The following is a 140,696-nucleotide window of genomic DNA, read 5'->3' as shown; positions in this document are numbered from 1 at the left end:
CCCCGAGGAATGAAGTTGGCCATCTGTGGACTAAGACCTCTGAAACCAGTCACCATGTAGATGTATTCAAGAAACTTCACTCAAATCAAGCTGGCCTGGAATCAAGAGTACCAATTGGTTGTGAGAATGATTTGGCTAATGTATAGAGAGAAAAGAACAAGTTAAACAAGTTAGGGCCCCTGCAGCAGTAAGCACCAATGTTACTACAGAAATCTTAAAAAAAAAAAAAAAAAAAAAGTTAAAAAAGTTGAACTTGCCTGGCTCAGTGGCACCTATAACCTCAGTGACTCAAGAGACTGAGTCAGGGGGATCACAAGTTCGAGGCCAACCCCAGCAACTTAGTGAAACCCTCAACTTAGCAAGACCCTGTCTCAAAAATTTAAAAGAACTAGAGAGGTAGCTCAGTGTTAAAGCTCCCCTGGGTTCAAGCCCTAGTAGCCAAAAAAAAAAATTAAACTTAATGAAAATTAAAGTAGAACATAGCAGTGTCAATAGGGAAATTTATGCTTATGTTAAAAAAGAAGGAAAGTCTCCAATTAATAATCTCAGGTGCCACTTCAGGAACCTAGGAAAATGGATCAAATAAAAATAAATAAGAGCAAATAAACCCTAAGCAAGCAAAAGGAAAGAAATTGTAAAGGTAAGAGCAGAAGTCAGGACTAGGGATATACTCAGTGGCAGACCACGTGACTAGCATGCATGAGGCCTTGAGTTTGATCCCTAGGTTTTTGGGTTTTGTTTCTGTTTGTTTATTTGGTACTAGCGATTGAACCCAGGGGCGTTTAACCACTGAGTCACATCCCCAGCACCCCCCTCCTTTGTCTTAATTTTATTTAAAAACAAGGTCTTGCTAAGTTGCTTAGGGCTTTGCTAAATTGCTGAAGCTGGCTTTGAACTTGCCATCCTCCTGCCTCAGCCTCCCTAGCTGCTGGGATTACAGGCACCGCCCACAGTTTGATCCCTAGTACCTCAAGAAATCAGTGAAGTTGAAAACAGAAAAGCAGGCGCTGGGGATGTGGCTCAAGCAGTAGCGCGCTCGCCTGGCATGCGTGCAGCCCAGGTTCGATCCTCAGCACCACATACAAACAAAGATGTTGTGTCTGCTGAGAACTAAAAAAAATAAATAAAATATTTAAAAAAAGAAAACAGAAAAGCAATACAAAAAAATCAATGAGGGGCTGGGGATGTGGCTCAGCAGTAGAGTGCTCGCCTAGCATGTATGAGACCCTGGGTTTGATCCTTAGCATCACATAAAAATAAATAAAATAAAGGTATTGTGTGCAACTACAATTAAAAAATAAAGTATAAAAAATCAATGAAACAAGAAATATTTCTTTGAAAAGAGTAATAAAGTTGACAAGCCTTTAGCAAAACTGACAAGTTTTAAAAGAAGACACAAATGACCAATATTAGTAATAAAACAGGATTTTTTTTGGTAGATATAGACAAGATTACTCTAAAATATAAGGGTTGTGTGGTATTAGTAGAGGTACAAACACAGATCAAGGGAATGCCCTGGAGAACCCAGAAACAGGCACACACAAATATATCCAGCTGTTTATCAATAGTCTTTTCAAGAAATGGTGCTGGAGAAATGGGACATCCACAGGCAAAGAAGAACTATCATCTTGACTCATCCCACATCTTATGTAAAAACTAACTAAAAATTGCTGGGTATACATTGATGGCATACACTAGTAGCCCCATCCTGGGCAATTTATCAAAACTAGTCAGATACATGGATGGATGGATAGATAGACAGACAGACAAACAGGGCTGGGGATGTGGATCAGTGGTACAGCACCCCTAAATTCAATCCTTAATACTTAAAAAAAAATAGTAAAGAGCTGCCGGCTCCTCTATTAGGACACTTTTGGGAGGCTGCAGGTGCCAGGGAACAGCCAAGGGCTCTCCCAGGAGTTACAGAAGAACTGGAAACCAGGATACTTCCACCTAGGGGTTGCTGGGGAGGCGGTGGCGGGAGGCTCGGGACCTTGTCCTGAGTGTTGCCTGCAACCCCAGAGCTTTCCCAGCCCTTGTGCGGGAGGAGTTGCTCAGGTCTTTCGCCCAGCCGCCGGACCGGGGACACCCAGGCGCCACCTGCTGACTCTCAGGGGCCGCAGCGCCTGTCCAGGTCCACTGAGTTGCCCGGGTCCAAGGACGCAGCGGGAAAGAGGGCGTGAGCAGGAACGCAGCTTCCCCACGCAGCTTGCTGGGCTCTGAGCCAGGAGAGGGCTGGAGGCGCAGAGCCAGAGCAGCTCCCCAAACCGCACAGCAAGTTCCTTAAAGGTGGTCCAGCCTTCCAACCAACCTGTCTTAGTACCGGTAAAGTCCGGCTCACTCTGCTCTCCTCCTGGATCTGGGGCTTTGATGCCATCTCTCTGTCCCTGCCAGCACCCGCATCCTGCTTTAACAATGGCAGAGGCTTTAAGGGGAATCCCACCCTGCCTCAAGCTGCTTTCTTTTCCCATTCCTTCTTGCTTCACTGCCCCACTCAGGGAGGATTGAGGTTTGCAGGGGCCTCGGATCTCGTCTCACTGGAGGAGGGTGTGGCCCGTATCAGGGCAGCGAGTTGGCCAGGTGTCCAATGAAGGCGATCCGAAAGGAGGAAAGAGGACCTCTGGATCCAGATGTGGCCAGGGCCAACGCATTTGAGAAACACACGTCACTTGAGACAAGCCGGGCTCAAATCCCTGGTGAGCCAGTCCCTTGCTGGGTGAACTTCAGGAAATTCCTTAACCTCTCAATTCCTTAGTCTTTTTGGTCCAAAAATGTGACTTAAAAGTGCATTCTTGGGGCTGGGGCTGTAGCTCAGTGGCAGAGTGCTTGCCTAGCACGTGTAAAACACTGGGTTCGAGGCTTAACACAAAAAATATAGGCATGCTGTCCATCCAGAACCATATATATATATTCTTAGAGGGGCACAGTGATGCATATCAGTAATCCCAGCTGCTCCAGAGGCTGGGGCAAGAGGATCAAAGCCAGTCTCAGCAAAAGCAAAGTGCTAAGCAACTCTGTGAGACCCTTTCTCTAAATAAAATACAAAATAGGTCTGGGGATGTGACCAGGTGGTCGAGTACCCCTGAGTGCAATCCCTAGTAAAGGAAGGAAGGAAGGAAGGAAGGAAGGAAGGAAGGAAGGAAGGAAGGAAGGAAGGAAGGAAGGAAGGAAAGAAAGAAGGAAGGGTGGGTCTGGAAGTTCTATACAGTTCCACACATTCCGCAATCCTGGAGTACTAGGAAACCCTCCTTCTCTCCCCCTGCCTTTCTCTTGTTCCCCTACCCATCGCTCATGTCAGTCCAGGAGGACAGGGAATTTTGTCTATTTGGTCCTCAGATATGACCTCAGCACCTTGTACAGTACCTGACACATGATAGGTGGTTAATAAATGCATTCTGAATTAATGAATGAATGGCTTAAAGTTTGGCCTTTCCAAGTCCAACTTTGCAAGTTGTTTTTTTTTTTTTTTTTTTTAGGGTACCAGAGATGGAACCTAGGGGCACTTAACCACTGAACCACATCCCCAGCCCTTTTGTGTGTGAGTGTGTGTGTGTGTGTGTGTGTTGCATACGGGGCAAGCACTCTACCAACTGAGCTATATCCCCAGCCCCCCAGCCCTTTTTTATGTTTTGAGACAGAGTCTTGCTAAGTTGCTTAGGGTCTCACTAAGATGCTGAGGTTGGCTTTGAACTTGCAATCCTCCTGCCTCAGCCTCCTGAGCTGCTAGGACTACAGGTGTGCGCCACCATGCCTAGCTCTCTTTGTAACTTTCCTGACATCTGGCCTCTGTGTGAGGACTTTACCACAGTGCAAAACCCCTGGCTACTGGAACATGATTGCTCTTTCTGCTGGGTTGAAATCAATCTCCTTTTAGCCTTCTGGACCAGCTCTGCCAACGAGAGTTACACAGAACTCCCTCTCCCATAGATTTCATGTGTGAGTGATTTCACATGTTACACCTCACCTGGGTAGAAGGAGGTCTGAGCACAGGGTCAAGATGTAGCTCCACTGCTGGCCTGTATGCCACATGCCCAGGAGTTGACCCCTGCAGCCTTGAATGAGCGGCCCTCTAAAGAACAGCTATAGAAGAAATTAGTATCACAGAGATCCTCAGATCTCAGGAGGTTATTTCCCCACTAACGGACCTGACCAGAACATGTTAAAGTATGCCAGCTGGAGGAACTTAGGATAAGATATTTGGAGACTCTGAGGGCATCTCCATGCTCTGACCCTATGAAACATTGTTCTCCTTCCTTGCCCTGCAACCCACTGGGAGCAGCAGGATCATTGGGCTCCTGCAGACTAGCTGACCCTTCCCCATTCACTCATCCCCCTGAAGATCTTTTTGATGGTACTGGGGATTGAAACCAGGGCCTCATGCGTACCAGGCAAGTGCTCTGCCACTGAGCTATATTCCCCAGCTTCCTGCATGAGGCCCTTCATTTACATTGTTAGGATTCCTCCAGGCCCTTCCCACACATGCCTCTGATGAAGGCCTGTTTTGTGTCTACTGCTAAAGCTAATGATTTACACTCAAGGGAAAACTGAAGAGCTAGGGAGCCAAGGTGGGTGAAAGATAGGATGGCAGAGGCTTGGAAGCCACCCAAGTGTGGGGAGTGAATTTTCAGCCTCTAATGGCCTGAGGCCTCAACTCCAAGTTATTTTCCTTCACTGCTTCGTCCCCCTGCTCCTCCTAAAAGCCACTGCCCTTTCCCGGAAGCCTCCCACAGCTGTACGTACCACTGTTCTATTCTCTACCTCATCATCCTTCCCACTAATGTCTAAAGCAGGATTTTTCAGAATGAGGAGTACAACTAGAAAAGTTGGCTAGCCAATATGTAAACATATTTTCTAATACAATTATTGAAATAGGGGGTAGGATAGACTGGATCAGAGTACATTCCAAATGATAGGGATGAATTAAAATCCTTCTTTGGATTTTAATTTTAGAAAGTGTAAAGGCACCGATCTAGAGCACTTGGTTCTGTCACTTAGAAGGTCAAGTTTACTTGGGTTGCAATGGTGCACACCAGTAATCCCACCAATTCAGGAGACTAAGGCAGAAGATGGCAAAGCCTCAGCAATTTAAGACCCCATCTCCAAAAAAAAAAAAAAAAAAAAGACTGGGTAAAAGCTCATTGGTCTCAGTGGTAGGGCTAGGATGTAGCTCAGCTGCAAAGCGTTTGCCTTGCTTTCCAAAAGCCCTGAGTTTGATTCCCCAGTTGAAAAAAAAAAAAAAAAGAAAAACCCTCAGTGGTAGAGCACTATGGGTTCAATCCCCAGACCTAAAATTTTTTTTTGAAGTCTATATAAAAGACACATCTGCCTTACCTCTTCCTCTTCCTCTTCTTCCTTCTGCCTCCATGTAGCACCTCCAATAGAACTTTCTACAGTAATGGAAGTGGAAGTGTACTTCATCTATGCTGACCAATATGGATGTTGTTAACCACATACGGCTTAATATATGGCTAGTGTGACTGAGGAAACAATTTTTAAATTCTTTTTAATTTCGATTAATTTAAATTTAAATAAGCACAGTAGTAGTTGACAGTAATGGCTACCATATTGGAAAGACAGTACAGCTCAAGACTGAAAGTTCCCTCTGGGCAGACTATCTTGCCCTGTATTGGACCATGGTATTTAGTACTATTTCCACACACATTAAGTCACTAATAAACTAAGTTGTTTTCTTTTTCTTTTCCTTTTTTTTTTTTTTTTTTGTGGGGGAGACGTGCTGGGCATCAAACCCATGGCCTGATGTATGCTAAGAAAGTGCTTTACCTCTGAGTCACATCCCCAGCTTTTTATTTTATTATTATTATTATATTTTTAAATTTGAGACAGGGTCTCAAAATTTAATTTAATTTTTAGGGCTTCGCTAAGTTGCAGAGGCTGGCTTTGAATGTACAATCCTCTTGCCTCAGCCTCCCAAAATGCTGGGATTACAGGCGAGCACCACCACACCCAGCTGTTGTTTCCTTTTTTAAAGACCAAAGAAAAGGTAGCCCTGATAGAGTAGTTTGCCAGTTTCCAAGGTATAAATAATACTATTATGATCAATTTCAAGCTGCTAGTGGTTTCATTATGGCAAGCAAAATTTTCAAATTTAACAATCTGCTCTCACCAACTTCTGCATAAATTAACAAATAAATTAACAAATAAAGAAGCAAATAAACCACTAAGGGCTCTGGAGGCAGAACACCCAAGAGAGGGAGGAATCAGGAGAGCAGAGAATCTTTTAAGATGTTAGCAAGACAACTTTACTCTTTGTAGCCCTTCTTTGTCCCAGGGCAAAACCTAGTGGAAGAATGTTTGAATCTCCACAGCCTTTACACACACGCACTTTACAGTTTACACACACCCCAACTTTCAGAAAGCCCAAGAGCTTTGCAGCAAACCTCAGCCTAAATCACTCCAGCCAGAGGAATATCCCATACAGTATGAAAGCTGTAGAATGAACATTAAAGTTTATGGAAGGAATAGTAAGCTCAAGCAAAATTTTAAAAATTTTTACCAGGTAGAGAGATTATACAACATTTCTCCTCCTCATCTAAACAGCCTTGTATAAGAAGGTGCTAAAACTATAAATCTTCCTGTCTTTTAGGAATGCTCTATACAAATGTTTATAGGTCCCAGGCACCAATTAGTACCTCTCCTTTGAAGGGCTTTACCATCCTCCCCAGGGTCATTTCTGCATTCCAAACATGTTCATAGAAGGAAGGGCAGGTACCTTTTAGTGGGACAGCTTGGGTCTAGGGCCAGACCCTCAATTTCAGCCCTAACTGATTTGAAACACAGAGCATTAAAAAAAAAAAAAAAAAAAAAAAGTCAAGCAACAAAACACAAGATACAAGAATGGTCATAAGTTAATTTAGAGCCAAGGTCTGGGAAGGCAGTAAGTGCTAACAGGTATTCAGGGGAAGGATGGTGACGGTGATTCATGGCAGAAGTGGAACATGAGGGATACTACGCTTTGTGCTATGAGAGAGTTGTACATTTTAGATGCAAAAACAATGAGAACAATGTGTCTAAGACTCAACTGCATGCCTAGCACCTAGTAGGTACTCAGTAAATACAAGTTCATTGGCTTTACTTGAGTTGGGTGACGAGGATCCCAGAGACTAAACCTTCACTCCAGGCTGCAGCAGTGGCAAGAACGTGTGGTGGGCAATGCCAGGTTCAGACAGTACATCCCCAGGGCGATAACCTTGAACTGGCAGGAGCAGCCAGGCATGCAGTTGGGCTGAGCTGAACCAAAAGCACCAACAAAGGGGTCTTGTCCCTGCAGCTAGTATCAGGGATACCAGCCTCCACCTGCCCCCAAGGCCTCAGGCCCAGATAAGGAGATGAAATCCTGCCTGAAGAACATGACTCTGCCCACTCAGGCTCTTAAAACCCTAGAGCCCACCTTGGCACTGCCTTGAGTCCTAATACCAGGTCCAGCCACATGGTGCTTCACAGGGCTTTGAGATCCCTTTGTTGGCTGGACGGTTACAGTCCTGATCAAATCCAAGCCTTCTTGAGGTCTTCTGCAGCTTCTCTCATTTGCCACCACTTCCAGGCTTCTATCACCCCAGCTCAGTCCTTTCCAGAAAGTTCTCTGGCTTGTATAAACTCTCACCAACTAATACAAAATCATTTGTAAAGGCAGTGTAGTCAGATTCAATCTCTTATCCAACCATTCCAAACTCTAGAAAGCTCTAAAACCTTAAAAATTTTGGTAATTCACACGTAGAACCTGTCATGAGGGTATTTATGATTTTATATACCCCATTTAGTGTGAACATTCATACATTTGAATACAAAAATATCAATGAGGCTGATTCCAAGATTCCAGGTGCCATCTCAGACCCTACTGTGGTTTTCCTTATTATATGTTATATGCACATTACTCTTCTAAAATCAAAAAGATTCTGAACTGGTTGTGGTGGCATACCTGTAATCCCAGTTACTTGGGAGGCTGAGGCAGGAGGATTGCAACTTTGAGACCAACCTCAGCAACTTAGTGAGACCCTGTCTCAAAACAAAAACAAAAACAAGGACTAGAGATGTAGCTTAGAGGTAGAATGCCTGCCTAGTACGTGCAATGTCCTGGGTCATTCCTCATTGCTGAAAAACAAGCAAAACCAAGATTCTGAATCCTGAGAGTTATTGGGAACCAAGAGTTCCATTAAGGAAAGGTGGATCTGCAGTCTAAACCCAGGTTTAAGTTTAGACAGAAGAAACTGGACGTTTAAATGTCTACTCCAGGCTGGCTGGGCCATGCCGGTGGCCAGGAGGGAGAGACAAGGAGGAGGAGGGCCTTGTACATGCAAGGATCCTCTTTGCAAGCTCAGTACTTAACCTGACGGAACTGACTGCCCTTCGGCCTGACCTTGGGAAATTGAAAAAAGATTCTGTACTTCCATGAGAACCAATTGGTATATCCTGTCAAGAAATGTCAAGAGAGGAATCTTCAATATGGTTACAACCAAATTCTTTCATGCCTGGTGGCTGATGTGGTGGTATTCAACACAGTTTTTAATATGGAGTCATTTCTCACTTCCATTGGAAAATTTATGAAGCTGATTCCTGAAAGCATCATCAGACCCAAGTGCCAAGTTATTTACTTTCCCATCAGATTTCCTGATGTGAGCAGGCTGGTTTGGAACTGCTGGCCTTCAAGATTCTGTTGGTGAAGAAATGAAGACTCGAGAAAGTTTGCTGTTTTGACCAATGTCACACAGTAAATGGAAGAACCAAGATTGGAACAAAGTGCTTCTAATTGCAAGTCCACAATCTTTCTAAAATGGAAACAGTGGAATTATTTTTCACATCAAATGATCTAACTGCTTTACAAGAAGAATGCTAAAGAGAGGGCTGGGGATGTGGCTCAAGCGGTAGTGTGCTCGCCTGGCATGCACGGGGCGCTGGGTTTGATCCTCAGCACCACATAAAAATAAAATAAAGATGTTGTGTCCACTGAAAACTAAAAAATAAATATTAAAAAATTCTCTCTCTCTCTCTTTAAAAAAAAAAGAAGAAGAAGAATGCTAAGGAGAATTGAACCACCGAGTTATTATGAGCAATTTTCAATATCTGTTCCATCAAACTGTAAGAATCCTAGAGTCTTTTTCTCTTTTTGCCTATGCATATTACTTGTGTCTAAAAAGGCTTAATAATAAAGTAGAAAATTTTGTTTTCTTAGGCAAAAAAAAAAAGTCTACTCCACTCAGAGATGCACAGGCCCCTGCCAGGCAGAACAGACAAGGCCTTGAGCTGTTGGACAGGAAGGGTCCCAGGAAGATGAGAAAGGTGGAAGAACTGGGACAGCAAAGGACAATGGCTATTTATCATTTGGTACATAAACACAGCATTTTTATGCTGTCAAAACCCTATGGCATGGGACTGAGGTTGTAGCTCAGTGGTAGAGTGCTTGCCTAGCATGCATGAAGACATTAGGTTCAATCCTGAGCACCACATAAAAATAAAATTATTTTGTCCATCCACAACTAAATATATATATATATATATATATATATATATATATATATATATATATATATTAAAAAAAAAAAAAACCTGTGGCAGCCTGGAGGTGTAACTGCTACTCACAATCATGGTCTTGCCTATCTCCCTATAGCAAGACCTTGAACAACACACTTTATCTCCTTGCCTGGGCTTCTCCATCTTTTAAAGGAATCTACCAGAGAGCACTAGGTGGAGATGGAAGGACTGAAGCATGGAGAACACTTCAGGAACTCAGTGGGCATCAGCTACTTTGATTGTTCCTTCCTCCAGTGAGTTTGCCTTGACCATCCTGTACCATTCCAGGCCCCTGTAGACAAGACAAAGCATAAGTTACAGTCTGAACTCAAGGAGAGACAGAATGTGCATAATTAAAAGCAAAATTGGGCTGAACAGATTAAAGTAAGATTTCAGAAGAAAGCTTGACCTGGAGAAGCAGCAGCTTGGGCAATAAGAAAAGTGCCCTAGGCTGTGTCAGGAGCCCATGTCCAGACTAACTCACTGTGCAACTGGAGCAAGACTCTTTTCTCTCTGGCCCAGTTTTCCTTACTGACAAAATGCAGATCTAGACTTTGGCCTCCTCAAAGGTCATTGCACTTAGATGCCAAATATCTTCAGGACTCTTCTTTGGAGTCTAATTTATCATCTGATAGATTCCCAAGGCTACCACCAAACCAAAATATGGAAGCCAAAGGAGACAGGTTTTTGCTCAAAGAAAGGACATTTGGAAGGGGGTAATGGGGAACCCAGGAGCATTTTTCCAATGGGCTATATTCCCAACCCTTTTTTATTTTGAGACATGGTCTCACTAAGTTGCTTGGAGCCTCACTAATTTGCTGAGGTTGGCCTCGAACTTGTGTTCTTCCTGCCTCAGCCTCCGGAGTCACTGGGACTACAGGGGTGCCAAGGACTTTCTAAGGTGTTCTCCTACACTTAGAAAGGTGCCCCACCTCTCCTCATCCCAGTGAGGCAGGCTTGGGGTTTGTTCAGTGGGTAGGGAGTCAGAGCAGATGGACACATGGTCCCTTCCCTCTGAGATTCCATAAACTCTGAATCAAAAGAGGCCTTGGGTTTGCAGAGTGTTTTACAATTTACCAAGTAGATCTGTCTTAAGTTTATCTTTGTAGAAGGTCTAGAAGACAGAGGGGTAGGAACTCAAGTCATGTCACAGAAGGATGGATGCTAGGGGCAGGAAGGAGGAGCAGAAATACCCTCCAGGACACCTGGATGTGATGTGGCCTACATTAAGGGAGGGGAATCTATAGCACATGTGTTATGGTTTAGATATGAGGTATCCCACAAAAGCTCATGTGTGAGGGGCTGGGGTGGTGGCTCAGTGGCAGAGCGCTTCCCTAGCATGTGCAAGGTACTGAGTTTGATCCTCAGCATCACATATAAATAAATAAATAAACAAAGATTAAAAAAAAAAAAAAGCTCATGTGTGAAACAATTCAGGATGGTTTAGAGATGGAATGACTGAGTTCAGAGAGTTTTAACCTAATCAGTGCATTAATTCCCTAATAGGGATTAACTGTGTAGTAACTGTAGGCAGGTAGTGGGTGTCTGCAAGAGGTGAGTCATTGGGAGGTGTGCTTTTGGGGTATATATTTTGTTCTTGGCAACTGAAACTCTCTCTCTCTCTGCTTCCTGGTGCTGTGTTCTGAACTGCTTTCCTCCTCTACATCTTTCTGCCATGATGTCCTGTCTCACTTGGGCCAAAAGCAATGGAGTTGACCATCTATGGACTGAGACGTCTAAAACTGTGAGCCCCCAAATAAACTTTTCCTTCTCTAAAATTTTTCTTGTCAGGTCTTTTGGTCATGGCAGCAAAAAGTTGAGTAAAACCACACATAATACACAAAATACAAATTATCAATGGTAGAGTGCCTGCTTAGCATGTACAAGCCCTGGGTTAGCACCAAAAAATAATCATAATTGACTGGGGCTGTAGTTCAATGGCAGAGTATTGCAGCCATCCCTGAAAAAATATATAAATAAATATAATAATCATACAAATTATACACCAAATAGAATACAGAGAGTATGTTAATGTGGGGTTAGAGGCAATAAGGACTGGCAGGGGGGGTAGGGGAGGAGACCATGCCCTCATTCCCTCATTCCCCTCTCCTTGATAGGGCATTTCTGCCCCTGCTCTGTGACCATCCCTGTCTCTCACACACACATACCCCTCCTTCTGTTCTCTTGAGGACACATGCTCCCCATCCACCTCAACTTTGGCCAGACACTAGGGAGGAGATACCACCTTGCTCCTTGAGACTGTAAGTACAGCTGGGCGAACACCAGGCAGACTCACCCACAGGAACCCCCAAGGCACTGTGGTCCAACAGAGTCTGCTCTGCATTGTCACCAGAGATAAAGGATTATGCCAAGGCTTATAGAGGAGGAGGGCCAGGCAGGAGAAGAAGCAAGGGGACAGCTCTCTGGAGGCAGTGGGCAGCATGCTGACAGAGGAGGATGAGTGGAATCTGGCAGGCAGGTAATAGGGACAGAGAATGGTGGCAGGAGCACCAGGAGTGAGGGCTTGTAGAGCCACCTGCCCTGGGCCTAGGAGAGCTCACTTTCCAGAATTAAAGCAAGGGAAATTTTGGAAGGAGCCAAGACATTATGGAGGGGGGAAATTGATTTTGAATTATGAAAATACCTCCTCCTACACACTTGGAAATATACTTTTTTATACATATTAAAGCAGGTATCTCTGGTTCATAAGTCGTAGAGGAGCCAGATTACCCACCCTGCAGACTGTGAGCCTGCAGATAGGTTTATTTCATGCATAGTAAGTTCCCTCCCTCAGTGTGTGATTCATATCATATCCAGATGCACCAGGCTCAAAGCAAAGTCTGGTATCTCTCACTTTGCCTGCCCTGTCCAGAAGAAATGGGGTAAGTAGGGGGGTCCAGGTCTTGAAAAAGACATGTGGGCTGCCCTGGGACAAAGAGAAGGTGAATGGAAATGTCAGGGCCTGCAATCCCAGCACACCAGTAAATTTTCTCTCCCTTCCTATAATAGCAGCTCCAAATGGCCCCGTCCTAGCTTCCCAGAGAGATGCCCCTGAAACAACCCAGGAGAGGCCACTGCCTCCATTGTCCCTCTTGCATCCTCCCACACCCAGGAATCTGTGCAGGTCTGCACTCAGTGCCTGATTCCCAGGTCCTGACTTGTAGATGGGTGGAGGTGGAGGCCTGGGTCCAGTGGCCACAGGAGAAAGAGGAGACACTCTGGGGAAATTCTGTGAGTGGACTGAACCTCAGTGGTATCCCCGTGGGCCCAGTGTACTTGTTGCAAACCATCCCCTGCGCTCAGGCACTTGTCCCTCCAGCTGCTCTATTCCCTACTCCTGCTTCCCAGGCTCAGCTCAGGTGAAATCCTGCCTCAGCCAGGTGGCAGCCACAGAATCCTTCCCTGGACAGTGCCAGGACCTCTGGCCCAGAACAGGTCATCCTGTCCTGTGCTACCCAGGAGGCAGGGAAAGTTTTTGGTCCCAGTCTGGTGTGGACAAAGCCCCTGGCCAAGCCTGGACACACCACGCAGGTCAGACAACTCCAGGACTGGGAGATGAGGGAGGGTATCTCTCACGGCTCCCTCAGTCCCACCATCCTGGTCCTCACTCAAGGTACTCTGGGCTCTTGGAGCAGACTGTGGCAAAGGTTGAGGGGGAGGAGTCAGGAGATAATTTGAGACCCTGACCTCTCTGCCCTGTCCTGTGAACAATCCACACACTAATTCCAAGACTGTCTTTAAATCCCTCTCTTGCCACTCCCTCACCACTCTGTAAACACCTTTATGGCTTCCCATTGTTAAAAGAATAAAATCTGATCTTATCCTGGCATTCCAGCTCTCACACCCCCATTCTGTCTCCTTCCTCAACTCTCAAGTCTCCTCCTCTGAACCCTTGGCTACCTGAACTGATCCCAAGCTGTGTTTCCTAAACTGCCTCCTGCCAGGAGTGCTTCTCAGCCTGTTTTCTGCAACCACACTACTCTCCTGGCTCACAAATCACACCTCCTCCCTGAGCCTCCCCCATAACTAACTCCACAACACAGGAGCCCAGACACCTCTAATTGTATTAGCACCACTCATCCAGATTGTTCCTTTACTACTTGGGAAACCTGGTCCCAGCCATCCATGCCTCTGGCCTCTCTGTTGTGTGGGGCATAGTTTATTTGAGTAAACAACATCAGAGCAGAGATGGTCTGCTATTCCCTCCTAGAAGGGAGGGAGGAGAATCCCATAGCAGGGATGAAAAACTTCCAGCTTGAACCCAAGAGATGTCCACATACTGATTCAAAATGAGAGGTCCCCCTCTGGTTTGCAATGCCTGTATTCTGTGTTAGAGGAGGAAAGCCACCAGGGACACAGAGAGAGAGTCCCAAAGGTAGAGACAAAAGCTGGAGAAAGAGAGATGGAACTGAGAATCAAAGACTGCAGGGGCTAAAGGGGCCCTGAAACTAGGTCCTGGGAAAGAATGTGTGTCATTGTAGATAAAAGAAAATGGAAGCTTCCTGGGGAGGAGGGGTGTCTGGTCTTATCTGATGTTTACATTCCAGAGGGTCCTGCTGCTTCTCTTCTTAATTAGAAAATACCTGCAGAGTGTTCCTCCTGCACGATGCTGGGACAGAGGAATTCTGGAGCCTCCCTCCCTCCCAGACTTGGCCCCCTTCGCCTCTGACCACCCCTGTCTTGCAGTGTGGGTGGACTGATGGGAGCAGGGGTTCGGTCTTGATTGTATGCTTCTTTGTCTATGCAGGCCACATCCCTTGAGCTGAATTCCTTGAGGGGCAACGTGAGAGGGTCTGAAACTATCAAGACACTGCAAGAAAAAAAAAAAATGTCAGAACTAACCAGTGAGACAAATAGATTGAGATTCTCTCAATCTGCCATCCCCTCCATTACCCCACCACCATCATAAGGTTAAGGGAGCTGACACTACCCCACTCCTCCCCCAGCTGTCCTACCATGTATGTGTGAGACACCATGCCGGCCACAGACACTGCTGTGATGGTCTTTGTCCTCAGTATTAGATGGTAAAGTCATGATCCAGCACTAACCATGCCATGAGCAGGGAGAGACAAAGTTGTCTTAGAGGACCAGGCAAGTTCCCAGAAAAGCAACAATAATTGAGTGGCCCTTGAAGGACCCATAGATGGTGAGTGGGCTGTGAGACAGGGAAGGGTATCTTAGGCAGAGGGAAAAGCCTGGGCAAAGTTCTGGATCCCATCCTCTCCTTAAACCATCAGATGACTCCCTCTCCCCCTCACAGAGTCTCACCAACTCTGCTACATCCTTCCCATTAGCCCTCAAGCATGTTCTAATATTGCCTACCCTAAAACATCCTCTCTGGACATGTCCCTCAGCAGCTCCTTTTCCAGCTCTCCTGTTTCTTCTCACAGCTGAGTGACTCACATTATTCTGGAAAGAGGTCTGCATACCTCTGCTCTCTATTCCTCCCCACCTCACTCTTCAGCCTCAGTTTCCATCATTCTTCAGAAGCTGCACTAGCCAAGGTTCCAGAGACTTCCATGTCAGTGGCCACTGGACATCTCTTCTTTCCTTGACCTCTTAACTTCCAGCAACATAGCACTTCCTACTTCTGGAAACACTCTCCTTCCTGGTAGCCTTCATGCTTCATGGCAGATTTTCCTTCTCAGATGATCCTCTTTTACCCTAATCTATAAAGGCTGAGTTCCTCAGGCCTGGATCCTAGGCCCTCTTCTCATTACTTGTACTATTACATCTCCATCTGTTTCCATGACTGTAATCATATCTTCTACACACCAAAGCCTTCCGAATGTAAATGTCCAACTAAGTCCTTTCTGAAACTACCTGTGAAACTTTCTGCTTGATGCTTCCTTTCAGATGTCTCTTAGGCATCTCAAAGTTAACCTGTTCAAAACTGAATTATCAGTCTTAGCCCCCACCAGCTCCTTCTTAATTATGGCTCACTTAGAAAATGGCAAGCCTTGGGCTGGGGATGTGGCTCAAGCGGTAGTGCACTCGCCTGGCATACGTGCGGCCCAGGTTCGATCCTCAGCACCACGTACAAACAGAGATGTTGTGTCCGCTGAAAAAAAAACTAAAATAAATAAATAAATTCTTTAAAAAAAAAAAAAAGAAAGAAAGAAAGAAAATGGCAAGCCAAGAAGGAGTGGTGCATGCCTGTAATTTCAGTGACTCAAGAGGCTGAGGCAGGAGGACCACAAGTTCCAGGCCAGTCTCAGCAATTTTAGCAAGGCCCTAAGCAACTTAGTGAAACTCTATTTCAAAATAAAAATAAAGGGCTGGGAATATAGCTCAGTTGGTAGAATGCTTGCCTTGCATGCACAAGGCCCTGGGTTCAATCCCCAGCATCACAATAAATAAATAAAATAAAAATGGGCTGGGAATATGGCTCAGTGATAAAGCCCCCAAGGTTCAATTTCCCCAGTACCAAAAAGAATAAAAAGAAAGAAAAGAAAATGACAAACCATCCATCAAATTGCTCATGATGGAAACCTGGGAGACACACATGTACATACACACATCTTATGGGCATTGATCTCTGAGCCTCCCACATGCTCAGCAAGTACCTCCCTGCCAAGATGCACCTCCCCAGCTGGGAATCATATCCCACACCTACTTCTTGCTTAAGCCTCCCCCGATCCCAGGCATCTAATGAATTGATAAGTCTAGTTCCAAAGCTTGTCCGAATCTATTCCCTTCTCCCCACCTACACACCAAGTCCAGGCTGCAGCCATCTTTTCTCAGTACAACCACAACACCTTCCTAATAGGTCTTCCTGTGGTCACCATAACCCTTCAGCCTTCTGCCACACACCACCTAGACTGGTCTTTAAAAATAAATCTCTACTACAGAGTTATAGTATCAGAAACTGCATAGTATTAGCACCAAAACAGACACATAGACCAATGGTACAGTATAGAAGACACAGAGACAAACCCACATAAATACAGTTATCTCACACTAGACAAAGACATCAAAAACATCCATTGGAGAAAAGATAGCCTCTTCAACAAATGGTGCTGGGAAAATTGGAAATTCATATATAACAAAATGAAATGAAACCTCTATCTCTCACCCTACACAAAACTCAATTCAGTGTGGATCAAGGACTTACTTCAGTACTAGAAGAGAGACACTGCACCTAATATAAGAAAAAGTAGGCTCAATTCTCCACCATGTTGGCTTAGGAACTGATTTCCTTAACAAGACCCCTAAAGCACAAGAAGTAAAATCAAGAATCAATACATAGGGATGGGGTTGTAACTCAGTGGTAAAGCACTTGCCTAGCATGGATGAGGCCCTGGGTTCAATTCTCAGCACCACATAAAAACAAATAAATAAAATAAAGGTTAAATTTTTAAAAAAATCAATAAATAGATTGGAATCAAACTAAAAAGCTTCTTCACAGCACAGGAAACAATCAAGAACATGAAGAGAGAGCCTACAGAATGGGAGAAAATTTTTACCACATGCACCTCAGATAGAGCATTAATCTCCAGGGTATATAAAGAACTCAAAACACTTAACATCAAAAAAGCAAATAATCAATAAATGGGCTAAGGATTTGAACAGACACTTCACAGAAGAAGAAATACAATTGATAAACAAATATATAAAAAAAATGCCGGGCGCCGATCAACATTTCTAGTAATTAGAGAAATGCAAATCAAAACTACAATAAGATTTCATCTCACTCCAGTCAGAATGGCAGTTATCAAGAATACAAGCGGGCTGGGGTTGTAGCTCAGTGGTAGAGTGTTTGCCTTGCAGTGTGAGGCCCTGGGTTCGATCCTCAGCACCACATAAAAATAAATAAATAAAAATAAATATATTTTTAAAAAAGAATGCAAGCAACAATAAATGTTGGTGAGGATGTCGGGGGGGGGGGGGAGGCACACTCATATGTTGCTGGTGAGGCTGCAAATTGGTGCAACCACTATGGAAAGCAGTATGGAGATTCCTTAGAAAACTTGGAATGGAACCACCATTTGACCCAGTTATCCCACTCCTCAGTTTATACCCAAAGGAATTAAAAGCAGCATACTACATTGATGCAGCCACATCAATGTTATAACAGCTCAATTCACAATAGCTAAACTATGGGGTTGGGGCTATAGCTCAATGGTAGAGTGCCTGCCTTGCACATGTAAGGTACTGGGTTTGATTCTCAGCAGCACACAAAAATGAATAAATAAAGATATTTTAAAAATAGCTAAACTATGGAACCAACCTAGGTGCCCTTCAACAGATGAATTAAAAAAAAAAAAAGAAAATGTGGTATATAAACACAATGGAATAGTACTCAGCTATAAAGAAGAATGAAATTATGTCAGTAAATGGGTGGAGCTGAAGAATATCATACTAAGTGAAATAAGCCAACCCAAAAAACTAAAGGTTAAATATTTTCTCTGATATGCGGATGCTAATTCACAATATGTGGGGGGGGGCAGGAGGGAGGACAGGGAAGAATAGGAGTACTTTGGATTAGACAGAGGGGAGTGAAGGGAGGGTAGGGGGTTTAGGGGTGGGAAGGACAGTGGAATGAATATCACCCTATGTACATATGATTACACGACCAGTGATTTTTACATCATGTACAACCAGAAGAATAAGGAGTTATACTCCATTTATGTATGGTGTGTCAAAATGCATTCTACTGTCATATATGGCTAATTAGAACAAATTTTTAAAATTGTATTTAAAAAAAAAAAAAAAGAACCAGTGCGGTGGCACATGCCTGTAATCCCAGCAGTTCAGGGGTCTGAGACAGGAGGATCACCAGTTCAAAGCCTGCCTCAGCAACAGCAAGGTGCTAAGCAACTCAGTGAGCCCTGTCTCTAAATAAAATACAAAATAGGGCTGGGGATGTGGCTGAGTGCCCCTGAGTTTGATTCCTGGTAAAACAGGGGGGAAAAAAAATCCTTCATTTGCCTAGTGAGTGTACAGCCTGTCACCTCTTCCAGTCTCCCTGCTGCTGACCAGCCTTCAGCAACAATGGGCTTCACTTGCTTTTTCTAACCAGCCACATTTTTTGGTAGCCCAAAAGACTTGGTCCTTTCTGCCAGTTTCTTCTCTCTCTCTCTCTCTCTCTCTCTCTCTCTCTCTCTCTCTCTCTCTCTCTCTTTCTCACACATACACACACCCCTCAAACATTCCCCTTCCATCTCATACTCAGAGATTTCTCTCTCTGATCTTTCCTTGAATTTGGGGAAGGGAATAGGGAGGAGAATGGAGAATGGGGGACAGAGAGAGGAAAATGGTATAATGAGGTTCAGAGCCAGGAGCTGTGGGAGGAACAGTGGGAGCTGAGGGCTGGTCCCTTTAATCATTCCAAAATCTGCCCTGTTTGAGTTACTCTGTTTTGTCCCTGTTATTTCATCATTAAAATCATCCGGTTTTTGAAAAACCTCTGATGGCTGTTGACTGGTGACTTAGGGGCCTTTAGAAGCAGTCCTTACCTTCCTCTGCCCCCTGGTGGCCACCTATGTGCAGAGATGTTTGTTCCCGTCTAACCCTGGGCCAATATGCTGGGCTTTGATTTCCTGGCATATAGCACCACCATTTGGACAAACTGCTAACAGTCACTTCCAATTTCTTTTCCAATCTTCCTCTGGCAGAGTTCTTAAAATCAGGGCCTCCTGGAGTGCAAGCAAGTCTCTGGAGCCTCCTCTGTGCTTGAAGTTCTGGAGAATCATGCTAGAGGTGTGGCTAAAATGGCAAATGACCTGGGAACATGGCAGAAATCTGTAATCCCAGCAACGCAGGAAGCTAAAGCAGGGGGATCACAGGTTCTGGGCCGGCCTCAGCAACTAAGTGAGACCTCAGTGGTACAGCATCTCTGGGTTCATTCCCTAGTACTGGTAGCAGGAAGGGATGGCAATGACCATGGTTCAGGAATAATGAACTGGCCATAAGAATGTCAGGCATGGCCCCAATTCCTGTCATCTCACTTGTGCCAAAGCTATCCCAGGTTTCCTGGTCCTGCCCCCATCCATCCTCTCCCCATACATCGCTCATCCTCCTTCAAGCTGGGGAGCTGGCAAAGTCCACCAACTCCTCCTCATGCTCATATTAACCCAATCTTTGATTTCTGCCCATCTGTCACCACACTTAAAAAATAATAAAGGTTTTAGTTTTTCCTTATTTCAAAAGCAAGACATGTTCATTGTAGAAAATCAGAAAACCCAGATGAACAGAAATAAGAGACACTTTAAACTTTCAAAATATCACCACCTACGGGTAACCATTTTAACACTTTCAAGATTTTTAACATAGTTTTTGTTTCACAAAAGTGAGATTAGTCATACCCAAATGTACTGTAAGTCTAGACTCCTCTTTACACAGAACATATATAATGGGGATATCTGTTCCTGTCAATAAATACTCATCTACACAGATACTAAAATTATCATTTTTTATTGACTGATTGATCATGTACTGGGGATTGAATCCAGGGGTGCTCTACCACTGAGCAACATCCTCAACCCCCTTTTTTTTCTCCTATTTATTTTGAGATAGGGTCTTACTAAGTTGCTGAAGCTGGTCTTGTACTTGCAATCCCCCTGCCTCAGCCTCCCAAGTTTACAGGGAATGTGCCCTGGGATTACAGGGGTGTGCCACTACACCCAGCTCAAACTGTTTTTGTGTGCTTTTGTTTTGTTTTGGTTTTGTTTTTATTATCTCCATGTATGGGCAATTGTAAACAAGGTTGGGATAAAATACTCCCTTGAAAAAAATCTTTTGTTGGGGCTGGGATAATGACTCAGCAGTAGAGTGCTCTCCTAGCACACGGGACACTGGGTTCAATCCTCAGCACCACATAAAACTAAATGAATGAGGGCTGGGGATGTGGCTCAAGTGGTAGCTCGCTTTCCTGGCATGCGTGCGGCCCGGGTTCGATCCTCAGCACCACATACAAAGATGTTGTGCCTGCCAAAAATTAAAAAATAAATGTTAAAAAATTCAAAAAAAAAAAAACTAAATGAATGAAATAAAGGTATTGTGTCCAACTACAACTAAAAAAATAAATAAATTTTAAAGATATAAAAAAATCTTTTGGTCCAAGTTCTAAACAACTGCTGTAATTACTGTAGAGTGTTTGTTTTTGTTTGTTTGTTGGTTGGTACTGGGGATTGAACCCAGGGACTTATGCATGCAAAGCAGGAATTCTACCAACTGAGCTACATCCTCAACCCCATTAGCATAGTTTTAATAATAAATGTAAGTGCAAGATCCCAATTAACACACCCTTGTTACTATCTTTTAGAAAACATTATGGATATGGAAGTTAATTCAGAGAGTACCCCATGTTTATCACTACACCTATTCTTTTTGAGAGTAAGTTTCTAAGAGTTGAGAATTGTTTTAGTCAGCTTTTTCGCTGCTATGACTAAAAGATCTGACCAGAACAATTTTAAAAGAGGAAATGTTTATTTGAGTTTTCACCGGTTTCAGAGATCTTAGTCCACAGAAGGTCAACTCCATTTCTCGGGGCTGGAGGTGAGACTGAACACCATTGGTGGAAGAGTGTGGCAGAGGGAAGCAGCTCATATCATGGTGATCAGATAGCAGAGAAAGACTCACTCTCCAGATACAAAATGTACACCCCAAAGCCATACCCCCATTAACCACTTCCTCCAGCCACACCCCACCTGCCTCCAGTTACCAATCAGTTAATCCTATTGGGGATCAATTTACTGATTAGGTTATGACTCACACAACCCAATAATTTCTCCTCTGAAACTTCTTGCATTATCTCACACTTGAGCTTTTGGGGGACACTTCACATCCAAACCATAATAAGAACTGTCTGGCACTCTTCAGCCAGAACTTTGACACTTACATATACCTGGGCTCAAACAGTAGATAATAATAAACCACAACAACACAGATACTGTAAAGAAACAGCACTTGACCCCTCCAATTCTGCCACTTGGTATGATCATCTAGAATGTTAACTTGTGTTAACGATAGTGCAAGCCATGTGCCATGAAGCACTCTTGTAATTCCAGCAACTTGGGAACTTGAGTCAGAAGAATTGCAAATTCAAGGCCAGCCTCAGCAATTTAGTCAGATCCCATTTCAAAATAAAAAATAAAAAGGGCTGGGGATGTTGCTCAGTGGTAGACCACCCCTGGGCTCAATCCCCTATACTGCAAAATAAACTAAACTAAAACAAAACAAAACAACAGTGCAAAGTGCAAAACAAGTCAAGCAGAAAGATTTTTGGAAAGTAAAAGTGTCATGCAGATTCAGAGTAAAGGTGGCAGATGTTGATTACAGGGTTAATTTCATGCATATGTGGACATGTGACCAGATGTAAGTTCCTAGAAGAGGGATGCTCTTCACTGGCTCTCTTTTGAAGAGAGTCAACTTCCATTTCTATGTGAACCCCAAGTCCAGCACAGATAATGAGCATGCAAAAGGTTTGGAGCCAAGCCACAGACCCAGATATGACACTTCCTTCCGGGAACAGCATAGGCATCATAACCCAAGGTCAGGGCAGCCAAGTCAAGAAATGCAGTCCTAGGGAGCTAACCTATTTCCCCACAGAGAACGTGCTGTCCCCTGCCCTCAGCTGATATCCTGTGATTTGGCTATTTCTGCATTTAAAACAAAAAACAAAAAAACCCATGTCTTAAAGGCTTAAATGAACAACCATTTATTAATGCACAACTCTGAAATTTTAGCTGGGTTCAGCTGGGCAGTTCTTCTGCTGGTCTCACCTAGAGTCACTCATGTGGCTACAGTCCTCATATAGCTAGAAGTTAGCAGGTGAGGTCAGTCAGGGTGCCTCCCTTCTCCCTGTGGCTCTCTAGCAGCATCACCCAACTTCCCGACCTGGAATGGCAGGTCCAGAGGGAGTAACAGATGAATTTGTGCACTCTTCTGAAGTCTGGGCTTCAGAAGTTACTTATGACATGTTTGTTGAACAAAGCAAGTCTCAGGGCAATTCCAGATTCAAGGAGTAGGAAAACAGACACTACTTGTTATGGTTGGGATATGAGGTGTCTCCCCAAAACTCCTGTGTTAATGCAGATATAATCAATGGTAGATGTTTGGATTATGACAGCAGTAACCTAATCAGTCCTTCTAAGAGCAGGAGACAGAAATTTGATACGCTAGACAGGGCAGGGATTGCCATTGCAACAGTTCCACGTTTCCTATTCCGGCCTGTCCAGCTTCACCTGACAAAGTTTCTAATGAGCTTAATCATTAACAGTATATGAACAAGCAGTGATCAGTGCATGATCAACAACCTGATTGGATAAGGGGCGGAAGTTGACGGAGTGTCTCATTCTGATTGGATGTAGAAACTCCCCTCCCTAAAAGTCATTAGCCAATAGTTTTAAAGGTTATCTCCAGCAACAGTATAAACCTCTAGACCGCCCTACCCGGCTGCAATGATCTTTGGACTCTTGCTAAAATTCCACTTTTTCGGTTTCTCTCACTTTCCATTGTCTGCTTCATTCTTTGGTTCTTTGGATCCTGGTGACAAAGAACTTAACACCTTGCTAAGCCTCACCTCCTGGCTTGAATGGACTGAGTAGGTGTTAACTGTATAGGCAGGTGGGCCTGCTTGGAGGAGGTGGGGTACTGAGGACGTGCCCTGGGTGGTTCCTTGTAGCTGCTTCCCCCTGTCCCCTCTCTGCTTCCTGACCACGCCATGAGTTGATCAGTTTTCCTCCTTGGGGCCTTCTGCCCTGATATGCTGCCTCATTTGGGGCCCAGAGGGATGGAATCGGCCATGTATGAACTGATACCTCTGAAATCATGAGCCTTAAATAAACCTTTCCCCCTCTAAGTAGTTCTCCTAAGGTTTTGGTCACAATGAGCGAAACGTAACTAAAACACCACCTTTTGTTGAGGCTTCAAATTATTTTGGTTGTATTTTTCACTCTATGGCAAACTTTCTAATCTATCATTTGATAATCATCACCAATCAGCCAGCCTGTAGTTATTGAATACCCAAAGACTAGACATGGTACTGGAGGGTGAAATATAATCAACTCTAAGATCCAGTCTGTGTCAGAAAAAGAATGTGAATGACTTATGACATGAGCAAAATATTGCAGGGTCTTTTCAGTGGAATGTTGGGCTTTGTCTAAGGACCCTTAAGTGTAATTGATTTTGAAGAGGACCCCCCCTGCACCTTCTTCTTTTCTTCTGTAAAGGTTTATATATTATGCACAGAAGGAAACTAGTCCTTGGTGTCTGTTTTCTCATGGCAACCAGGACAATGGTCAGCTTCTCTCCAGTCGGCCTGCCATAGATGTCAAACCCAGGGCCATGTGCACTGCGAGTCAGGCAGTCTACTAATTGAGCTATATCCCCAGCCCCTCACCCTTTTCTTAATGAACATGACAACCAGTTTGACCTTTTGTTTCCTATCCCACAGGAACCTGGTGTGTTTATTTTATTTTTTTTCAATGTTATTTTATTTTTTATACCTTTATAAAAATTATTTCTAATTTTTTTTTTCATGTGGTGCTGAGAATCAAACCCAGTGCCTCACTCAGGCTAGGCAAATGCTCTACCACTGAGATACAACCACAGCTCTTATTTTGTTAATATATTTTTTAGTTGTAGATAGACACAATACCTTCATTTGATTTATTTATTTTTATGTGGTGCTGAGTATTGAACCCAGTGCCTCACATGTGCTAGGCAAGCACTCTACCACTGAGCTACAACCCAGCCTCCTGGTGTGTTTATTTTAAATTTTATTTCTTATTTTAATTGTTTTGGTTTTGTTTCTTTTATGCAGTGCTAGGGTTTCGCACATGCTAAACACACACTCCAGGTAAGGCACCCACAGCAGTAACTATGCCTGGGCTTGCCCATATTCTTGGTAGTCACCTTGTGGTCCTTGCTAAGGCTGATAGCCATGGAATAGTGCAAAGCCATGACTGTTACTCTTTTTTTTCTTTTAAGGGGCGGGGGGAGAGAGAGACAGAATTTTTTAATATTTAATCTTTCAGTTCTCGGCGGACACAACATCTTTCTTTGTATGTGGTGCTGAGGATCGAACCCGGGCTGCACGCATGCCAGGCGAGCGCGCTACCGCTTGAGCCACATCCCCAGCCCATGACTGTTACTCTTCAATGCTTTCTGTGACAGAATGGTGGTTGATTTTTTTTTAAGTTTATAAAAATATTTTAAAGACTTCCAATAGAATTTCAACATCTGACTTTCGGATACACCAAGAAGATTGTCCCTGTGTTCAGTATAACCTTTGATTGTTTTTTACTATACTTTTAGTTCTGTGAGTTGGAAAAACTGATAATAATACAAATGATTATGGATGTAAATGCAAATGAATTTTTTTTTTCTATTGATAGGAAAATGGGTTTCTGCTGGGTATGATGGCACACACCTGTAATCCCAGGGGTTCTAGAGGCTGAAGCAAAAGGATGGCGAGTTCAAAGCCAGCCTCAGCAACTTAGTGAGACCTTTAGAAACTCAGCAAGACCCTGTCTCTAAATAAAATATAAAACTGTGTTTTTTTGCCCACATTCTTGGTGGTCAATCTCAGGTACCAAAAAGAAAAAAGGAAAAAGAAAAGAAAAATGGGTTTCTGCCAAGTAGAAAATATGATTATAAATATTCTTTTTATTACCTCCACAGTATTAATCAGTTTTGTACCTATTATGATTGCCTATAAATGTCTGCTCTTCAGATTCTCCTTTCAACCTTTTTTCCCCCCAATACTGAGGATCAAACCCAGTGCCTCACACATGCTAAGCGAGCTCTGTACCACTGAGCTACATCTCCAGTCCTCCTTTCAATTACTTTTTTTTTTAACAATTTCCTCCTAATTGATGAGTTAAATAAATAAAAATTTGATGTGTTTACTTCATAGTTGTGCAAGAGTCATTATTTTACTTCTTTGAACTTTTTTTTTTTTTTTTTTTTGGTAATGGGGATTAAACCCCAGAGCACTTTAGCCCTGAGCTACATCCCCAGTCCTTTTTATTTTGAGACAACTTCTCCCTAAGTTGCTAAGACTGGCCTCAAATTTGCAATCCTCCTACCTCAGGCCCCAAATTACTGGGATTACAGGTGTGCACCACTGAACCCAGTTGAAAATAATCCTATAAGTTTCCTCATCTGTAAAATGGCAATAATAGCAAGCAAGAGGACCTCCTCATAGGATTTTTAGACAGATGAAATTCGATTTGATGTGTATAATTACAGTACTGAACTCATAATAAGTCCTGTTTTTTGTTTTTTGTTTTTTAATATTTATTTTTTAGTTTTATTTTTTGGCAGACACAACATCTTTGTTTGTATGTGGTGCTGAGGATCGAACCCGGGCCACACGCATGCCAGGCCAGGGCGCTACCGCGTGAGCCACATCCCCAGCCCAGTCCTGTTTTTTTTTTTTGTGTGTGTGGGGGGGTGGTTTAGATGGGGTCTGTGTTGCCCAATTTGGTCTCAATTTTCCTGCCTCAGCTTTCAGAGTAGCTGGGACTATGAGTACATGCGACTGCACCTAGCCTAATAAATTCTTTTTTTTTTTTTTTTAAAGAGAGAGTGAGAGAGGAGGGAGAGAGAGAGAGAGAGAGAGAGAGAGAGAGAGAGAGAGAGAGAGAATTTTTATTATTTATTTTTTAGTTCTCAGTGGACACAACATCTTTGTTGGTATGTGGTGCTGAGGATCGAACCCGGGACGCACGCATGCCAGGCGAGCGCGCTACCGCTTGAGCCACATCCCCAGCCCCTAATAAATTCTTAATAAATATTAGCAGCCAGACATGGTGGTGCATGCCTATAATCCCAGCATGTCAGAAGGCTGAGGCAGGAGGAACCCTGAGTTCAAAGTCATCCTCAGCAACATCAAGGTGCTAAGCAACTAAGTGAGACCCTGTCTTTAAATAAAATACAAAAATTGAGCTGGGGATGTGGCTCAGTGGTTGAGTGCCCCTGAGTTCTACCCCTAGCACCCGCCCCCCAAAATAAATAAATAAATAAATATTAACTGGGAATGTGGCTCAGTTGTTAAGCACCCCAGATTCAATTCCCAGTACCAAATAAATAAATAAATAAGATAAATAAATAAATATTCTTGTTGTTTTTGTCAAAGGACTTAGAATTTACTTGGAACTCGCATCTATTCCTGGAAGTGCAGCTACTTGATTCGAGCGTGATGGCTTCAAGGTTACTTTGTGGAGCCGGATCGCTGGCTGCACAGGGCTTGAGGGCCTTGGGTCCCAATGGGGTGGCTCCATGGCTTCTGGAGGTGGTATTCCTACTGATGATGAGCAGGCCACTGGGCTGGAGAGGGAGGTATTGATGGCTGCAAAGAAGGGACTGGACCCATACAATATACTTGCCCCAAAGGCAGCTTCAGGCACCAAGGAAGACCCTAACTTAGTCCCATCCATCACCAACAAGCGAATTGTGGGTTGCATCTGTGAAGAGGACAACAGTGCTGTAATCTGGTTCTGGCTGCACAAAGGCGAGACTCAGCGATGCCCAAATTGTGGAACGCACTACAAGCTGGTTCCCCACCAGTTTGCCCACTGAGCCTCTGCACTCACTCAGAATATGCTGTAAAGTTTCTTCTTTCCAATAAATTCTAGCCATTGCAGTGGCTCCTCCCATTTAAAAAAAATAAAAAAGAATTTTTAGTTGGAAAATCATCTGAAACAGCAACAAAGACTTTAAGAACACCGTTAAGCTCTAAACTGTACCAAAGGCTATTAATCCCAGTATTCAAAACAGGTTAATAAAGAACAGAGTCCTTGCAGAAGGCTTTCTAGAGGAGGTGTGGTCTTTGGGCAAAGTTTGGATAAGAGAAGAAAAAAAAGACTATCCCAGACTAGGCAAGGATCTAGGGCTGAGTGTTTTTGCCCACCACCAAAAAATTTCATATGTTGAAGCCTGAGTGTTGGTGTTTGGAGGTGGGGTCTGTGGGCTGTAATTCTTTCATTAGGGTGGAGATCTCAGGAATGGGGTTAATGCCCTTTTAAGAAGAGCTGGGAGAAGGCATAGTGGAGCACGCTGGTAATCCCAGTGACTCGGGAGCCTAAGGCAGGAGGATAGTTTCCTCTTTCTGCTTTCTGCCACTTGAGGATACAAGACAGCCACCTGCAAACCAGGAAGCAGGTCCTCACTAGACATTGGATCTTCCAGCACCTTGATCTTGGACTTTCAGACTTCAGAACTGTGAGATATAAATGTTGTTTAAGCCATCCAGTCTATGGTCATCTGTACAGCAGAACTGACAAAGACATGAGATCAAAGTAGGAGAGAACATAACTTGACCAAGCTTTGTGATGAGTCTATTCCTAGCTCCCTCCTGTACCCTGTTTACCCATGATTTGTCTATCAGCACACACACACCACTATCATTTTATATATTCATTTCTCATTTACATACAGACATACAATAAAAAACTAATCAGGTGAATTGTTTCCTTATCCACTAAGAGCACCTAATCAACTATAGATTTATAAACTCCTGAGGGTCAAGGGGCTGAGTTTTGTTTTTTCTTTTCCTTCCTTCCTTCCATCCTTCCTTCCTTCCTTCCTTCCTTCCTTCCTTCCTTCTTTCTTTCTTTGTTGTTATTTTGTATTTTGGGTTTTTGTTTTGTTTTGTTTTTAGTACTAGGGATTGAACCCAGGGGCCCTTAACCACGGAGCCATATCGCCAGCCCTTTTTGTATTTATTTAGTTTCATTGAGTTTCTTAGGGTCTCACTAAATTGCTGAGGCTGGCTCTGAACTCTCAATCCTCCTGCCTCAGCCTCCCAAGCTGCTAGGATTTCAGGTGTGCATCATTACATCTGGCAGGGTTGGTTCTTTAGTTGCTTCTCAGACACACCTGGCACTTAAAAGTGTAGACTGGAACATGAGAAGGAAAAGGGGGGAGAATGTTAGCATGCTACAAACATGCCCTAATGAGCACCCCCAAACTGTCTTCTGGTTGGGTCCAGAGTTGAGTTTGAGTTTGAACTGCTTCACTGCAAATCTCTGGTCACAGCTCCATCAGTTCTTTCTTTGACTAACCTCTCCAACCCAAGAGGTGAGACTGGCACTTTTAGTGGAGGAGGCTGGATTTACACAAGAAGCCCCACCCACACTCCCCCAGCAGACATTCTCATCAAAACCAAAAGGTACAGTAACTGTACAGGACACAGGAGAAGAGGAAAAACAAACATGTATAAAATACCTTCTGCAGCTTATCATCTGATTAGGAGGATAAAGTGAAGCAAGTACACACCTAAATGGAAGTCAGGCCAAAGGGATGTCTTATAGATATTCTTGAAGTCTGTTATGCCTCCAGCAAAGGCTTGGGCTAGACTGAGAGGGTAGGCATTCTATATTAAGGAAACAGTGAGCAACATGGGAAGCTCTTGGTAGCACAGATATTGAGAATGACAGATAAGGTTCAAGAAGGAAGCAGAAGGCTGGCTCAGTGGTACAATGCTTGCCTAACAGGTATGAGGCACCGAGTTTGATCCTCAGCACCACATAAAAATTAATTAATTAATTAAAGGTATTGTGTCCATCTACAACTAATATATATATATATAATATTTTATATATAAAATACATATTTTAAAGTACAGCTTTAAAAAAAAAAAGGAGGAGGAGGAGGAAGCAGAGCTGGGCATGGTGGCACACACCTGTAATCCCAGCAACTCAGGAAGCTGAGGCAGGAGGATTGCAAGTTCAAAGCCAGCCTCAGCAATTCAGCGAGCCCCTGAGCAATTTAGTGAGAGCCTGTGTCAAAAAAAAAAAAAAAATGCTGCTGGGGATGTGGCTCAGTGGGTTAAGCACCCCTGAATTCAATCCCTGGTACCAAAAAAAAAAAAAAAAAGAGGAAGCAGAGGATAGATTATGCAATGTTTCCAATGCTAGGGAGTGAAGCTTTAGAAAGAGATGGAGTGGTGTGGTAAGAACCCCTCAATTTTTTTGGTACTAGGGATTGAACCCAGGTGTGCTTAACCACTGAACCATATCCCCAGCCCTTTCTACTTTGAGGCAGGATCTCACTAAACTGCTTAGGGTCTTGGTAAATTAGCCAGACTGGGCTTGAATTTGCTATCCTCCTGCCTTAGGCTCTGGGATTACCAGTGCGCTCCACTGTGCCTGGCAGGAACCCTTTTTTTTGTGTGTGTGTGTGTGGTGCCGGGATTGAACCCAAGGCCTTGTGCATGTGAAGGGAGCACTCTACCAACTGAGCTATATCCCCTGCCCCAGGAATCCTCTTTTTAAGATTAATACAGGCTGGTTGGACGGGTGAAGATGAACTTGAGTGGTACAACTCATAAACCAATCCAGAGAGGAAAACAGAGTCACAACTAGAGCAGAGAAGGGGACAGAGGGGAACAGAAGAAGGGGAGAGACTGGCAACAACCCCCACTACCCTTCTCCCTTGGGTGCCAAGCTCCAGCCACAGTGGTCTCCTCACTGACCTCACACATGCCAGGCATGCTTCCTCCTCAGGGTCTTAGCTGTACAATACTCTGCCCCAGAAATCTGTAGACCTCACTCCCTCCTCCCTAGTACCTTCATCTCTATTCAAGTCCTCTTGTCACCTGACCATCGCATATAAAAGAGCACACTTCTCTTCCCCAGCAGACATCCTCATCAAAACCAAAAGGTACTCCTACTTTTTTTTTGTCAGTGTTGAGAATCAAACCCAAGGCCTCCTCGTGCATAATACACATGTGCTCTACCATTGAGCCACACCTCCAGCCTACCTCTCTCATTTTATATTTCCCATGGTACTTATTGCCATCTGACCTAGAGGATTTTGCTAATTTGTTGTCTGACCAGACCTAAAACAATATAAATTCCATTAGGACACAGACTTTTTTTAGTTTACCATTGTATCCCCAGTCCCTAACCCAGGGTACTGAGAGGGGACTCAATGAATAATTGGGTTGATATTGGGTAGGGAGATGAATATGATACAGGGGTCTGAGACTGGTACTTGGAAGATAGGAGTACCATTAACAGAATAGGGAAGTTGGGATAAAAGGATGAATTTGTTCAACTTGGTACATGTTGAATTTGAGATGCTTGAGAGATGAAATGAAAATTCAGGACAGATCTGTAAGAGTAGTGGAAGACAGAATCCAAATCCCCAAAAAGTTTGAGGTAAAAGAAATAGTTTAATCAGAATAGTAGGACTGAGTGTCAAGTCCAAAGGGCAACAACACAAAGCCATAAATGGGAAAATAAATTGCTAGGTCAGAAACTGATCAATGTTAATGTTGAGTATGAAATGGGTCAAGAGAAGAAGATTGGGGTCAAGTCATGAAAAAGAATCCATAGGTTATCAACAGTTTGTGTTGGCTGTGGGGTAGAACTGGTAGTTTGAGTTCGCAGGATCCAGTTTCTGTGGCACAAGTCTGTAATTCCAATAGTTCAAGAGGCTGTGGCAGGAGAACCCCAAAGTCAGCCTCAGCAATTTAGAGAGATCCTGTCTGTAAAAAAAAAAAAAAAAAAAAAAGAGGTGGGAGAGGTAGGAATGTGGCTCAGTGGTTTAGCACCCCTGGGTTTAACCCTGGTGCAAAATAAATAAATAAATAAATAAAAGGTATGGAGGAGGGGCACTCCAGGGTTTTGCACATGTACTATACCCCTGAGCTATATATACTCCCAGCCCTTGCCTTAATTTTTAATTCTTGCTAAAGTTAAGAATATTCATCTTTGACTTTTACAGCCTACTCAGTTAATATGGTGCCTCTTCACATGGGATGCGGAGACCTTACATCCATTAGAGGTCCATTTACCACCCATGCCCTGCTATTTTTTAACACTGTAGTAGCAGTGTATGTATTACATCTAAATAAGTTTTAAATTCCAGAAGACAATGTTCTAATAATTGCTTTTAATAGATGTATTTTTAAAAAATTAAGAGGAAAAAAAGCTTTTTTATTTTTATTTACTCAGTAATTTACTATTTCTGATATCGCCCTTCCTTGCCAACGGTCCTAGTTTCCCCCTGGAATCATTTCCCCTAAGCTTGAAGAATTTCCTTTAGCTTTGGCTATAATACAAGTCGACTGGAAATAAATTCGCCATTGTTTAGTATCTAAAAATGTGTTTGCCTTCATTCACAAAAACAGCTTTGAGATATAATTCACACATAAAGTATGATTCAGGCTGGGCGCAGGGGAATACGCCTGTAATCCTAGAGACGCAAGAGGCTGAAGCAGGAGTATTGTAAATTGAAGGCCAAAAGCAGCACTTTAAGAGACCCTCGGCAATTTAGAGACACTATGTATCAAAAGAGGGGAAAAATAAAATAAAATAAAATAAAAGCAGGACTAGGGGGTGTATGTAGTTCAGTGGTAAAGCATCCATGGGTTCAATCCCTAGTGTAAAGAAGGAATGAAAGCGTCGCTGGTGAGCCAGGCTTGGGTGGACCTGGCAGAAGCAGAGGTTTTGAGGGTGGGCTCTGTCCTTGGCTCTCTCCTGACACTTTCAAGCAGCTGGGCAGATGTGTCCTGGCATCCATCCCGCATCCTTGGGAACTCCAGGTGGGTGTGTGGCTCATCTTCCCGCCCTGCCACGCACCTTGCAAAGAGCTGCGCTCCTGGTATACCCCACCTGACACTCCCGTTTAGGAGCTTAGTCTGGAACAATGGTATGTATTGTCTTTGTATCGTCATTCCAGTTTTGCTCTGGATCTATAAAAAAATTCCTGGAGCCATACATATACCCAATGATTTCCCCTTTTGTTAGTCCTAAATGGCCTGGAAAAGCTGTACAATAATCCAGTTTAAAAACAAAAGGCAAAGTAGACTGAAATGGATTGCCATCAACAGAGCTAACAGAAATCGACGATAAAAAGAAGGACTAGTCCAATTTTCCCAAAGGATCTCAATTGTTTTAAAAATGGGCCTGATAAATCAGGCATGGTGGCACATGCCTGTAATCTCAGCGGCTGGGGAAACTGAGACACAAGTTCAAAGCCAGCCTCAGCAACAGCAAGGTGCTAAGCAACTCAGTAAGACCCTGTCTCTAAATGAAATACAAAATAGGGCTGGGAATGTGGCTCAGTGGTTGAGTCTCCCTGAGTTCAATTCCCAGTACTCCCAAAAAAAATTATATAAAAAAAAAAATGGGCCTGATAAAAGCATCTTCTTTGTAATTACCTCTGAGCTTTTTTTCTGAAACTAGAATTCCAGATAGAAAGTTTATTAACCTGAAACTTACCAGGAAATACATGGTATGTAAATATAAATTTAAAATGTAGTTATATTTAAGAACCTCATCCCTAGGTTCCATTTTCATTACAGTAGCTTGCATTTCTATTATTGACATGTATGAATAAATAGGCTTGTGCCAGTAAACACTCAGTACTTAAAGTTCTTGGGCCTCTAGCATTCATTTAGATGAATCTTACTGCTGTTTGCTCTAATTCTATGTGGCCTTCTAATTTGAGTGGACTTAAGTTTTATCATGAATTAATACAGATAATGATGTGAAACACAGAAATAAGGGGCTAGGATTATGGTTCAGTGGTAGAGGGCTCAACAAGCACGTGTGAGACATTGAGTTTGAACTTCAGTACCACATAAAAATATAATAAAGGTATTGTGTTCACCTACAGCTAAAAAAAAAAAAAAAATAGACATAAGTGCCAGGCACAGTGGTGTACATCTATAATTCCAGCCTCTTAAGAGGCTGAGGCAGGAGGATAGATAGTTTGAAACCAGCCTCAGCAATTTAGTGAAGCCCTAAGCAACTTAATGAAACCCTGTCTCAAAATAAAATATAAAAAATGGGGTAGGGATGTGGCTCAATGGTTAAGTGCCCCTGGTACTAAATAAATAAATAAAGGCAAGGAAACAGATTGTCCCCTAGGGCCTCCAGAAGAAACATAGTCCTGCAGACACCTTGATTTTAGCCCAGTGAGACCCATGTCAGACTACTAACCTCCAGAAAAGTCTGAGAATAAATCTGTTTTAAACCTCTAAATTTGCAGTAATTTGTTGTTACAGAAGGAACAAAAAATTAATATACCCTTCAAAAATGATGTTGATATTTTTATTTCAGTAAACAACTAAAGTGATTAGATTCAGACTACACACTCACTCTCACTTGTGATAGAACAATTTGTAGCTTGTTCCATGGAAGCATAGCCCAAAGACCAGACAGAAGCTTGGGCAGAATCCACATAAAGAACTCTGGATCTCTTCTTTTCAATATTCTCTCTTTATCTTCAATAGCTGAGATTTCCCTGGGTAAGGCCTTCCTAAAGAGAAATATGGCAGGTTTTCTAGCAAAACTTCAGCCACCCTGTACTACACAAGTTGGGCCATCCAACAGTAGTACCTACTTCCAAGTTCTAGTTCCTCTGTCCTTGCCTTTGTGCATTCCCAGATACCTGTGGAGTTTGTTTTATTTTTGTCCAGAATGTTTTTACTGGAGAGTTGATCTACTGGGAACATTTACCATACAGAAATAGGGCCCGCCCCTATTATTTAAATAAATAAAGATTATTTATTTATTGTGGTAATGGGGATTAAACCCAGGGGTGCTCTACCACTGAGTTACATCCCAGCCCTTTTTTTTTTTTTTTACTTTGTGAAGGATCTTACAAGTTGCTGAAGGCTTCCCTAAATTGCCCAGGCTGGCCTCCCACTTGCCATCCTCCCAAGTAGCTGGGATTACAAGCCTGCACCACTTCACCTGGCAAGAAATATACATCTTTAAAGCAGTGATATATTTTGTTTGGCTTGTGAACAGATAATAGGAGAAAACAATATAAGCTTAACAAAATAGAAATAACTGTCACATAAACCATATTCCATGATTAACAGATTTAGTCTTATTTAGATGAGGACCATCTGCCAGCTTTACTAGGAGAAAGATCATAATATCTACAATTTGCATCACAGACTCATAAAAATGACAAAAAAATTGAAATCATCTAATGTTCTTATTTTACAGACTAAAATTCTCTTAGGACTCAGAGAGAGAAAAGAGAATGCTCTAAAATTTATTGGTTATTGTAACTGAAATGTAATTTTTTTTCAGCACTGGGGATTGAACTCAGGGATGCTCCACCACTAAGCTACATCCCCAGTCCTTTTTATTTTTGAGACAGGGTCTCACTAAATTCCTTGAACTTGTAATTCTCCTGCCTCTGCCTCCAAAGCTCCCTGGCAAGATTTAGTGTTTTAAACTTCCAGGTATAAAACAAGGTATTTTTAAATTTTTTTTAGTTGTACATGGACACAACAGCTTTTTATGTATTTATTTTTATGTGGTGCTGAGAATCGAACCCAGTGCCTCACATGTGGGAGGCAAGTGCTCAACCACTAAGCTACAGTCCCAGCCCAAAACAAGGTATTATTAAAGGAAAATTTGGACAATTTCAGCCAAGTGATTGTAAGAACCTGAAATACTAAATTAAGCAAATTAGTTTAGTAAATTCAGAATATGCCTATTTATATTCATTTGCTTATTTACTTTGTTTTTAACTTAGTTTCTCGGTTTCAAATTGTCAAAAGGAATAAATATTTTTTGATTTATTCCTATCAAAGAGGCCACTATAGTTTTGTTTTGTTTTACCAATGTTATTGAGGCATAATTAACAAACAGAAATTATACATATTTAAAATATTCAACCTGATGGGGGGAGCGGTACTGAGAATTGAACCAGGATCCTTTCACTGAGCTACATTCCCAGTCCTTTTGATTATTTATTTATTTATGTTGACACAGGTCTCCCTCCAGAAGGATTGCTGGTCTTGAATTTACAATCCTTCTGCCTCACAATCCTGAGTCACTGGGATTACAGGCATGTGTCACCACACCCAAGTCAATCTGATGTTTTGATAGACATATATATTATGACACATTATCACAATCAAATAATCCTTCCATCACCTAACATAGGAACCTGTTTTTTTGGTTTTGCAGTGCTGGAAATCAAACCCAGGGTCTCATAGTTACTACACGTGTGTATATGTGTAGAACACTTAAAAGTCTCTCTCAATGGATTTCAAGGACACAATCAGTATTATTAACTATTGTCATCAATTAGGTCTCCAGAACTTATTTTCTCTATGACCTAAACTCCCTGTTTTGACCTGCCATCTCCCCGTTTTCCCCACCTTTTATCCCCTGGCAATTACCCTTCTACCCTCAGTTTCTATGAGGAAAACTTTAGATTTCACATACAAGTGAGACCATGCGTATTTGTCTTCCTGTGTCTGGCTTATTCCACCTGGCAAAATGTTCTCCAGGTTCATCCTTGACATAAATGACAGGATTTCTTTTGTTTTTAAGGCTGCATAATATCACATTGTGGCTATATGTGTACACATACCCATCTTTTACTTTTTCCACTCATCTGTCAATGGATGTTTAAGTTATTTCTACATCTTGATGCCACTGGTACATTTTCTTGTTCAATTAGCATCAAACAAATCCAGATAAGTTAATATGCATTATGACAACCTCTTGAAAACCCCCTCAATGAATGCAAACTTCTTTAAAAAAAAAAAAAACACCAACTCCAATTTTATTTTATTTTTTTTTAGAGAGAGATAAATTTTTTTGGCGGACACAACATCTTTGTTTGTATGTGGTGCTGAGGATTGAACCCGGGCCGCATGCATGCCAGGTGAGCGCGCTACCACTTGAGCCACATCCCCAGCGCATAATGCAATCTTCATTATGGGCTGGTTTTCAAAATAAGTCTGGTTTTCCAGCCCTGACTTTTAGCACCAACAAATATGTAGTAAGCACCAGCAATGTTCCAGATGCTAATGCACAGAAAGCACAAAGATAAATCAACATGGCTCCTGAGCTTAAGCTGGTGATAGGCAAGACAATTCAAGGAGGAAGGTGACAAGTACCAAAAAAAAATGTCTAGGGGCTGGGGTTAGTGGTAGAGCCCTTGCCTAGCATTGTGAGGCACTGGATTTGATCTCAGCACTGCATATAAATAAATAAAATAAAGGTCCATTGACAACTAAAAAAAAGTATTTAAAAAAAAAGGGTCCAGTCCTGGTGGCTATCAGAGAAAGGAAAAACTTTCCTGGAAAAGATGAAATTGGGAGAGTCCTTAAAGGATACATTTTGTTGTTGTTGTTGACTCATTCAGCAGTAACGGAGTAAAGACTATTCCAGGCAAAATGGAGAGAAAGCACAAAGTGTACATAGTTAGAACATAAGCAGACCAGGACAGTAGGAAATAAATTTGGACCAGCAATTTGGAACCAGAGTATACACAGCCTTAAATATCTGCCTAAGCCATGTAAACTCTTAGAATGTTTGTCAGCAAGAGAACATCTGCGTTAGGAAAATAAATATGATAATCATATATATACATGGATTAAATTAAAGGAAGTCTGTAAGAAGAAAGCCTGGTTAGAAGGCTAAGGAAAATGGAGAAGATACAGATATAAGAGACTGCAAATACCAAGTCTTGGGAAGTGATTTTCAATAACCAATTTCTGACCCTCAAAAACTATGATATAATAAGTACTGTCTGTAGTTTGATGCCAATGTTTTGGAGTAACTTGTTATATAGCAACAGATAAGTACCACACAGTTTATTTCCTCTGGATTTCTTCAGAACAAATAATACAACCTGGTTGTCATAGACTCATTTTGCAATTTTAACAGTTTTCTTTATTCTTAAAGTCATCTCTGAAATAAAAAAGAACTTGGGCCTGACAGCTCTTTGCCTGCAGCTCTGCCACTTGCTATGTACCCTGGGTCAAGAACTTACTGTTTCTGAGTCTTAAGATCATTAACTAAAAACAAGATCAATAATGTCAACATTGTAGGGCCACTGTGAAGACTAAGTAAGTTAGTATATTAAATGTTTGGCAAAACACTGGAACATTTTACGTACAACAGTAACAGAACATCTCTTCCTATCCCATACATGCCTGTATTTAGCTTTTCTCTAAACTTCCTGAAAACTACAGCCTCTGATAATTAACTTAATTCTTATTGCAGTGTCTTTTTAATTCCAGGGTAGCATTCCATTTTATTGGTCCAAATCAGAAAAAAATACAGAAATTTCAGGTCTCACCCAAGTCTTACTGGATTGGAATCTGAGTTTCAACCAATTCTCTAGATGATTTATAAGCACATTAAAGTCTGCCAGACAGCACTAGACTAGCAGTTATCTCAAACTTAATAGGGATAAAACCCTCTTCAAACTGCTCCATCCCAGGCTTTGTAAATAGCACCACTCAGGTGTTCATAAGAACTTGGGAGTTATCTTTGATAATTAGTTATCTAGGCAAAAGTGCCTGGTGCCCATGAAAAGTCATGTGACCTTAGCACAACTTTTTAACTGTTCTTTATCTTCTATTATTACACCTGTATAATTCACTCACTATTCAGTAACCGGAGTAAACTTTTTATTTTCATTAAAATGACTTAAAGTACACAAATCTTAAAAATACAATCTGTTACTATAAGTGCACTCATATAATTACCACTTGCATCAAGATACTAAGTAATCTTTTGTAAAATTTTACTTCAAATCCTGACACTTCCCTGCTTAAAATCATTCCATGCTTTCCCAAACCACTTGGAATAAAATCCAAATTCCCAAACCTGTATTACAAATCCTCATATGATCCAATTCCTACTTATCAAACTTCCTCTTATTTCCTCTCCGGGGCCATACTCCAGCTACAAGCTTTTAAATTCCTCGTCTTGCAAAGATGTTCCTGCTTTGCAGTCTTTGATCCAGCTGTGCATCCTCAGTTGTCTTCTCCTAAGGCTCCTTTTTGAAGGCGTCCCAGGGCTGGCAGCTTGTTAGCTATCTATTTTGCAGTACTGGAACTTCAACCCAGGGCGGTTCTACCACTGAGCTACTTTTTGTTTTCATTTTAAGACAGGGTCTCGCTAAATTTCCAAAGCTGGTCTCAAAATTGCAATCCTCCTGCCTCAGCTTCCCTACTCACTGGGATTACCAGTGTGCACCGCCATGCCGGGTTGGCAGTTTATAATTTAAATGTCTTAATTTTTCTTTTTCTCTTTCCTCAGGGACCTTCCATGACCAGGCAATCCGAAGTTGCACTCAACCACCTTTTATTATACCCCATTAATTACCTTCAGAGTGGTTATCATTTCCAATATTTTATTTGTTGCTTACTGCCTGTCTTTCCCTTACTAGAATATAGCCTCCCCTGGGGCACTTTTGTTGTTATGCCCACGAGTCTGTTAACGTATGGCACGTGGCCAGTGCTCAACAAAAATCTTCACTAAATGAAATAACAATATACGATAAAATAGAACATTAGCTAGAGGAAACATGACTAGCACTCAGCTCTGAACCTAGCAAAAAACCTGGAGGATTAAAGGAAGTAAAAACCTACGACAATTACGTGTTCAATGTTACCTTCTTTTTCCTCCCAAACACGTCTAATTAAAACCATATTTACACGGTACGTTGGGCTCGTTTTGCCTTTACATAAAGTAACTTAAAAAGAAATTCAGAATTTTCCCGTTCAGAAAATCAATTGTGGCACATCCATTCTAGATTCCAGCCCGTCTCTATTCCATAGAATCAAAACCCCAACCCCGCCCTTTCCATTGAACACCCCCAGCCGGAAGCCGACACTTCACGAGACCCGGAGCTTCAGACTAGGCTCGGCAACCACGCGCAGCCCTACGTAAAGCGTGAGGAGTTTCGCGACAGCTCAGGCCCCACCCCTTTGGCCACATGTCGCACAGGTCTTCCCGTCGGACGCCGCGCCACCTCCTCGCGCTGCTTTACGAATCTAAAGCGGCGGCGCCCCGCCTCCTGTCTCAGTCCTCACCTCCCCGCCCCCTCCTACTTTCGCGTCTCCTAGCCCGACGCGCCCGCTATAATCACGTGATTGCCTCATCCGGGTCCTTTGCGTTCTCTCTCCCTCTCCCAACATGGCGGCCTCAGGTGAGTGAGCGGCCGAGCGCGGCCAAGGACTGGGCTCTGAAACCACCTTCCGGGCCTGATCCACTCATTCCTGGAGTCGGGGAGTAGGTGGCACCGGCTCCCTTCGGGCTTGGGGGCTGCGGCAGGCTGGCGGCGTGGCTGTGTTAGGTTATCGCCTCGGGATGTTTGGGGGGGAGGGGAAGGTGTCCGTCCCCTCCCCCCTCACACCCTTTTCACCCCGTCTGCGCGAGGTTGGAGTAGGCACTAATGGTGGACTCTGACTTGAATTGGAGGAGGGAGCGCTTAAGGAATCTGGGGGAGGCACGAGGCCTTCTCGTAGTCCTGAAGTACTGTGCCCGCGTGAAGGCGTGGAGGAAGGAAGGAGGCGGTTGGCGCGCGGACGTATGCACATTAGACTAGGTCTCCGAGGCGCGAGGCCGTTGCGGACAGGAGTGGGGGCTGGGGAATGGGGGGGCAGTTAGAACGCTAGCGCGAGTCGGTGGAGGGGCGGAGGAAGGCAGTGTTGCGCGTGCGCGGTAGGAAAGCCAGGGGGTAGTGGAGACGGCGCGCCTTAAAAGCATGCGCTGGAGTCCAGATGGGGAGCATTTACTCGCCGGTGTTGGGCTCCTTTATGTCCTTCCGATTAGAGAGTGTGCCTTCCCCATACTCCTCCATGAGGACTTGTGTTAGGTTTGGAGGTTGGCGCTATTAGGATTGAGGAATCCACTTTGCTGCGCCCACGTGTTGGAGAAGAGGAAGCTAGAGTGGGCACCTAGATTTCCCTCTATCCTTTTCTTGCTTCGTTTTATCAGCACAACATTTAGTGAAATCAAACTATATGCCAGGTTTTGGGAGTGGTGGCTAAAATCAGGTTCCTGTTCTTAAGGAGCTTCCATTTTGGTTGAATTATTTGCCGGGGGTGGGGTATATCACTATGGTGCAAGTTTACTTGCATTTGTAATAAACATAAGAGAATAGTAGTGGGACTTTGTAACATGCTATGACATTAATTTTAGTTTTAGGAATATAATTTATTTTCCCTGAACTGACTACATTCTGAAAAACGTGTTTTAAATTGCTGTCTCTAGACAACTCATTTCTCAACCAGGAATTTATCTTCTATATTATTACAAGGGAGCTAAGGATTATGGTATCCTTTGGAAAATGTTGACGGATTTGAGGTGCTTTTGAACATAACATTTTTGGTATACTAATTAATTAACCAAGCATTTGTATGTTTGTTGTCTCGTCGATTGTCTTATGAGGAAATGGTATCTCCCAGCTGAGGAAAATGAAAGATTTATTCAAGGTCGCACAGTTTGCAGGTGTCAGAACAAGGTTAAAATTTTAGACTCCTTATTCTTCCTCTCCAACTTGGAAGTACCAAGGTGTCATCCTAAGTTTTATTTGCTACCCAAAAGCATCATCTGAAGTTCACCAAAAATGTTTATATTTTAAGTTAATCATTCTGTAAAGTACTTTGTCCTAAATTTACCACCTTGACAGTTTAATATCAATTTAATGAAAAGTTTAGATTTCCCTTCTCCATAGTCTGTGGAATTTTTAGAGGTGGAAAACATGACGGCAATCTGTGTCCTTAGTTTAACCCTGTTCGCCAAATCCAGACTGGCTAGAGATTTGCTTCTTGTTCTTATGTATCCAAATTTCAGAAACCCTCAACTCTTAATTCTGTTCAGTAAATGTGTTTAGCTTGTACTTGTGGCTAAGCACAAGGTTACATCTTTGTCCATGCTTGAGAGACTGAAAGTTTTATCAAATTTCTTTACCCTGTCTTAGTCTTTTCCTATGACATTGACTTTGTTTTCTTGTTTTTGTTCATGGTTCTGGGGGATTGAATCCAGGGCCTCTGCATGCTAGGCAAATGCTCTGCCATTGGGTTTTGCCACCAGTCCTTATTTTATTTTGAGATGGGGTCTTGCTAAGTTGCCCAGGCCAGCCTCAAATTCAATCCTCCTGCTTCAACCTTTGGAGTAGCTAGGATTATAGACCTGCACCACCACACCTGGCTCATAAGTCTCTTTCACTGTTCATTGAAACTATTTTCAGCAATACCAGTTTTCAGTATGAACCTATTATTGACTTTCAATAACTGAAAGTATCTCAGAACTACTATCTGAGAATAATTTAAATTCCTAGGAATCTGATACATTGAGCTTGGGTGTTTAATTTTCTTAATAGACCTCTTTAAGAGAATGTTCCTTTAAAATGTGAGATTTTAGATGGACGCAGTGATGCACCCCTGTAATCCCAACAGTTCCAGAGACTAAGGCAGGAGAATTGCAAGTTCTAGACAAGCATGCACACCTTAGTGATACCTTGTCAAAAATGTGAAATAAAAAGGAATGGGAATGTAGCTCTGTGGTATAGTTCCCCTGTTTGGGGTGGGGGAGTGCATGTTTTCAGTCTTAAAATTTCTTCTTCTTTTTTTTTTTTTTTTTTTTTTTTTTTGTACCAGGGATTGAACCCAGAGGTACTTAACCACCGAGTCACATCCCCAGTCCTTTTTTTATTTTGAGATGGGGTCTCTTTAAGTTGCTTCCAGGCCTCACTAAAATTATTGAAGCTGACTTTGAACTTGCCATCCTTCTGCGTCACTCACTCAAATGCTAGGTGTCCACCACCTTGCCCAGCTTTCTTTTTTTTCTTTCAGTACTGGAGATGGAATGCAGAGATGCTCTACCACTAAGCTACATTTATCCCCAAGCCCTTTCCACCCCCCACCCCCTTTTTTTTTTGAGACAGGGTCTCAGCCTCCTGGGTCGCTAGGATTACAGGTATGCTACATGCCTCTGGCTCCTTAAATTTTCTTTGTCACTATTTTAGTCAAGTTGTTAGAGCCACTAACCTCCTGAGTCAGAGTTTCCTTGTCTGTAAAGTTTTATCTCCCCTCCCTTTACCAATCAGGAATCAAATATGTTTGATACAGGTTAACATTTAACATGCTTTAAAACTGTAAACAGTGTATGTAATCCATGTTAGGCCCTTCATTTGCATAACACTATATAATGCTATTTTGTGTGATTTTATGGGGTGGTTAGAGATTGTTTTCATGTTATAGTGTTGGCCTTCCTAGTTAAAAAAAAAATGGTTTCAAGGGTTGTCATTGTATGCTCTTCACAAATCAAATCTCATCCTCTACCATGTATTTATTCTGAGAATAGGATACTTTGGTTCAGAAAGCCAAAATTGAAAATTGTGAAAATTGAAATACAGGGCTGGGGTTGTGGCTCAGCGGTAGAGCACTCGCCTGGCACGTGTGAAGCCCTGGGTTCCATCCTCAGCACTACATAAAAATAAATAATGGTGTTGTGTCCAACTACAACTAAAAAATAAATATTTTTTAAAAATTTGAAATACAAATAGAAGTACCATCAATTAAAGTAAAACAGTATTCCTAAGATATGTCAGTGGAAAAAAGATATATACACACCCACTCTTTTAATAACAACTTTGGGGTATAATTCACAAGCCATATGTATTTTTTTATTGTTTTTAAAGGCAGTACAAGTGCTTATTTATGAGTACACACTCAAAAGTCAAGTTTCTTAGGTTTATGAGATTTGAGATACTGCTAAGATAGAGAAATGCCCAAAGCAAGAAGCTTAACTTATAATTTTATAGCTCTTAAGTGTCCCTGGAGAGGCAAGAAAAAAGCAATAGGGTATTCTCATTATGTCAAGATGAAGGAATTGGACACAGAAGAGAGATCATGAACACAGGAGGGGATGGAACTTATTAGTTCTGGCTTAGTCTTTACACTCTACTCTGCTAAAATACACAGTGCAGTAAAAGTGAGACCTCTCAACATGATATTGTGTCATTTGAAACTTTTATGACTGAGCCTTATACAGTATAATTGTTTTAATTCTGAGCACTATTATTTGGGTAAATTCATTGCATTTCTATTCTATGATCTTTGTTTAAGGAAACATGGTAATTATTAAAATAGTTTTTAATTTTAGAGAAATTAACAGGACTCGTTTTAATAACAGCTGTATTCAGATATTCATGTACTGTAAAAAATTGTGTATTGGTACTAGGGCTCAAACTTGGGTTGCTTTTCTACTTGAGGCCTTACTAAATTGCTGTGATCCTCCTGCCTCAGCCTCCCAATCAATAGGATTACACGACCCCACACAGCTAAAATTTATTCTTTTAAAGTGTAGGGTTTGGTGGCATTTTCATTACCCTGTAAACAAACTGTACTGGTTAGCAGTAATTTCCTCCTTCCCAGCCACTGTTGTACTACTGGGGATTGAACCCAGGAGTGCTCTATACTGAGTTCTGTCCTCGACTTTTTTTTATTTTGTGACAGGGTCTTGCTAAGTTGCCCCAGCTAGCCGTAAACTTGAAATCCTCCTTCCTTAGTTTCCCAGATCACTGGGATTACAGGCATACACTACCACGCCTGACAAAAATTACATGTAATTTTAGACCTTACCCTTTAACTGGGTTTTAACCTTTCTGGAGGTTTTGGTAACTAAGTAATCTAAAGAAGTCAGAGTATGTCACCAAAAAGTTGTACAAGAATGTTCATAGCAGCACTGTTTATAATGATATGATACCGTTTGTACCAAATATTCAGAGCAAATAAATCCAAAGAAAAAGTAGAATAGAGTTTGGGAGCTGGATGTGATAAATTACAGATTTAAAACCAGCCTCAGCAACTTAGTGAAACCTTGTCTCAAAATTAAGAAATAAAAGAGGCTGGTAGTATAGCCCAGTGGTAAAGCACCTCTGGGTTCAATCCCCAGTACCACCACCAAGAAAGTAATTTTTGATGAAGTGTCATCTGAATGTTGCAGGCTATACACATTTTCCATACTAGAGATAATGATGCAGAAATAGGGCTGCATTTTACAATTAAGTTTTATTGCTTATAGTATTTTAAGGTGTCTTTTGTTTGAAAATAAAGACCCAGCAGCCAGTCTAGATTTTTATCATTCCCAAAATATGTCATTTGGTGCTTTTATTATCAATACAGTAGTGTGGAAATAGGAAAAAATTGGGGGGAGTAAAATAAGGAAGCATTTTATACATGCTCCAGCCTGACAGTCCTGGGGACTCATTTTATTACAGTCATTTTCCTGCTGGTATACCTTATGTAGTACTAACATTTTCTTTTCATTTGTCCTTTCGATATTGAAGTGGGAACATTTACTTAAAACAGTTGCCTCTCCAACCAAGGGACTGTTTTGTCATCCCCCACCCCTTGAACATTTGGCAGCTTCTGGAGAAATTTTCAGGATAAGGGTAGCGGGATTTGCTACTGGCTAATGAGTAAAAGGCAAAGATACTTCTAAACATCCTACAATGCACAGGATGGCCCCCCAGTAACAAAAAATAGCCCAGTCTTAAGTGTCAGTATTTGAATTAAGAGAAGAGAAATCTTGACTTAAGAGTTGAGCTGATTATATAACTTTTTGTTGTTGTTGTTGTTTAAAGGCCTATTAAGACTACAAATATTTTTTGTTTAATGACTTCTAGACTTAAAAACCATTTTGGAAAATGTGTTATTCTAAGAGCTTATACTTAACCTTAAATAGGTTTGTAAAAAGCTTGAAATATATGGTCATGTACACTCCCCTCTCCTACCTTCAACCCTTGGTTCATATGGATTTGACCTTAGTTGGTACTTGATTTGAGGGCAGATAAAAATAATTGGGTGAATTCTGTCATTGTGGCAAAGGATTGCTATACCTGGAGCATTAACAATACTTAGAATGCGGAAGAGAACACTGATGGAATCCTAAACATATGTGGGCCTAGGTATTGGAGGAGCCAAGGGCAAATTAACAGTGGTTTAGTATGTTTTATCATGCTAATTTATTTTGAAATATCAAATAACATTAAAGTAAGAGTGTGAGGGCTGGGGTTGTTACTTAGTGGTAGAGCTGTTATGTGTGAGGCACTAGGTTTAATTCTCAACACCACACATAAATTAATTAATACATCAACAACTAAATATATATATGAAGAGTGTGAGATTTTTGTCTGTCCAAAGAGGGCGTTAGGAGTTGAAACTGAGCTACAAAATTGGTTTAAGCCAAGTCAGACCAAAGGGCAGGTTAATTCCAGAGTATGCTGTTTTGCTGTAAGATATATAATACCAAGCAAGGAGAAAAGGGGATAGTTACCTTGCTCAGATTCTTCAAACTTGACCTCATTAATGTACTGACCACCAGTTCTGTTTTATTTTGATGGCAGGACTGGATATTGGCTGATGATACTAAATTAAGCCACATGAGGGTAAGGGTCTCTGGCAGGCATCATACTTTCCCAGACACTTTTGTTTTTTCATATTTTTATTGGTAAATTATATAGTTGTACAAAATAGTGGTATTTGTTGTTATATATTTAAAGAATATGAAAATGACTAAAATAAGCCTGTGCATGGTAAGTATTTTACCTTCTGTCTTGTTCATATTAGCTTATTAAATTGCTTCTAGATCTTTGCTTATGAGCTGCAGCCATATCAGTGCAATAAGACCCAACTTCTGCATAACTACTTTCTTGTGAAGTTGTAGAATAGGTTTATAACTAGAATAGAATAGCTGTGGTCTGTTTGATCATAAAGGATACTTTGGAGCTGGTTAATCTTACTTTTGGAGCTAGATTAGTGTTAAATTATATGAGAAATACGGAAACTTCACATTTTATGGCCACCTTTTATATTATTGCTGCAAAGTTGATTTGATTTGCACATTGAGATTATAATACTTCACATTCTTATTATACAGAAGGCTGTATATTAGTAATGTTCATTGCAGACAGATCACCTTTTTTTTTTTTTTCTGGCACTGGAACTTTAAAAGACAGATACCAAGTAAGAGAGTACCTTCAGTTAAGCAAGTGGTATGTATGTCTTGGCTGAAAATAAGAAAAGAATTAGATTGTGGAGAAAGAATTTATGATTATAAAAGCCATGAAGCTGATGTTTGTTACAGCAAAGGTACTTGCTTTTTTCTTAATAGTGACTGCTGTTGGACCGTTCTAGAATTTCATTTGGTCCTTTCTGTCCTTCTGAATTAGTAGGTGATTGTGCCACCTCAGAGTTCTGAAGATAGAGAGCCAGGGTTAGACAATAAGTAGAGCCTTTAGTAGACTAAATATTTTATAAACAAAAAAATTTTTTAAATATGTTGCTTGTTGGGGTTTTATATTTTCCTTTTAATGTTATATTTCATCTTAGTATGCATTGTTAAGGTAAGGAAAAATAAATTCCTAGAGGGCTGAGAGGTTTAGTGTATGAGTTTTAAATATTTAAACGCTTGCAAATGACAGTGCAGAATTTTACTCTGGTTATGATAACCTGCCATTAAATTAATAATAAGCTTCTTTGAGGCTAGGATCCCTATGGTACAATAGGAAGAACCCTGAGTTTGGTAGGGAAAAAATAAACAAACCTGGGCTTTGATTATAGCTCTGCCATCCAGTATCTCTTACTTTAGGATAGTTCTACCTCTCTGAGACTTACATTCCTTCTCTATAAATTGGAAGTGAAGATTCCTCCCTTACATAGTTATTTTATAGGTATTCAACAATCCTTAAAAGTGTCATACAGGCTGTGTTATGGTGTAGGGATGTGTCTTGTTTATCTTTGTATCCAAGCTGCAATAAATGTTACCTATTTTAAATAGAAGTAGTTGCTACACTTAAAAATCTTAAAACTGAGAGCATAGCTCAGCAATAGAGCACTTGCCTAGCTTGTTGTGAGGATGGGTTCCATTCTAGCACCATACACAAATTTTGAGCAAATGTAACAAAGTAAAGGTCCCTCTACTGGTCATATTGCCTTGAGAGGAGTGTTGGACATTCTTCCCTTTGCCTTGCATAAATGTGTACTTTCACGTAATATGTATCCTGCAAAGTTTTTCACTTACTGTTGAATTCTTCTATTGTTATGCTTTCTGCATATTTATATCTGCCCAGTATTTCTTCACATAAGTGCCATAATCTAATCCTTTGATCAGCCTTTATGTTGCTTGCTTTATCAGTATATATAACAATATTGCATTATACAGCTCTGTAAATACCTGAGTAGTCATGTACAATCTTTTCCTTGCCTTTTTAAAACAGCAAAAAAGAAGAATAAGAAGGGGAAGACTATCTCCCTAACAGACTTTCTGGCTGAGGATGGGGGGACTGGTGGAGGAAGCACCTATGTCCCCAAACCAGTCAGCTGGGCTGATGAAACAGACGACCTGGAAGGAGATGGTAATTTTTTTTGGTTTGTTTGTTTGTTGTCATGTTTAGAATTTCAGTATCTTCTAAACAAAACCTATTCCATAACTATTTGCATTATTTGTAACGTGGAAGGGTCTTACTTTGAAGAACTTGAAATCTTAATTACGTATCCTCCAGTTGAACAGCTCTGTGGCAGGAAATAAAGTGGACATGGACAATCAAGAGAGCTTCTTGCTAGCCCTAGCTCTAGCATTGACAAACTTTTTTTAGTTTTAAGGCCTCATTTTTTTCCTTTAAAAAATAAGGACTAGATTGCGGGGTGGTTTACTAGGAATTGAACTGTGTTCTACCTCTGGCTAAATCCTAGCCCTTTTTATTTTATTTTTGCTTTGTTTTGAGCTAAGTTGCCCAGACTGGCCTCAAACTTGGAATCATCTTTCCTCATTTCCCAGGTAGCGGGGTTACTGATGTATGCCTCCGCACCTAGCCAGATTATCGTTTCCTTTCAGATCTAAAATTTTATGGTGTCCTCAAAAAGTGATGTTGCAGTATGACCTATAAGTTCTCTATACTCAGAACTGAGGACTACTTAGTCCTAGAAGTTATTAGAATGAATTTGAGATGAAAGTGGTCTGAGGGAAAGGAATCGGAACAGTAGTTATGGTGGAGAACAGAAGAGTCTCTGTCATATGGTCAAACTCTGCTTTCAGGGGGTAACCAGAAACACATAGGAAGAGTTTTGGGGGTTTTTTTGTTTTTTTTTTTTTGTGTGTGTGTGTGATGCTGAGTATCAAAACCCAGGACCTTGGGCCTGGGGTTGTTGCTCAGCGGTAGAGTGCTCGTCTTGCATGCAGCAGCACCACATAAAAATTAAATGAGTGAAATAAATGTATTAAAAAGAAGAACAGTCCTTTAAAAAAAAGAAAGAAAAAACAGGATCTAGTGCATATTAAGCTCTCTATCACTGAGCTGTGCCCCCAGCTTCTCACCATTTTTTCCTAAACTTTTTTTTTTTTTAAAGAGAGAGGGAGGGAGAGAGAGAATTTTTAATATTTATTTTTAGTTATCGGCAGACACAACATCTTTGTTTGTATGTGGTGCTGAGGATTGAACCCGGGCCGCACGAATGCCAGGCGAGCGCACTACCACTTGAGCCACATCCCCAGCCCTCCTAAACTTCTTTACTGCAGACCAATATAACATTTTTTTTCCTTTTGTGGCCTATTTTCATAGTAAAAACGGGAAATTTCACATAAGTTGAACATTCCCTAAGTGTTGATGTTTGAATTAAATTTTATGGACAGGGCTGTATGGGGGAAGGTTTAAGATGGTAAGTAATGAGTTAATTCTAACATTTCAGAAACCTCTTCTCTTAAAGTATTTTCATTACTAAGTCCCCACCTCCTTTGGGCTGTTTGTTTTCTGATTCAGTATTTTTAATATTTACCACTTAGCATGGATCCTCTTGTTCTAGAGTGGTAGTAAGGGCGTTTTCCTCTAATTTTTTTTATTGGCTTTTCTATCCTAGTTTCAACCACTTGGCATAGTAATGATGATGATGTGTACAGGGCACCTCCAATTGACCGTTCCATCCTTCCCACTGCTCCACGGGCTGCTCGGGAACCCAATATTGACCGGAGCCGTCTTCCCAAATCGCCACCCTACACTGCTTTTCTAGGGAACCTGCCCTATGATGTGACCGAAGACTCCATTAAGGAATTCTTTAGAGGATTAAATGTATGTATAAACATTTTAGACTGTTCAAAGTAATAGTCAAAGTGTAAGAGTTGTCAGTAGTGGTTAATTACATTTGGACTGAAAGAGACCCAGGTTTGAATCCAAACTGCTGTTTTACCATCCGTGGCCTTAAACAAATTACTGTCTGAAACTAGATGTTGAAGGTAGTGACTAAAATTAACTATGGAAGGGCAGTTGCTCTTAATTTATAAAACCACAGAAAATTATAAAAATAACAGAAGGAAGCAAAGTCAGAGATAAAAGGAATACAATGAAAACATTTTAGGTGTGGTTTTTTGTTTTTTTGTTTGTTTGAGGAAGATAATTCATATGGTTCAGAATTCAAAAAATGTAATAGGCCATGTCTTTTCTGTTTATCTACACTCATCTTCCTCCTGAAGAAAGAGAAAGGTTCTTGTGTATTCTTCAGAGAAATTTATTGTGTTTTACTCATACAGATCAGTGCAGTGCGTTTACCACGTGAACCCAGCAATCCAGAGAGGTTGAAAGGTTTTGGCTATGCTGAGTTTGAGGACCTGGATTCCCTGCTCAGTGCCCTGAGTCTCAATGAAGAGGTAAAGAAATTAAGGGTAGGGGTTTGGGGTGGGAGCTCACAAATCTCATATTTATCAAATGGGTTTGTTTGCTTTTGTTTTTATTTTTGTTTGCAGTATTGGAGTTAAACTCAGGGCCTCTACCACAGAGCTACACCCTCAGTCCTTTTTTAAAAAATTTTGTTGCCTGGGCCAGCCTTGAATTTGCAGTCCTCCTGCCTACAAAGTAAAAATCCCTAGGATTTAGAGTATAGGCCCAGGGCTAGGATTGTAGCTCAGTAATAGAGCACTTGGCCTAGGACTTGTGAGACACTGGGTTTGGTCCTGAGCACCACATAAAAACAAACAAGTTAAGATGTTAAAAAAAAAAAAAAAAAAGAGTATTCGGTCCAGGCTAAGACAGGAGGGTTTAAAGCTAGCCTCAGCAACTTGATGAGACCCTGTCTCTAAGGGCTCAGGGTGTGGCTTAATGGTTGAGTGTCCCTAAGTTCAATCCCCAGTACCCCCCCTTCAAAAAAAAAGAGTATAGGCCCAGATCAAACTGATACTTTTTAGTTTGGATGTACAGCTGTTTCAGAGATTCCCATAATATTCACAAAGAAGAACCCAAAATACCGTAACATTTAACATCTAGCAAGTCACACTTCAGCAAGTATAGTGATTCATATAATTCAAGGAGGTACTTAACATGTAAAATTGGCAGAAACTCAACACACTAAGTATCCATTAAAATCTACACTGATGGAGGGGCTGGGGTTCTGGCTCAGCAGTAGAGCAATTGCTTTGCATGTGCGAGATCTGGGTTTGATCCTCAGCATCACATAAAAATAAATAAATAAAGGTATTGTGTCCAATTATAACTAAAATAAATATTTAAAAAAATCTACACTGATGGGGCTGGAGTTGTAACTGAGTGGTAGAGTGCTTGCCTAGCATTTGTGAGGCACTGGGTTCAATTCTCAGCACCACATATAAAGATCCATCAATAACTAATAAAAATATTTTTAAAAATAAAGGTATTGTGCCCATCTACAACTTTAAAAAATATATTTTAAAAAGCTAAATTGATTAACTCAAATGTATTGCCTCAGATCTTATAAAAGGCATTATCTCAGGTCTGAGGTTGTGTAGCTCAGTAGTAGAGCACTTGTCTAGCATGCACACGGTTCCTGTTTTGATCCCCAGCAACACATATACATTCACATAGCACTGTCTGATTTTTGGGAGTATTGTAATGATGTTTTTTGGTAATTAAAGAGGATTGGAAACATTTCTTACTAGAGTGTCATTGGTAATGTATGTTCCTAGAAATGTTTTCTGGAAAGACAGTCAACATTAAGTCCTTACACTTGGCCGAGTTTTTTTGTTGTTGTTTGTTTGCTTTTGTTTTAAACTGGGGCTTGAACCTAACTTTACCACTGAGCTACAGTTCCAGCCCTTTCATAAATTTTAAGACAGGGCCAGACACAGTGGAACATACCTGTAATCCCAGCAGCTTGTGAGGCTGAGGCAGGAGGATTATGAATTCAAAGCCAGCCTCAACAACTTAGTGAGGCCCTAAGCAATTTAGTGAGACCCCATCACTAAATAAAACATAAAAAGGTCTGGGGTTGTGCTCAGTGGTTAAATGCCCCTGTTTTCAATCCCTGGGTCCCCCCAAAAATAAAATAAATTTTAATGCACGGTCTCAGTAAGAAGTTGCAGAGTTGCTTGGGGCCTCTCTAAATTGCTGCAGCTACCCTCAAACTTGCCATCTTCCTGTCTCAGCCTCCTAAATTGCTGGGATTACAGGTGTGCACCACTGTATCTGACATTCCTTCTGTCTTTTAACATAGCTCAGAAGTGTTTTCCTACCCGGAGACCCAAGACAGTTTGTACTTAGGAAGGGGGGAATGGTTTTTTGTTCCCTTTTGACTACAGAAACAAAGGAACCTGTCAGTTTTTCTTAGAAAGGCAATTTCCTGAGCCATAATTCTCTAGTTCAGACCTGACATTAGACATGATTGAAATAAATGCCTATTACAATACATTTACTCTCTTAATGTTGAATACCATCATGGTAATCTGAAGGTCAGTATCAAAGAGGGATAAAAAATTATTTAATATATATGAAGAGCTAAGGTTGCTCCAGAGTTTTTTCTTCCTGGATCATTTTCAGATTTCATTAACATTGCTTAATAGTCCAGATGAGAAAATACCAGCTGGGTGCAGTGGTACATGCCCGGCAACTTTGGAGACTGAGGCAGGAGGGTGGGAAGTTTGAGGCCAGCCAAGGCACTTAGCAATACTCTGTCTCAAAATAAAAAATACAGTGGACTGGGGATAATAGTTCAGTGGTAAGGCATCTCTGGGTTCAATCCCCAGTACCACAAAAGTAAAAGAATACCATGGTTGTTACTGTCTAAAGTTGGTTGGATTAACTATTAAAATATTATTATGGTTCAGCTTAGGAGTTACTTTATTATTTAGGGATTTCATCATAGTGGTATTTTACATAATTTGGGGTGTTATTATTAAAAGTCATTGTTATCCTTCATCTATTGATTCTACTATGAAATGTGGAAAAATTAACAGTAGAATTAATTGGGCTCAAAGCAGTTAAATAATGATGTAGGAGGGATATTATAGTTCCTGGAGGAACTGATTTATCTGAAGGCAATACTGCGTGAAAGAACCCAAGAACACTTTATGCAGTTTTGCTTTATGTAGTTTTGAATAAATAATTGCTTTGACATCAAATATGAATTTTATTTAACTAAATGAGAATTCTAATTCATTATGCTTGATAGATTGCCTTTGATAATTCAAAAATTAATTCTGTTCTGTAAATTTTGGCTTTGTAAAAGTAGTAAAATAATTGGCTTGATATTCATTTAGGGCCAATTTAAATTTTGTGACTTTTAAGAGGTTATTCAGTTTTCGGTCTTTATAAAGGCTTCTTTAGCCAACAAATTAGGCGTGTTGGCTAGATTACAGTGTTTTTCCTTTATCTTCCTCCCCCTAGTGCTTCCGCTATGCCCAGACGTTCAAGGTCACTCAAATGGGATTTGTGCATAATGGGGCGAAAGGTTGGTTAATATGGTCCTATGCTCTCAGTCTCTAGGTAACAGGAGAATTCGAGTGGATGTTGCTGATCAAGCACAGGATAAAGGTAAGAAAACTGGTAGAACTTTGGTAGTGGTCCAAGAATGACAAAGCAGAATAGAAATAGTGGTGAGCCTATCTGAATCTGAGTCATAGTTCTCAATCAGTTTTGTTCCATATGGGACTTAACAATATGTTTGAGGGCATTTTGTGTTACAACTGAAGGGAGTGATGTTGGTATCTAATAAGTAGAATCCAGGGATTGATCTATAATATGTAGGACAGCCCTTCCACATTCAGTAATTATTCAATCCAAAATGTTAATAGAACATATAAGAAGGGGCTGGGGATGTGGCTCAAGCGGTAGCGTGCTCGCCTGGCATGCGTGCGGCCCGGGTACAATCCTCAGCACCACATACAAACAAAGATGTTATGTCCGCCAAAAACTAAGAAATATTTAAATAAAAAATATATATATATAAGTACTAGATTAGCTGTCTAGCAGTATATTGAGCACAAGAGGGACCTCATTCATGTATGTTTCAGGAACTCCTGGCCTACACAGACTATGAGAGAGAGAAGCATTCAACCAATAGAAATAATGTGAGGAAAAGAATGACCTGGTTACATTGGAAAGTACTCTTACGGGGCCTGGGGAACTTCATGATGACAGTGTGATATAAAAGAGGGATTATTATAGTGGTGTTTTGCTGTGTGAGAAACAAGATGTCTTTATGAGGTATCTTGTGGTTTTTTGTTTTTACTCTATAGATAGGGATGATCGTTCTTTTGGCCGAGATAGAAATCGGGATTCTGACAAAACAGACACAGACTGGAGAGCCCGACCTGCCACAGACAGCTTTGATGACTATCCGCCTAGAAGAGGTGATGACAGCTTTGGTGACAGTAAGTTTGGGTTTTTGTTTGTTTTTTAATAGTTTTTTAGTTGTAGATGGACACGATACTTAGTAATTTATTTATTTTAATGTGGTGCTGAGGATCAAACCCAGTGCCTCATATATGCTAGACAAGTGCTCACCACCTATCCAAGAAGAATTGGTAGATACATAAGGAGAATTCACTTTCATGAAGAAACACAACAGATAAGCTAGTGAGGCCAAGTAAGAGTTGAGCAAGGTGGCTATGTGAAGAACTTTCCTGCAAGCATCAACTGCCTTACTACATACAAACAAATAATAAAAATGTCATTTTCATAGCCTGAAACCTTAATGGGGATAATTATATGATTATTAACAAAAATACGTGAAAAAATTAATGCTGTTTATAATGTTTGGAAAGTAATGGAATGCTTTATCACCTAACATTACAACAACAAGAATAGAATTTAAAACCTGTTACACTGAGGGAAGAAAACATGTATGTATAAAAATCTGAAAAGAGTAATGTGTAATGTTAATACTAATACATTGTAAAATTATAAAAATTTACATGGTAATATAACTACCCTCATGATTATAGATAGGGGTTAGGGATACTGTTAAATTTGTAGTATATTACTTTATTTTGTACTACAGATTGAACCCAGGATTCTTTACTACTAAGTTATATATAGCCAGCCCTTTTGTTTGTTTGTTTATTTATTTATTTATTTATTTTTTGGTAGTGCTGGGGATTAAACTCAGGGCCTTGTGCATTTGAGGCAATAATTGCCTTTTTTAATATTTGAACTATTTTAAATAAAAAGAAATATGAACAAATTCACAAGCATTTTAGTGTTGCGTGAAATTTGTTGAAGTCTGTATCAAATGAGATTGGGGTCACAATAATTCCTTTTAGAGGGAAGTTTTCATTAATAAGTTATAGAAGGAGGGCTAGGGTTATGGTTCAGTGGTAGAGCACTCGCCTAGCGCGTGCAGGGCCCTGGGTTCAATCCTCAACACCACATAAAAATAAAAAAATTAAGGTATTGTGCCCAACTACAACTAAAAAATAAATATTTAAAAAGGATGTAGGAGGAGGAGGAAGGAATGAAAAGTCAAAAAGAAGTTTATAATCTGACTTTATCATCTAGTGTATATAACCAACAAAGCCTTGGGGAGAACTACACTTCTCTTCAGCATTATGCAAGACATTCTATTGATAATAGAAAGAAATGGCTCTTGAAAGAAAAAGCAGATGAACCAAGGGTCCTGTTTTGAGTCAAGGAACATGACTATTTTCTCCCCTGGCACCTTAAGGGAATTTAAAGCAAGCTGGATGGATAATAAGAAAGTGAGTATGCTGCTGTTACTCAAAGCTGCCCCAAAGTCAGCTTTTAATTAACATGAGTTAGAAGTCCCAGATGACACCTATAGAGCAAAGGTCCCTATCTGATATATTAGGCCAAGGTTGGGGGGAAATGTTAACTACAAGATCTCAACAGCATACACTAATGTGTTTCATTTCTTTCGTGAGGGAGTTCTAGACATTGAACCCCAGGGCACTTAACCACTGAGCCGCATCCCCAATCCTTTTTAATTATTTTTTTATTTTGAGGCAGGGTCTTGCTAAGTTGCTTAGGACCTCACTTAGTTGCTGAGGCTGGCCTCAACCTTGCCATCATCTTGCCTCAGCTTCCCAGCAGCTAGTATTACCACACCCATCTAATGTGCTTCATTTTGTGTATGTGAGTGTGTGTGTGTGGTGTGGTGGGGATTGAACCCAGGGCCTTGTGCATGCAAGGTAGGCACTCTACCAACTGAGCTCTACCCCTAGCCCAAATGTGCTTCATTTTTATTAACATTAGCTTTCCTTCAATTTTCTATAAGTTTTAAAATACCAGGGAATGTTATGTCTCATCACATAGAAAAAAATGATGTGTTTCTAGAAAGAAATTATTTAAAAGGCAGTGATGACATAAGTAAGATATCTGTATCACCTACACAAAAGAAAACTGGAAGATCTGATATCAGATTGCTGGAGCCAAATAGTGAACTATCCCTTTTATCCTTGACTTCTACTTCCCAGTCTGCCACTAGAGCTACTACATTCCTTATATAGATTTCTGGGGTTGGGTGTCTGGCTTAATGGTGAAGAGCTTGCTTGGCATGCATGAGGCCCTGGGTTTGATCCCAGCACTTCTAAAATAAGAGACTAACAAATTTCCATTTACGGGGGCAGGGGCTTCTAATACTAATAAGAATGTGTATGCATGTATATAAAGTACAGTTTGTAGCATACTTTTTATCAAATGTGAATACATTTAGTAAATGTGATTGTTTTAATAGATAATTTAGATGGAGTCTTAGAACTTATTTGATTTATAGCTTATTTGCTTCACATTTTACTGTTGTAAACAATATTGCAGTGAATATTCTTGTATGTGTATCTTTATTATAAATCAGTTTTTTAGAAATTGATTTGTCCCAGAGAGCCTTGGTTTTAAATCTGTTATGCATAATTGCAAAATAACTTTCACAGTGCACTATTGTTTTAAACAGTGATCAGCAGTGCAGGAATTGACTTATATCCCTAAACTTTACCATTTTGCCATTTTGGCTATAGAAAACAATATTCTATTAGTTTCCATTACTTAAAAGATCAGTTTTTTAACAGTTACATGTCATACTTTTATCACTGTTTGCCTTTCAGATTTATGGTTTGTATGTTTTCCCCTGCTAGACTTTTTAAAACAAGTCTTTGGATCTTTGGTATAAAAGCATGGAAAATTCCAACTGTATTTTGCTAATGTTGTGTGCTTTTTTTCCCTCACTGCTATACCCCTCCCTCCCAGACATGGTCTCAGATTTGCAATCTTCCGGTCTCAGTTTTCCAAGTACCTGAAATTACAGGTGTAGATCATTGCACCTAACTGTGCTTGGGGGTGGGGAGCAGGGGTAAATACCCCTTTTTAACTTTTTGGAAATTTATTATTGTATATGTAGACATTTTTACATCTCCCCACCACCACCCAAAAAAAAAAGTGTTAACCTAGCAAAATTAAGAAAAATATAATTCTCTGACATGGATCACAAGTGTAGGGTCATGTAACTGTCCTGTAATAAGGTGTTTATAAATGGAACTCAGCCTAGTTTTACCATAACCATTAGCACTCAAAAATTTTTAAAAGCTTCTGAATGCATAATATAAGGAGAAATGTTTATATATGTAAGCCAAATCTATTTTAATGATATTATTTCTATTACACTACCTTGGGTTTTGCATTAGTGAATATGACCTAAGATCCCATTTTTTGGCGGGGGGACCTTGAACATTTCGTAACTTAATCAGTCACCGAGGTTTCACTAAAAGTTACCATGGTGGAGTGAAGTCAGGGATCACATTGATTTCACCAGGATTATTTTAATATATCAAAGGGGGGGTTACTATGCTAGACAAAATTCTAAGGAAAAATGCTACTAGAAATGTATGCATCATCATTGAGTCCAGTTGCCATAAGACATCTTAGCATATTCATAGCATTTTTTAATACCAAAAAAGGCACATCCACTTAAAGGTTTGAAAATGTTTTTTTCTAGATTTATAATTTAAATATCTTTAGGATGGATACTAGGTATATCAGTTTATAGTGGCATTTGAAATTAAATGGATTTACTGAAAAGGATCAGTCTTTTGTCTTCCATTGAATGATTTTATAGGATATGATTGTTCAGATTTTCTTCTTACTAATAATAGTAAGGGTGAGGGTGATAAGGCAGGTTTTGAGTTTTTTGGTACTACTGAAAACTGCAAGTCTTGGCTATACTTAGCCATAACTTGGTACAAAAAGCCTGAGTAGCTTGTGTGTACTAATGAATTGGTAGAAGGCTGCTCATGTTTGCTTTGTTAATTGCCTCAGGATCTCTCTTTTAAAATAAACTGTTTTAAGAGGAACAGAAGGGAAATCTGCTACCTCTTTTATATACAGTGTGAATCTCAGGGGATTTCCAACATACCCTCCTGTAAGGAGGAGAGTAAACAGGACTGGAGTGGTTAAGGGCCTCTAGGAACTTAACTGCTCCCATAGGAAAGGAATTGGTCAACGTTGGGCCAGCAGGTTTTTGGCTGAACTGTTACCTGCCTTTCTCACCCAGTAAATCAATCCCTGTACTTGTTTTCCTCTTTGAAACAAGTCTTGGTTACCTAATTATATTTTTATTATTATAACTTTAAACATGAAAGTTATTCCTCTAAATTCATAGCAGGGGCCTTACTCTTTGCTTGAATCAAATCATTCCAGATCAGACTTGCCCTTGGTTTAGTATAGATAATTGGCTTTAAGGTGGTTTTCGCAACAATGAGATAGCAGTGAAGAGGAACTCATGATCCAATCTATTACTGTTTTTACAAGGAGAAAAAAAAAGGAATGGTGTTACATGTCTCTTTTTTTTTTCTCTAGAGTATCGAGATCGCTATGATTCCGACCGATATCGGGATGGCTATCGGGATGGCTATCGTGATGGCCCACGCCGGGATATGGATCGATATGGGGGCCGGGATCGCTATGATGACCGAGGCAGTAGAGATTATGATAGAGGTAATTATAATATAATTCAATTAAAGTTCTTTGTTTTAAGAACTCATTCTCATGTATTGTTTTTTTTTGTTTGTTTGTTTGTTTTTGTTTTTTAATTTGGGGTTTTGGGGGGGTTTGTTGTTCGTTGTGTTTTGGTTTTCTTGTTGTTATTTATTTGTTTGCCCTAAACCCCCCCCCCCCCTTGGTGACAATTTGTGATGTTATTTACAGGCTATGATTCCAGGATAGGCAGTGGCAGAAGAGCATTTGGTAGTGGGTACCGAAGGGATGATGACTACAGAGGAGGTGGGGACCGTTATGAAGACCGATATGACAGACGAGACGATCGGTCGTGGAGCTCCAGAGATGATTACTCTCGGGATGATTATAGGCGTGATGATAGAGGTAAACATTTTCTTTTTGCATTTAGACACTGGGAAATTTGCAGTTGTAAATTAACATTTGTGCCCACTTCCAGTGTTTGGAACATAATTTATGCATTGCCACAGAACTTAGAAAAACATTGGAAAAGATGACGTGATAGAAATAAAGTCGAATTTTTTCATCTCATATGTAAAGCAAATAAATTGTTTTAATTAAAAAACTACCATTTTCTTCTCCTGTCAGATGAGTAATGTGCCAAAGTTAAAGAGAGGTACACCTCAACAATGGCATAAACACCTAATTATCACACTTATGAACCACAAAGAATCACATTCTTAAAATCAAGATAATTTTGTCTAGTAGTTGATAGTGGCTGAAAATTTCATCCTGGGTAAAAGTAAACAAGATTAAAATTTATTGAAAAATTAAAAATGTTAGGCTTTCTTTTCTTTTTGGTGGTGGTGTTACTGGGGATTGAACTCAGGAACACTCAGCTGCTGTACATCCCTAGCTGTTTTTATTTTTAAATTGCCCAGGCTAGCCTCAAACTTGTCCTTCAGCTCAGCCTGAATTACTGGGATTATAAGTGTGTGTCACTGTGCCCAGTTCTGTCGTGTTGTAATATCATTTCATAAATTATATTTGAAACAGGTGGTGTTACAGGCACTGTGGCATATGCCTGTAATCTCAGTGGCTCAGGGAGATCAAAAGTTCAAAGCCAGCCTCAGGAATTGAGCAAGGTCCTAAGTAACGCAGCAGGACCCTGTCTCATATATATATATAAAAAAGGGCTGAGGATATGGCTCAGTGGTTAAGTGCCCCTGGGTTCAATCCCTGGTACCAAAAAAGATAATAGGTGGTGGTAAACTCTTTTCTCAAAGGAAAGGGAAAGAAGTAAAAATACTAGGTAGCGCGCTCGCCTGGCATGCGTGTGGCCCAGGTTCGATCCTCAGCACCACATACAAAGATGTTGTGTCCGCCGAAAACTAAAAGAAAATGTTAAAAAAAAAAAAAAATATATATATATATATATATATAAAGCCTGGTCTCATTGTTGATAACTGGCAATATGAGGTTAAAAACCAAGCTGGGTATAGTGATCCCTACCTGTAATCCTTGCTGAGCAAGAGGATCACAGGTTCAAAGTCAGTCTCAGCAACTTAGCAAGACCCTGTCTCAAAATAAGAAATAGGCTGGGGATGTTGCTCAGTGGGTAGCACCCCTGGGTTTGATCCTTGATACAAAACGGGGAAAGGTTTTGTTGATTATAGTGCTTTGTGCCACAATGGATGTTTCTTAACTAATTAGGATTAAGATTTTTAAAATGCCCCTGGTATATTGTATTATAAATCCTGATTTTTTACTTTTTATATTGGAATTGAACTTTGCCCAAAGCTTTATTTTTATCCACTATTTTCTCTTAATTCCAATTAGTGTTTTTGGGGTCACTCTACCACTGAGCTCTTCTGCAGCCCTTTTTATTTTGAGATAGGGTCTTGCTGAGTTGCCCAAGTTGGCCTCAAACTTAGAATCCTCCTGCCTCATCCTTCCAAGTAACTGGGGTTACTGGCTTGCACCATCATACCTGGCTTTATCTTCAGAGTATTCTGGCAGCAAGGATGAAATCTACTTCCCTCGGGGTTCAGGTTATATTCAAGAGTCTTCCTTATTATTACAAGCTTGTTCTATACCTGTTGAAAGTCACTCATCTTCCACAGCCCATTCTATCCCACCCCGCTTTTTCTTCTCCTGTCAGGTGAGTAATGTGCCAGTGTTATAGCAAGGCTTAAAGAGAGGTACATCTCAACAACAGCATGAAAATTCAATCATCACACTTATGAACCACAAAGGATCACATTCTTAAAATCAAGATAATTTTGTCTAGTAGTTGATTATGGATGAAAATTTCTTCCTGGGTAAAAGTAAATAAGATGATTCATTTACTACTTAAATTTGTATCTTTTGGAGGGCCTTTCCTGCAGTCTCTGTCATAGACATGGTAGAGGAAAGAGTAATGGAACTTTATGTTTAAAGCTACCCATTTTCCGATCTCCCGTTCTCTTCTGGGTTGACTGGGCCACTAACCTGAATCCCATGTAGCATTTCATGAGAGCTGTGTCTTTGGAATCTGGCTTCCAGCCATTAGCTTATGATGATTTGGAACTATTACTTAGAGTTTCGTTTAACTTAGGTCCCCCCCAAAGACCTAAACTGAATCTAAAGCCTCGGAGTACTCCTAAGGAAGATGATTCCTCTGCTAGCACCTCCCAGTCCAGTCGAGCAGCTTCCATCTTTGGAGGGGCAAAACCTGTTGACACAGCTGCTAGAGAAAGAGAAGTAGAAGAACGGCTACAGAAGGAGCAGGAGAAATTGCAGCGCCAGTTGGATGAGCCAAAACTAGAACGGCGGCCTAGGGAGAGGTGAGGTGTTTTTGTTTGTTTGTTTGTTTGTTCTGTTTTGGTATTAGGGTTTGAACTCGGGGCCTCATGCATGCTAGGCAAGCACTCTATACCACTGAGCTACATCCCTAGTCCAATAAAGTTATATTCAGTTACAGATTTTTCATTGGTATTTTTAGTGCTGCTTAATGGGGGCATTTGGGAAATTTGTGGTTCTTGTTGTCACTGATAAGCATTTAGTGGGCTCTGCAGTGTATGGAACAGTTTTATACAATACAGAGTGTCCTATCTTTCATTATTTTAGAAAGGCCTTTGCTTTTGCTGCCACAAATGGAAATTTGTGGCAGTTTAATATAAAAATAAGCAAATTGTGGCCTGTGTCTGTTTGGTTTTTTTGGGTTTTGTTTTTTAGGTTTTTTTCTTAATACTTTTTTTTGTTTTTTAAATACTTGTTTATTTTAATTGTAGTTGAACACAATACTTTTTATTTTATGTGGTGCTGAGGATTGAATCCAGGGCCTGGCGCTTGCTAGGCGAGCACTCTACCACTGAGCTACAACCCCAGCCCCCTCCCCGCCCGTCTGTTTTTGTAGAGGAGCTTTAGTCCTTCAAGAAAAAAACCTGACACCCAGTTTTATTCTATATAGAATAAAACTCCACAATGGTACAATAAGTGTAAAATTCAGAAAATTTTTGCGTCATCTATAGAAATGATGTTGAGATTAATAAAAATTACATTTACTTCTTTTCAAGTTATTGATTGGCATAGAAAATGTTTTTTCTCTTGTGTTAAGTGTAGGCTAGGAATTCACTTGCATTGATTTTTGTGTGTATATACTTAGAACTATATTATCTTCTAAGTGTTATTTCAGGGTAGTAATCATTACACAAGTATTTAAAAAGTGTATTTTTAATTTTTTTATATTTTTTTTGGTTGTGATGGACCTTTATTGTATGTGGTGCTAAGAAATGAACCCAGGGCCTCATGCATGGCAAGCACACTACACTGAGCCACAACCCCAGCCCCAAGGATTTTCTTAACCTTTTAGTTTGAAGAAAAGTATTCTCATGCACCCATAGAGGCAGCAAGTCTGATAAAATAATTGCTGGTTCTTAAGGGTCAGCATGGGTCCAAAGGAGCCTTCTTTAAGTTGCACACAATGTATTTTTTTGTTATAAATCTCTTTTGTACAGACACCCAAGCTGGCGAAGTGAAGAAACTCAGGAACGGGAACGGTCAAGGACAGGAAGTGAGTCATCACAGACTGGAACCTCAGCCACATCTGGCAGAAGTAAGTCAGACCCTGGTGGGTATCACATTATTGCTATTTTCAATAAACTGCCCATAACGAAAGTATGCAGAGATTGTGCATTATTAAATTCAGCTAAATTCTGAGTTGCATGTCCTGATCTGGGTATTGGGAATTGAACCCAGGGGCACTTTACCATTGATCTATATCCCTAGATGGTTTTTTGTTTTGTTTTTAATTTTTAATTTTGAGGTAGGGTCTTGCTAAGTTCCTGTGGCTGGCCTTGTATTTGGGATCATCCTGCCTCCCCAGTTGCTGGTATTACAGTCATCCACAATCAAGCCCAGCACATAACTATTTGTTAACATACATGCAGTCGTTATTTTTCCTATTCTCTGTGCATCAGTAAAGCATTTTCTTAAAATTACATATGTGAGGACTGGGGATGTGGCTCAAGCGGTAGCGCACTCACCTGGCATGCGTGCGGCCCGGGTTCAATCCTCAGCACCACATACAAACAAAGATGTAATGTCCGCCGATAACTAAAAAAAATAAATATTAAAACTCTGTCTCTCTTTTTTAAAAAATTACATATGACAATCATAGTTTAGGGATCATTGATTAGCAGCCAAAATAGGTTCTTCATTTAAGAATGATTATGGAAAGCATTAAATGTGGATGTGGACCATTTTCTACCCTGTTGTGAATCCTGGTAGGTGCTAAGAATAAGTCTGTCTTGTGTCTTGTTCTTTCATGTCTTGTCTTGATCTTTCCACTGTTTTGGGGTGAGACTTTTACTGGGGATTGCACTCAGGGGTACTTGACCACTGAGCCATGTCTCTAGCACGCGCGCCCCACCCCCCTTTTTTTTTTTTTTTAAGAGAGTATCTCACTGAGTTGCTTAGTGCCTCACTTTTGTTGAGTCTGTCTGGCTTTGAACTCTCCATCCTCCTGACTCGGCCTCCTGAGCTGCTGGGATTATAGGCGTGCACCACTACCCCCAGCTGAACTCCTTCCCACCCTTGACTTCACAGATGCACGAAGGAGAGAGAGTGAGAAGTCTCTAGAAAATGAAACACTCAATAAGGAGGAAGACTGTCACTCTCCAACTTCTAAGCCTCCCAAACCTGATCAGCCTCTAAAGGTAATGCCAGCCCCTCCACCCAAGGAGAATGCGTGGGTGAAGCGAAGTTCTAACCCTCCTGCTCGATCTCAGAGCTCAGACACAGAGCAACAATCCCCCACAAGGTGAGTCAGCTTGAAAGAGCAGCTGGTTAGCCTGGGATAATAAATGTAATACAACTATGGAAAATGTCCTTTGGATGATGGACTGTGTATAAATGTTCTCTTGGTTCTCAGTTCAGATTCATAGGTATACTGCTGTTGGCTCATAAGAGCCAATTCCATTTTCTGGACTTTTGATAGCCAGTCATCACTCTAGTGTCTTGAAGTCAGTCATGGTGGGAGTATTTTGCCACGTGAATCTGCAAATGCTTACATGAATTACTCCTTTCCCTGCCACATATTGGCAGTATAGCAATGAGAGTTCACTTCACTGAAGCCTTAGATCTTTAAGTCTTTCCTCTTTTGTATATAAGGGGTACTACCACTAACCTTGTACAATTGTGATAGAAGAGATTCTAAGTAGCAGTTAATGAGCATATTATTGCTTTCATTTTTTTTTATTTTAGTAGTCTATAACATTAACAATGGGACTTCTTATTTTCTGTAAAGCTTACTGCATGTGCAGAGTAATCGTAAGTTTCTTACATGTTCTTTTCCCTAAAACAAGGGATGATTGTGATCATATTTCCCTTCTAGTGGTGGGGGGAAAGTAGCTCCAGCTCAGCCATCTGAGGAAGGACCCACAAGGAAAGGTAAGACCATACCTAGGGTAAAATGTTTTCATCTAGAGGGCTAAATGAAAAGACATCCATAATAAACCCCCAGACCAAGAATCAAGAAGCTTGGATCCTTGTCTTTATTTATTTATATTTATGTGGTGCTAAGGATTAAACCCAGCGCCTCACACATGGTAGTTAGGCAAGCGCTTTACCACTGAGCCACTGCCCCAGCCCCAACCTGGGATCAGTGTCTCTTGCTTTCCCAAAAGCTTTGTGTTGAAACTGTTAGATATCTACCTTTTCCTGCCAGGAGAGGGCAGGAGTGACCTCTGCAGAGAAAGTGTGAAGCCTTGCCCTTTCTTGGTAAAACATTTCTTTGGAAGCAGGGAGAAATTAGACGGAAATTAACATATTTATAGCAGGGTAAGTCCAGATTGGAAATGTCACCAAGAGCAAGGTCAGAGTTACTACAGAACATCATAGCCCTTGTTTCCAGATAGCTTTTTCAGATTAATAAAGCCTATAAGTGGGACTTTTTTCTACTTGAGGATAACCCAGGACGAGAAGAGTGGTTATTTCACTTGTCTTTGTTTTTGTATTTCTGCTCAAGCAGACGATAATAAAATAGATGGAATGAGTGTCCCAAAAGGCCAAACTGGGAACTCCAGCCGTGGTCCAGGAGATGGAGGGAACAAAGATCACTGGAAGGAGTCAGATAGGTATGCATATTTTCTTTCTCATCATTTGCAAATTTTTTATGTGGTTTTAGATGCATGGGTCTTTGTGATAGAAGTTCTTGGTTAGCCAAACACTGCCAGATTTCTCATTTCAAACAAACTAAAGTCAACCCAAAACAAACAGTTACATTAAGAGAATGTGATGTCCAGATAGCACGAACAGTTGATAAGGATGTACTTGTTTTGGGTCAAAACTACATTCTTGTGTCTCTGTATGTTGGGGGAGTCCCCTCCCAAAGATGTGATTTTATGCTTACATCCCTGCAGGAAAGAGGGCAAAAAGGATCAAGACTCCAGATCTGCACCTGAGCCAAAGAAACCTGAGGAAAATCCAGCCTCTGTAAGTGTTACTGGCTTAACCTCAACTTCTCAGCTTCCTTTGGCCATTGGCCTTCTTTACATTTGGGACTGCAGAGTGGTTGGAAATAAGACATTGGTCTTAGTTCAGACTAATGAAAAAAGTTGAGATGAGCTTTCCCCCCCTTGTCACATTTACTGCTCTCATGCTCTTGCAAGGTAAAGGTGATGTAAGATAGAACACATGTGCTTCTGGCCCTCTTTCTAACAACTCTGCTAGAAATGCTATGAGCAAGCCAATGGGTGTAGTCTTTACTGTCATCCCCATTTGCCAAAGTATTTGCATTCTGTCTTGGATTTTGATGTGGGAATCCAAGGTCTTCGTTATCTTGTCACTGTCTTCTGTTACAGAAGTTCAGTTCTGCAAGCAAGTATGCCGCTCTCTCTGTGGATGGTGAAGATGAAAATGAGGGAGAAGACTACACTGAGTAGACCTCTGCGTCCTGTGCTTTCTCCTAGTCTCTCCACCCTGGAACATTCAAGAGCAAATCAAACCTCTATCCAGACAAGACAAATAAAACTCACCATCTCCTGGAGACCTTTCTTAACTTTTTTTTAAAAAATGAAATGAAATTCTTTTGCATGCTGCTGCAGCCTTTAAAGTATTGAAGTTACCGGAGAATCGCCAATGTAGCCAGAGAGACAGAGACTACAGCTTTTTAATGGAAAAGTTGTGGTGTGTTCTTACGATACCATGCAGTTGCCTGTGTGATTAGTGCCTAGGGGCCTCCATTTAGAAGAAATGGTAATGACAGTGGTAAAATGTCTGGATTGGTTGGGCAGTAGGGGAGGTAGAGGTATAAGGAAGAGTGAGATTTCTACCTTTTAATTCTTATTCTATTGTGGCATATATGAATTCTCAAACATTATCTGAATAAATTTTCCATCCTTGGAAAGGTAGATTTAGTCTCAAATTGTTTTAGTCTCCAGGAGGCTGCCAGCCCTTCTTCTTACTTTAATTCTGAGTTACTGGGGCCAGCCTAGGGGGAATTCCTTTATTTTTTTACCCCCCAGGGGGGTAGTTGGGAGTGAGTCTACAGGCCACTAAAGAAGAGGACTGCTTGGGGACCAAAATAAATGGGGAAATCGTGGTTTGAAAAGCTTTTGGGAGGTGATGGATTAGTTTGCACTGGGTAGTAGGTGTGACCTCCAGTAAACACTTTATTTCCTGGAGCAGGAAGCACTTAGGGTCATGGGAATTCCCAGTCTTTTGTGCGTCCTGGTTTTGCCCTTTCTAAACCGCTATCCTTTTTAAAAGCTCAAATACATCCACATTCTGTTGAAACCTTGAAGCTTTAAAAAAAAAAATTCAGACTCTTGTCATTTCATGTTCTTCATACTACTTTCACCTCCCAAAAAGCAATCCATTTAATTCACGGATCTGCTCTCTTAGGCATTTTACATCTCAGCCACTGGAAGCTGTGACCTGAGGAATCACTGCTTTTCTCAAACAAATCAGCTCCTTGATGTCTTTTGATTCTCATTCCTTCCCTCCATCCATGCCTGCTCCTGCTGCTTTGACCCCTCTTACAGATCAGACTAGTCTAGAATTGATGGTCTTGGGTGGTGAATAAGGATGGGTAAACAGAGACAGTTAAATTGGAAGACTTTCTTAAGACTTGGGGGGTTTTTACAAGTTTTCTTCTCTCCACTGAAATTCCACACCAGTGCTTGGATTTATAATGTGGCCTAGACCAATGTGTGGTTATTTTGCTTTTCGGAGTTTGTTTTTTATCTTCCTATGAGAGAATAAATGATAATGGAAAGAACTATTTAACAAGGTCCTGGTTTCTCTTGTAACAGTAGCTTAATTTGTCTGCTTTTATGTGCACCTTTGTAGGGGTCAACTAGGTAGATGGATTCTTCCCCCTCATGGGCAGTGTTGGTACATGCAGACAGATGACACCTTGGTCTCTTGTTTGCAAGCCCTTCTGCCTTCAATCTTAGTCTAAAGCCTGGCCAGCCTGCAGAGTATTGGTCTGTGTGCTGCAGCAGTGGGCATAAGGAACCATTTACCCAGAGGGCAAAAGGCATGTCCAGGGAATTAACCTGAAGTAATTGACAGGGTCAGCTAGTAACTAAAGTGGGCTTTTAGAGAGAACCAAGATCAAACAGGTTTTTTAAACCATTGGTTGCAGATAATGGAAAGGTAGAGTTTGCCTTTTTCATGTCTACTCCCAGATAGTTATATCCCAAAAAAGTGCTGTTTTGTCCCACTCCCCTACCCTACCTAGCCCCTGTTAAAATAGAAACAGGGGTTGACTTTTGTCCCACCCTGAATACATGTAAAATTTGTACAAAAATATCTTCTATGAAAATGATTTGTAATCTGTAGACTTACTACCTGGAAGATGTGTTGAGATGTAAAATCCCATCCTTTGGGTTGTGGGTTTTTTGTTTTCTCCAAATAAATCTGATCTTTAAAGTTCATTTTAATGCTGAATGAAATTCATTTGACATACTCACTTAGTGCTTTTAAATTAATTTCCCAGTGTCAACCTGCTCCCTGTCCCCCACTATCTCAGGTTATTCAGCACTGGATGCCATTTTGTGCAAAGGCAGAGGGTGGGGTTACAAAGGAAATCCATTTCAATGTTTATGAGGCCCCAGAGCTGGGAATTTGCATCTCGGCTCCCTCTGCTGGATTTTTCCTTGTGTTCTTCTATTGCCACGTACTCCCATAGTCCTGTGCTACAGGACTGGTCATAAGATGTGATCCTTAGGCAGTTCTTCCTCAAGGCCCCACCCTCACTTGACAGTCTACCAGGCCAAGCTGCTTCACTCTGGTGGCTGCAGTTCAGGATGACAGGCTGCTCCTGAGTCCATACCTGAGATTTAATGGGAATTTTCCGAACAGCTAAGGACAGGCTGGTCATTGTTGCAAGGCAGGAAAGGGGTTAGGACAGTGATAGAGAATCTGAGGTCACAAATGGGTGGAGCACAGAAAGGAGCCCAGTCTGGGGATGAAGCCAAGTGGAAGGAGTGGATGTGAGGAGAACTGGGAACACAGGTAGCTTTGCTGGCCAGTCCAAACAGCTGCTTTCTTAGTTCCTAGCAAGTCCAGTGACTGATGTTCTCCAAAATTGGCAGAGTTAAGGAATTACAGGCTGTGATACGAAAGCTACTGAAGTGTGGAGTTAGGCAGGGGAGACAATGGTGCAACTGCTAACTGGGCACCTGTGCAATCTCTATGGCAAAGCTTATTGCAGTTCTACCCCAGGAGTCTGTCTCAGATCGCAGTGTTCCTTTTCAGCCACTCTAGATGTGAAGAGGTCTGGGTGAAAAATGGAAAGCTTGGTTAAGGTAGGGAAGACTTATCAAGAGACTCATGTTGGTGGTACACATGGTAGGAACTCCCTGGACTGTTCCCAAGAGGCAACTTAAAGTTGGCTCTGGCATGGTCGCATCCACAAACATAACCACGTGGATCCTCCCCAAGTCAGCCCTCTGCCAACCTCCTGTAAATCCTGAGCTAGCAAAGGTGGGGACAGTGCAAAAGGGATATCCTCAGAAGGGTGGACATGGGGCTGGCTGCCTTTTGTACTCTAGGGCAGAGCCTGGTTTTTTTTAACAGAATCGAACACTGTGCTCTGGATCCCAAGGCAATGACAGTCCCAGTTTGTCCACCTGGAGTGCTACAAGCTCAAAACATCTGGTTTCTTGGTAAGTGAGCACTACACATCTGCTCCAGGGAAGCAGTATTTATCAAAATAAGTCTCAGTTTCTCAGCAACCATTGTAGCCTCTAGGGCCACAAGTGAAGGGGGAGGGGGGCTTGCCTTCTCTCACCCTCCTGCCTCCCCAAAAAGAAGTCTGGAAGAGACTACTGCTCCCCGCCCAGCTGCAGCAACCTCATAGTTGGACAATACACCCTCTGTCCTCAGCCAAGAGATCCGCCTCTGGAGTCGGTTCTGCCCCTTCCCCCGCTCTTCCTGGTTCCCAGCGCCCAAACCCTCCTCATATCTGACCCAGTGGTCTTCCACCAGGATAGCCCCATACCCTTAAAACCCTATTAACTGTTACCTCACCCCAAGGACCTGAGTGCACCCAGCTACAGGCATGCGTTCATCCCAGACCATGGAAGAGGAGGTTCCGCTTTTGGTACCAAGATGGGCCTCCCTCTGCATAGTCAAGGTAAGAAAACCTGCATGGAGGGAGGTCAGAGGGTATTTCTGAAGTCCTATCAACAGTAGCCTGGCTTTCTCCTCCTCCCCCCTTTCCTTGTGAAGCTACTTCTGAGCTGATAATCAAGATGCCAGGCACAGTGACACATGCCTGTAATCTCAGCAACTCAGGAGGCTGAGGCAGGAGGATTGCAAATTATAGCCTCACAATTTAGTGAGATAAACTCAAAAACAAAAATAGCTGGGGAAGTATCTCAGTGGTTGAGTGCTCCTGGGCTCAATTCTCAGTACAAAAAAAAAAAAAAGCCTGCCTAGTTCCATGAATACCCCCACCCCAAGCCACCACTGTCAGTCTCACCAGCTTCCTTCCTGCATACTCCTCCATCCCCAGGTTGACAGTAGAACTCAAGCCTGGGAGGAGTTCAGCCACCCATCTTGTGACCCCTTATAATTCCTTGGAACCTCAGAAGTTCCTCTTACAGCAGGGTAGCAATGCCAGTAAGAATGAGGTTTTAGCTCTACCCACCTCTCGGATCCAATCTAATTCCTTTTTGCTTTTAAAGATTAGAATTTAGTTCCATAGCGTGCTCGCTGAGCCCAGCCAAGACCCCTGAGGAATGCTGAGAAGGGCAAGGTGTTCAAAGAGCTAGCTGCAGCCTTCAAAGAAAAAACATTTCCATACCTCCTGTATCTCGGTTACTTAATTAAATTTGCCAAAACACATGGAATGTCCTTCAGCCTTGCCCTTCGCCACCCCAGTTCCTGCCCCCAACTTCTGCCTCTCCCAGTGCTTCCCCATCCATTCCCTCCCCAGGCTCTAACCTCTGAAACTGCCTGCTGAAAACTATCACAGCCAAGAGCAGGAAGATCAAGGCTTCCCAGTCCTGGCCACATCCACCCCCTCCCAAACGCCAGTCTCTGGGAGGACCCACATTGTCAACATGCCCTGCTTGACAGCCTATTCCTGCCACCAGACTGGAATTCGGTGCTCCAACCCCTTGTAATCAGAACCAGACTTCCCAGCCTTTGCCAAAGACAAGATGAGCACAGAAAGGACTTAGCTGAGAGATGAGACAGGGAGGCCCAGAAAGCCTGAGAGTGGTGAAGAGTACTTTGAGCAGGTACTGGACATTAAGCTGCACACTGGCTTCTCAGACCCCACCTCCAGTTTTCATCATGGAAACCCAGTGGAGAGGGTGACATCAGGGAAATCGTTTCAGGAAGTGCTCACTGCAAAGAACGCTAAGGAATCAGAAATGGTAATGGGTTCCAGCTTCTAGGAAGATCCCCATCTTATCCCTGTAGAACGCGTAGATGACTGGCGCTGCCTGGGGGCCGGGGGTGGGGAGCACTTGAACCTGTTGTAGAGTTCTCAGCTGAGTCCTTTTGGGAAAAGCGCACAGAAATCTCCTGTGGGGCAAAGGATCAGGAAGCAGCATCCAGCAACCTGGGACATGAGAACACCAGGTGTCTTCATCTGATTTCCGGCGCCCCGACCAGGCGTAGGCAGTCCTGATGAAGGTCGGGCGGATTCCCATATCACTCCGGGGAGGGGCCGGCCAAGAGAGGCTGAGGCTTCCAGGCTGTTCTCTATCCCCTTGTTTCTCATCCATTCTAGCCCTATTTCTTCTGCGCCTGTCTGGCTTGCATGCTTCTCTCTTCGCCTGTATGCCACCGGTCAGTCTCTTCCTCTGCTGTGTGTCGCCACGTGGGGATCTCTCCCTCTCTGAGGTCGGCCCGACCCTTCTCCAAATCTCTCCCTAGCTCTACCTCTTGTCCACGAGGCTCTGCCCGTCCCGGCCTCAGCCAGCCCGCGCGCTCCTTCCCTCCGCTCTTTAAGAGTGTGGATTCGCGGGAGAAGGTGGGGAGAAAGGAGGCAGCCGGGGGCGGGGAACGGGCGGAACGTGGGGATTGGAGCCCGGGGAGAAGGAGGGGAGCAGAAGGGCGGGAGGAGGCTCAGGGCGCGGCGGGGGCGGGAGGGAGCCAGCCGAGCGCCCGCTCCTCGCTACTGCCTCCTCCGGGACCCGTGGCCGCCGGGATGGGATGGCCCGGGGGCCCTCCCTGCTGCTGCCCCGCCCCGCCGCGCCCCCGTCCCGCCAGGCGCCCCCCACAGGTGAGTGGCCGGGTTGGAGGACCCACGGGCAGGCGGCAGCCTCTGCGTCACACCACGCGGGCAGTTCCAGGGGCCGGGCGCCAGGGGGCGCAGGGCAGGGCCGCGGGCGCCCTAGGGCCACAGCGAGGTAGAGTAGTTGGGCCCGGAAGGTGACCAAGGGGCGGGGCGCAGCCACATCCCCACTAGCTGGGGTCACCACGCCTTCCCGCACACTGTGGAACGCAGTTGCACAGGTCCGGCCACGCACTGCGCGAGCCCCAGCCACCACTCAGCCACTCAAGCACGGGGCACACGTTGTGCACAGCCCGTGCAGCTGGCAGCCGTGTTTGCAGGGTGGCCCTGGCAGGCCAGAGCCGGCCAGTGTTTACTGCTCCTCCTTCCATCTGGGACACTGAGGCAGAAAGCAGGCACAGATAAGGCTGACTTGCCTCCCCAGGCCAGGCATCAGCCCCCCAGGTCCCTATGGGCACACCCTGCCTTCCCTCCTCTCCTTCCCTGGGCCTCACCCCTCCTCCTCCGAGGCCAGCTCCCAGCCTCTCATCCAACCACAGCTATTTCCAGGAAGGGGGGGGGTGTGGGTGGAGGGGTTTCTCCAAACAAACCCAAGGCTTCAGAGTGAGAGGGGGCCCTGCTGGGGAGAGGCGAACAGGCTTTGGAATGTTCCCGTCAGGAGAAGGATGAGGGTCTAAGGGAGTCTGATGGTGCCTTTTCAGGTGTCCCCCAGTGAGCTACTTTTCTTCACCAGCCTCACAGGGATCCTTTCCCCTTTTCTCTTCAGAGTTGCTCTGATGGGTGGGAAAGTACCCAAAGTCACAAGGATTCTGACCAGCCAACACCAACTTATTGAGTCCCACCTCTCGCTGCAGTCAATGCTGGGTCCACCTCCTTGTTGGGCCTGAGTAGGAAGTGTTTAGACCAGTGAAGGTCAGAGGATTTGGGGTGATATATTCCATTGAGGGGACTTTGAGTCCTTCTAGAAGCAGCATGATGGAGACGTCCTGGTCAGGGCTGTGTGCCATAGGAGCAGAGGAGAGGGCGGGGCAGAGAAAAAACACCCTCACCCACCAGCCACAGTGCCCCATCCTCCCCCAGTAAGGATGTGTTGGACCATGCTAGGCCCAGTTGCCCACCTAGCCAGGGTCCTAGAATATCTAGTACACAGCCAGGGCTATGCAGGAGCAAGCACTGTTGCAAAGCCAATTCTCAGTTACAGACTGGGGACCCAGGCCCTGCCACATAGATGCTATTCTGGCCAAGATACCCTAGGGACAGACTTCCTGGTCTAGAGAATTGGAGCTTCCAGGGAGAAGCCTCAGGCTAGACCAGTCCAGGCAGGTCCTCGGAAATGTCCCAAGTGGGCTCCCAAAGCAGAGCTCATCCTGGAGAATGCAGGCTTGGACCAGTGCTCCATCTGGAAGGGCATGAGGGAAGAGGGAAGTTGAAGGCCCCCATGGGAGAAGCCAGAGCTGGGGGAGCTGCCTGAGCACTGGGACATTCAGTAAATACCATGCAAATGAGAGGGGGCACATTTGCTCCAGTGACAGCTACAGCCAGTTCTAAAGGGCTGCTGTCCAGGGCTTGGGGTTGAAGACCCCTGGGTCATTAACCCCTATGTTTTAGGATGATTACTCCTCACCCTTTCCAAGGCCCCAACCACCTCCTTCCCTTGACTCTTGGGACAGGAAGTTGGCCATGTTCCCAGGAGGGAGGCAGGAGGCCCTGAAGCAGGGTGGAATATGTGTTGGGAGGGGGGCCTCCTGTCCAGTCCTCAGGCCCAGGGACAGTTCTCAGGTCCTGAGGAAGGAGAGCAGAGCCAGAAGAGCCATGAAGGTAGTACTCAAGCTTGGGGACTGGGGTGGAGAGTCTCAGGTGCAGGGCTTGGGATCTGTGAGATGGAGCCTGAAGCAAAGTCAGGGACATGTCTAGAGCAGAGTAGCTGAGAGTCCTCAGAAGGGCTTCACATGCCTTGGACTGCAGTTTGGATCCCCATAGGCAGGGCAGTATTCCAGCTGAAACTAGCAGTGTGTATTTTCTTTTTCCTACTTCACAACCAGTGAAACTGAGGCAGGAAGTTGGCACTCAGACCCATTTTTCCTGATCCTAAGGATACTGAATCCTGGGCGGCAGGGTGGAAGTTCCCAGCTCTGATCCCTCCTCACAGGAAGTCCCAAAGGAGCCTAGAGTTCAGGCCAGAAGGCTGGCTGGAACGCTGTGTTCCCCACTGGCCCTGGAGCCCTGCCCTGAGACCTTAATTCCCACCCTGCCCCACCAGGGGTTGATCTCAGGGCTGGATCTCAGGACAGATCCCTGGATAGGGTGGATCACTGGGTCTGGGATAGCTCCAGAGCCTGAGGGAGCTGACACTCCCAGCAGGGTAGATCCTGGGAATCTGATCTCCTGGCCTCCTCCACATCCTCCCCCCCACCACTTCCTGGAGCTGCGACCTGCCCCCTTCCCGCCTGCACTTCCCTCCACTTCCAGGGCCAGGCTTCTCCTCACACCAGCCAGACAGCCTGCCCTCCGCCCAGGGGAAGCGACTGCCTCCGCCAGGCTGCTTCCAGGAAGCCCCCGGCCAGGCCCCAGCATTGTTCAGGCCCTGCGGCCAGCACCCCAGCCAGCCGGACACCATGAAGTCCAGCAGCCCTGTGGAGAGGCTGCTCAGAGCCCTGGGGAGGAGGGACAGCAGCCGGGCCACCAGCAGGGTAGGAGTGCCTGCCGGCTGGGCAAAGGTGGGGCAGGGGCGGAGGTGTGGGCAGAGCGGGAGGGACAGGATTCAGGCCAGACCCTCTTCCCAGCTTCTTCTGCCCTCTCCTTTGCCCAGCATCCCTATTCCTCTGCCCCTTAGGGTGGCAGAGGGCTAAGTGTGGGCAGCAAATGTTTGGGTTAGAGTGGATCCTGCCATTTGCTTTGGCTTCTCTAGCCTTTACTGCCCTGGAGTCAGCCCTAGAGCAGTCTTGTCCCCCAAAACTGAGCCCTGAAGTCCCACTTCACTGTTGTACTTCGCCAGGCACTATCCTGGAGCTCCAGAGCAGGGCTGGCATCAGGCCTCTTCCCTGTCCCAGAAAGTTTGGGGGAAATAGGGTGGAGGTGGCAAAGAAATGAGGAGAGGAGGCCAGGTCTTGGGAGAGCTTTAGACTGGAGGTGGTCTTCCCCGGGGCTCCTCTGTATGTGCCGTTAATGCTGCCAAGTGCACCCAAGTGTCCTCTTGGGTTTCACAAGGTTAGTGGGGCCCAGAACAGTTCCAAGGATAGTCAAAAGGCCAGAGGTGTTCCTGGGTCCCCATCACTCCTCTTCCCAATTTCTCATCTTGACCCTGAAGAGGGAGCTTTGCACAGCATACACAGTACTAGGTCAGGCAGGTCAAGGAGAGGAGCAGGGCAGCAGAGTCTTGAACTCCAGAGGAGAAAATGGGTAGAAGAGAGGCAAGCTGTCCCCAGACAGGAGGGAGGAGTGAACCAGCCATGGGAACCTTCCATGGGATGGCTCCGAGATAGGCCTGGGCCATCCAGGACATTCCATCTCCTGCCTCTTTGTACCTCTGGGTGGGAGGGGCCAGAGGGGGAATCTGGTCCATCTCCTCCCTCTTCTGTCAATGCTTCAGAGCCATTTGAACACCAAGTGACAGGGAGCTCAGTATAGCCCCAGGCAGCAAGGCAGCTGGACATCTCTCCCCAGTGTCATTCCTGTCCCTCCCCCCTCCTTACACAATTGCTGTCTGACGCCACAATGCACAAAGAGTAAACATGTTGTTCTGACCATGGGGGAGGGAGGCAGGTCAGCTGCCTGGAGCGTGGGGACAGGGGAGCAGGACTGCTGAGGCCACTCCTGGCAGCTTGGCTCAGGCTGGGTGACACACATCTGGACCCTCCACATGGCACACAGGCCTCCCTCTGGGGAAGGCAAGATGGGAGGAGAGTCAGCACCCCTGCCCCACCATGAGGAAAGCCCTAGGGTTTGATTGGCAGTAATGAGGGCATCACATAGCAGGGCCACGTGAGGGGCGTAAATGATTCCTTGGGGAGGAGCTGACCTAGCGAAAGTGACATGAAGCAAGGGGTCACATTCCAAGCACTGCTGAGGACAGGCCTCATGACTGGCCTGAAATAGCTGTGGCCAGGTGTGTCCTATGAGATTGAGGGCCTGATGGGGAAGAGGAAGGAGGAAAGCCGTGCAGTACTAAGGCAAGGACTCCACCCAGTCCTGGAGATGGGCCCCATTGTGGCATCACACCTCTCTCTGTCCCCTGTTCACAGCCTAGGAAAGCTGAGCCACATAGCTTCCGAGAGAAGGTTTTCCGGAAGAAAGCTCCAGTGTGTGCAGTGTGTAAAGTGACCATCGATGGGACAGGCGTCTCCTGTAGAGGTGAGGCGCTCTGCCCTGTGACTCTGAGATACCCCCACACACACACCACACCCAGCACCACTGTGCCGCTCTTGGTAGGCACCAGGGTAGCCAGAAGGCAACTGCCTCCCACTTTAGCAGCCCTGGCTCCCTATGACACACACCTATAACCCAGGACACTACCTTCCCATCCTGACCTGTGACTGGGAGACTTCCCTCCCTCTTCCTCCATCCACCCTGGAACATGGCCTCTGACTACTCCACTCCTTAACCTGGGCAGTAGAACCCCTCTGCCATGTTCTTCCCTCAAACCCTGCCCCTGTTTCCCTACCCCTGGCAGTCCAATAGATCTGGAGTCCCAGAAGTCCCAGGGTCTGCATCTAGGACCTAGGAGATGGTAGATGATCCCACAGAGCCCTGCTAACTCCTCTCCTCCCTTTCCCTGTCTAGTCTGCAAGGTGGCCACACACAGAAAATGTGAATCAAAGGTAGGTATCTGGTTCTACCTGATGGTAGGGGTGGCGCTGGAGTTCCTTTCTCCTCCCCAGATAGACTGCTCAGCCACACTTTACCCACCCTCCACCCCTGTCATCTAACCATTGGTGACCCACTCCTGGATGGTAAGGGTGCTGTGCTGGGCCCTTTAAGAACCACCCTACTCCACCCCTGGAGGGCTGGCCCAGGCGGGTGGACAGTGAGACAGCGTTTGTCTTGGTGCTGTGCCCAGGCTGCAGCTGGCGAAAGGATGGGGGGTGGGGAAGAGGAGGAGAAGGAGGAGGAGGAAGGGTGGGGTGGGTGGGGAGGGAGTAGGACTGCAAAGACTGGGCAGCCGGATGGGCTGTGCCTTCCCTCTGGGGAAGGGTCCTCAGGATGCATGGGTGGGTCTTGTCCTGGGTCCTGGAAAGACTGGCCCTTTCCAGGCACATGCTGTAGATGGCACCCACTATCCAATGGGAACCTGAGACAGCCCCATCTCTGAGGAGCTTTCAGGTTGTCCTTCTGCTGTGCAGGGTGGGGGGTGTCCCACCCTTGGAGCTGGCTTGGGGGAGCAGTGTGCCCAGGGGCGGGGTCTGCCGGTGAAAGAGGCCAGTGTCCGCCCCTGGCCATGGCCGCCTGCATGGCTCTATATATAACTCCTGTCCTGCAGCTGGATGAATGGGGGGTCTGTTGGGCAGGGGGCTGAGAGCCAAGAGCAACAAGTGGGGGGCCTGTGGGGTGGGGGACTGAGAAGCCAGAGGGAGGCTCCCTTAAATAGAGGAATCTCAGCGGGAGCCTGTGCCCATCCACTGACAGCCCCTCCACCTTCTTGCTGAAGCTGAGGGGTTGCCCATCCTCAAGCCCAGGAGGGTCCATGGGCCCATTTCACCCACTGCTTGGGTCTCTTTCCAGGTGACTTCCTCCTGTCAGGCCCTGCCCCCTGCAGAGCTGGTGAGTGTGCTATGGGATGCATCTGGGAAGGCAAGGAACCTGCCCTGGTGTCCAAAGGTCTGGCTGCCTGTGAGAGGGCCCCCAGGAGGTTACATAGATTGAAGTGTTGTGGGTATTGGGCACCCTGATCAGAAAGGAAAAAATGAGCCCTCTGCTGTTCTTGTCCTCTTGGGCTTTCTGGGGGTTGGACTCCATTCCCCTTGCCCAGAGGGTGGACACTGGTCTGCCCTCCCCCTATTTCCAGGCCCAGACTGGTCCGGGTCCCTGCCCTAACCCCACCTTTTCCTCCCCCATCTCCCTCTAGCGGCGAAACACGGCCCCAGTGAGGCGCATAGAGCACCTGGTAAGGTGATGTGGTAGGGGGTGCCGGGGGTGCGCGTGGAGCGAGAATAGGTAGCTCTGGGAACCAGAACCCAGGTTTCCTGAGGACAAAAGTGCATGGAACCCTGGATTGGGAAAGCTAGAATGGGGGCACCCAAAGAGATGTCCTTACACAGTTTCTGATCCTCCAGGGATCCACCAAGTCTCTGAACCACTCAAGGCAGCGCAGCACTCTGCCCAGGTGAGTGGGAGAGGGGCAAGTCCATGTGACCCTCCTCCTCTGCCAGCCCACACGTCAGCCCATGGCAGTGTCCTACAACAAAACTCCTGGGAATAGCCCTCATCCCTAAACGAAACTCTCCCTTAGGGCCCAAGCAGTCTCACCTGTCATCTCCAGACACCCTCCCATCACCTTGCCACCCCCCTCTTCCCTGCCCCTTTCTCCGCAGGAGCTTCAGCTTGGACCCACTCATGGAGCGGCGCTGGGACTTGGACCTCACCTACGTGACAGAGCGTATATTGGCCGCCGCCTTCCCTGCTCGGCCAGATGAGCAGCGACACCGGGGCCACCTGCGCGAGCTGGCCCACGTGCTGCAATCCAAGCACCGGGACAAGTACCTGGTGAGGGACCCGGCCGGCCGGAGCCAACCAATGAGAAGGCTGAGAGGTCCACATGGGCGGGGCTGCTCACTGACGTCAATCCCTGAGGGGAGGCCGCTGGGCAGCTTGGAGTGCAGGGGCGGGGCCAGGATGGAGTTGGTGTTGAATCCTGGAAGGTCGCCATGGGACCCGGCTTCTTACTGTGGGGCCATCTCCATCGCTCCTGGCTGTTGGAGGTCACTGCATCTAAAGGTTCCCCTTCATTTCAGCTCTTCAACCTTTCAGAGAAAAGGCATGACCTTACCCGCCTGAACCCCAAGGTAGGGAAAATGATCTGTTTAGACATTAAACTGAACCAAACCCACCCCAGAAGATCCCAGATTCCCCATTATTGATAGAAGCAATTAGTATCTACTTCATTCTTAAGCATTCTTATGACTTAAGGTACCCCAAAAAGTAGTGCAGGAGGTATCAGCTCACTGTCAGTAAAGAAAATGTGAGGCCGTTGTGGACAACTAGCAGGCCCCCAACCTTGCCCCCAACCTTGTCCCTAGGCCCCTGAATCTTGTCCCTTTTCTGCCCCACCCATCCCTCTTTGTTAGTGGCCTTCCCCCCAGCTACACCCCTCCACTCCCCAGGTCCAGGACTTTGGCTGGCCTGAGCTGCATGCCCCACCTCTGGACAAACTGTGCTCCATCTGCAAGGCCATGGAGACCTGGCTCAGTGCCGACCCGCAGCACGTGGTGGTACTATACTGCAAGGTGAGCTAGAACCGCCAAGTCACAAAGCAGGGGCCTCCTCATCCTGGAGGCCCAGGAGGCCCTCTATCCCTGTCTCTCTGTCTCTCAGGGGAGCAAAGGCAAGCTTGGAGTCATCGTGTCTGCCTACATGCACTACAGCAAGATCTCTGCGGGGTGAGGACCCCAGCACCTCAACCGCCCCTTCCCCTCTGTAGCTGGATCTCTTTGTTCAAGAGCCCCTCCCTGTAGATTTGGTTTCTGTCCCTCTTTGATCACTTGCATATCATTGCAGTCTCCAGCAGGTGCTCTCTATTAGTTTCCTAGGGCTACTATAACAAAGTTTCACAGACCGGGTGGCTTAAAATAATCAAACTTTATTACCTCACAGTTCTAAAGACTAGAAGTCCAAAATCACCGTGTCCGGGTTTGTGCTGTGAACCTGGGTACAGTTTTCCTCTGCCTCCTTCTAGCTTCTGGTGGTGGCTGGCAATCCTTGGCATCCCTTGACTAGCAGCTGCTTCACTCCAACCTCTGCCTCTATCATCACATGGTGTGTGTCTGTATCCCTGTGTCTCCTCTTCTCTTCCTATAAGGATCATCACATTGGATTAAGGGCCTACTCTGCTCCTGCATGATCTCATCTTAACTAATTACATCTGCAGTGACCCTGTTTTCAAATAAGGTCACATTCTGAGGTACATATCTTCAGAAAGGACATAACACACAACATGATCTTACTGGCCCATTTTACATATGAGGAAAGTAAAGTCCAGAGAGCAATTGCCTGAGACCCAACAACTAGTAAAGTGATTATTCTATGGTGCTTCTAATTCTCTTTATCACACACTCTGGGGGATCATGTGTCTCTTCCTGGGGCTTAGGGATGGGAGGCCAGGATTGAGTCCAGCCTTTCACCCCCAACACTGGCCCTGCTTTCCCCAGGGCAGACCAGGCACTAGCTACTCTTACCATGCGAAAATTTTGCGAGGACAAGGTGGCCACAGAACTGCAGCCTTCCCAGCGCCGGTGAGCAGCCTGGGTGGGAATGGGCCAGATTCTCTTCTTCACGCAGCAGCAGCACAGCTTAATTGGGCAACTCCTCTGTGCCAGGCATTGTGTAGTGTTGAGAATCCAGAACAAACCAGGTCCCTGCTCTCATGGGCTTACATGCTAGTGGAGTAGAAAGCAACAAGCCTAGGAGTAAACAGAAATGATACATCATTTTGGATTATGAAGAAAATGAAGCTGAGCCTGTGATAAGAGATGTTCGGGACAGCCAGGGCTTTCCTCTATACCATGAAGCAGAGATCTAGGGGAAGAGCTTTCCAGGAGAGGGAACAGCAAGTATAACACCTTTAAGGCATCAAGAGAAATTGAAGTTAGATACAAGGAGGAACTTTCTGATAATCTGGAAGATGGGAGGGAAGTACAGAGAAGGGCAAGCCTTCCAAGTTTGGGTAGAGGGTATATATAGTTGAAATGCTCCAAGGCCCTTCTAGAGGGAGGGACTTACATTCTCTTTGATATTCCCCCACCAGATATATCAACTATTTCAGTGGGCTGCTGTCTGGCTCCATCAGAATGAACAGCAGCCCTCTTTTCCTGCACTATGTGCTTGTGCCCATGCTGCCAGCCTTTGAACCCAGCACAGGTGAGACCTCCGAGGTGTCCTCTGTGGGGAGAGCTACTTGCCACCCCTTTTCCACATCCCTTTTATGACTTCTCCTCTGTCCCTCCAGGCTTCCAGCCCTTCCTCAAAATATACCAGTCCATGCAGCTCGTCTACACATCTGGAGTCTAGTGAGTGCTCTGTTCCCAGGTCTGCAGGGCGGGGCTCCCCTCTGCTGCTCCATGGATGCCTACTGGTTTGGCCTTCCCAGACCTGGGCTCCCAGCTCTAGCTACTGAACCTGAGAACAAATACCATGAGGGAGCCCAAGTGACAGATGGGGAGCCTGAGGGTTAGCTGAAGATCCTCCCAGGGCTGACTGTGACCTCCCAGCTCCTGCTTCTGCTGCCCGCCTCTGCACAGGCCCCAGTGTCTGACACAGCTCTCTCTACCTTCTTTCTGCCCCCCAGTCACATCGCAGGCCCTGGTCCCCAGCAGCTTTGCATTAGCTTGGAGCCAGCCCTTCTTCTCAAAGGTGACGTCATGGTGAGCAAGGCCCTAAGTAATTTAGCAAGACCCTATCTAAGTATTAAAAAGGGCTGTGTGGGGGCTGGGGCTGTAGCTCAGTGGTAGAGTGCTTGCCTGGCATGTGTGAGGCACTGGGTTTGATTCTCAGCACCACATGTAAATACATAAAATAAAGATCCATTGACAACTAAACAACCTTTAAAAAAAATATTTTCAAAGGGAGGTGGTTTGGGGATATGATTCAGTGGGTTCAATTCTGGTACCAAAAAAAAGGGGGGGTAGGGGGAGTCCCATAGATGGAGAGGTCACTTTAAGCTTAAGGCATGGCAGAAGCTGACCAAGCATTCCCTGGGTAGAGGAACTGAAGAGGCAAAGCGGATGTGAAGGCCTGACCCCTGGCCTCCCACCCTCCCCAGGTAACCTGCTATCACAAGGGTGGCCGCGGGACAGACCGAACCCTTGTGTTCCGAGTCCAGTTCCACACATGCACCATCCATGGACCACGGCTTTCCTTCCCCAAGGACCAGCTGGATGAGGCCTGGGCTGGTGAGTCCAGCCAGCTACCCCCAGGGGCACCGCGAGGGCAGTCGGGGGGGACAGCGCAGGAACGTGGGTGGGGCCTGGCCGCTCCTCACTGTTCACTCCCCACAGATGAGAAGTTCCCCTTCCAGGCCTCGGTGGAGTTTGTCTTCTCCTCAAGCCCAGAGAAGATGAAAGGTAAGCGTGGGGGCTTGGGTGGGGCCCGAAGTCACGGGTCCGCTGAGCTTCAAGCCCTGGATGCCTTTTCCCAGGCAACGTCCCCCGGAATGACCCCTCAGTCTCCGTGGACTACAACACTGCAGACCCTGCCGTCCGCTGGGACTCGTATGAGAACTTCAATCAGCACCACGAGGACAGTGCGGACGGTGTGCACACTCCTTCCTCTTGGGCAGACCCCGGGCAGCTTCCAGGCCGTCCCTGCTTCTCACCCCGTCTTCTCCACGCAGGCTCGCTGGCCCACACGCGGGGTCCCCTGGACGGCAGTCCTTATGCTCAGGTGCAGCGTGCCCCCCGCCAGACCCCGCCAGCACCCTCTCCAGAGCCACCCCCACCCCCTATGCTGTCTGTCAGCAGCGACTCCGGCCATTCCTCCACGCTGACCACAGAGCCAACTGCCGAGTCCCCTGGCCGGCCGCCCCCGTCAGCTGCAGAGCGCCAAGAGCTCGATCGCCTCCTGGGAGGCTGTGGAGTGACCAGTGGGGGCCGGGGGGCAGGGCGTGAGACGGCCATCCTAGATGATGAGGAGCAGCCCCCCATGGGCGGAGGCCCCCTCCTTGGGATCTATTCAGGCCACAGGCCTGGCCTCAGCCGCCACTGCTCCTGCCGCCAGGGCTACCGGGAACCCTGTGGGATCCCCAATGGGGGCTACTACCGGCCAGAGGGAACCCTGGAGAGGCGGCGGCTGCCCTATGGGGGTTATGAGGGACCCCCGCAGGGCTATGCTGAGGCCTCTGTGGAAAAGAGGCGCCTCTGTCGATCACTGTCCGAGGGGCCATACCCCTACCCACCTGAGCTGGGGAAACCTGCCAATGGGGACTTCGGCTACCGCTCTCCAGGCTACCGGGAGGTGGTTATCTTGGAGGACCCTGGAGTGCCTGCCTTATGCTCATGCCCAGCATGTGAGGAAAAGCTGGCGCTGCCCACTGCAGCCCTGTATGGACTTCGGCTAGAGAGGGAGGCTGGAGAGGGGTGGGCTGGTGAAGCTGGCAAACCTCTCCTGCACCCAGTGCGGCCTGGGCACCCGTTGCCTCTGTTGGTGCCTTCCTGTGGGCACCACCATGCCCCGATGCCTGACTACAGCTGCCTGAAGCCACATAAGGCAGGCGAGGAAGGGCATGAGGGCTGCTCCTATGCCATTTGCCCAGAAGGCAGGTATGGGCATCCAGGGTACCCTGCCCTGGTGACCTATGGCTATGGAGGAGCAGTTCCCAGTTACTGCCCAGCATATGGCCGGGTGCCTCACAGCTGTGGATCTCCAAGCGAGGGCAGAGGGTATCCCAGCCCTAGTGCCCACTCACCACGGGCTGGCTCCGTTTCCCCTGGCAGCCCACCCTACCCACAACCCAGGAAGCTGAGCTATGAGATCCCTGCAGAAGAGGAAGGGGATAAATACCCACTGCCCGGGCACCTGTCCTCAGCAGGACCCTTGGCATCTGCAGGTGAGGGGCACTGGAATGCGAGTGCACAGGGTGGAGGAGGGTCCCGGAAGATGGTGGGGAAGCCAAGGGGGCACGGGATAAAAAAGAATTCAGCCAGACAGAAGAACCGCCTCCTGCTCACAGTCCTTCCTCTCCCCTTCACAGTGGAGTCACCTGAGTCAGTGTCCTGGAAGGAGGGCCCCAGTGGGCACAGCACACTGCCTCGGTCTCCCCGAGATGCCCAGGGCAGTGCCTCTTCAGAGCTGTCTGGTCCCTCTACACCCCTGCACACCAGCAGCCCAGTCCAGGGCAAGGAAAGGTACGCAGAGGGGCTGGGGCTGCTCGGGCAGGCATTGCTAGGGTGTGGGCAGCCCGAAGGAGGGACGCTATTCATCCATCTATCCTTCCACCCAGCAGCACCCGAAGACAGGACACCAGGTCCCCCACCTTGGCACCCTCTCAGAGACTGAGTCCTGGCGAGGCCTTGCCCCCTGTTTCCCAAGGAGGCACTGAAAAGGCACCTGAGCTGCCAGCTAGAAGTGGGCCTGAACCTCAGAGTCCTAGCCCCTTCTCCCCAGTCTCCCCTCCCAGCTCACCCAATGACTGGCCTCAGGAAAGAAGCCCAGGGAGCCACTCAGAATGTGCCAGTCCTCGGGGCCCTGTGCCCACTACACTGCCTGGTCTCCGTCATGCCCCCTGGCAGGGCCCTCGAGGCCCCCCAGATAGCCCAGATGGGTCTCCCCTCACCCCTGTGCCTACTCAGATGCCCTGGCTTGTGGCCAGCCCAGAGCCACCTCAGAGTTCACCCACACCTGCCTTCCCCCTTGCTGTATCCTATGACACCAATGGCCCCACTCAGCCTCCACTTCCTGAGAAACGCCACCTGCCAGGGTCTGGGCAACAGCCAGGACCCTGGGGTCTAGAGCAGGCATCACCACCGACCAGAGGTACCAGTCACCATGTCACCTTCGCACCTCTGCTCCCGGATAATACAACCCAACTGCCAGGTATAAGGGCCTTGAGAGCAGATGGGGTGACCTGGAGAGCCCATTCTCCCAGAGAGGGGCACTGGGGAGTCCTGGGGATCAGTGCTGGGGTCTGAACTCAGCCCCTCCCTGTCCTAGAGCCCCCTGCACAAGAGAACCAAAGCAATGTCAAGTTTGTCCAGGATACATCTAAGTTCTGGTATAAGCCACACCTGTCCCGTGACCAAGGTGAGAAAGCTTGTCCCCATCTCACCCTACCCTCCAGGGCATCTGCCCTGGCTTGGAAGTCCCATCTAGGTTGAATTCCTTGACTTTACCCTTAGCTGAGCCTCTCACCATCAGGTTAGACTCAACATGTTAAAGCTCCCATGAACTCTGAAGTTCTGTCCCCAGACTCCCACATCCCCCTACCATGGCCATCAGGTCAAAAGAGCCCTGGGTGCTTGTTGGCAGAGGAACAGGGTGTATGGGCTACTGTGCAAACCTCTCCTTGCTGCCCCTTACCCAAATACCTTGCAGCCATTGCCCTGCTGAAGGACAAGGACCCTGGGGCCTTTCTGATCAGGGACAGTCATTCATTCCAAGGAGCCTATGGGTTAGCCCTCAAGGTGGCTACACCTCCACCTAGTGCCCAGGCCTGGAAAGGTACAGAATACCCAAGGTTTGTGGGGTGGGAGTGGAGTGGGAGAAGCTACAGAGGCTAGGGGGTGTTGGGGAGACTCGTAATGGGGAGAGGCAGGAAATGACCTCTGCTGCTCAGGAGAGATTCCCATCAGGGGAGAAGCTGGGAGCCTGGAATCAGGTAAAGCTTTACTTTGTTCTTCCTTACCCTCATCTCAGGGGACCCCTTGGAACAGCTAGTCCGCCATTTCCTCATTGAGACTGGGCCCAAAGGGGTGAAGATCAAAGGTTGTCCCAGTGAACCCTACTTTGGTGAGAAGCAGGAGCCTAAGGAAAGCTCCACAGGGCTGGTTTAGGGAGAGGCCAAAGCACCTCAGGAGGGTAAATGGGAGATCTGTGGGCACCTCAGGACTTTCTCACCTCCTTCCCCACAGGCAGCCTGTCCGCCCTGGTCTCCCAACACTCCATCTCCCCCATTTCCCTGCCCTGCTGCCTGCGCATTCCCAGCAAAGGTGGGTGCTCCCCACCTCTCCTTACTCCTGTAGCCAAAGGGAGAATCCAGAGGTCCTGGCCTTCCCTTGGGATGGGGGGGGGGGTTGTTCTCCAGCAACTGGGGAAGCTTCTTCCCTCCTGAACTTCCTGTTGTTCTTCATTTCTCTCAGATCCTCTGGAAGAGACTCCTGAGGCTCCAGTGCCCACCAACATGAGCACAGCAGCAGACCTCCTGCGCCAGGGTGCTGGTAGAGACCTCTCTTTCTTCTCCCTCTCTATGGGCACCAAGCGGGGCATTGTGAATGGGGTGGCCACTGACAGCCTTGGGTGATAGGCCCTGGCAGGTGCACTTAACCTATGAAGGTGGGAGAGCCCCATATTGGTTAGAGGGTGGGGAAGGGGAGTCCCCTAGGTGTTTTTTTTTTAAATATATTTTTTAGTTGTAGATGGACACAATACCTTTTTTTTATTTACTTTTATTTTATATATGTGGTACTGTGGAAGGAGCCCAGTGCCTCAACACATTCTAGGCAAGTGCTCTATCACTGAGCTACAGCCCCAGCCCCCAGTTTAGGTTTTCAAGCATCATAAACATGGGCATCATGGTGAGGGAGGGCGGAGAAGGAAGATTCTCAGGCTTCTTCCCCGGGTTTCCAACACTCTAGATTATCTCCTAGGTGACTCTAGTGCGTTTTGACAGCACTGGCTGGGAAAAGTGCAAGAACTGTTGGGGTAGGAGACTCGGGTGATACAAGACCTGGGTACCATGCTCCTTACTGACCCATTTCCTGCCCTCCTAGCATGCAGTGTACTGTACCTGACGTCAGTGGAGACAGAGTCACTGACTGGCCCTCAAGCTGTGGCCAGAGCCAGCTCTGCAGCTTTGAGCTGCAGCCCCCGCCCAACACCAGCTGTTGTCCACTTCAAGGTCTCAGCTCAGGGCATTACACTGACCGACAACCAAAGGAAGTGAGTCTGGGTGCCCACCCCTAGGGAACCCCATGTAAAGCCCTTGGGGGCCCAGATTTCAGAATAGAACCTTCCTTCCTCACCCGCTCCTTGCAGGCTTTTCTTTCGCCGCCATTACCCAGTGAGCAGCATCACCTTCTCCAGCACTGACCCTCAGGACCGAAGGTGAGGCTCCCTCTAAGCCCCTCCCCGCCCTAGCCCCTTCCAGGAGCTGTCCCCTGGGCTATACTCCTTCACAATTCTTCTCTGATTGCAGATGGACCAATCCAGATGGGACCACCTCCAAGTAAGCCTCCCCCACCAGCCCAAGCCTCCTCTCCAAGGGACAGGGTATCTCCATCCTCCCCAACCTGGCATGGATCAGCTCCCCCACCCACCAGCCAGGGACATTCCCCTGTAGAAGAGATGCAAGCACCCCACCCCTTTCTGATTTTGTTCCCATAGGATCTTTGGTTTTGTGGCCAAGAAGCCGGGTAGCCCCTGGGAAAATGTGTGTCACCTTTTTGCGGAGCTTGACCCAGATCAGCCTGCAGGTGCCATTGTCACCTTTATCACCAAAGTTCTACTAGGCCAGAGAAAATGAAGGAAAGCCACAAGCTCAGCACACATCAACACTGTGCCCCTTCCAGCACCCCACAGCCCTCACTTCCCCTGGCCCCAAACCAGGAGCCACCACCCTCCCTGAGAAGTGGGGATTGGGCAATGGCTTGGGCATTGCCCTTCCCCCAACCCCAGCCAGCTAAGCTAAGTGGATGGGCCCATGAGATGACCTTGCATGTGAGCAGAAGGCAGAGATGGGCGTATGACGGTGAGGAGGCATCAGCAGTTGAGCCCTGAAGGAAATCAGGACAGCCCAGCAGGAGAACATCAGCCCTGGAGGGGAACCAGGTCCTGCCAGCTCCACCCAGCAGCAGGTCCCAGCATGGCAGGGAGAGGGAAAGTCTGGGGAGCAAGTCACTCCCTCCCCTCTGAACAGAGATCAGAGTGGGATCTCAAGAATAAGGGGAAAAAAGAGAGTCTATTTTTGTCTATAATAAAGAATTTCTATAAACTTTCGTAGGAGTTGATACCTTATTCACAGAAGATCCGAGCCACATGCCTCCCGGGGCATACCTGTGCTCCCTGGGGGCATTCCAAGCACATGTGATCCCCTCCCTATCCTAACAGTGGTCCACATCTGCCCCTAGGAACAAGCTGCCCTCAGCTGCCCCTTGGCCCTGTCCCCTCTGTACTGCAAAGAATTCCTGTTCCAGCAATACTGATAAATACAGAAACTCCATCTTTATTGGCTGTATAAACATCTCTAATCTGTACATACATTTCATACATCATAGTGCAGGGCCTGACAGAGGGCCAAGGGCCCAGCAGCACAACAGCACGCCCACTTCCCCACAGCCCTACCCACTGTGCAAACCAAGGCCAACAGCTCCTGCTCCTTCTTCCTCCCAGCAGAAGTCAGTTTAGGGGAAGGGCTCAGGGTCAAGGGGGTAGAGGGAGATCCTAGGGCTTGGGAAGAGGAGGGTCTATGTAAGTGCTAGAATCAAACACTGAAGCAAAACAGGCAACTGGCACAAGCAGCAAGCTGGGGCAGGCAGGGAGGGGGCAGGCAAAGGGGAGTGAGGTGCCAAGCTGCCTCTCCAGGCTCACTTGCCACAGCATGAGACGTTCCCCGGAGCCTCAGTCCAGGAGCTAGGGACAGTGGTGCAGGTGAAGAGAAGATGGACAGCGAGGCAGGAGCAAGCCCGTTCCCACATCATCTCACAGCCCCTCCTTAAACACTGTGTACCATCTGCGTGTGCAAGGTGCAGGAGCCAGAGACTCGGATTCTCTGCAGGATGATGGTGCCTGAGCAGGTTGGAAGTGAGTATCTTTCAAGGGAAAGAATGGAGACCCAAGAAGAATCTATGGGGCAGCAGCCAGTGAAGGGAGAGGTGGCCCAAGAGAGGCCCCCTAGCCAGCCAGGGGGAGGACAGCAGCAACTGGTTCACTGTTCACGGTGAGGACAGGGAACAAAAAAAGAATTCAAGGGGAAATACCACGGTAAGTAGGAGATGGGCTGTCTCTACTCCACCCTCTGCAAAGGTCATGCCCCGACAGCAGTTGAGCCAGGGACTCATTCCACTCATGGGACCAGTGAGAGAGTGGGGGCTGCAGGTACACACTGACCATAGTAAGTGGGACCCACTGATACAGCAACACCATTCTATGGGCCTCTTCCTGTCCAACCAGGGACTCAGGCCCAGCAACTAATGATAAAGGTGACACCAGGTCAGAAAGGTGAAGTCTGATGTGGCCTGGATTGGTAAGGGGAAAGTGACTGTACCCCAGGGCCTGCTGGGTAAGCAATCCTGTGGAAGTCAGGAACTGGGCACCTGGCCCCGCAAAGGATGCGCAGAGGGAGACGGCGCAGGTCTGGAAAGCCCCTAGCCACTCAAGGGATGCAGGTCAACTTTGACTTTCTCCCCACAGCTCAGCATTCCAATGGTGGGGAAAAAGCCTCCAGAAGGTACAACAGCATCCTTCTTTCCGATGATCTTGCCATTCCGGGTGAAGAAAACCTGGCAGGGGGTGGGGGTGGGCGTTGCAGAATGGTGCAAGTTCTGGCCTCTTCACTTTTTTTTTTTTTTTTTTTTTCCGGTACTGGGGATTGAACCTAGGGGTACTCTACCAACTGAGCTAAATCTCTAGCCCTTTTCATTTTTTTATTTAGTGACAGGGTCTCACTAAGTCACCTAGGCTTGCCTCAAACTTGTGATCCTCCTGCCTCAATCTCCTAAGTAGCTGGGATCACAGGTATGCGCCACCGTGCTCAACCTCTGGCCTCTTCTCTGCAAACTGGAGTTACACATGCCTGAGGTCCATCACCTCCAACTCCTGGCATGGGCTCCAGGAGACACGTAGGGTGATATGAGAAATGGCCACAAGAGGGCATACTGAGGCTGGAAAACAACCATTGCCCTGTTTTCAAACCCAGTGACCTCAGGACACTCTCAGACCTTGCCCTTTCCCACCCTGGTCCTGGACCATAGTCCTAATCCCACTAGTAACCAACCCCTGCCCAGCCCCAGGGCCCAAGAACAACCCCTAAATCACTACTTACCACCACCTTCTTGCCCTCATGCTCCTGTTCTATCTCTTCCCCATCTTCTTCCTCTTCCTCTTCCTCCTCTTCTTCTTCCCCTTCCTGGTGCAGGTACATGACATTCCGAACATTCCGAACAGCCCGCGCAGTCGGGGACAGGATCACTGTGTCACAACTGTCATCACTGTCCCCTAGGAGACCAGAAACCTGAGCCTTTGTGGTACCTCCACTGTGTCCTGAGCAGCTTGACTCTTCCCCATACCACTCACCTTCACTGTCCAGAATATAGTCCCGGGGAAACATGATTCCACAGCCCATAATGTCCCCTTTATAACAGCGTGGTCCAAAGGGGTCCCCCACACCACTGCCATGGAAGATCTTCCCATCATCTGTAGGAGGAGGGGAGAGGACACACTTAAAGGAGGCGCTGACATGTCCCCCATCCCCACCAAGGCCAGCCTAGACAACTTAATAATACCTGCCTCAAAATGAAAAAAGATGGGGAGAAAGATGTGGAAAGGGGTATAAGATTAAAAAGAAAAGAAAGAAAAGGGACACAAAACTGGCACAGTAGCACAGGCCTATAATCCCAGCAACTTGGGAGGCTGAGACAAGAGGATTGCAGCTCAGGCCAGCCTGGTAACTTAGCAAGACTCTGTCTCAAAATTAAAAAGGAGAAACTGGAATTCAGTGGTTAAGCACTCCTGGTTTCAATTGTGATACCAAAAAAAGGGGGGGGGTGTTGGGAGGTGGGACAGACTATCCATCAGCTAAAGGGAGAACTATTAAAAAAAAAAAAGAAAGAAAGAAAGGAGCTCAGCCCTTTGTGAGGAGTAAGCATGCAAGGGGAGTGGAAAGATGAGACTAGGAACCAAAGCTCAATTCTCTTCTCAAGAAAGCCCTAAAGGAAATGGAGCATACCAAAAAAAAGAAAAAGAAGAATCGGCAAATCTGCAGGAAGGGCGCAAAGGGAGCCAACTCAGAGGCCTGGAATGTCCAGTGTGGGCCCAGCTCGCCCGCCCCTGTCCTGCTTCCCTGGCTCTTAGGGTTGGAGGAAAAGCATAGATGAGGAGAAAGCATAAGAAGCATGAGAAGAGGAAAGAGACCATTTATAAGTGACCACGAAAATGGATGTCTCTCTGCCTTTATCTCCCCCACAATCCCACATTCCCAGGGCAGCCCTCTACTTACCTGCATGATAAGCCACAGACCCTCTGCTCCAGCCAGGGTGCCTGTTCTTGGGATAATCCTGCACCAAGAAGGGGAAAAAAAAAAAATCCATGGGACCACACACATAAAAGAGAACAGGAAAGGCTAGACACGGTGGCATGCCAGTAATCCCAGCAGCTCAGGAGGCTGAGACAGGAGGATTGCAAGTTCAAAACCAGCCTCAGCAATGGCAAGACGCTAAGTAACTCAGTGAGACCCTGTCTCTAATAAAATACAAAAACTGGGCTGGGGATGTGGTTCAGTGGTTGAGTGCCCGAGTTCAATCCCTGGTACCACCCCCCGACACACACAAAAAAAGAAAAAAAAAAAAAAAACAGGGAAAGTGACAACTGAGACTACAATTTTTTGTAACAGGTTATAACCCAGACAGCTGTACACCCACCCCACAGCCTCTCACATCTCAGGCACTGGAGTGGTGAGGAAGATGCTCAGCTTTCAAGGCCAGGGCTGCAGTCTCCCAACACCCAGGCCTGGAGTTGGGGCTGGGGTATGTGGTACACAGCCTAGGCCCTCCTGGTTTCCCCAAGAGCTTCCTGACTTCATCCCAACAGCCCAAGAGCTGAGGGGGCTTCATAGAAAAAAAGTCCAGCATTTGTGCCCACCTTCCGGGCCAGCCCCAAGGCAATGTAGCATTTCTCTCCAGGGTCCACAATCTCCACCTCGAAGTAGTGGCTGCGGGTACTCAGCGGGTGCCGGGCCTGGGCCAGTCCTACATCCACAATGCTCTTGCCCTTCCCCAAGTACTCCAGCAGCTATGGAGGAAGAGCAGTTGGTGATTAGGGGACTGGTTGACATCACACTGGAAACCTGGTCAGAGGGCAGTCTGGGTACCAGTTTCCTGTGTCTGAAAAAAACTCTGGCTGAAAGGAAAAGGATGCTACAGGTGCAACATGGCCTAAAATTCTAGGAAGGCATGGAAGAACAGGGACAGGGGTCAAAGGCAGCAGCATGAGCAAGAGGAGCCTTTTGCTGAACCCACTGCCTTCCTAGAACCAGACACCCCCACCCACACAGCTTGGTGAACAACATGGAGTATCAGAAAGTATGCTGGAGGCTTCTAGGCTGGCATTCCTTCTCTGACTAAGCCCACTGACCCTCCCTGCAGGGAAAGGGAAGAAAATAAACTGGACAACTTTCTCAGGGGGCTTCACAGGGACAGGGGACATGCAGAAACCAGGTGACAAGTCCATGTATTTGAGGGAAGAGAACAAGCTGAGAACCCAGTTCTGCCCAGAATGTGACTGACATAATCTCTCAAGGTCTTGGTTCACTTGGCCTTAAACAGAGCTTCTCATCACAGGGTCAGAGAGATGCTGAGGGGAGCCAGGAACCCAGAATGACCAGCTCTACTCCTTCATTTACTGGAGGGGAGGGTCAAAATGAAGACAGAGGGCAGGGTTTCCCGTTTCCAGGCCCTTGCTGCTCTTTCAGGCTAGAGCAAGGGTGCAGAGGTAGGAGAGGGGAGATGAATGATAGGTTCTCAGGGCTCTTCAGTCCTCCTGCCTGGGCATGATGGGGCAGCAACCCCCAATCTGGGAGGATTTATTTATCAGTTGCCATGGTAATAGAGGGGTTATGACTCAACCCCATCCCCTCTTTCCCCCACCCTCAGCATCACCTGGGATTCCTTAATCCCCTTTTAATTAGCTCAACTGTCACTCAGAGACTTTCTTCTACCCTCCCACCCCTGCAGGCTTGCAGAAAACATGTTCCCTGGGGACCTCCTCCACTTATCCTTGGCAAGCCTTGGGACACAGGCCTCCTCACCCCCCTCAAGATTCCTGCCTGAACAGGAAAGGAATTATGCTCGCCTGCACCATCATGGAGGTTTGTGTGTATCTCTAGAGAAGCTGGCCCTGCCTGTTCATCCCCTTTCATAGTGGGAGGACAGGGGCTTACACTGCTCAGCCCTGGATGCCCCTGAGAAGTGAGGGAGGATCAGGAGAAAAGTCAGAGGTGCACAGGAGGCTACCCTGATCCCGGGCCCAGAACTGCTCTGCCTTCTGTCTACCACCCTCAGTATGCTCCTTTGGCCTGGGCTCCTGCTCAGCATCTCTCCCCAGCCAGATGGGAGGGGTGTGGCTTGGCCGGTGCACATTAACTCCTTTCCACTCCACCCAGTCCAAGCAGCCCCCAGCCCACCCTCTCCACCCAGCATTGCAGAACTGGGTGGGGGACCCCACAGCTGCCCTTGACCCACTCCATCCAATTGGCCTGAGTGTAGGAAACAGAGTGTTCTCCAGTTCCACAGCCAAAAGGCGGCCGATCCAGATTCTGATCCTTGGGAAAAACCCGCCCAACCATTCCCTCTACCTCAGCAGAAGGCAGCTGGTGTAGTTCTAAGGCGAGGGTGGGGCTGCTTCCCAAAGCTAAAAGGCCAGAAGAACAACCTGCGCTGACATAGCAGAGGGCTCAGGTTCACTGGTGACATCTGGATAACTGGGCTCTTGAACAGCATGACCTCTTTAAGAATGGAACCACCCTCTCTTCAGTGAAGAAGTCACCAGAAATCACCTGTCCCCCACCCCAAGCTCTCTGGAGTCTTCTCAGAGCAATGAGAAGGCACAGTGGAGAGTTCGGCTCCTCTGATGGCTACTTTCTTGAGTACAGTGCCTTCCTCCCCTCCTTGGGCCACTACTGTTAGGAACCCACACTGGGTGCAATGTTAGCCCTAGAGTTTGAGTTGCCAGCATCTTCATGTGGGTCCTTCAGTCTGTGCCTCAGATATCTCAGTTTGAAAGAGAATCCAAAAGATTCAGGTTCAAGTGCTAACTCCTACTACTTCGCAGCCATAACCTTAAGCAAGTTATATTCACCTCTTTAAGCCTCAGTTTCTTTACCAGTAAAATAGGGACAATAATTCTTATATCTCGAAAACAGCTGAAAAGACTAAATGAACTGAATGTTAAGTGCTTACATGGAGCCTGACCTCTGGTAGGGAACAATAGACATTCTACCTCCCCCTACAACAGGAAATGGGAATTATATTGGAACTATCAATTACAAAGAAGGATATGGTTTTTCATCTCGACTCTTATCTCCAACTAGAATGACCAACCAGAACCAATGACCACTCCCCAGTCACTCTACTCCAAGCATCCTCCCCCTCTGCATGTCCCTCTGAATCTTTAGTGCAGGTAGTGGAAACTCTTTCCTGGGAACCTTCAAGCTGCCCTGACTTCCCCCACTGGTGAACTTGATGCCACCCCGAGGAGGCTGCAGATCAGGGTGCTCTACACCCGACACCCTCCCTTGCCCCTCCTCCCTGGCCGGTACCTGCCCTCCTTCCTTTGCCAGCAGAGACCCTAATCCCTCTTGACAGGAGCCAATGAGGGCTCAACACCTGAGGGCCCAGAAGCAGCTGAAACAGGAATAAAGTACATGCTCCCCAGCAGCCAGCTCAGGCCCCAACACGGTCTCCTTCTGGGTTGGGTCTGGGAAGGACCTCTGAGAGGGTGGGGCCTCTTTCACCTCCCTGTGTTATCAAAGGCCGCCTGATGTGTCGCTAAGGAGTTGTCAGAGGAGATATAAACAATAAACAAAGACAGATTAAGTCTAATACTCCAGCTGAATCCACAGCCCCCTCACCCTCCACATAGGACCTCACTCTATAAGGCTGGAGGGCAGCAGCAATTTTTCAACAGCCCTCTGAACTTGGATGAGGGAAAACTGAGGCCACAGAAAGCAGAGAAAGAACTCCACTCAGGAAAGAGCCACATCTGCCCCATACAAAGACTCAGAGCAAACATTACTAAATATTAACAATCAATCCAGAGAGTAGGTCTATGGGATATTCTCTTTACTTTTTCAACTTTTCTATAAGCTTGAAATTTTCTATAATGAAAGGTTAGAGAGAGAAAAGAAGGGCCAGGAATTGAACTGACTCTACTTTATGGGAAGAAACAGTGAGAAGGGAGAAAAAAGGATCACTGAGACCCCAAAATTGAGAAAAGAGATGGGAGTAAAAGAATACAAAGGCAGTCAAATAAACTTACTTAGAAGGGCTTTGGCTAAAGACACTAGACAGGAGAATTCCCAGAAGAGAGGGAATTTAAATCTAGGGACTTCAGATTCAACTCATGAGGAAGGGAGTGGAAAGACAGATGACTGTCCACAGAAGAGCAGGGTTGGTGACTGGGAGCTACAGTACAAAAGAGTCTCATTACTATACATAGCTGGCCTAGGAAAAGATCAAAATTCAAAATACAGATTCTACTGAATGCAGATAGCTTTTACATAAAAAAAAATGAGTCTAATCCTCCAGCAGTATCCACAGCTCCCACTCTTTACACAGGACCTCATTTTGCAAGGTTTAGGGGCAGTAACAATTCATATCATAAAGTTGGAAAATCTTTTTCTTTTTTTTAGTTATAGATGGACACAATATCTTTATTTTATGTATGTATGTATGTATGTGATGCTGAGGACCGAACCCAGTGCCTCATGCATGCAAGGCAAATGCTCAACCACTGAGCCACAACCCCAGCCCAAGTTGGAAAATCTTAAGTCAAACTATAGGTCAGGATCATCAGTTTTAGATGGTGGAAAAGATAGTGATAAGAGTCAAAGAATATCTGAGCCTACTTTTGCTACTAGTTAGCTAACATCTGAACAAGTCTCTTTACTTTTATCTGCTACTATTTTTTTCATTGAGCTATTTCAATGATTAGGGGAAGGAGCTACTATCATCTTATTTGGGGGCTGAGGATACTAAATGTCTTGCATACTGAAGAATTGTCCCAAGTAAATCATGAACAATCTCCCATGGAGAAATTCTAGACTAGGTCCAATCTAAGGCTCTACCAAGTCCTCATGGTTCTAAAGCACTCTACTGAGAGCATCGCCCAGGACAGGAAAAGACTGCAACAGCAGGGGGGGCCTGGAATTCAGGGAAAGGTTCCCCAGTAGAGGGGGACATAAAAAAAGGGAGGGGCAAAGAGGAGAAACAACTCTGCTAGACATCTTTAGAAAACAGGCGATATGGAATGGCTCAAATGATGTCTCCCTGGGTCCCTCCAGGCTGACACAGCTCTGATTGCTGGGTTAAAAATACGGTGGGTGAGGCTGGAGCTGTAGCTCAGTGGCAAAGCGCTTGCCTGGCAAGCGATCCTTAGCACCACTTAAAAATAAACAAATAAAATAAAGACATTCTGTCCATCTACAACTACAAAAAAAAATTAACAAGAAAGAAAGAAATACAGTGGGTGGTAAGAAGGGACAGGATGGGGAGCAAAGAGATGAGGTGGGGAGCTGGGAGGCCCAAGGCAATGAAACAAATCAGAGAAGAAACCACTCAACCCTCTTATGAAAGATGGGACAGTTGGCAAGACTAGAAGAAGGTACATATCTCTCAAGAGTTCATACCCACATCTGCCCTAGGGGAGCAAGTGCTCGAAGAGTAAGCGGTCCCACCCTGCTAGCTGTCCTAAGCTAGGGTGAGGGTCTGATAGAAGAGCTAAACTCTATAGCCTATGTCTAAGAAAGAAAAAATTCATAAATGAGTGGCCTGAGGGCACTGAGGGGAGGGTGGGGAGGAAGGAAGGCTATTTATAAATGTCTACAGGATTCCGCATCAATTAGAAAAGATGCCTGGGAGGAGCTGGGAGCAGAGTGGGGACAGGTCCAGGCAGGGAAAGGATGCCAGGAAAAAACTCTTGAGGAGAGGTCAGAGATGAGAGCTGGAACACTGCCCTGGCTCAAGCCCAAGTATGTAGATATTGTCAAAATTATGGTAGAAGGGGAAAAGAAAAGAAAGCAATGAAAGTCAAGAAGTAGGCATCTGAGGCTTTTTGATTCACAGCCACAGTAGCCCCTGGACCCCAGAGCCAGAGGGGTACACACTTTCTGCCATTTTCCCTGAGTTCTGCTTACCCTGAACTCCACAAGGGGGAGGACTTGCTCATAATCCACTCCCACCCCCCACTGCTTCTGTTTTCCTATCAAAGGCTGATTTGAAAACAGCCTGGGTAGGGGTCAGAAGGCCAGAGGGTGGAAAAAAAGGCCAGGCTGGGAGCAAGGGGCAGCAGAGGGACAATTCGAAGTGGGAGGCCTGAGCAGCCCAGTAGAGGTCAGGGCCAGACTTGACTCAGTGTCCAGTCACTGCCAACACAGCAAGAGACACTGAAGGCAGACTAGAGGACTTCCCTCTCTCAAGGTTCATGCGTTTCACAAGAAAGCTTATAACCCAGACTGGGACAAAAGTAGGTCTGAGGAAAAAACAAGACGACAAGTTCCAGAGGCTCAAGAATTCTCCCTGTCTCTTCTAATCCTCAATAAAATGGATGGGGAAGAGAAAAGAGACTGATACTAAAGATCTCCAAGAACCTCCCCCCACTTATGTGGGGCTGGTGACCACACCTGTCCCACAGTATCTTGAATGGAAAGCTGAGCTGGCATCAAGCCAGGAGGGGAATGCAGGCATTCTACCTCCAAATCAGCCCCCAGCCCTTCAAAGGCAGGCAGGCGGAGCAGTAGATGGCACCAGACACTGAAGGAATCAAATCAGTCAAAGACAGCTTCCACACTTCCCAAGAGTCAACAACTAGCCTGAGACCTCAAATGAAAGAGAAGCGGAAAAAAAAGAAATCAGTGCTAAAGAGAACATGGATTTGGACTCCAAGAATCATGTCACGGGTCCAGGCTATCCTGCCCAAACGCCCACTTCCCAAAGCCCTGCAAAAGATACTGTCCAGGCTCCCGATTCTTAGCCACTCAGATGCGCTCAAGTGTCCACAGGGGTTCTTCCCAGCCCTCTCTGCCCCCACTCCCACTGTACTTTACTCACAGTCCCGCAGACTCTGACATCATGCAGCCGGCCCCATTCATCCTCGTAACTATCCACCATCATAATGCTGTCATCCTCACGGCCCAGCTCAGCATTGAGGTGCAATCGCACCTCCTCACCCAGGGAGTGCATGCCGACTGCTGGGAACAGTCCATCTGGTGACATGGGCATGATGGTGGAGCCCACCTGCAGTGGAGGAAGGGAAAAAACCTCATTCAGAGCCTCTCTTTTCAATTTTACTATAACAACTCACTTTTGCACAGCTCATCTAATTCTCACAAGGGCACTTTAAAGATGATGTAACCAGCTGGGAGTGGTGGTACACACCTGTAATCCCAGCAACTCGGGAGACTGAGGCAGGAGGATCACAAATTCAAAGCCAGCTTCAGCAACTTAGTGAGGCCCTAAGCAACTCAGTGAGACCCTGTCTCAAAGTAAAACATAAAAAGGGCTGGGGATATGGTTTAGTGGTTAAGTGCAGCTGGGTTCAATCCCAGTTACCAAAAAAAAAAAAAAAATGATGCAACCAATAATTATGACACATACTGACAGATTTTAAAAAGAGATATAGCCAGGGCTGGGGTTGTGGCTCAGAGATAGAGAGCTTGCCTCCCTAGTGAAGCACTGGGTTCAATCCTCAGCACCAAATAAAAATTAAATTACCACCTATGACTAAAAATTAAATATTAAAAAAAAAGAGGTATAGCCAGGTGTAGTGGCACATACCTGTAATCCTGGTGACTCTGGAGGCTGAGGCAGGAAGATTACAAGTTTGAGGCCAGCCTCAACAATTCAGCAAGACCCGGTATCAAAATAAAAAAGAAAAAGGGCTGTGGGCCAGGCATGGTGGAGCATCCCTATAATCCCAGCAGCTTGGGAGGCTGAGGCAGGAGGGTCACGAGTTCAAAGCCAATCTAAGCAAAAGAGAAGCACTAAGCAACTCAGTGAGACCCTGTCTCTAAATTAAAAAAATACAAAATAGGGGCTAGGGATGTGGCTCAGTGGTCAAGTGCCCCTGAGTTCAATCCCCAGAACCATAAAAAAAAAAAAAAAAAAAAAAAAAGGCTATGGATATAGCTCAATGGTAGAGTATCCCTGGGTTAAATACCCAGTATGGCAAAAAAATAAAAAATAAACAATCTAGAAGTACAGAAAAGTTTAAAATTTTGCTAAGTACTCTCCTGGCAGAGCAAGGTATCCACAGAGCTAGAAGGCAAAGACAAGTCTCTGGACTTACTGTCAGTACTTTGGGGACATGTATGTGTGCACTGCAGTGGGAAAGTGCAGAGGCACAGCTGCTAACAGAGCAGGACACTCAACCAAGGCCTGAGAAAGCAACTGTCCAGTGCAGAAGAGGGAGCTGGGTAAAGAGAGAAAGCTGAGTATCTCTCCTTTCTATTTGTTCTTGTCCCAACTCTTCACCACTACTAGTCTCTCTCTGGAGAGAAAAGGGAAGGAGAAGTGAAAGAAGGAAAATCAACCACAGAAAGGATGCGTTATCCCCGAGAGCACACAAGTCAAAAACCTATAGGGGCCCTCCAGCCTATGCAGTCACGCCACATCTTCCCTTTTTTTTTTTTTTTTTGCTCAAGATCTTCCCCTAGGGCTGGGGATATAGTTCAGTTAGTAGAGAGCTTGCCTTGCATGCACAAGGCCCCAGTATCACAAAAAAAAAAAAAAAAAAAAAAGTCTTTCCCCAAGTCATCCAATTCTGCTCCCACATTTTCTGCTCATCTTCTACTTGCTGCACTGACTTGCCCTCTAGGCCTATCATCTGGGGCACCTAGCTGCCCAGGCAGGGAAAATATCTTCAACACACAGGGAATTTCAGGTGTATCTGAAGTTGGACTGAAGGAGATGGGAACCAAGTACATGTCTCCCGGGGCAAACTCCAGCCAGTGGACTCATCCCAGTTGCTCCCACAAACCCTTGGGCACCTTCAAGTCACTGGAACCCACCCAGGATTTCCTACTCACCCGCTTGCCATTTTTGGTGAAGAAGATCTGGGCAGTCTGCACATCAAAGGACACAGGCTCAATGCCACAGCCAATCCGATCCCCAGAGTTGCACTTTGACCCAAACTGGCGGCCCTTGGCTCGACCATTGTACAGCCTGTAAAGTGAGTGGCTCAGACATAAGATTAACTGCCCCCCACCTTACCAGATATTCCACTCCGGATGGCATCCCCCTGTATCTTGGCATGACCTCCACCCTCTCCCCAAAATTTGCACACCTGCAAGGGTAGCCACCAGGCCAACTTCTATCCTGATCAGAAAAGCTCTATGAAAACACCCAAGACAGGAGAAGGAATGGAAAAACTCTCCTTCATATCTACAATTCCTAAATCCACAGGGAAGGGGTTAGGTTCTACAGGGACCACTTACTTGCCATCATCAGCATGGTAGGCTACAGAGTCAGGCAGCCAGCCAGGCTGGTGGTCCAAGCTATAATACTGAGGAACCAGCCCCACAGCAATGGTGCCCCGGACACCACTGTCCACAATAGACACCTGGAGGGAAGAGAACAGGGCACCGTTATCAGGGACGGGCAATGAATTGCACTGATGCAGGTAGGGAGGAAGGGGAGTTAATAATCAAAAGGCTTAATGAGAAAAAAGACATATGGAAATCAGAGAAAGGACCGGCACAGAGAGAACTGGGGAAGCTGGAGTCCTATTTTCCCATGATTACTTAGACAATTATTTCTGAGCTATGGAAAAACATAGGAGTAGACAGTGGGTTTGAGTATGGGGTAGGAAAGCAACAGGGTCAAAGTCTGGGATATGGTCAAAGTTCGCCTAGGTGAGGGTGAGGGGCAGAAGGGACAGGGTGGTAGAACTCCAGGGCCCCTATCTCTCAGATCAGGGGCCATACTATCCTGCATCCTTTTCCCAGCTAAGGCTAGCCTAATAGAAAATGAAAAGGACAGGATCATTAATCCAATAAAGATACTCCTTGGAGCTTGAGGCTCTCACCCCTGACTTCACCCCTGCTCTGCCCACCCACTGCTTGATCACCTCGAAATAATTGCTGTCCTTGGTCAGGGGTCGAGAAGCCACGTAGCAGCCAACTTCACCAGAGTTGCCATGGTAACTAAAGGAGAAATGAGGGAAGAGTTCCATTAGCAGCCAGGCCCAGGAATGGGGAAGAAGGCCTCAGTATCCCAACTGTACCCTGCCAGGCCTAGCACAGAGGAGAATCCTTCAGACCACATTTCAGGATATCTGCATCCCATCATAACACAATACTTAAGGTCACTCACCCCTCCCACCAACTACAGCCAAGGTCCAATGCAACACAAGCCTGGCTTCTTCAGCTCCAGTGGGGAAATGCAGAGCCTCCCTCAGTTGCCTAATAGGGGTCTCACAACCCTGTCTAACCTCAGACCCTCATGCTGCAGCTTCAGGCCCTTGCCTCTGCTCTGTCCTCAGTGGATCTGGAGAACAGCTGGTCTCTAGCCTCTGTACCAAAGCCCTTTGCAGACTGGAAGACAGTTACTCAGTCCCCAGTCCTCAGTTTTCTTGACTCAAGGCTAAATAATACTACTTCCTTCCCCCATCAGTGACTACTCTGTGAAAGAGGCTAGGAAGGAGTGAGAGAAGGTGTTCAAGACAGAAAAAAGATAAACCTACACAAACCAAAGGGTTGGAAAAACACAAGAGGCGGTGAAAAGAATGCATTACAGAACCGTCCTTCCCCAAACAGGAGGGCCGCTGCCTTTGAACGGGCCATCCTTCACCAAGTCCAGTTTCTGACACATGGGCAGAAGGGGATTCAGACACTCAAGACTCATTACAGTCTTCTCAACAAAGAACTCAGGGTACTCCTATATTTGACCTGTGACTCAGTGAGAAAGGCAGAGGGGAATACAGGGTAAAGCAACACATACTGCTCCACTCAGAAAGTCAACACATTCCCCTGTGTAGACAGTCCCCTACCTCTGAAAAAGCCCCCCTTTGCCTCTTAAGATCTGGTACAGAAAGGAAAATATGGAACCATTCCCCTAAACTCACCTCAAAGTGTCTCCATCCACAAGAATATGTTTAAACCTCTCCTGATATCGGAAAGCCCGAACCTCTCGAATCTCCCGGATCCGCCGACGCCAATTCAGAAACCGGTAGTGCAGGTTGAGGTCATCCATCTTGTTCATTAGAACAAACCTGCTGAGGGAATAAGAGACTGAGGAGGAAGCAAGGCCCTGAGCAAAGCACCTCATCCTGCTCAACCCTGAATGTGGAGAGGGCACTAGACTTGAGGCCCTTTGCCCAATTATGACTTATCTCATAATCCCCATCCTTATCCTTTCATTCAACATTTAATGCACTTCTATTGTGCACCTTCTTAGGTGCTAGAAACAGAACTATGAACAAGATGAACGGGATTCCTGCTCTCTCATAGGGTTGCCATTTTAGTCAGTGGAGGAAAAAACAGATGCTGTGACAAAGAATGGTGGAGGAAAGGTCTCTTTGAGGAGGTGACATTTGAGTTGAAAAGGAGCTGGGCATAAGACAGCCCAAGAAAGAGCATTCCAGGCACGGGGGAGAACCAAGGTACAGGTCCTTGGGTGGAAGAGAGCTGGCATGGTAAAGAAAGAGAAAGCCAGGGCAGGTAGCGTGTAGGGAAGGTGAAAATGAAAAAGATAAGAAGGCAGGAACCAAGTAGAGGCCCTATAGACCATGGTAAAGAGTTTGAATTTTATTCCAAGTATGATGGGAAACTTCTGGGGAGTTTTAAGAAAAAAAAAATGATATGATCTTAAAGCTCACTTAGGCTTCAGGCTGTTGCAGCAGTTCAGATGAGACATGGCATCCATTAAGATGGTAGCAGCAAGAAGAGGAATGGGATGATCTGGTATTTAAACAATCTGCAGGGGCTGGGGGTGTGGCTCAGTGGTAGAGTACTTGCCTAGTATGTGTAATGCACTGGGTTTGATTCCCAGCACCACATGCAAAAAAAAATAAATAATTTTTTTTAAAAAATCATCAAAAACTAATAAAAATATATATTTAAAAAACCCAACAACCTGCAGTACTAACATACAAATGAATGAACAAATTTCTCTTGAGAGCCAAAAGTGAGAAAAAAGTGAGATACTCTTCTCTTCCCATATCCCAAGCTTCGGACCAGATCTTTGCACACAGTAGGTGCATGGCAAACCTAGGCTGGGTTGAGTTCAATCCCAATGCTCATTTGTAGTAACTACAACCCACCACGTGGCCCAGAACAGTAGACACCTGTGGGGCAGCCTAAGACTCCATACCGGGCTCTTCGCCAGGTCTCAACCCCAGATATATGCTAGCGCCCCAGACCTTTGCGCATCTGCTTGTCCTTGAAACCCATAGCGACTGACAGCTTCGCTGGGCCCCGCCTCCACCCCCAGCGGTCTAGTTAATCAGACTGGACCCGGTGGTAACAAGGCCCCTGCCTACCAGTGTGCCACGCCCCGTCTCCCCAGGCCTTGCACCAGGCAAGGGTGCACTGCGAAAGGAAGACCAGTGACCAGAGCGCAAGGCCCCGCCCCTAGCCCCGGAGCCCCCGCCCAGGACCCCCGCCTCGGACTCCAGGGAGACCCGAGGCCTCCGGCACCCCGCCCCGATCCCCGCCTACCGGGGCCGCCGCGTCCTCCTCATCCATAGGCCTCTCAGCTCCGCACACAAGCTCTTCGGCCGCCACCACCACACACATCCGGGTCCCCGCCCTTCCTACGCTCCTAAAGACCCGCCCTCCACCACCCGCCTTGGCCAATCTTCAGATGTCTTTGATGAAGGGCACCTTCAGCAGCCAATCGAAGGACGCAAGCAGAGTGTGGGGCGCGGCCCGGTGAGCCGGGTACCGAGCGCTGGGCCGGGTCTAATAAACCCGGTATCAGGAGAACGGGAGAGGAGACGTGGCGACGCAGACCTGGGAGTCCTGGGCTGAGGGGTGCTGGTCAAGGGGTGGCTTCTGGGCGGAGCAGGGCGGAGCGGGGAGGGGCGGGACGGGGCGGGGCAGGTCAGGTCGTCTGCTCGCTCAAGCTTTGCATTTCCTGAACGCTCATTGGGTGCCATATGTGATGCTAAAAGCTTTAACAGGAATGCCCCTTTAATCTACTTACCACCCTTATTAAATAAATTTTGCTTTTATCTCCTTTTTACGCATTAGGAGCCAGAGGCTGGCCTCCGTAGCCCTTGTGCTTAATTGTTACCATGTGCTTTATTCTCTTTCAAGCTCCATTTCGTGTCACGTTCGTTCATTCTGAAAAGGACATTCCATTCCGGGACGAGAGAACTTAAGATGCAAAAAGGACAGTAGCATGAAACCCAATGCTGTTCAGGAGCCGAGAAGTTTGATAGGAATAAATGAAAGGTCGGATCAGAATATGAAAGGAGGAAGGACAGTAACATTTATTGAAAACCTTATTGCCATTGTGGGGAGTTCGCACTCTTGAATGAGGAGTTCGCCTGTTTCCTGCTATCACCAAATCTTTTTTTTTTTTCCATACAGAAAGATTTCTCCTTCCTCTGTAGCACCTTATTTATTTACACTTATAACAGTCTTATTTCGATTGCGTATGTAGACCTGTCTCTGCTCCTTCAGACCTCAGATCTATTTCAATCTTATCCTAACTAGATACTCTAAAGTGTTGAATCCAAAAGGATAGAGCCTTTCACATATCATACACAAACAGTGGCCACTTGGCATAATGAAAATGGATGGCAGAAAAGGGGTGAATAGAAAACAGGGAAACTTGGATTAGAGCTTCAGTTCTGTGTGACGGAAAGGTCACGTCTTGTTCTCATCCACAAACAAGAATTATTGAAGCATGTGTCTTCTTAGCTCCATTCTTGCCGCTGGAGTACACAGTCTTGAATGGCTACCCTACCCAACCCAACTCATCTCCAGCTCCTGGGTCCTGCATCATTTCTCCTCCACTCCTCTTTCTGAGTTAGGAAAATACATCAAGTCCCAAGAGTGTGTGACGTGTGAGTGGCTGCCAGAGTCCTATCCAGCCCACATGGGTCTCGTTTCATAAACTACCTAGCTAACTAGGTCCTGACATGGAGGGAATTGGCAAAAGAAATTGTTTCCAGAATGGCTGATGGCACTAGGAATTTCCTCATCTTCAAATTCCAGATATAGGACTAGTCCATTGGTATTTTCAGGACCTAATTGGTAATTTATGCTTGGCATCTACATGTAATTGATTAAATAGTCTTATTGAGGTATAACTGACAAACAATAACCCATACATATTTAAGGTGTACAATCATTATGTTGAATATACACCCATGAATATGGCTCCACAATCACAATAGTGACTATATCATCAGTTCCAAAAGTTTCTTCATGCTCCTTTATGATGCTTCCCTTCCACCCTCCCATCTCTAGGACACCACTCACCTGCTTTTTTGATAGCAGTTTATTTGCATTCTCTAAAATGTTATATATAAGAGGAATTACATGTAAATGGTATTTGGAGTGTGTGTCTGATTTCTTTATTTAGTGTAATTATCTTGAGATTCATCCATGTTTCTTGCACCAATAGTTTATTCCTTTTATTGCAGAATAGTATGCCATTGTTTGGATATATCACAATTTGTTTATCCATTATCTGTTGATGAACATTTGGTTGTTTCCAGGTTTGGGCTATTACAAATAAAGGTATTATATTGGGCTGGGGTTGTGGCTCAGTGGTAGAACACTCGCCTAGCAGTGCAAGGCCTTAGGTTCCATCCTCAGCACCATGTTATAATAAATAAATAAAATAAAGGTATTGTGTCCAGCTGCAACTAAAAAATAAATATTAAAAAAATAAAGCTATTATAAATATTTATATACAATATTCTTTGTATGGACATGTATTAGCTTTCAGTTACTGTAATAATATAAATCAACTTAACAAGAGGAAAGGTTTATTTTGGCCCAGTTTTGAAGATTTCATTCAGTAACTGACTGGCCCCATTGCTTTGGGACTGCAGAAACACAGTCCATCATGGTGAGCAGAGGAGGCCTGCTCACCTTGTGACCTAGCATTAAAGAGGCATAAAGGAAGGCAACCCTCTGTTTGGACCCCTTCTTGCAGGAGCTCCACTTCCTATTTCTTAAATAAATCCTCTTACTTTGCTCTTAAATGGAAAAAAATAAGAGGGACAAAGGAGGGGACTAAGTTACCAATACCCCCTTCAAGAGCACACCCCCAAGTAACTGGGACATTTCTAAATAGGCTTCAACTTTAAAGGGTCACATGTCACCTCCCAATAGATTCAGAGGCTGGTAACAAGTACTTAGCACATAAGCCTTTGGGGCTACTTTTCCAAACAGCAGAACATGTGTTTCATTCTCTCTGGGGCATATATCTAGGAATGATTGCCTGGATTACCCAATAGAAGCATGGCTAACCCTTTAAAAAAATTATACATAGTTTTTAGTTGATAGACCTTTATTTTATTCATTTATTTATATGCGGTGCTGAGAATGTAACCCAGTGCCTCACACATGCTAGGCAGGCACTCTTCCACTGAGCCACAACCCTAGCTCCATGGCTAACTTGTTGAGAAGTTTCCAATTTGTTTTTCAAAGTGGTTGCACCATTTTAAATTCATAGAAATACTGTATCAGTATTTTTTTATACCTTTATTTTATTTATTTATCTTTATGTGGTGCTGAGGATCGAACCCAGGGCCTTACATGTGCTAGGCGAGTGCTCTACTGCCGAGCCACAATCCCAGCCCCCTGTATCAGTATTTGAGTTGTTGCACATCCTTGCCCATACTTGGCTGTGGTCATTCCTTTAATTTTATCAGTGTGTGTGTGTGTGTGTGTGTGTGTGTGTGTGTGTTTATGTGTGTATGTGTAGTAATGCGGATTGATCCCAGGGGTATTTACTTTACCACTGAGCCACTGAGGTACATTCTCAGCCCTTTTTTTTTTTTTTTTTTTTTTTTTTTGAGACAGGGTCTCACTAGTTGTTCAAGCTAATCTCCAGTGTAGCTGGTTAACGGTGTCATTCAAAGAGCAGAAGTTCTTAATTGTAAAGATGGTATGACTTATCAAGTTTTATCTTATGGATCACGTTTTTGGTGTTATGTTTTTAAAAAATGTAGCCAGTAGCAATGGCACACACCTGTAATCCCAGTGACTTGGGAGACTGAGGCAGGAGGATTCCAAGTTTGAAGCCAGCCTCAGCAACTTAGCCAGGCCCTAAGCAACTTAGAGAGACACTGTCTCAAAAAGGGCTGGGGATGTAGCTTAGAGGTAAAGTGCCCCTGAGTTTAATTCCCAGTACCAAAAAAAAAAAGGTACGTTTTAGGTTTTAATTTGTCTATAATTCATTTAAAATGTTTTTTAATTTTAAACGATTTTACACTTGCAAAAATATTACATGGAGTTCCATATGCCCTTCACCTAGTATTCTTGAATATCAACATTTTATGTAACCATAGTGCAGTCATTGAAACTAATATATTAATGTTGGTACAATTATTTATAGATCTTATTCAAATGTCACCAATTTTTCAATTAATGTCTTTTTTCTTTCACAAGATTCAATCCAGGATTCCACATTACATTTACTTATACCTCTTTATTCCCCTCAGTTTAGAATAGTTTTTTAGTTTGTATTATTCTTTTTTTCTTTTTTCTGGGGATCGAACCCAGGGACACTCTACCACTGAGCCACATCCCCAGCCCTTTTTATTTTTTGTTATGAGACAGGGTCTCACTAAGTTGCTGAGACTGGCCTCAAACTTCTGATCCTCTTGCCTCAGTCTCTTCAGAGATTACAGGCATGAAACACCACAGTTAGCTATTTGTGTGTGTGTGTGTGTGTGTGTGTGTGTGTGTGTGTGTGTGTGTCTTAAATTTCTAGTTAGATTGTAAGTGATTTGAGAATATCCCCCCATACCTTTTTTTTTTTCTGGACCCCCAGCTTCCAGTGCATCCAAAATCCTTCTGGAAGGATTTTGGAATTGACACAAGTAAATATTAGCCTTTTTTGGTGAGAGCAAAAGCAGTCCCAGGAGAGGGGGTTGAGAGGTAAATCCCAACTACTCAAGAGGCTAAGGCAGGAGGATCACAAATTTGAAGCCAGCCTTGATAACTTAGTGCTTAGTGAGCTCATGTCTCAAAATTAAAAAATAAAAAGGGCAGGGAATGCAGCTCAGTGGTAGAGCACCCCTAGTACCATCAAAAAAAAAAAAAAGTGGTGGGGGAGTAATTATTTAGCCTCACTTTTGAACAAACAAAAACTATATATCTCATACCCTGAGGATTTAGAAATAAATAAGACAGGGTCTTGGCTTTCAAAATTGTAGTCTAGGGCTGGAGTTTGGCTCAGTGTAGAGCACCCACTTAGCATGTGAGAGGCCTTGTGCTCTATCCCCACCACCCCCACCCACCACACACACACAAAGAACAAACATCAGACAAAATAAAACTGAGAAATATCATACAAAACAACTGACCTATACTCTTGTTTTTTTTTTTTTTAAAGAGAGAGAGACACAGAGAGAGAGACAATTTATTAATATTTATTTTTTGGTTCTCGGCAGACACAACATCTTTCTTTGTATGTGGTGCTGAGGATGGAACCCGGGCCGCACGCATGCCAGACGAGCACGCTACTGCTTGAGCCACATCCCCAGCCCCTATACTCTTGTTTTTAAAATATCTTTTTAGTTGTAGATGTACACAATACCTTTATTTTATTTGTTTATTTTTATGTGGTGCTGGGGAATGAACCCAGAGCCTCACGCATGTGTTAGGCAAGAGTTCTACCACTGAGCCACAACCCCGGGCCCTATTTGTTTATTTTTATGTGGTGCTGAGAATAGAACCCAGTGCTTCACACATGCAAGGCAAGCACTCTACCATTGAGCTACAGCCCTAGCCCATGACCTAAACTGAATAGCCTGGCATGGTGACACACTATGGTATCACCTGTAATTACATGGTGACCATTTGTAATTCCAAAGACTTGCCAGGTTGAGGCAGAAGAATTACAAGTTCAAGGCCAGCTTCAGCAATTTAGTGAGGCCCTAGGCAACTTGATGAGGACTTGCCTCAAAATAAAAAAATTTTAAAAGGCTGTGGAGGTTGTGGATCAGTGGTACAGCGCTTGCCTAGCATGTGTGAGGCACTGGGATCAATTCTCAACATCACATATAAATAAATTAATAAAATAAAGGTACATCATCATTTAAAAAAAAAAATTTTAAAGGGGGGGCCAGGGATGTGGTTCAGTGGTTTGGCGCCCCTGAGTTCAATCCCTGGTACCAAAAAAAAAAAAAAAAAAAAGAATGGAGGGCTGGGAATACAGTAGCAGAACACTACTTCTACTGCAAAAAAAAAAAAAAAAAAAAAAGTAATAAGAAATATAAAATAGCAACACAATAATATGTATGAATTCAGAGGAAGTTAAGACTTCAGTTGGCCCCTGTCTGCAAGGAGACTTGTGAGACCCCCAGCATAGCTGGGCATACAACTCTGGATATTCATACCGGAAGGATGGAGGAAAGGAGAAGTGCAGTGCCTTGAGCTATTCTGGATTGTGCAATCCTGCTTAGACTGTAGGAAGAGACCAAGGGGGCAGTGGGAACCAAAAGCAGGGAGAATGGGCAGGAGGGCAGATGAGGAGGGAGTGGTGGATGTTAGAAATTAGCAGGGTGCCGGGATTGCTAGGCAAAATAAACTACCAGTGAGAAGTACAAATATCCCAAAAGGCACATTGGGACCCTGCAAGTTACCATTTCTCCCCCCTGTTCAACTTCCTATAGATTTTTCCATCTCATTCAGGAACAACAAGCGGAAATCCAGGAGAAAGACCCTAGAAAGAAACACATGCAGAACAAAAACAAAACAAAGCAAACCATGCTGGGTTCAGTGGCTCACAGCTATAATCCCAGATACTCTGGAGACTAAGGCAGGAGGATCTCAAATTCAAGGTCAGCCTTAGAAATTTAGTGAGGCCCTAAGCAATTCAGTGAGAACTTGTCTCAAAATAAAAAATAAAAAGGGGGGCTGGGGATGTGGCTCAAGTGGTAGCTCGCCTAGCATGCGTGAGGCGCTGGGTTTGATTCTCAGCACCACATAAAAATAAAATAAAGATATTGTGTCCTCCTAAAACTAAAAAATAAATATTTTTAAAATTTTTAAAAATAAAAGGGACTGGGGGGACTGGGGTTGTAGTTCAGTGGTAGAGCGCTTGCCTAGCATGTGTGAGGCACTGGGTTCCATCCTCAGCACCACATAAAAATAAAGGCGTGTGTGTGTGTGTGTGTGTGTGTGTGTGTGTGTGTGTGTGTATGGCAGGGGCAAGGACTGAGGATGTACTTCAGTGGTGGAGCACTGGCCTAGCAGGCACAAGAAAAAGAAAAGAATGGGGGCCTGGATTCAATCCCCAGTACCACCAAAAAAGAAACAAAAGACTGATAAGAGTTTAGGCCCAGGAGCCAAGTTCCCCACCCTGGGGTCAGAGCTTGGGAGTAGGAGGTCACAGAGCCCTTGGTGGAGAAGAGCTGTTACCCACTCCTTCTCTTCCCAGACTGTCCCATCTGCCCTGAGTATCTCAGGGCAACGGGGAAAACACTACTTCCCAAATGCAGATGCTAGGATCCCAGAGTATCCCTGGAAGGCGGGGCTGCAAATGAGGCTCTTTTTATATTGTATTTGTCCCAAAGTTCAGAAAGTCCTTGCTGAAACTCTTGCTTGGGGGCCCAGAATTTAAACTTAGTCACTGCCTGAAGTCCTTGTTTTAGGAAAGATTGAGTTGGTTGTTGCATAACCCAGAGCTGGGCGGGTGTGGGTTGCAGAAGGAAACATTTCCTCTTCCTTTATCCTGTGATGCTGGAGTGCTAGGGGTTGGCCAGGCACTGCCTGGAGAAGGAAGGGCTGGTCAGGAGCGGCTAAGACAGACCAGCTGAGAAAGGCAGGCAAGTGTCTGGATGCAAACACTCAGATCCTCTCCAAAGCCTCCTGGGCACAAAAGCATACCCTGAGAAATCTAGAAACCGCGTTGCATGCTTGTGAGGAGGAGGACAGGTTTAGGGAAAGGAGAGGAATGAAGAAGGATAACCTAAAGAGTTGGGAGGTGGGGTGGGGTCTGCTCTCTGTCCACTGTCCCCCAAGAACATCCAGAATATGAGTTCATCTAAATTTGCCCCCACACTCCAGAGTTTCAGCTGGATAATACCCCCTTTCCCTAACTCCCAGGTGTTTGGCTAATTTTCACTTTGAACACTCAGCCCCTTTTCAGTCCTTCTAGACTCAACGTGACTACTCCACAATGCTAGGGCTTCCTGCAGCTTACTCCAGGTGTATTCCTCTCCACCTTCTCCCCTATTTTATCCCTAGCTCCCCAGAACCCCTTCTATCATCTTACCCCAGTCCTACTCTCCCTAAACCTATTCTCCCCATAGACAATACTCAGGGAGACTTACTCTTCCCCTTCCCCAATTTTGCTTTTCCTCTCCTCACTTTGGGTCTCTTCCGTCAGCAGTAGGTTCTCCCAACACCCCATGATCCATCATCTCCATCTTCTTTCTTTGCATTTGTCCCCCCCTCCCCTCGCTCCCTTGTCGGTTCGTTTTTTAAGCCCCCCATCTTCTCACTCCAAACCCGAGTCTCCACGTGCCTTTCATACTCCTACACATACACACAAACTGGATTTCAGGTTTCCCCCTCATCTCACTCCAGTCCTTCCCTTCTTCCACTCCTCCCCACCCTCCAGTCCCTCCAGCCAGCTGTACAGCTCCCAAATTCCGGGCGAGATTCCCAGGAACAAAGCAAGAAAAACCAGAGCAATTTGGGAAGTAAACAGAAACTGGGAAGGGAGCGGGGAGAGAAGAGTGGGGAGGACCCAGGTGGTGGGGGGGGCTCTCCAGTCCCACCCAGTTTAGGGAAAGCCTCTGCCTTCTCCCCCACCGCCCCCCTTCACCTGGCTCTTAAAGGGCCGGCCCCTGACCGACGGCTACTTAAGGCAGAGGGGCGGCAACGGACAGCAGCTACTCTACGACTGCTCTGAAAGGAGTGGACGGGGGCAAAAATCCTGACGATGACCCCCTACAGGCTACTGCCACCACTGCTGCTGCTAACTCTGCTGCTTGCTGCCCGCCCAACAGGCGCCTTGGCGCAGTGCCCAGGCTGCGGGCAGGGGATGCAGGTGGGATGTCCTGGGGGCTGCGCGCAAGAGGATGAGGGACAGCCGGCGGAGGGCTGTGAAGAAACCGGGGGCTGTCTCAGGAGAGAGGGGCAGCAGTGTGGGGTCTACACCCCTAACTGCGCCGCGGGACTACAGTGCCAGCCGCACAAGGACGAGGAGGCGCCTTTGAGAGCGTTGCTGCTGGGCAGGGGCCGCTGCAGCCCGGCCCGGGAAGCCGCTGGTGAGTCCGCGCTCCGCCCCTGCCCCGCCCACCTGAGACCCGCACTTCTCCCCGCGCGGATCTAGAGACGCAGCGAACAGCCCTGCGAGATAGATCCTGGCCGGTGCTGCTTCTTCCTCCCTGACCTTAGGAAAGGGGCACACTCTGGGGGTAAGGGGCAAGTGCAGGGAACAGAAGGCTGGGATGTGGCTAGGGAATCTAGGAATATAGTAGGAAATGAACTCCTAACTTTCCTTTTTGCTCCTTCTATTTATTCTCCCTTGAGGGAAAGGGCTGGGGAGGAGGATAGAGGGTTTTAGAGCCATCCCACGGGCCCCAGCTCCTTCAGCCCTGGATGCCCAAGCTGGAGACAGGACCCAGCTTCCTTCCTTTCGGAGGAGGAAAGGGAACCCCAGACACCCAAATTCTGCACATTGAGCAATAGTTGCTTTCCTCCTAATGTCAGAATTGGAAGCACCTGAACTTGAGGTCTAGAGGAGAAGATGACCAGAGCTGTACTAGACTACACGGGGGAGAGTGGGTAGGCCCTGGAGAGCCCGGGAAGAAAGAAGGAGGTGGGAAAAGAGGGAATTTGCCAAACCATGCTTATGATTTAAACCTGCTCAAAACCCTCCACTGGAGCTCCCCACCCAGCTCTACCCCAGGGAAGAGCAAAGGAGGCTGAGTCATTGGATGGGTGGGATCAAAGTGAGTCAGCACTCAAAAGATGGGGGGGCAACAGGGAGATGGGAGGAAGCAGGAAATGCAAGTGCCCCCATCCCAGAGCATCTGAGTTCCTGATTTCTTTCATGGGAGGGATGAGACATGAAATTGGAGTCTCTTTCAATCCCAAGTGCCTGAGTCCAGGCTTCCAGAGGTCCTCCTGGAAGGGGCGATTAGAGTGGGTCAAAGAAGGCAGTTTGAGGTACTAAATGCTGGGTCTTAAAAAGATAGGGAAACCAGAGAAACAAGGGTTAGAGTCGGATTGGGTCGCTGGTAGTGAAGGCGGATGAGAGCTTGTCCCTGGGCATGGAGAAGGAAAGACCATCCCTGCATTCCTTCCAATATCTAATTTTATTTATAGCTGGGGCAAATTTCAAGCAGTGCATTCTCCCTTCCCTGCCTTAATCTAGCCCTGGATTATTTTTTACCTTTTTCTATTCCTGGACGCTCCACCGGACCACCTCTCTCATCAGAAACTTTCTCTAGAGTAAGAGCAACCCACAGGTTGGAAACCCCTCATTCCTTGTACCTTTGTAACCTTCTTCGCATCATGGCTAAGGGCTGAATCCACATGCTCCTGGGACTAATAAGGTTGAGCTGAACTGAGCCACAGGGGAACAGAAGGGAGAGGTATCCACTGCAGTGCCCCCAAAGAAATCACATGTCAAACTTGGGAGGGGTAGGTTGAGTCACAGCAGGGTCACAGCCAGGACATACATTCCATTTGGGTCCCAGTTGATCCCCTCCTACATCATTGCTTTCCTGCCCCATCTTCCTGTCTTGGTGCACCCCCTTGTGGCTTCTGATGGAACAGCCAGGTCTTTTCACCTATAGCTTAAAAGCCTCAAAAAAATCAGTAGTGCAAAATTTGTTTTCAATTTTTGTTTTTCAAAATGCCTCTTCTTTATAAGCCTTAAAATTACTCTGGGGGCTGGGATTGTGGCTCAGCGGTAGAGCGCTCGCATAGCACGGGCGGGACCCGGGTTCGATCCTCAGCAACACATAAAAATAAAAGCATTGTGTTGTGTCCATCTACACCTAAAAAATTGAAAAAAAAAATATATAATAAAATAAAATAAAAAAATTACTCTGGGAGCCGGGCACAGTGGCACATGCCTGTAATCCCAGTGGCTAGGGAGGCTGAGGCAGGAGGATTGCGAGTTAAAAGCTAGCCTTAGCAAGATCAAGGTGCTAAGCAACTCAATGAAACCCTGTTTCTAGATTCATATTCTTTTGTGTGTGTGGTGCTGGGAATTGAACCAGGGCCTTAGTGAATGCAAGGCAAGCACTCTACCAGCTGAGCTACATCCCCAGCCCGAAACCCGGTCTCTAAATAAAATACAAAAAACAGGGCTGGGGTTGTTGCTCAGTGGTCACGTGCCCCTGAGTTCAATCCCTGGTACCAAAAAAAAAAAAAAAATTACCCTGGGAAGCCAGGTGCAGTGGCATACACCTATAATCCCAGTGACTTTAGGGGTTGAGTTGAGACAGAAAAAAATCACAAGTTCAAAGCCAGCCTCAGCAATTTAGCAAGGTCCTAAGCAACTTAGCAATACCCTGTCTCAAAATGAAAAATAAAAGGTTGGGGTTGTAGCTTAGTGGTAGAGCACTTGCCTCACACGGGTGAGGCCCTGGGTTTGATTCCCAGTACCATGTTAAATAAATAAATAAATAAACAAACAAACAAATAAATAAATAAACAAACAAATAAAAGATATTGTGTCAATCTACAACTAAAAAAAAATATTTTTTAAAAATGAAAAATAGGGGCTGGGGATGTGGCTCAAGCGGTAGTGTATTCGCCTGGCATGCGTGTGGCCCGGGTTCGATCCTCAGCACCACATACCAACAAAGATGTTGTGTCCGCCGAAAACTAAAAAATAAATATTAAAATTATCTCTCTCTCTCTCTTTAAAAAAAACATGAAAAATAAAAACGGCTGGGGATGTGACTCAGTAGTTGAGCACTCCTAGGTTTAATGACCGGCCCCAAAATAAATAAATACATAAATAAATAAAATTACTTTGGGGAATAATGTCAGGAAAAGTAATATAACTGTTTTCAGAGAAAGAAACTGGCTAGGATGAGGCAGAGGAGCCAGCTTCTAACCTCCCATGGTTTTCTCTCCTACACCTTAAGGCCCTCTGTTCCTCCATTCCAGTGGGTAGGGGTGGACAGGACTCTTCTCTGCATGGCACCTAGCTGATCTTTTGCCTCTTTGTTCTTCCTGTGGCCATAGAGAATCCAAAGGAGAGTAAACCCCAAGGAGGCACCACTCATCCACAGGACGTGAACCGCAGAGACCACCAGAAGAATCCAGGGACCTCCACCACTCCTGCTCGGCACAATCCTGGGGGTGTCCAAGAAACTGAGATGGTGAGTCTGGGGCTGGTAGGAGCAGGAGAGGTGGGGAACCCTGGAGACTTCTATCTCAGACTGCTTCTGGTGGCTTGGATAAGTCTCCAGTGTTGGTCTGGGGGATCCTGGCTTGTGGGGCCCTGAGCCACCGCTCTCCCTCCCCTAGGGCCCCTGCCGCAGACACCTGGACTCAGTGCTACAGCAACTCCAGACTGAGGTCTTCAGAGGGTCTCACACCCTCTATGTACCAAATTGTGACCATCGAGGCTTCTATCGGAAGCGGCAGGTAAGATGAGGCCTTTCCTCCCCAGTACAAGGAATGGGGAGGGGCACTTACAGAGTTGCCTAAATAAGACACTGTCCCTGCCTATCAGGATTTCCAACTTTAGCACCCACACAAACATAAAGAATAATTAGGGCTGAGGATTGTGCTTCAGTGGTAGAGCTCTTGCCCAGCATGCACAAGGTCCTGGGTTTAATCCCCATCACTGAAGAAAAAAAAAATATCTAAGTATACATTGTGGTAGAGGACTTAAAGTCCCCAAGGAGTGGCCTCTCAGTAGCTCTCAAACTTGAGGCCCAGAATCATCTGGAAGGCTTGGGAACACAGATGGCTAAGCCCTACGTGCAGAGTTCGGACTCAGTAGGTCTGGGACAGGGTCTGAGAATTTATATATCTAATACATACCCTAGTGCTATTGGTGCTGTTGGTTTGGGAGTCATACTTGAAAACTCTTTTCTGTCCTAGCAGAATGGGTACAACTTAATGGGTGAAGAGGGGGAAGGGAAACCAGGGCCCTACTGTCCTGAGGAACCTGAGGTATTTCTGAATACTCAGGCTGCAGAGTTCCGTCCCACCTCGGGCCTCACCCTTCATCTGTGTGCCTCTCTCCCCAGTGTCGTTCCTCCCAGGGACAGCGCCGAGGCCCCTGCTGGTGTGTGGATCGGATGGGCCAGCCTCTACCCGGGTCTCCAGATGGCAATGGAAGCTCCCTCTGTCACACAGGGGGCAGTGGCTAAAGCAGGGTGGGGAGCAGCAGGGCCAGTGGCAGGAGCGTGGGGCTGTCATCTTGGGTTATTAAGTGATAAGTAACTCAGGGGCTTTGAGTCCCACCATACACCTTCAGGCCCTGTGTCATTGTCCCCCTCACTCCTGGGTCCTATTTCACATCTAGTTGAAATAATTGTTGGTATCAGCCTGGGAGGTTAATAAAGCTGTGTTGGGGGTCTCCGGCCTGTGTCTCTGTGTCCACCTCTCACTGTTCTAAAGCCCCAGGCCCTGTCTCCCACAGCAGCCCACTCATACCATGTCCCCCTTCCCTATGTACTATCTTCAGTCCCTCGCACTGCACTTGGGAGGACTTGCAGGACACAGCAAGTAGCACCGCATGGCGCTGTCAAGCCTCCTTCAGCTCTCCACTGGGAGGTAGAGAGAAGGGAGACACTGAAATCATGGCCTCCATCAGAGGTCGTGACCTAATTTCCAACAATGATCTTTGGACATGGGGGAGGGGAAGGATTAATAGTTAATCCCCAACAGGAACTCATCAAAGAAAAATTCTCAAAACACCCATTTGTTACTACAAACAGAGGAAGGAAAATATTTATTGAGCCCATTTCCACGGATCAGGACTGAGCTGTGTGATTTTGACTTGGACTACTTATTTTGGGCTTCCAATAACCTCGTGAGGTAGGGAGTTTTTGCCTCCATTTTTCAAAGGAAGCTTAAATAGTTTGAGTCATTTGCCTGGAATTACAGGGCTAGTAAATAATAGAGAGAAGTTTACATCTGGTTCTTCAGTGTCAAGTAAAAACTTGTTTGGTTTCCCTTCTGCCTGTTAACCCAAGCAGGTGTAGGACAGAGCTGACAATCAGGGGCCCTAGCACCCAATATTTCCTAGAGGTGGTCACACGTACCACCCGCCATCAGAATATTATTGCCCACCTCGTCTCACGGTCTCAGGAGGCCGAATGCACTGATACAGGAAGATGTTTTTAACTCCTCCCTGACCTTCAAGCCTGTGGGAGAATGACTGGAAAGCAAACTGTGATAAGTGATAAGCCTCAGAGAGGCAAAGTCCCCCTTCCAGCCTCACACAGAGCCACCACTCCTGTGGGAGGGAGAGCAGGTTTGGAGCTGAGTGACTGGGTGGTGGCGTTGGGGGGATGAGGCCCTCTCGGTGACAGCCAGCAGGGCAGAACTGGCTCTGAGAAGCCCTGTCTTGAGATAACCTACTGTGTCCTGGAGGTCCCCTCCACCTGAAAGGACTTTAGCCTCTGGAGCTGCCAGCTGAGCTGAGTGGGACAAGAGCTCGGCAGGCTGGCTGTGAAGGAAAGGAGGGAGCACAGGCCACAGCCACTTGCTGCCCACTCAGACTGGCATATGGAACCAATGGGGACTCATTTGCGGAGGAGAGAAGGGCTGGGAGGGGAACCGGAGGAGCGACCCTCTGGAGAAGGTGAGCCACCCTCAGGGAGGGCACAAAGCTCAGGGCTGGGGATGCACTGTTGAGCGGGGCCTCCTACCGGCTAACTTCAACCCTTCCCCTTGTACTGGGAGGAAGGGAAGGCAGATGCTGGTGTCTGCCCCACACGGCTCAGCCTAGATGTGGAGGAGAAAAGGGCCATTCAGAAAGGTGGTCTTCTCTTATCTTTCTGACCCTTTAACCAGAGAGGGTAATGGAATAGCTTCGTATTCCCTGGGGCCCCTGTTTCCAATAATGTCATCATATCCCTCTTGCCAATGGCCTCTTCATCTACAAAAATAACTTCCTCTTCTACTTGCCCCACCAGAGATACTAGATATTGACTGATTGGGAAGAGGGGAGGCTGCTAAGCTACAGAGGTGTTTCCTGTACAAAGCATACCCCTGGGTCTACAGAACCCTAACTCCTCCCCCTTGAGTGTTCCCTTTGACCCCCTCCTCCTAGGAAACACTGAGACGCACAGAGCCCCAGACTTGGTGCAATGGACCCGACATATGGAGGTGAGGGACCTCAGAGACCTGGGGTCAAGATGGACAGGTCCTTGGGGTGGCAGGAGGCAAGGAAGGGTGAGGACTGGCTTGGTAATAAAGATGATTTGTTCTCAAGTGCAAAGTTCAGATTAGAGCCCAGCACAGTGACTCACACCTGTAGTCTCAGTGACTTGGGAGGCTGAGACAGGAGGATTACAAGTTTGAGGCCAGCTGGGCAACTTAGTGAGACTCTGTCTTAAAAACTTAAAAGGGCTTAGTGGTAGAGTGCCCCTGTGTTTAATCCCCAGTACTGCAAACAACAAACATTAGGTTGGAATTAAGGGTTAAGATGGCAGACTTTGAAAAACAGGTTCTCGAGATGGGACAAAAGTCAGCATATAGAGTGTTAGTGAGGTTAGAGGTCAGAGGTAAGCAAATAAGGATTGGAAACGACCTGATAGAAATTCAGACCCAGGAAGTGGGAGGAGCATTGCTCCTCTGGTCATTCCCTTTTTTGGGAGAAAGGGGGATACCAGGGATTGAACTCAGGGGCACTCAGTCACTGAGCCACAACCCAGGCCTATTTTGTATTTTATTTAGAGACAAGGTCTCATGGAGTTGCTTAGTGCCTCACCATTGTTGAGGCTGGCTCTGAACTCGTGATCCTCCTGCCTCAGCCTCCTGAGCCACTGGGATTACAGGAGTGTGCTACCCCGCCCAGCTCTGAGGTCATTCTTGATTTTCACTGATGTCACAGGAAGCCAGGAGGCAAATGGCTGGGGAATCTCTGGGCATGGCTTGTCATCTTTCTACCCCTATCACTTGGCATAGAGAGAAGCTAGGTAAATGTCTGGTAAGTGAAAAGAAATCTGGCTGGCTGGAGGAACAGTGGACTTTTGTCCTGTAGGCAGTGAAGATGCAATTGTTGGAGCAAGCACAGGAAAAGCTGGTGGAGCTGCTGGATCGGGCCATATGGGAGGCCATACAATCCCACCCGCCACAAGACAGACCTCTGCCCTCCCCTTACCCAGCTCCCTTAAGCAAGTGAGTCTGAGGATCCAGAAAACTGGGGAATGACTGCAGGGTGCTCAGAAGGACCCTGAGCCACAAACGTGTACCTTTTGCCAGCTTTGGCATGGCCTTGACCTCAGGCTCCCCACTTCTCCCCCATTGCCCTGACTCCCTGATACTAACCTCCACCTTCTGGGCCTTGCTCTGCCCTGATCCTGATCTTCACCTGATACTACCCTGGGCTCACACGAACTGACCTTCTGCATGAAGCTGTCCTCTGCCCACTGCCTTCTTCCTCTGGAGCCTGACCCTAACCAGCTGTTTTAATTCAGGACCCAGAAGCCATCCTTTGGGAGACGGAAAGTTTTCGTCGTCCGCAAATCCTTGCTTGAGTAAGTCAGGGGGAGATAGGAACAGGAGGAAAAGAAAGAGCTTCAACTGGGGATCAAGGATACCTTGTTTCTTATTCCTAGGCTCTAGGTGGCTTGTGGGGAGAATCGGAGAGGGTTTCTAAGGCTCAGTTCCCACTGTTTGCCCTGGATGTGCTTGTAGAAGAAAGGAGATCTGGATGAGAAGTCTCAGCCATATCTCAGAACTTAGCTGGAAGTTCTGGATCAGTAGACCCCATGTCCTTCTGTGTACAGTACTTGATCTAGTCCATATGACCCCGAGGGCTGTCCCATACTGACCTTAGGTCCCTGTCTCTCCAGTGAGCTGATGGAGGTGCAGCATTTCCGTACCATCTACCACATGTTTATCGCCGGCCTGTGTGTCTTCATCATTAGCACCCTGGCCATCGACTTCATTGATGAGGGCAGGTAGGCCCCCCTCCTGCCTGGGATAGGCACATCAATCAGATCAGACCCTCTAGCTCCCAGTACTCCATGTGCCCCTGACCCCAAAGGGCATATGCTCTGATTGAGGACATTCACCAGCAAACTTCTCACATAAAACACTTTTATACTCCTGCCCTCCCTGGCCTTGGATGGCCCTTGAGCTCTCTTCCCGGGGCCAGACATTCTGGGGATACCATGCCCCCACTGTTTTCTCTTTCTTTCTTTTGGGGGATATCAGGGATTGAACTCAGGGGCACTTAACCACTGAGCCACATCCCCAGCCCTGGCTTTGAACTCGTGATCCTGCTACCTCAGCCTTCTGAGCTACTGGGATTACAGGTGTGGCCACTGCACGCAGCTTCTCAATAGTAATCTTGCCTGGAGGCAGATGTAGGTGTGTGCTTATACATGTACCCTCAAACACTCCTTTCCAAGTAGGTCTGTTCAAGTAACCGTCATCATCATGGAGTACCTACTGGCTCCCATGAGCCATTGCTGATCTTGTGGGGAAGACAGACATGTGCAATGTCTTTTTTTTTTTTTTTAAAAGAAAGAGTGAGAGAGAGTGAGAAAGAGGGAGAGAGAGAGAGAACTTTAATATTTATTTTTCAGTATTTGGCGGACACAGCATCTTTGTCTGTATGTGGTGCTGAGGATCGAACCCGGGCCGCACGCATGCCAGGCGAGCGCGCTACCACTTGAGCCACATCCCCAGCCCCAATGTGCAATGTCTTGGTTGTTTTTTCCACAGAGCATCCCCTCCCTATTCTGATGATGAGCCTCAGAGTGCTGCAAATTCCTGGGGTCTGTATTTTCAAGACTTCCACCTTCCCCCTGACCTCACCTTAACTTGGGCTTAAGAAGCAGTAAAAGACAGAGGACCAATTATGCTCACCTAGCATTCCCTGAGTTAGATCCCTGTGCCTCAAATACACACAAACAAACAAACTTCAAATACACTTTTTATTGTAAAGTGATAGTCCTTCTTGAGCATTTTTCATGCATGCGCGTGCGCACACACACACACACACACACACACTTCAATGAGATGTATGTTGTGGGAGTTTGTTTTATTATTTATTTAGTTAGTTAGTTTTAGTTGTTGTCAGACCTTTATTTTATTTATTTATATGCGGTGCTGAGAATCGAACCCAGTACCTCACACATGCCAAGCAAGTGTGCTACTGCTGAGCCACAGCCTCAGGCCTGTTGTGGGAGTTTTTATAAACTCTTGTTTTATATCTATTATTTTGCAATTTGTTTTTTCACTGAACAAATTTCTTAGGGATTTTTCCATGTCAATCCACTGATTTTAGCAACTCCAGAGTATGGAGGTTCCAGATTTTGTTCATTTAGTTCTTTATTAACAGATATTTAGGTTGTTTCTCATTTTTCACCTTTATAAACCATATCCCTTCCCTCATCTCCCATGCTGAGGATGGAACCCAGGGCCTCATCCCAGCCACATCCCAGCTCATAAACCATGTTCTGTTAACCTAGGGAAGCAACAAACTGAACAATTTACATTCTTTTAGCATGGGTCTACAACTACAGACACTCTAAAGAAATAAAACTAGTGAAAATCAAAGTTGAATTCTAAATACCTCATACTATAACATTTGGGATATACAGAGTACTGAACCCCACAAAATTCACAAAGGCCTCCAAGAATCATTTAGAATCAAATCCATTCCATGGCTGGGTCTCCTGAGGCAATGCCCTGGCTAGATTTGCCAGGCAGCAGAAACATCTTGATCACCTTCCCTGATGGGGCTTGCACAGCCTTCCCAAGGCACCTCTGTTGCTGTGGTGGCACACACCTGTAATCCCAGCCAGGAGGGAGACTGAGCCAAGGCAATCACAAGTTCAAGGTCAGCCTGGGCAATTTAGTGAGATCCTGTTTCAAAATTTAAAAAAGTAAAAAGGGCTGGGGATATAGCTCAGTGTAGGGCCCTTGCCTAGTATGTTTAAGGCCCTGGGTTCAATCCCCAGCACCAACAAACAAACAACAAAAGCCCCGGCAGCTTATCCTCCAAGATCTCTGACTCAAGAGCACGGGGATCAGGATGGGCTACACTTTTGTCTACAGTCTCTCCTTCCCCCAAGGCTGGTGCTGGAGTTTGATCTGCTGATCTTCAGCTTCGGACAGCTGCCCCTGGCGCTGGTGACGTGGGTCCCCATGTTCCTGGCCACTCTGCTGGCGCCCTACCAGGCCCTGCGACTGTGGGCCAGGCCCAGGACAGGGGGCGCCTGGATGCTGAGGGCGGTCCTGGGCTGTGTGCTGCTGGCTGCCCACGCTGCGGTGCTCTGTGTGCTCCCAATCCACGTGGCATTGAAGCATGAGCTCCCGCCAGCCTCGCGTTGCATCCTAGTCTTTGAGCAGGTGAGGACAAGCCCCGCTGCTGGCAAGCCCAGCGTGCAGGGGGAAGGGGTACAAGCCAAAAGCAGGGCCATTTCTGCAGAGGGTGAGCCTGGAAGAGGGGCGTGGCCCATGTGAAGGAGGCGTTTGATGGTGCTGGAGGAGGTGGAGCTAGTTAATAGGGGCATAGTCAGCTAGGAGGATTTGTGGAATCCGCAGGCTCTGAACAAAAGTAAACTAAAGGGGCAAGGGGCAAACCACAGAGGCAGACTGATCTGTTCAGAGGACATATTTTTCTTTTTGTCTGATCATCTGATAGTCCAACACGGAAGGCTTCTGGGAGGGAGGGGTAAAGTGGGACAGGAGAGGCTAGGGTGGGGTCTGCCTCGGTGGTAAATGAGAGCAGAGAGGTTAAGTGATTTGCTCAGAACCACAAGGCAACTTGACCTCCCTTTTACTCCACCCCAGGTCAGGCTCCTGATGAAAAGTTACTCCTTCCTGAGAGAGGCTGTGCCTGGGACCCTTCGTGCCAGAGGACGTGAGGCCTTTCTCTGACCTTGTCATGAACTTGGCCTTCTTGGCTGGTTGAAGGAAGCCAGCAGTTACAGGATGCTCATAAAACTCTGCGCTCCCAAGCTGGTCTTGGCCAGCAGACACAGCTCTGGCCTCCAGCTGGGCTCTAAGGCCTTAGTCATTAGAGTTCTCAGGCCCCACCTCTGAGAGACCACACTTTGTTACCCAAGATTTCTGGAGTTTAGACCTGGCGTTGTGAACTTTCTATGAGAAAGTCAGAATAGAAGGGGAAGGAGCCTGGGAATTTGTGGCTGCCAAATGCAGCTCTGGCCACAGCAGGTCCTGTGCTAGAAAATGGGGTGCCTGGAATGGGAAAGAGGGGGTATGAAATAGCAAATTCAGCTCCTGACCCCCTAACTACTCCTCCTGCCTGAATCTGGACCCCATATCCAGCCTCTCACCCATCTACCCTGTGCTATGTGTCTCTCTATTCTCCAATCCCATCCCCTTCCCCAGCAGCCCATTCACCTCTGTTCTCTGCCTTTCCCTTCCTGATCCTTCTCATTCCTCCCCAGGTGAGGGCATCTGGGCCCCCAGTTTCTCCAGCTACCTCTACTTCCTTTTCTGCCCCACACTCATCTACCGGGAGACTTACCCCAGGTAAGACCCTGCAACCCCTCCCCAAGTGCCTAGGCCCATCAGGCACCTTGACCTTTAACTCATCTCTCACCCCGGGCACTGGCCACTTGCTCAGGAGGCATCCCATAATAAAGATGGGAAATAAATGGGAGGTAGACTAGCCCTTTTCCTTGTGCAACCTATCATTGACGCTAGGATGATTAACTGTCCTGGTTTTCCCAGTTCCGTTCTGATTTTCATACTGAAAATTCTACACATCCCAGAAAACTCCCAATGTTGAGACCCAAGCTATAACTTCACTTGATGTCATTGTTATGAAAAGTCTAAAATGTTCTAGACCCCTATCCCTCCGGATAATCCACCCAGGCCTGAGCAACTGAGGGAGCTGCAGAGAGAGGGCCACAGGCCTGAGCAAGAAATGACACAAAAGGACAAGAAGCATATTATTCTTTTTGCTGCTACAGGACACCCAGCGTCAGGTGGAATTACGTGGCCAAGAACTTTGCCCAGGTCAGAAGATGGTAAAGAAGGGTGGCCAACTGTGATTCATGGTGGCTGGGGGAGACCTGGGGAGGAGGGAGATGGTGGTACCAAGGGAAGAGAGAGGAGAGGCTGGGCCAGAGGTTCAATTCCAAGGCAAAGAGCCAGCGCCAGCACCCCCTCATAGTGTATGTCCCCACTCTCTCTGTAGGCCCTGGGCTGTGTGCTCTATGCCTGCTTCATCCTGGGCCGCCTCTGTGTTCCTATCTTTGCCAACATGAGCCGGGAGCCCTTCAGCACTCGGGCCCTGCTGCTCTCTATCATGCATGCCACTCTGCCAGGTAAGTCATCCAGGGTGGGCAGGAGAAGGTGGGCCCTGGAGAAGGCTTAGCAGGGAAGGCCTTGCTCTTTGCTTTTGCCAGATCCTCTCACATCTCTCCCGCCTGTCCATGCTCATTGCCATTGTCTCCATTCAGCCCCCTCAACTGTCTCCCTACCCCCCCCAATCTTTCCTCTCCCATCTGTGAACTGATGGATTCCCTGGTGAATTTCTGTATATACCCTCCCTTGCTTCAAAAATATCACTATTCTAGCACTAAATAAGGCCTGTTTCAGATTTTCTTTTTTTTCTTTTCTTTTTTTTTAGTTGTAGTTGGACACAATGCCTTTATTTTATTTATTTTTATGTGGTACTGAGGATCGAACACAGTGCCTCACACGTACTAGATGAGCGTTGTACCTTGAGCCACAACCTCAGCCCCTGTTTCAGACTTTCTTTTCAAAACAAAACAAGACAAAAAACCTGATTCCCATTGTTGACATGAGATTTAAACCATTGATCTGTTCAGGCTTGGTGGCACACCACGCTGTAATCCCAGCTACTCAGGAGGCTGAGGCAGGAGGATTACAAGTTTGAGGCCTTAGCAACTTGGCAAGACCTTTTCTTAAAATAAAAAATAAAAATAGAAAGGGCTAAGAATATAGCTCAGTGGTAGCACATTCCTGGGTTTAATCCCCAGCACCATAAAATAAATAAACAAACAAATAAACCTTTAGCCTGGTACTCAAGGCCCCTTCCTATGTGATCCTAGTCTTCCTTTATTTTATTTATTTATTGATTGATGTCTCACTATGTTACCCAGGCTGGTCTTGGATTCTTGGCTCAAGTGATCCTCCTGCCTCAGTCTCCCAAATAGCTGGGACTACAGACATCTCACATCACCCTGCTAAGCCTTTCTTTTTCAGCCATCATTTATGGTGACCCACCCCTTGCTCTGCACTTCCAAGCACATCCATGGCCACCATAATTAGCTGCCATTACATTTGATCTTGATACATGGTTGGACATGTCTGTCTCTTTGTTTGTGTCTCTCCAACTACTCTGAGAACTCCCAAAGACCAAGGCTTTGAGAATCTTTTTTTTTTTTTTTTTTTTTTTGGTGGTTCTGGGGATTGAACCCAGGGCCTTGTGGATGCGAGGCAAGCACTCTACCAACTGAGCTGTATCCCCAGAATGGCAAATCATTTTTGTATTTCCAACATCTGGCATGGAGTAGATGTCAAGAACATATTCATGAAAAAATGGGTGAATTAACAAATGTATGAATATATGAACAGTTAATGAATGCTTGGTAAGAGTTGGGCCCTCGTTGTTGGTCAGGGCGGCCTGGAGGTCCAGGCTGGTTGGACAGCAGCCCTTGTCCTCACTGCCAGGCATCTTCATGTTGCTGCTCATCTTCTTCGCCTTCCTGCACTGCTGGCTCAATGCTTTTGCAGAGATGCTGCGGTTTGGAGACAGGATGTTCTACAGGGTGGGTCCTGGACCTGAGCTACCTGAAAACTGGAGGCAGGAAGAGTTAGGGAGGGTTGGGGTGATGATGGCATTTGGGTGTCACCTAGCTGTGCTATTAAGCTCCCACATAAGCAATGGAGTTTTTAGGTGTAGGAATGATGTGTCCCCTCCACTATCTGACCATCCAGGGCTAGTTGCTTTTATGGGAATGGTACCATGGAATCTTCTTAAGATGGTGGGGTAGGAAAGAGGGCAGGAGGGAGCTGGGGTGATAGGGGAGAGAGTATAGGCAGAGGGGGCAGTGGGAAGGAGCTGGGGCCTAGGATGCTTATCTCCTTTCCCCACCGAACTCCACTCCCTCCCCAGGACTGGTGGAACTCAACATCCTTCTCCAACTACTACCGCACTTGGAACGTGGTGGTCCACGACTGGCTGTACAGCTACGTGTATCAGGATGGGCTGTGGGTATGGGCCCTGCAGACCCCTTCATGTCCTATAGGAGAGGCTCTCCAGAGCACCCTCCCCCACCGTCCCGCTGCACCATCAGCTCCTTATCAAACCTGAGGGCCCTGGAGACAACCTTTCTCCATTCTACCCAACCCAATAGGCAGAAAGTCTTCCTTACGACCTAACTTCCTTCCTTCTTTACTCCTAATTTCACCCTCTCCACAAGATATTTCTTTCCTTCTTAGCCTTTGAAGGAACATGCGTAGAGCAATTTTCAGTTACCAAGAGTTTTCACATGCATTTCATTAGCACAGTTAATCCTGAAAAATTGCTGCCAAGGCCCAATAAGCTAATTCAATGCTGCTGAACAAGACTGATGTTAAGCCCTTTGGACCCCAGATCCCATATTCTTTCCATCACTCCACATTCCCTCCTGGCTTCCTTAAAAGGAGGCTCTTAGTGGAGGGGTGCAGGGAGACTTACTCCCCACTCCCCTTCTTGCTCTGCCAGCTCCTTGGTGGCCGGGGCCGAGGGGCAGCCATGCTGGGCGTGTTCCTGGTCTCTGCAGTGGTGCATGAGTACATCTTCTGCTTTGTCCTGGGATTCTTCTACCCCGTCATGCTGATGCTCTTCCTTGTCATTGGGGGTGAGCTTGGCCTCTGTGCCACTGGAGAGGAAGTCTTCCTCCTGCTTCTGGGGATCCTAGAAGCTGCTGGGTTTGCGGGTGGGTTAGGGAGGGACTTGGGAACAGGGAGGGAGGCCACAGGGATGTCTCGAGGGATGTGGGAGAAGTTTTCTGGTTGGAGAGTATTTGAATAGGGGACATAGATGGAGACAAGGGGAAAAAACTAGAATGTGGTTTGGAGGTTCAGTGTGAGATCCAGGATATTGAGGTGGAAGCTGAGTAATCCTGGTTCACATGAGTCACTTGAGATCTCCAAGAATTTCTGAAGCTGGGTTCAAGGTCTTCCCCAATGAGGCCTTCCTGCCCCAGCACTTCCCAGTACCCTGGGATGGGGGGGGAAGCCAGGGAGACAATGCACAGGGATCTGGAGTGACAACTTTTTCTCCTACACCAGGGCTACTGAACTTCACAATGAATGACAGGCACACGGGCCCCGCGTGGAATGTGTTGATGTGGACCTTACTCTTTCTGGGCCAGGGCATCCAAGTCAGCCTGTACTGCCAGGAATGGTATGCACGACGGCACTGTCCCCTGCCCCAGGTAAGAGAACACAACCCTCACCCGGTTGGTTCCCCATCCCCAGGCGGACACACCCAATAGCCAGCCACAGTGGTTCTCAATTCAACACCCAAAGTCAGGGGCCAGGGCCTGTGGTTCTCATGTCTTGGATGCACCAAGGTGGGTCACCAGAAATGACTTCATTCACAATCCATCCTTCTCTGGTACAGACAACCTTCTGGGGGCTGCTAACACCTCGATCTTGGTCCTGCCATGCCTAGAGGTCAGGACTCTTGCTCCATCCAGATGACACCATCAAGCTCTTCTGTACCTGCAAAGTCTGAGACTGAGGCTCTTCTCTACACTCTCATACCTGGCTCTGAGTCAGGGGACTTGCATGTAGGGTCTCACTGAGGAGTTGCAGGGACTTGGGTCTATGGCCCTGCAGGCAGCCGAGCACAGATTCTGCATAGGGGGAGACTCTTCAATACCCACTTCCATGAATTGGGCACAAGTTCCCCTCATAACTGATGGCTTGATAGACTTAGGGAGACTTGAGGGAACCTTACAGATTTGGTGAATGTGGAGGGACTCAGAGCAACAGGGGCCACCAAGATTTGAGAAGGGTTTGGTTTTTGATTTTATATACTTCTCAAAACAACAATAAATTATTTGTCTCCCTTTTTATCCATTCATGTGTTTATTTATTCATTCATCATTTGTTGAATTTTCACTTTTGTGCCAGGCACTGTTGAAGTGTTGTATTTGCAGAAGAAAGAACTTGTTGCAGGAAGGACTGAGAATCTGAGGTGACACTCTGGTTTACCTCCTCTATGTCAAACCCCACCCCCACCCCCGCAAACCCTGACTTAACACCTCTGCCACTTCTGCTCCTTCTCCAGTGCATGTGTCCATATTCCATTAATTCTTCCACTTCTGGCAACATCTGGAACACTCTTGAGAGTGCATACAGCCGGCCTCCTTTCCTTTAGCAGACCAGGAGAGGAAACTTCTGATAGACACGTGGCAAGTCTTTTAATTTGAAGAGCCTGTTTTCACAACTATAAAATGGAAATCAAATTAGGGAATGGGCTGATTGTATGGGGACAGAAGTTCAAAACATTTGCATGCAAATATGCTTCAGAAACCAAGCCAGGCATGGTGGTGCATGCCTGCGATCCCAGTGACTCTGAAGGCTGAGGCAGAAGGATGGCAAGTTCCAGGCCAGCTTAGCAATTTAGCAAGGCCCTAAGCAACTTAGCAAGACCCTGTCTGAAAATAAAAAATAAAAAGGGCTGGGGGTGTAGCTTAGTGATAAAATGTCTCTGGGTTCAATTCCCAGCCACCCCCCCCACACACACACAAAAAAAAAAAATTCCAGAAACCAGACTCTGTGGTCTGTCTTCTCCACAGGGATTCTTCACCTATCCTGCTATCCTGGTTCTGGGGACTTCTGGGTGTGGAAGGGAGGGAACATTAACCCCAGGATGAGTGAGCAAGTGAGAACCGAAAAGCAGAGTCCCTAAGAGAGATGGAACACTGTTTTTGTTTTTGTTTTTCACATTTCAACAGTGTGTATGACATCTTTTCATGTCAAATATAGATCTAAAAAAATAAACAAATACAATTAAAAAATAGTCCCAGCAGGGGCTGGAGTTGTAGCTCAGTGGTAGAGGCACATGTGTGAGGCACTGGGTTTGATCCTCAGCACCACATAAAAATAAATAAAATACAGGTATTGTGTCTATCTACAACTTGAAAAAAAAATAATAATCCCAGTGGCTCAGGAGGCTGAGGCAGGAGGATCGCGAGTTCAAAGCCAGTCTCAGCAATGGTGAGGCGCTAAGCAATTCAGTGAAACGCTGTCTAAATAAAATACAAAATAGGGCTGGGGAAGTGGCTTAGTGGTCGAGTGCCCCTGAGTTCAATCCCTTGTACCCCCCAACCAAAAAAATTAAAAAATAGATATATTTCATCTTTTCTAATGACCATGATAATATATTGTATTATCTTCTATAATTAATTACATGTCTCAATTATTTACAATATTTGTTCTTAGAAACAATTCTCACATATACATACCTCACTGTACATTTTTTTTGGTGTGTGTGTGGTACTAGGGATTGAACCCAGGAGTACTGAGTCACATTCTCAGCCCTTTTTAAAAATAGAGTCAGGGTCTCACCGAATTGCTCAGGACTTCACAAAGTTTCTGAGGCTGGCTTTGAACTCATGATTCTCCTGTCTGAGCCTCCCAAGCCTCTGGGATTGCAGGCTTGTACCATTGTGCCCGGCTCCGTATATTTTTTCTTAAGGGAATTTTCTAGCAGCAGAATTACTGGAACATTGAGCAAGCTAAATTAAAAAGTTGCTCACACTACCAAACTGCCCTCTAGAGACCTTATATGAACTTACAGTTATACGATGTTACCCATTTCCTCATTCCACTGCCGATACTGGGTTTTTTCACTTTTTAATATTGGCCAATCTCATAAACAGAAAATTATATCTATTGTTTTTCTTTTGCATCATAATTATTAATTAATTAATTTATTTACTTATTTTGATACAAGGGATTGAACCAAGGGGCGCTTAACCACTGACTACTTCCCTAGCCTTTTAAAAATTTATTTATTTTGAGAAAGGGATAGATCAAACCCAGTGCCTCACACATGTTAGGCAAGTGCTCTGCCACTGAGCTGCAACCCCAGCCACAGCCCTTTTTATTTTTAATTTTGAGACAGTGTCTAAGTTGCTTAAGGCCTCGCTAAGTTGCTGACGCTGGCCTTGAACTTGCCATCCTCCTATCTCAGACTCCTGAGTCACTGGAATTACAGCCATGTACTGTTTTCACATATTTTTGAAGCACTATTTAAGGTGCATGAACATTTAGCATTGTTATGTCCTTTTGACCAAAGGACCTCTTTGCCATTATTAAAGGTGAGCTTTACCTTTATAAGATACTTAGCTTTGAAATCTATTTTAGTATTAACAATGCTTCCCCCCACCTTTTTTGATATTTTAATTTCTTTTGAATTAAAGTTACTTTTTGTAAGCAAGCTAGGAAATGGAATCAACCTAAGGACACTAGTCCTCTAGGGATCCAGGCCAAGTCTTGAGATCTTTAGCAAAATATAATTATTGTAGCAGGTGCTAGCAATAAGGTTATACACTCTAAATAATAACCACTTATCTACAGTTTTCATTAGTAAACAGCCAAAAGTCCAGTCCTTAAAGGCATGATATATGGAATTTTTTTTTTTTTTTTTTCAGTACTGGGAATCAAGCCCAGGGCTGCTCTACCACTGGGCTACATTCCCAGCCTTTTGTTTTGGTTTGTTTTGTGGCTGTTTTATTTTGAGACAGGGTCTTGGTAAATTGCTGAGTTGGCCCCCACATGCCATCTTCCTGCCTCAGCCCCCTTGAGTTGCTGTAATTAGAGGCGTGTGCCACCACATCCAGCATGATATACCGAACATTCTCACCTACAAAGGATGGATAGAATGACACAAATTACATGCAGTCCAACCTATTGGAAAACGAGATCAGAGCTAGCCAAGGATTGCTTGTCAAAGTGTTTACATTTTGAAAACTCACTACCTGGCTTTAAAAGTTCCCTGTTATATACCACACTTTCTTTATCCATTCATCTATTGATGGGCATCTAGGTTGGAGGATCTTTGGATTGGCCAAAGGGGAGGATGGGGGGAGGTTATGGGGGGTAATAAAGATGGTGGAATGAGATGGACATCCTTACCCTAGGTACATGTATACGATTGCCCACATGGTGCATCTCTACACCATGTACAACCAGAGAATTGAAATGTTGCACTCCATTTGTGTACAATGAATTGAAATGCATTCTGCTACCATGTACAACTAAGTAGAACAAATTAAAATAATAAATATAATTAAAAGAAAAAATTTCCCTGTTGCTGTCAATAATAAATGAAAAATATTACAGGTCGTCCCACACTGATGTTTGATTTTTTTCGACATCTTCCACCAGAACTTGAAGATAAAGATAAGTGTAGGGGAATAAGATACTTAAATAACTTAAAAATAAATTACTTAGTAATAAGAAATCAGACATACTGCATTCTTCCATTTGTTACAAGAACAAGCTGACAGTTAATATTATTTTAAAACAATGCTCACTCTACAGAGGGTGGTAACAGTAAGACTTTCCACTACAGGGTAACCTCTGCTTTCCCACACAATTAACATCACTATTCTTTCATGATAGCTATTCATGTGGAAAAACTGTTGAGCTTTTGCCAGATCCAGGACATGAAAAACAGTGTCATAATTAGCTAGTTTGTAAGCTTTGTGTACATTTTTGGAATGGACCCATAAGATCTAGCCATTGTTTTGTTAAAACAGTTAAGAACTGCAGAGTTCCTCAACCCTTCTCTATAGTTCCTGCTCAAAATCTTACAGCTGGGAACAGGCTATTTTACCATAGTAGGCAATGCACAATGGTAAAATCCTAGCAGTAATGCCAGGATGCCAATGATCAGGACAGGAACAGCCCTGTCAGGCCTGCCCCCACCCCTCCTTCAGTTTGCTGATATAGGCTGACAAAAGAATGGAGCCTGTGATAAAAGAGAAAGATATCAACTGGGGTTGTGGCTCAGTGGTAGAGCACTTGCCTGGCATGTGTGAGGCCCTGGGTTCCATCTTTAGCACCGCATATAAATAAATAAAATGAAGGTCCATTGATAATTAAAAAATATATTTTTAAAAAAGAGAGAAAGGTGTCAATCAAAAATAGTATAGTGATCTGTGCCCATGCCTGCAATCCCAGTGACTCAGGAGGTTGAGACAGGAGAATTGCAAATTCAAGGCCAGCCTCAGCAATTTAGTGAAACCCTGTCTTAAAAAGAGAAAGATCTGGGGCCAGGCATAGTGGTGCATGCCTGTAATCCCAGCGGTTTGGGAGGTTGAGATAGGAGGATTGCGAGTTCAAAGCCAGCCTCAGCAATGGTGAGGCATTAAGCAATTCAATGAGACCCTGTCTCTAAATAAAACATAAAATAGGGCTTGGGATGTGGTTCAATAGTAAAGCACCCTGGGATTCAATCCTCACCACCAAGAAACACAAACAAAAAAACCCAGCACAGTGGTACATGTAACAGCCTTATGAGGGATTGAAACAGACTGAAATTAAGGGCCCCTCTAATATTGAGAAATTCTTCATGTTGAGAGTAAAGGCTGAGAGGGCTGCAAGCCCCTGGCCTGACAGGTGGCCAAGGAAGCTGAGATTGTGGATCACCCACTCTTTTGGCCCCTGCAGTACATACTAACTAAATCTTCATGTGTCTATTTTCTGCCTTTTGTCTCACTTTGCCACCTCTTCTCTTTTGAAAGCTTTCCTCTGGGGCAGTGGCAATTTAGGAGACAAAGATAGGAGGATGGCAAGTTTTTTTTTTTTTTTTTTTATTGGTTGTTCACAACATTACAAAGCTCTTGACATATCATATTTCATACATTAGATTCAAGTGGGTTATGAACTCCCAATTTTTACCCCAAATGCAGATTTGCAGAATCACGCCGGTTACACATCCACATTTTTACATAATGCCATATTAGTGACTGTTGTATTCTGCTACCTTTCCTATCGAGGATGGCAAGTTTGAAGGCAGCCTGGGCAATTTAGTCTCAAAATAAAAAATAAAGGGGCTGGAGATACAGCTCATCGGTAGGTTACCCCTGGGCTCAATCCCAGCACCTGAAAAAAAGCTTTTCTCATCCTAGAGCCTCCTGAAGATGGGATTTTTGAGACAAAAAATTTCTTCTATCCTCCTTAAAACTGTCTTTTAATAAAACTATTTTCCTACCATTTCGACTCTGAATATTTGTGGAGCAGCCAGTGGTAGAGCCCAGCCTCTCCCCGTGGCCAGCAATTGTGTCCTCTGCTAACAGAATCTTAGGAGGACTTTTCTTAAACTTGAATAAATTGAATCTCATGACATTAGGAAAGAAGTTGGATTCCCACAATTTGCTGGCTTGGGCGGTTAGTTTCTTCTGAAGGTCAATGCAGCTGTGTTCTGTGCTGGAGAGCCTGAGTTCTTTACTCCTGGGGATTCCAGTAGCCAGGTTAGGAGGAGATGGCATCATAACAAGCCAAGGCTGCTACCTGCTACCATGGCCATTAATTATGCAAATACTCGAGTCATAACAAAACAAAACAAAACAAATCACAGGGTGTGACACAGAAGGGCAGGAGAGAGAGAGGAGATGAAAGCTTATTGTTGGCAAAGAAAAAGATTTATTATCTTCCTGCCTGCCTCAAGACGTCACCACTGAGAAAAGTAAGAACCAAGGAGAATTTAGACAAAAAACAAATACAACTGGTTCTGGAAGGAGGCCAACCATGTTGGGCCAATAAGCAAGGGATGCAGCTCCTGGTGAGGAGGCAGGAGGCTCAGCTCCCACCCCGAGGAATACTCACCCTACCCCAGGACTGCACCAGGCCCAAAGGGCGGCCTGGGACTGAGGCCACATGACACAGCCAGCCCAGCACTCTGCTAGAAATGGCCTCCACCTTTCTTCTGATTAATGTTAGCATGTTATATCTTTTTCCATTGTTTCATTTTTAAGTTTTGTCTTTCTGTTTTGTTTGTTCCGTTTTGGGTACCAGGAATTGAACCCAAGGGCACCTAACCTCTGAGTCACAACCCCAGCCAGTTTTTTTGTTTTGTTTTGTTTTAATTTTTTAATATTTATTTTTTAGTTCTCGGCGGACACAACATCTTTGTTGGTATGTGGTGCTGAGGATCGAACCCGGGCCGCACGCATGCCAGGCGAGCGCGCTACCGCTTGAGCCACATCCCCAGCCCAGTTTTTTTTTTTTTTTTAATATTTATTTTTTAGTGGTAGTTGGAAACAATCTCTTTATTTCACTTATTTATTCTTATGTGGTGCTGAGGATCAAACCCAGGGTGTCACATGTGCTAGGTGAGCTTTCTACCACTGAGCCACAATCCCAGCCCTCCCAGCCAGTTTTTCTATTTTGAGACAGGGTCTTGCTTAGTTGCTCAGGGCCTTGCTAAGTTGCTGAGGCTGGCTTTGAACTCTCCATCCTCCTGCCTCAGCCTCCTAAGCCTCTGGGATTATAGGCGTGAGTCACCATTCCTGGCCTTAAAGTGAATTTCTTATAAGCAGAAGATAATTGAATCTTGCTTTTTTTTTTTTTTTAAAATCTTATCCAATAATAGCTGCTTTTAAATTGGGTATTTAAATGGTTGAGATAATTTACATTTAATATAATTATTGGTATGGTTTAAAATCTATAATTTTTCTAATGCTATTTGTCTGATTTTTTGTACTTATCCTCCTCTTTAAAGGTTTCTTTTGTATTAATTATGATTCCACTAGTGGAAAAAGTGGTACATTGATTTTGTGTGTGTGTGTGTATGTGGTACTGGGATTTGAACTCAGGGCCTTGTGAATGATAGGCAAGTGCTCCTACCACTGAACTGTATATATACCTCCCAACCCTGCCCCCTTTTTTGAGACAAGGTCTCACTAAGTGCCCAGGCTGGCTTCAAACTTGCAATCCTCCTGCTTCAGCCTCCTAAGTTGCTGGAATTACTGTGTGTGGCACCACTTGGCTAGTTTTCCTACTGTCCAGTGTCACAAATGAGAAGTCCTATGCCAGCCTGATCCATTTCCCTTTGTAGATAACTCTTTCTAGAAACTTGAAAATGTTTTTTCTTTAACCTCAGAATTCAGGAATTTCATGCGTATGTGTTTGTCTTGTATTTTCATTATGTAAGCTCAGATCTTTCTTCAGGTCAGCAAGATATCTTTACTCTCTAATTATTGCCTCTCCTCCACTCATGCCTTTTTGCCTTTTGAAACTAATGTATTTGAATGTTAGGACTACTAGATCTACTCTCCAAGTCTCATATTTTTCTCATTATTTCCATCTCTTCATATTATTTGCTCTGTTTTGAAATACTTTTTCCACTTGTTCTTCCAAACCACTAATTTGAGTCTCTGCAGTGACCATGCTTTCAATACATATACTGATTTTTTTTGAAAATGTTTTTTTAGTTTCAGAAAGTTATGAGGGTTTTTTGTATTCTACTTGAATTTTTTTCTTTTTCTTTTTGTATTGGGGATTAAACCCAGGGGCACACTACCACTGAGTTATATCCCCAGTCCTCATATTTTTATTTTTTTATTTTGAGATAGGATCTCAAACTGCGATATTCCTGCCTTAGCCTCCTTAGTCACTGGGATTACAGGCCTGTGCCACCATGTCCAGTTACTACTTGAATATCTTTAAGTGCTTCTAATGGTGTCATAAACTGTCATACACCTCTGTCAGTGGTTCCTGTGCTTTCTGGTGGCCAGAGAACTAGCTATAACCTCATCCTTGCAGAACCAAGACTCTGAGTCACACTCTTCCAGTATCCCCATAGCCCTAACCTCTGCTCAGGGGCTCTCCAAGATAGCCTCCATGCAGTGAGAGTGACAAAGCTCCTCCCCAGTCCTCCACACTACGTCTCCCCCTCTCATTAACTCTATGGTTAAGCTGCTGAGGCTGGCTTTGAACTTGCAATCCTCCTGCCTCAGCCTCCCAAGCCAGTGATTAGTGGGGTGTGCCATCATGCCTGGCAGGCCCGGGCTCTTAGTCTGAGAAAAGGGCTCTGGCAGAGGGCCAAAGGCACTTGGGGCAGGATTGCATCTATCCCATAGAAAGATGAGTTGAGGTGGGTGGGACCAGAAAGCATCACCTTGGCACAGCTGCAGGACTTCTCAACTTTTTGCCTCTTTGGATTATGATCTTTGTGCCCATAGGGTGTCAGCTGCTTTGCCCAGATGGCACCTCTTCCCCATGTTCTTCCAAAGGAAATGTGGGTGGGAAGCACCTGGAGCCAGGATGGATGTACCTGGTTGGGAGGACTCTTGGTCCTCCTCCCTGACTAGGGAGCACCTGTCTTCCCGTCTTGAGTCTGCAAGTGTTTCCCTCTCTCCTTGCTACAGCCCCATCTGTGACTCCCAAACTGCCCTTCAATTTTGTTCAGTCTTTTCTCTAAATCTTCTTGCCTGTCCTGGGACCAATATGACACCCCTCCACGGTTGGGCGGTCCTCTCTGGATCTGCGTTGCTCCAGCGGTCCGTGACTTCTCTCACACACGCACACTCCATTATTTGGTGTTCTTCCTTCTTTCTTCTATTGTTTGGAGTCCCCTCCTCCAAGACATAAGCTCCACTGTTCAGCAAGAGAGACCTTGAATGGGATTTCACCAATGTCCAAGGATCCTTCTTTCTCTTTCCTCCTTTCACCCAGTTCCAAGTGTACAGGTTCTCCCACTAGGCCTCTCCTCTGGTTCCTTCCTCTTAACTGGAGAAATCAGTTCCTTTCACCCAAGGTTAATTGCTAGGCAACCTACATTGGGTCCCCTTTGGCCCTAGGAAAGCTCTATCTCTTTTCTTCTCACTTGAAAAAAATCCTACTCTTTTACATTGCCCCTGCCAAAAGAAAGAAAGTTAATTGTTTACCTCTGGCCATGTCATCCATCCCATTGATAGACTCCAAGTACCATCCTCCCTTCTCCTTTCTATCAAATTGCTTCTAAAAAGACCCAGGTATGCGGTCCCACTGTCTCTCATCTCTAACCTCCCCTTCTCCTCACCCTCATCCTGGTGAAGCAGCTGTCCCACTTCTCAGCTCCCTGTTAAAGAAAAAAAATTTCTTCAAAGAGTGGTCTGTGATCACTTGGGCTAGTGGCTCATATCCCATTCACTACTGCACAACTCATGGGCCTACAGGGCCTCTCCTGTTTTGGTATAGTTATCAACTCTAGTACCAGTCCCTCCTGTTATTGCCCTTCTCATCATAGGGACCCACTCTAATGAAAAATCTGTACGTATTCTTGTAAAATACAGTGCTTTTCTGTACCTTTTTAATTAATAGAAAATCATTTATACTATAATATTCATCCCATTTCATTCATCACCAATTCAGAAGGTGTATTAATAGTGCTACATAAATTTAGCTCATTTCTACTGATAACTTGTGAAGGATTTTATCATATGCACCATGTTTTATACATGCCTCCATTTGGCAGTGGGCATTTAGTATGAGCCTGAGGAGAGAGGGGTTTTCTGTGAGATTTCCCAGGAGCTGCTTCTTAAGGTATATTTAATTTCACTAAGAACTGCCAGATGTTCTCCAGAATGGCTAAGCCTGGGACCATTTGCAGTCTCACCATAAGTGCATACACGAGGTTCCTACTTACTCATATTCTTTGTTTATTTGTTTGTTTGTTTACTTAAGGGGAGATTTTGTTTTGTTTTGTTTTCTGGGGTACCTGATATTTAACTCAGGGGCACTCAGCCACTAAGTCACACCCCCGGCCCTATTTTGTATTTTATTTGGAGACAGGGTCTCACTGAGTTGCTTAGAGCCTTGCTTTTGCTGAGGCTGGCTTTGAACTCGCAATTCCTCCCACCTCAGCCTCCCAAGTCACTGGGATTTCAGGGGTGCACCACTGTGTCTGGCTAGCCACTTACTCATATTCTCAGAGCATGAGATACCACATTTTGCATATGGCCAGTTGTTCTACCACCATTCATTGAAATACTATTTCTCCATTGAATTATCTTTGCATCTGTGCTAAAAATGAATGGATTATATACATGTGCACCTATTGATAGACTTTCATTTGGTCTATTGATCTATTTGTCTATCATTATGCTGATACCACACTGATATATTGTCACTTTATATTGTCTTAAAATCATGTTGCTCCAGGCTTAAACAAATTTCTTGAAAGACAAAAACTACCAAATTACTCAAGAGGAAATAGTTCTGTATAGCCCTTTTCTATTATATAAATTAAATTTGCAGTTTAAAAATCTTCCATCAAAGAAAATCCCAGTGTCAATACTCAGTGAACATTATCCTCGAATCTCTATACAGGCAAAGTGAAGAAGCAGCAACAATATCTTCCAATTGATATTAAAAACACTTAAATCCATGAGCTAACTGTAATGTATGTTATTAGAAAAAGCTAAAAATAACATGCTACAAATAAAGAAAATGTGCAATCTAATTATGTCAGCACTACAACAATTTACTAAAAATGAACTCCAGGAATATTTTCAAAACTAGGCCATCAGAACTGACCCCATGCATCTCTCTAACATGTGGAAACTGGATCTCAAGAGCTGGCAAAATATTAGTCTAGGAAAGAAGGCACAGAATTATTGTATTTGTGGGATAAAATTAAAGAAATGGTGACTCATACAAACAAATGATTTTCTACTTTACAATAAGATACATCTTCTGCTTAAGAGACAGATACTTTTGTGATCCTGTCAAGAACCTTAGCTTTGCCCAGACTCAACAGGCTTCTTTATGAAATACAGGATTAAAAGTCTGACTAAAGGCCAAAGTTATAACACAGGAGTACTTGTGCTGGCCTTTTACCTCCAAGAGCTATAATCCTATGAAACTTGTAACACTAAATCAATGTAAGGACATTGCCATCTTTATGCAAAATCTAATCTCCAAGCCAGGTGTGGTAGTACCCACCTGTAATTCCAGTGGCTCAGGAGGCTGAGGCAGGAGAATCACAAATTTGAGGCCAGCCTCAACAACTTAGCAAGGTCCTCAGCAACTTATTGAGAACCTGGTTCAAAATAAAAAATAAAAAAGGGATGGAAGGCTAGGGTTGTGGCTCAGTGGTAGAGTATTTGCCTCGCCATGTATAAGGCACTGGGTTCAATTCTCAGTACCACATGTAAATAAATGAATGAATAAAGGTCCATCAACAACTAAAAAAAATATTTTTAAAAAAGGGGGAGGGGCTGGAGATATTGCTCAGTGGTTAAGCACCCCTATAACCTATATATATATATATATCTCAAGGAGCATTTTATAATATTCTATAATATAACCTATAACAAGACTATATTGTTTTTAATGTCGTTGTCACTAAATAATAAAGTCTGAGGAACTATTTCATATTAAAGGAATAATCTCAAATAAAACAAAATGAACTACACGATCCTGGACTGGATCTTGTGTGAGGGTAAAAATACTATAAAGGGAGTTATTGGGACAACTGACAATTTTGGAATATGGACTTTAGAGCACCAATGTTAAATTTCCTGAATTTGATAACTGTACCATGGTTATTTTAAGAGAATATTCTTGTTCTTAGGAAGTATGCATTAGAGTATTAAAAGACAAAGAGACATAATACATGCAACTGACTCTCAAGTAGTTTAGAGAAAAATGAATATAGTACATATAGAGAGAGCATAATAAAACAAATGTCAAAATATTAAAAATTAATAAGTCTGAGGGCTGGGGATATGGCTCAGTGGTAGAGCTCTTGTCAAGCATATGTGATGCCCCAGGTGCAGTCCCCAACACTGAAAAAAATTAAATAAATCTGGACAAAAAGCACACATATGGGGTGGTCTCTGTAACTACTTTTGCAACTTTAAATAAGTTTGAAATTATTTCAAAATAAAAATATTTTTAAAGGTACATAAACAGAAGAAGAATAGCCAAATGAGGACCTAACATGCATAAAAACAGTTCCAAGAATCCATTTAAATACTGACTCGACTGTAGCTTGTTTGCTTTCATCTACTTTCCTCAAAAAAAAAAAAAAAAAAAAGGCTGATATCCAGCTGCCACATCATCCCCCCATCTCCCCATCCCCCAGCTTTTTAACTTCTCAGCATGGCTTGCTTCCCTGAGAAGGGCACCATCTTCCTTCTGCCTCTGAAGACTTTGACCCCCTTCCTTGCTTTTGTTTTGTTTTGTTTGGTTGGTTTTTGGCATTGGGAATTGAACCCAGAGGTTCAATTACCACTGAGTTACATCCCCAACCCTTTTTATTTTAAATTTCAAGACAGGGTCTTCCTACATTACTAAGGCTACCCTCTAATTGGGATCCTACTGCCTCAGCCTCCCAAATTGCTGGAATTACAGGCATGCACTACCACTCTTGGCCCAATGTCTTTGTTTTCCTGTTTGCTGGAAATTCGATTTCCCCAGACCAAGGGCAAGACGGATAACTAAACCTTCATGGCCTCATCCTTCCCATAAGCACTAGATACACAGTACATGATTAATAAAACAGATCTAATAACCACACCTATGAATGATATATATCACCTTTGAATGAAATACACTTGTCAATAGAAGCAGGTTAGATCCATGGTTAACAACCAAGTGAGAAGGTCCTAGTTTTTGATTCTACAACTTAAAAGTTGTATGACTAAAGCGCATATCTATAATCTCATAGAGACTCAGGAGGTTGAGGCAGGAGGACTGCAAGTTCCAGGCCAGGCTTGGTAACTTATAAAGACCCTCTCTCAAAATACAAATAAAAGAGGGATGGAAGTGTAGCTTAGTGATGGAGTACTCCTGGGTTAAATCTCCAGTACTGGGGGAAAAAAAAAGAAAAAAGTCATATGACTGAGAGTAAGTTAACCAGTACCTGAAGTTCACCAACCATTGTCAGCCCTAGTACCCAACTAGAAAGTA

At 45.3% G+C, this 140,696-nt stretch overlaps 6 protein-coding genes, 1 long non-coding RNA gene, 1 other non-coding gene and 2 pseudogenes across 22 annotated transcripts; 6 read left to right on the top strand and 4 right to left on the bottom strand.

Annotated features, from left to right (window-relative positions):
* The first annotated feature begins 26,674 nt into the window (after nt 1-26,674).
* Nucleotides 26,675-27,065, top strand: LOC113189724 (cytochrome c oxidase subunit 5B, mitochondrial). Its single transcript, XM_026398621.2, is given in 2 exon segments — nt 26,675-26,747; nt 26,750-27,065. Coding segments are annotated over 2 exon segments (378 nt in total). The 3' UTR covers nt 27,055-27,065.
* A 5,070-nt stretch (nt 27,066-32,135) lies between these two features.
* Nucleotides 32,136-32,349, top strand: LOC113189716 (UPF0729 protein C18orf32 pseudogene; annotated as a pseudogene).
* Nucleotides 32,350-39,308: 6,959 nt separating this feature from the next.
* Nucleotides 39,309-65,932, top strand: Eif4b (eukaryotic translation initiation factor 4B). Of its 4 annotated transcripts, none has more exons than XM_026398644.2 (15): nt 39,309-39,408; nt 47,488-47,625; nt 49,124-49,332; nt 49,791-49,907; nt 52,983-53,037; nt 53,742-53,876; nt 58,309-58,446; nt 58,657-58,830; nt 61,001-61,229; nt 62,403-62,500; nt 63,493-63,706; nt 64,280-64,335; nt 64,916-65,021; nt 65,307-65,379; nt 65,748-65,932. In XM_026398644.2, the coding sequence occupies exons 1-15, from the start codon at nt 39,396-39,398 to the stop codon at nt 65,826-65,828; spliced, it is 1,836 nt and encodes a 611-aa protein (XP_026254429.1). In that variant the 5' UTR covers nt 39,309-39,395; the 3' UTR covers nt 65,829-65,932. The 4 variants fall into 4 exon arrangements, with proteins under 4 accessions (XP_026254429.1, XP_026254428.1, XP_026254427.1 ...); XM_026398643.2 differs by having other exon boundaries at nt 64,913-65,021; XM_026398642.2 differs by having other exon boundaries at nt 62,403-62,515.
* Nucleotides 59,047-59,137, bottom strand: LOC113189835 (small nucleolar RNA U13; annotated as a pseudogene).
* On the bottom strand, nt 60,560-60,662 carry LOC113189834 (small nucleolar RNA U13). Its single transcript, XR_003301700.2, has one exon. It is a non-coding gene; the product is annotated as a small nucleolar RNA U13 (small nucleolar RNA).
* A 1,341-nt stretch (nt 65,933-67,273) lies between the features above and the next one.
* Nucleotides 67,274-70,932, bottom strand: LOC113189739 (uncharacterized). The gene is made up of 2 exons (XR_003301687.2): nt 70,452-70,932; nt 67,274-69,539 (listed from the first exon to the last, which is right to left on the bottom strand). It is a non-coding gene; the product is annotated as an uncharacterized LOC113189739 (long non-coding RNA).
* Nucleotides 70,933-71,063: 131 nt separating this feature from the next.
* Tns2 (tensin 2) lies at nt 71,064-87,498 on the top strand. 11 transcript variants are annotated; one of them, XM_077798236.1, is made up of 29 exons: nt 71,064-71,632; nt 75,886-75,994; nt 76,424-76,461; nt 77,363-77,401; nt 77,706-77,744; nt 77,914-77,963; nt 78,172-78,343; nt 78,592-78,642; nt 78,961-79,083; nt 79,172-79,236; nt 80,005-80,088; nt 80,601-80,713; nt 80,802-80,862; nt 81,141-81,216; nt 81,615-81,744; nt 81,850-81,915; nt 81,990-82,103; nt 82,185-83,396; nt 83,541-83,694; nt 83,793-84,382; nt 84,500-84,589; nt 84,881-85,006; nt 85,202-85,294; nt 85,417-85,494; nt 85,645-85,722; nt 86,275-86,443; nt 86,540-86,608; nt 86,700-86,729; nt 86,888-87,498. In XM_077798236.1, exons 1-29 carry the CDS (start codon nt 71,168-71,170, stop codon nt 87,024-87,026), a joined length of 4,623 nt encoding a protein of 1,540 aa, XP_077654362.1. In that variant the 5' UTR covers nt 71,064-71,167; the 3' UTR covers nt 87,027-87,498. The 11 variants fall into 11 exon arrangements, with proteins under 11 accessions (XP_077654362.1, XP_077654361.1, XP_077654360.1 ...); XM_077798235.1 differs by having other exon boundaries at nt 83,790-84,382; XM_026398636.2 differs by lacking the exon at nt 71,064-71,632 and adding an exon at nt 73,947-74,334 and having other exon boundaries at nt 83,790-84,382.
* A 201-nt stretch (nt 87,499-87,699) lies between these two features.
* On the bottom strand, nt 87,700-103,222 carry Spryd3 (SPRY domain containing 3). Of its 2 annotated transcripts, none has more exons than XM_026398770.2 (11): nt 103,146-103,222; nt 101,552-101,701; nt 100,556-100,631; nt 99,924-100,048; nt 99,516-99,651; nt 97,540-97,725; nt 91,358-91,507; nt 90,717-90,774; nt 89,795-89,914; nt 89,544-89,716; nt 87,700-89,001 (listed from the first exon to the last, which is right to left on the bottom strand). In XM_026398770.2, exons 1-11 carry the CDS (start codon nt 103,166-103,168, stop codon nt 88,867-88,869), a joined length of 1,332 nt encoding a protein of 443 aa, XP_026254555.1. In that variant the 5' UTR covers nt 103,169-103,222; the 3' UTR covers nt 87,700-88,866. The 2 variants fall into 2 exon arrangements, with proteins under 2 accessions (XP_026254555.1, XP_026254556.1); XM_026398771.2 differs by having other exon boundaries at nt 101,552-101,698.
* An 8,148-nt stretch (nt 103,223-111,370) lies between these two features.
* Nucleotides 111,371-116,188, top strand: Igfbp6 (insulin like growth factor binding protein 6). Its single transcript, XM_026398785.1, has 4 exons — nt 111,371-111,895; nt 114,837-114,973; nt 115,122-115,241; nt 115,853-116,188. The coding sequence occupies exons 1-4, from the start codon at nt 111,568-111,570 to the stop codon at nt 115,973-115,975; spliced, it is 708 nt and encodes a 235-aa protein (XP_026254570.1). The 5' UTR covers nt 111,371-111,567; the 3' UTR covers nt 115,976-116,188.
* A 1,692-nt stretch (nt 116,189-117,880) lies between these two features.
* Soat2 (sterol O-acyltransferase 2) lies at nt 117,881-127,717 on the top strand. The gene is made up of 14 exons (XM_026398788.2): nt 117,881-117,941; nt 118,819-118,955; nt 119,255-119,314; nt 119,633-119,740; nt 121,865-122,141; nt 122,586-122,655; nt 123,206-123,290; nt 123,734-123,779; nt 123,961-124,090; nt 125,463-125,560; nt 125,908-126,006; nt 126,499-126,634; nt 127,068-127,213; nt 127,402-127,717. Exons 1-14 carry the CDS (start codon nt 117,936-117,938, stop codon nt 127,450-127,452), a joined length of 1,449 nt encoding a protein of 482 aa, XP_026254573.2. The 5' UTR covers nt 117,881-117,935; the 3' UTR covers nt 127,453-127,717.
* The last annotated feature ends 12,979 nt before the right edge of the window (nt 127,718-140,696 follow it).

Source organism: Urocitellus parryii, chromosome 5 (genome assembly GCF_045843805.1).
Source record: "Urocitellus parryii isolate mUroPar1 chromosome 5, mUroPar1.hap1, whole genome shotgun sequence".
NCBI classification, from domain to species: Eukaryota; Metazoa; Chordata; class Mammalia; order Rodentia; family Sciuridae; genus Urocitellus; species Urocitellus parryii.
This window is presented reverse-complemented; position numbering and strand designations above follow the sequence as displayed.

Coding starts and splice junctions, on each gene's coding strand:
- Eif4b (XM_026398641.2), top strand. Junction 49,908..52,982: donor CCCTGAGTCTCAATGAAGAG/GTAAAGAAATTA, acceptor CTATGCTCTCAG/TCTCTAGGTAACAGGAGAAT. Junction 61,230..62,402: donor GAACGGCGGCCTAGGGAGAG/GTGAGGTGTTTT, acceptor TCTTTTGTACAG/ACACCCAAGCTGGCGAAGTG.
- Tns2 (XM_026398633.2), top strand. CDS start 71,168: ATGCTTCTCTCTTCGCCTGTATGCCACCGGTCAGTCTCTTCCTCTGCT. Junction 83,397..83,540: donor AGGACCCTTGGCATCTGCAG/GTGAGGGGCACT, acceptor TCCCCTTCACAG/TGGAGTCACCTGAGTCAGTG. Junction 85,495..85,644: donor CCTGCGCATTCCCAGCAAAG/GTGGGTGCTCCC, acceptor CATTTCTCTCAG/ATCCTCTGGAAGAGACTCCT.
- Spryd3 (XM_026398770.2), bottom strand. CDS start 103,168: ATGAGGAGGACGCGGCGGCCCCG. Junction 100,632..101,551: donor GTGGATGGAGACACTTTGAG/GTGAGTTTAGGG, acceptor TTTCTCCTTTAG/TTACCATGGCAACTCTGGTG. Junction 90,775..91,357: donor CCTTGGGGCTGGCCCGGAAG/GTGGGCACAAAT, acceptor TTCTTGGTGCAG/GATTATCCCAAGAACAGGCA.
- Igfbp6 (XM_026398785.1), top strand. CDS start 111,568: ATGACCCCCTACAGGCTACTGCCACCACTGCTGCTGCTAACTCTGCTG. Junction 111,896..114,836: donor CCCGGCCCGGGAAGCCGCTG/GTGAGTCCGCGC, acceptor CTGTGGCCATAG/AGAATCCAAAGGAGAGTAAA. Junction 114,974..115,121: donor GTGTCCAAGAAACTGAGATG/GTGAGTCTGGGG, acceptor TCCCTCCCCTAG/GGCCCCTGCCGCAGACACCT.
- Soat2 (XM_026398788.2), top strand. Junction 118,956..119,254: donor TACCCAGCTCCCTTAAGCAA/GTGAGTCTGAGG, acceptor GTTTTAATTCAG/GACCCAGAAGCCATCCTTTG. Junction 127,214..127,401: donor GGCACTGTCCCCTGCCCCAG/GTAAGAGAACAC, acceptor TCTCTGGTACAG/ACAACCTTCTGGGGGCTGCT.